The sequence below is a fragment of the Symsagittifera roscoffensis genome, chromosome 3 (assembly GCF_963678635.1).
Source record: "Symsagittifera roscoffensis chromosome 3, txSymRosc1.1, whole genome shotgun sequence".
Classification (NCBI taxonomy): domain Eukaryota; kingdom Metazoa; phylum Xenacoelomorpha; order Acoela; family Convolutidae; genus Symsagittifera; species Symsagittifera roscoffensis.
Window position 1 is genome coordinate 82,663,714 of NC_087064.1, and position 144,179 is coordinate 82,807,892.

The 144,179-nt window shown below is 39.0% G+C and overlaps 1 protein-coding gene across 1 annotated transcript; it reads left to right on the forward strand.

The window, feature by feature from the left end:
* Positions 1 to 7,141: 7,141 nt before the first annotated feature.
* Positions 7,142 to 109,873, forward strand: LOC134842532 (uncharacterized). Its single transcript, XM_063858914.1, has 7 exons — positions 7,142 to 7,152; positions 94,350 to 94,610; positions 94,675 to 94,866; positions 94,978 to 95,216; positions 106,644 to 106,724; positions 106,800 to 107,028; positions 108,686 to 109,873. Exons 2-7 carry the CDS (start codon positions 94,361 to 94,363, stop codon positions 109,159 to 109,161), a joined length of 1,467 nt encoding a protein of 488 aa, XP_063714984.1. The 5' UTR covers positions 7,142 to 7,152; positions 94,350 to 94,360; the 3' UTR covers positions 109,162 to 109,873.
* Positions 109,874 to 144,179: the final 34,306 nt, after the last annotated feature.

Genomic DNA, 144,179 nt, shown 5'->3' on the forward strand with positions numbered 1-144,179 from the left:
TTGGATCCTGCTATTGTTAAAACTTGCCCAAAAATTATTCGAAATGGATATTTTTGAAAAGCATGTAGGAGTAAGCATGCCTTAACGTCTCACATTCCTGGCGACAAAATTGATTTGCTGAATATAAAATTACTGATATGAAATGAGTTGCTTAACAGTTTTTCATGCAGTTTCAGTTTTAATGCAGATGAGTAATGCTTGACAATTTAGAATTTTGCTAAATTACTCAGTCTTTGATAAAAAAAATTCTATTATTTTTTATGTGGTATGGCTGCTCTATGCTTATCCGTGGACGCATTTGAACACACAAACTTAGTGACTATTGGGCTTAACATTTTCAAAGATTTTCAAATAAATGTTTGTAACAACCGTCAGCAAATGATCTCAGGAACCCTCCAAGAAACTATCAATTAATGGATTTGGGCACTTACTAAGTTCTTTCCGGTCTTCACCATCACAACTTTCTTTGCTAAACATTTTATTATCAAACAGCAAACGTGTGAAGGTAACGCCAGACGTGATCAAGTTCTAGTTTCGAAAATATATATTTTTTCAGATTTTCCAGCGTAATTAAAAGTTTATCTATTGTTCCAAATTTCTCAAATATGATTATTTTCATTAATATAAGTCGATCTTTAAATGTTAAATTTCAAATAGCTTTTGTAACATGAACTTTTTTCTTTTTTTTGTTCGAGAATCCAAGTTTTTTTTTCGAAAAAAGCCTGTTTTTTTCCTCTTCAATCGAATTCATTCACTTTTTTTCAACTGTATGTTGGCTAATTTAAATTATGATTTCAATAAAAGTGCCGAGAATTTATTATATTGTTTAAAGAAGCACAAGTAGCACAGAAAACTCCAAACAACAAGAATTTGGGCATCTTGTTTACTTTTTACCAGTTTTTTTTGAAAAGGAGGAAGTTCGTTACAAGGTAAAAATTCGTATATGCTTAACTGTTTAATATTAACTAAAGGGGGACAAATTTATTAAAAGATAACATAGGTTGGATAGTTGACAAGATCCAAACAATGTTCTTTTGTTGCAAAACTTGACTGTTTTTAACAAAATTACTCTTTTTTGCATTAAAATGTCTATTTTTATGTAATGTTTGACCACGTACGATGTTTGACCTTCTGGACACGAAACGAGCCAGAATAGTCACTTTAAAAATACGAGTTTTTTGGCGCTCTCTCTCTTTTCAAATCGAACTTTTGGTTGGCCGGTCATAACTGGAAACAAAAACTAATGGAAGTTTTTGGAACTTTTTGGACAGTCTGATGGTCTAAAGGGAAATGCATCCGAGGGACCCCGTAGGGCTGCTCTTCTTCCATATCAGAAAAAAAACAAGCTAATGGGTGCCTTTTATAAAAATGCAGTTGTTAAATGATTCTCATTTAGTTTACTTTCAGAAAAAACTCATATTTGCAAAAATGAATACAAAATAAACAGAAGTGAACAAAATGTTTAAAAATCGACTTCCTTATTTTATGAAAGATGGAATTCGGGTCATTCTTGGTACTTTCGAAGTAACGGACACCAGCTACTTTGGCTATTTTGGCAAAAAAAATCATTTTAAACTAATTCATGCAACCAACATTTCAATAGGCATTTACGTTAGTACTATTTACGGTTTTCATGTTTAGTGATTTTTGCGAGGTACTGTTTTTTGGCAACAAGAACAAAATCGGAATGAATGTGTTTACATAATTTCAACTCTTTTTTTCTTCACACTCCAGAAATAAAAACACGGGCCTAGGAAATTAGACGATAAGCCAATTAGACGGATACTACAAAAACAAAATTTTAGAGATCTGGCATTTTAAACGTGACTGCTTTGAAAAGGAAAGGGACGTTTCCTCTACAAAGCAGTGACGTCATTTTTTAATTCAAGTTTTTTATTTAATTCAAGTTTTTAATTTTTTTTAATGGCTGGATTTTTTTTAATTCAAGTTTCACAAATACGAAAAGAACAAAAAATGACAATAACTATCAAAACAATTATAAACCGTTATAAACCAATCCAAATATTGCAGGAGAGTTTTCAATTGAATAAATTATGCTAACTTGACATGTAAAATTTACGTTCTTTTTTTTAACACATTTTGGCAAATAATGCCTATATTGTTCCAACAAACGCACAAACTGATAATATTCTCCTCATAATTGTTTTTCAATGGCTGGATTTTGGTATTGAGCAAACTTGTTTTCTGTGAACGTGGAGGTTCGCCTTTCAAAATTTTTGAGTATAGCTTTTTTTGTGATTTTTTCCTATTTTTTCAATTCTTCCGCAACTACCCATAAAGATGGGTGGTTTCCTCCAATTTTTCTCTTTCAGGAGGCATGCCATGATTCGCAGGCGTTTTTTATTGCGAGATTTTTTGGTCTTTGATAAACGTTCCGCATAAAAACTCAATTTTCCACAATTGGATCCAAGTTTTTTCGACATAATTGACCAAATTTTTGGATTTTGCCAAATTTTAAAATCAGGTGGTCGACTGAAAAAATTCGAGGCTGAAGATTTTGCGACAAACTAACTGAAATGCACGATTATTCCTGTAGGCAATAATCAGACCAAAAATTTGAATTTTTCCGAATACTGCAACTGCTTGAGTATAATGAAAAACAAAAAAACAGCCGTAATGATCGACTTGTGGCATCAATTTTTTCACGGCGAGGATGAAATTTGTCTCGTAATCGGATATCATTAAAGTTGGTTCAAAATTTTTTGATAAAAAAATTTGACATTTTCGTCAATTTTTTCCAACAAATTTTGGTAAGCTTCCTCTGTTTTTCGGACATCAGAGCCCAAAGTGACGGAATTTTGCAATCTTGCACTTCACTGAATATTGTATAAAAATGACGAAACGGTTTTGGTGCATTCTTGAAAGTTCAGTACACAAAATTTTTTGCTTTTTTGCAAAAATTGTAGGTTTTTTAGCGAAAAAAAAATCACTAATCCAACATATTGATGTAGCACAAAACTTTGATTGTCGCTCTTTTTACTCCCCATACCATCTATTTTCACATTTTGTAAAGTTCCCGAAATTTTGGCAATATTCGATTTTGTTTTTTTAGTAGCCCGCTGCTATTTTTGTTATACTCCGATGGATTTTTGGTTTCCTAATTCAGTTTAACTTGCTCGTCGTCAATCATTTTCACCAGATTTGTCGGATCGTTTTGGATTTCGGTCAGAATTTTTTGGCGAAAATTTTCTTCGTCATTGTACATAAGGTCGGGTTCGTGACTGTGGTTGCCTGATTTTGGAATAGTTTTTGTTATTTTTAAATTTGTCATTAATCTTCCGAAGCAATTGGAGATAACACAGCGATAATGACAACTAATTTTGGTTTTGTTATCTTATTTAAATCTATAACCTTCATCGGTAATAAGATTTTGTCCACCTTGATTATTCGATGGAACTATTTTAAAATTTTGCGATTCTGGATGCCGAAAAATAACTGTTGTCTGCAAACAAAATTTATTTTTCTCACGCAATTTGTCTGCAAACAATTTTAATATTTCGTACTTCCGTCTATTTTCTCACAATTGCTTTTTTGCAAAAACGTCAAATTTATTTAAATTGTTTCCGTCTAATTTGCTTATCGTCTAACTTCTCCACCCCTTAAAAACACATTGCTGGAAATCTTTTAAAAGAATTTTGAAACAAGACAACTCCAAAAAAAACTCAATTTAAAAAATAATAGTTTTTTTTCAAACAGCCAACTTCCCATTATAACTTTTGCTCATAATATAACCTGGTTTAATAAGGTTCTTAACCAACACTAAAACAAAATCGTAGTGCATAGAAAACTGCTGTTCCCCTGAAACTTTCAATTGGTTTTTTGTTACATATAATCAAAGCCCATCACTGCATAAAACGACGCCCTTGGCTTTTGTTTTAGACAGGCTTCTAAAAGTTTTGATTCTCCTGGTAGCTTTTATGCTAATAAACGAACTGGTGTTTCAAACAGAATTTGTAATTTTTGGAAATCAAAAACAGCAGATGGAAGTGGAAGGTCGCGAGGAAGAGACCTTAGATGAGAGGGAAAAAAGCAACCAGTCAGATGCCGGCCAAATTCACAGATTCGTCGCATTGAGCGGACTTGCAATTGCACTATTCGTATACAATCTCAACTAAAGTCGAATCACCAAGAATGAAAACTAGACTCAAATCAATCCAGGTTTAATCAGAAAATAAGAAGTAGGTATATTGCGAAAGAATTAACAGATGATAAATTGGACCATGAAGTTACCAGAAGCAAACATTTGATTCAAGTAGCTAATTTTCTTGTGGTTAAAAATTTGTTCAATAATTTAATGGCATAAAGTATTTTGAAATGAGACGAGGTAAAATGAACGAAAATGAAAGATCTTTGACGAAGCATCGACTTAATTAAATTTAAATTCTAAGAAAAGGTTATTTACTTTTTCTTATAGCCAATTAATAATTGTAGGTACAATTGCTTCCAGTATAAGTATGTTTGGGAATCATTTGGGAATTTTTTGTTCAATTTTTTATCTTAAGGCCCTGGATTTAGTTTTTTTCCAAACTCGTCACATCGTATTTAATCAAATTTCAGAAAAAGTGCAAGAAATAGATGTGGTGAAGCTCTAGAACACTTTGATTGAATTTCCTGAATGAAATTTTGAATCTGGATGTTTTCGAGATTGTTCGGAATCACACAAAACTGCTTGTGTCAGGGTAAGTTCCTAATTGATGCGACTGCCCCTAAGCTTTTCTGAATTGGTTCTTGGTGAACTGAACTATCCCTACGACTTCCAGAGAGATTGTCTGAAGTGGTTTTTGGCTGATTGACCGAAAATGGGAGACTAAACCTAGTTCGGTCAATTAGCCAAAACCACCCTAATAGGTTGTCCGAGTTAGTTTTGGTAAACTAGATAAAATATTGAATTTCCGTTTAGCTTGTTTGAGTAGTTTTTTTATTAAAAAGAACGTGTAAGAGTTTGAGATTAGTTATACGACTGAGAAAAGAAATTTCAAGTTATATGGGAAACCCATACTGTGCAGTTATGTTTTCATGAGATAAAAAATCGAAGTTAGAATGATATCATGACCTCATAGCGGCTATGATATGGATTGGGTGATTTGGGTGAAATTACAGCTCAGTTTTTCAGTTCTCAGAAAAAGATTCTTTGATTTTTCCTACAAAAAGTAAATAATAGACCCATTTTCGCCATTCCCAGTTTTAGTTATTTGAGTATCCATTAACAGCTAAAGTCTCACTTGAAGTTTTCACTTTGTTAATGGTTTCTATAGACTGACGGAAAAGTTTTGATAGTTTTGAGGGAGTGAGAAACGTTACGGATTGATAAAAAGGGACGGATTTCCACGAAGCATTCATACGTCATTTTGTTGAGTAAACATCAAATTCATAGTTTATCTTAGCGAGGATTTGCAACACAATCAGATTTTACCATATCAAAATTTTGGGGTTTTGATTGCGAAATGCGTTATTCGAACATCACGGGCAAAGAGCATGCTAGGCTAGAAAGATTATTTGAAGCTTATGGAACTAGTTCAAAACAAGTAATTTTTACATCCAATTATACTCTTGATAACTATCACTGTGAAACTTTTAGAATTAACCAATCATGAGCCGTGACTACAACTTACTTTAATTTAAAAGGCTGAAACTAATTACTGTTTCAGCCAGAGAAGAATAATTTTAACTTAGAAAGCAGTTGCTCTTTCTCTCTTCTAACCTCGCAAGAACACCAGTTTATACTACAACTATTGAGACTAGGAAATTTTAGTCTTATATATTTACTAGGATATTTATCCCTCTTTTATCCCTGCCTGATTGCCATTCTGTTGCTTGCAACAAACAATTTAATGGAATGAAATCAGAAAATGAAATAAATAGCCGCCAAAAAATGATTTCAACCAACAAAAATTGTTTCAAATGTTTCCTGTAATCTACGCGAAGAGTAAAAGTTGTTATTATTGCGATAAACGATTTAGAGGTCTTGCATCGTAATACTAGCCTTAAAATTTCGCTGTAGGCACAATCCAAAAATCTATTGAAGTTATATTGATATTTGTGAGATTTTCTTCTGAATTAAAAGATGTTCAGCGTCCGCGTCTTGGTATAAACAAGGAAGCAGGTATAACTGTTTTCCTCCCTCTGATATAAAGTCATATTATCGGTTGAATCAAGCTGAAAGTAAAATCTCAGCTACATCAAGCTGAATTTCTTGGCTATTTACAAATTATAGGCTTCCGCGAGAAACCACTAGTCCACGTCAACCCGGACGTAACGAGCCACGAGCCAAGAACCACAGACCACGAACTAAGAAACACGAACACGAAACACGAACCATGAGCGATATGAACGACCAGTACGACTTACGAAGCTTCGCGAACGAGCAACGCGATCAAAGCAAACGAGCCTTCAGGTGAGAGCAAAGCAAATGAGCAGAGCGATTAACCAGCTGTTGCGAGCGTGCAACGTGGACGACATCATCAGTCATTACGAATGTACTTGAAGTTGGTTCAACCTAGAAGTTGGAAAACTAACACAACTGGGCCATAAAATCTGCTGCAATTCTGACTCATCGCATGAAAGTTTGACTCATCGCATGATTTAAAATTGAAAAACTGTTTATTGCCTATTCCCATGTTCCTTGATTGGAAACTAATAAGCCACTCTTGGAAAATACAAACTCAACTGTTATCTATATATCCAAAAATTTAATACGAAAACTACCATTTTGTCACAAATATGAGCACCAAAAATTATATTTCGTAGAAAGATATCAGGTACAATTTAAGAAAAAACTTGTTTTTTGAACAATCAGTTACGATATAAAATTCGATTACATTTTTGGAATGATTTCTATATGAAACATTGGTCGGAGGTACATACCGACGGAAAATAAAGCTAGGTTCTATAACGACTGGCTAGCGTCTAAACAAATCTTTACATGCTTATAACTGTCTCTATCGAAGCCAGTTCATTGTATGGTTCAATTAACATTGGGTCGACGAAGTGATTACAACAACTTAAAGGCTATCGGCTAAACCGCGCAGGTTAACTTAGTTATATGTATATTATTGAGCTCATGGCTGGGTCTGAGTATCCCCAGTCCAAGAGGTCATTCCTAAAAGTAGGATGATTTCTTACTTATTAAATTACTGTTTTTTTTGTTCAGTAGATAACATCATCATATCCATCGGAGATGGATCAAATCTTTTCCTCAACTCCTAGCTTCTCATTATCTGACCCCTAAAAAAGGGCATTTTCAGACCCCGAAAAAAGTGAACGCTTCAAACTTAAACACGAGAAGAAATTTTTGATAAACAATGAATTTCAAACGTTTTCGCAACTGTGTGCATCACATGATTTTTACAATGAACTAATCTAAATGACAATAAAGATTAGATTTTTTTGCCTTGAGTAATTTTGTTGCCTTGAACAAAAGAGACGAGATAAAGGATCACGTATACTCTAAGATGAGGTCAACAGGGAGCAACCTGCCCGTTTGTACGGTAAAGCTAAGGAACACAAGGCTGAGATATCCCTATAACCATTGCCATCACTCTCGTTTGAGAATTTTATTAAAACCTTAGCAAAAGTTTTTGACAATATCAATGGAGCCAATATAGAAAACACTACAAAAGATGCCAGAAAAACAATTGAAAAGATTGCTCTAGATCCTGATGAAACCATAATATCTCTTGATGTGAAAAATTTATACACTAATATTTTCCTGAAGGAAGCAATTGAAATTGCCTTACAGAAGCTTTAAAGCTAGGAGTCTCCAACTGAAATTCGAAGAGCAACTATGAATGGGCTTTTGAACATGGCGGTCAGCAAAGTATATTTCAAGTCTAATGATTCATGGTATGTGCACTTTGATGGTCTAGCAATGGGCACTTCCCACGCTGTAATTCTTGCAAACCTAGGGCTGAAAGAGTACGAGTTCGCTCTTAGATAAGCAATACCGGCAGAAACGGAGGTATAAACAATGAAAGCAAAAACGGTTTTTGCCCACGTTGCAGCAAATTAACATATAAATCAAACCGAATTGAACTCGAGAGTTGCCGAAACTGGTATCATCTAAAATGCGGTAAAATATCCCGCATCAATAACCTAGATGGTCTGGTATACTGGAAGCTGCTGCCGGGCTAAAAACAAGAAGAAGGATACTCCACAAGAAAATAGTTCCTTAGGTATGTGGATGACATTGTTAGAACATTTAAAATGAGCCGAATTGTGTTCTCGATGCCGCCAATTCTCTTCATCAAAATCTGTAGTTCACCCTGCCGTTCAAATCTGCAGTTAGCCAAGGCACTGTACATAGATTTTTTAGGAGTACATATAACTGGGATAAATTTGATAAGGCTAAGGAAGTTTATAGGGCGCAATTTCTGACAAATCAGTACCCTGAAAATTGGTCCGCAAAATGATGCAAAATCATCGAGGGTGAGGGCAAGCCGCTGGGTAGTGAGAAGAGCTCTTCAACTCAATCATCAAAGCATATGAGGCCCCAATGCTGATGGTGCCACATAGAGGTAACCAAATCCAATATTTGGCTAACATGTTACGAAATTTAAATATCTTTTAAGTGGTTTTTGGCACAGGAAAACTAGAATCATGTTTACCATCACTGAAGTCAGTATTTTCTAATGACCTCAAGTCAAGAGTGGTTTATAAACTGTCATGTAGTGGATGCACTCCCACCTATGCTGGACAAACTGTTCGACATTTGACAAATAGAAATAAGGAACATAAGAAAGCAGACTCACCAGTAGGCCTCCACTTTCAGCAATGCCAAGTTGAGGGAAATAGCGCAGATTTTAGTTGGGAAATTATAGATACGTCGGTTAACCAAAAAAACTTGTTAACACTAGAGGCAATACTTTTCAGGAAAGAGAAACAAGGCTTAAACACTCGCGATGAGTTTAGGAGCAGGGATTTAGCGCTGAAAATTTAGTCCAAAGTTTTTATTGTTTTTTTAAAAACGTCTATGTCTAAATCAAGATTATGACTCAAAAACTTCCAGGCAAATCTATTAATTATCTTCTAATCAATTTTAGAGGTTAAACATTTTTTAACCTAAATAGTGTTTTTAGAGGGCAACGGTGATTGGCTTATTTTATAACATGATGGCTAAGAACCCAAATTTGTGTGAATTAATGTAAATAACATTTGTAAATTGATGTTTTATCGTCATTTAATCAGTTTTATTGTTAAAAACCTGACAATGCACATAGTTGCGAACTCGTTTTAATTTTGCTTTTTATCAAAAATCTCTTCAATTTGTAAATTTGTGATAAACCAAAAAGCGAGGAGCTCAAAAGTTGAGACTTTCATACAGGGTAGTTCAAATAATTTGCTGTCGGTTGCTTCATAAATTTTGTTGGAATTCTAAGTAAACATTGTCCAAAATGGTTCTTTAAAGTTGGATATTTTAAAAATATAAAACCTGAATTTGCGTTTTTTTTGTCCACTACTATATCTAACATACACTGGTACATTTGAAACTAATTATGATTTGCATTTTAAATTTTGATTTTTTTTTCTATCTCACGGGAGTCATGTAATGAGTTGACACTGTTTGAGTTGACTCCTGACTGCTCCAGGCTGACCACTTCGAGTCTGATTGGTTTCAGTCTTGTGTTATAACCGTGTTATAACCATTCAACAGGTAAAAACAGAAGGGGCAAAAAAGCGTCAACTTCTGCTTGCAATGCACACGTTTGAAATCGAAAAACTGTTTATAGCTTACTCCCATGTTCTTTGATTGGAAATTAATAAGCCACTCTTGGAAAATACAAACTCAACTGTTATCTAAATATCAAAAAATTATATACAAAAACTACCATTTTGTCACAAATATGAGCACCAAAAAATATATTTCGTAGAAAAATATCAGGTACAATTTAAGAAAAAAACTTGTTTTTTGAACAATCAGTTACGATATGAAATTCTATTACAGTTGTGGAATACTTTTTATATGAAACATTGGCCGGAGGTACATACCGATGGAAAATAAAGCTAGGTTCTATAACGACTAGTTAGCGTCTAAACAAATCTCACATGCTTTTAACCGTCTCAACCGAAACCAGTTCAATGTATGGTTCAGTTAACATTGGGTCGACGAAGTGATAACAACAACTTAAAGTCTGTCGGCTAAACTGCGCAGGTTATCTTTATTATATGTATATTATTGAGCTCATGGCTGGGTCTCATTATCCCCAGTCCAAGAGGTCACTCCTAAAAATAGGATGATTTCTTAATTATTAAATTACTGTTTTTTTGTTCAGTAGATAACATCATCATATCCATCGGAGATGGATCAAATCTTTTCCTCAACTCCTAGCTTCCCATTATCTGACAATGAATCTGATGTTAATTTAAATTCAATTCAGGCCATTCCCGGAAGCTAAAATTTGTTTGAAAAAAAATTTGTTTAGAGTTACTCTCCGATATCCTTCCGACTCCCTGGATCTGTGCGAAGAAGCATCTTCTTCACGATCAGGAAGGGTAGCAAACTTTAGCGTTAGCACTCCTGGTTCTCGGAAACTGCTCTTTAACGACTTTAGCTGCCCAAACGCTACAATTCGGAGCCATCTTCTTCAAATATTGGCGACTGTAGTTTGAATCGTCTTGTTTATCGGTCGCATGTCTGTATTGTATTTGCAAAAATTGTCTGTTTTTTCGTGGCTTCAGTTGCTACGAAATTAAAAAATGTTACGTGTCATTCACGCCCAAATAGAAAATTTAAAGCAATTACGTCAATTGAAATGGAGCTCTCTAATTTTGCTCAATTTCACAAATAAGACTGCTGATCTTCAAAATCAGCATAACTTCTCACAAAACCACTCCAGTAAAATATCGTCATCCTGGTCGAGTGGCAAAACTATTAATTAAGGAAGACCCATTAGTGGCAACCTATGGTAAATTACCATTGAAAAACTTTAAGGTCGTTTAGGGAAAAACAGTGACTCCATTTGCCATATTTTTGGTCTTTAATATACATGCTCAAAGATGGCCAGTCATTAAGCAGAATGGTCAAATAGCAGAATAGATTCAAGAGCAGAAGACCAAAAAATATCAATTTTGATAAGCCAATAGAAAATTTATTTGTCAGAAGCTTCAAAAATACTAAAGCAGCGAACATTTTATACATAAATTGAGAATTTTAATCAAGATTTCCAAAAAAAAAATTTATAAAAAAAAACTTAAAAAATTAGTCAATTCTTGCATATTTTATTAGTTTTCTTGGTATTTTTGGGCGATTCTAACAATTGTTCAATCAATTAGACAGTTTAAATAAATAAAATCCATTTTTTTTTGTTTTTCTGCTCTTGGACCCATTCTGCGTATTGCTCTGCCTCCATGTTTAAATTATACCTTGATAGTAATGTAAACTCATTTTTGTTCAATTTTCTTCTATACATAGTGGAACAAATCAACGCGAATTCAGGATTTTACTCGCTAAAGATCCTCACTCTAAGGACCATTTTGGCTACATTAACTTAGAATTTCGAAAAAAAAATGGAGCGACAGACAAAATTTATCTAAGCTAAACTCTCTGAAAGTCTCACTTTTTAGTTTGAATCTTTTGCCACTTTTTTCCGGGATTGAAAATGCCAGTTTTTATCATCCGCTTTAATTTTTTCAAATTACGTGAAATTGTAAGAAATTTTGAATTAATTAGACTTGTTACAATGATTATTTCAATTTTCTTACCGAGCATGAACAAACTTTTTACTCCGATTATTCGAGAAACAAATCACTGCGATGCAAAACCAAGCGTAGACGATCAAAAATGGCATTTTCAGACCCCGAAAAAAGTGAACGCTTCAAACTTAAACACGAGAAGAAATTTTTGATAAACAATGAATTTCAAACGTTTTCGCAACTGTGTGCATCACATGATTTTTACAATGAACTAATCTAAATGACAATAAAGATTAGATTTTTTTGCCATGAGTAATTTTGTTGCCTTGAACAAAAGAGACGAGATAAAGGATCACGTATACTCTAAGATGAGGTCAACAGGGAGCAACCTGCCAGTTTGTACGGTAAAGCTAAAGTACACAAGGCTGAGATACCCCTACGACCAGTGCTATCACTTTCGGGCAGCTCGTATGAGAATCTTATCAAAATCAAGGCAAAATTGTTTTACAACATCATTGGAGCCAATATAGAAAACAATACTAAAGATGCCAGAAAAACAATTGAAAAGATTGCTCTAGATCCTGATGAAACCATAATATCTCTTGATGTGAAAAATTCATACACTAATATTTCCCTGAAGGAAGCAATTGAAATTGCCTTACAGAAGCTTTAAAGCTAGGAGTCTCCAAATGAAGTTCGAAGAGCAACTATGGCTGGGCTTTTGAAAATAGCGGTCAAGTCTAATGATTCATGGTATGTGCACGTTGATGGTCTAGCAACGGGCACTTCCCACGCTGTAATTCTTGCAAAGCTAGGGCTGAAAGAGTAAGAGTTGCTCTAAGTTAAGAAATACCGGCAGAAACGGAGGTACAACCAATGAAAGCAAAAACGGTTTTGCCCATGTTGCAGCAAAGTAACATATAAATCAAACCGAATTGAGATCGAGAGTTGCCGAAACTGGTATGATCTAAAATACGGTAAGATATCCCATGATGTATACGCATCAATATCCAAGATGGTCTGGTATTCTGGAAACTTCTGCCGAGCTAAAAACAAGAAGAAGGATACTCCACAAGAAAATAGAATAGAATTTCGTCAAATTTGAATAGAATTTTTGTCCTTTTAAATTCTATTCAAATTTGACGAATAGAATTATGGAACATAAGAAAGCAGACTCACCGGTAGGCCTCCATTTTCAGCAACGCCAAGTTGAGGGAAATAGCGAAGATCTTAGTTGGGAAATTATAGATAGGTCGAATAACCAAAAACAAATTGTTAAAACTAGAGGCAATACATTTCAGGAAAGAGAAACCGGGTTTAAGCACTCGCGATGAGTTTAGGAGCAGGGATTTAACGCTGAAATTTAGTTCAAAGTTTTCATAGTTTTTTCTAAAAACCTACATGTCTAAATCAAATTTATGACTCAAAAACTTCCACGCAAATCTATTAGATATAGTGTTTTAAGAGGGCAACGGTGTTTGGCTTATTTTTTAACATGATGGCTAAGAACCCAAATTTGTGTGAATTATCGTAAATAACATTTGTAAATTGATGTTTTATCGTCATTTAGTTAGTTTTACTGTAAAAAACCTGACAATGCACATAGTTGCAAACTCGTTTTGAATTTTTTTAAGTCAAAGATCTCTTCAATTTGTAAATTTGTGATAAACCAAAAAGCGAGGAGCTCAAAACTGAGACTTTCATAGAGGGTAGTTCAAATAATTTACTGTCAATCGCTTTATAAATTTTGTTGGAGTTCTAAGTAAACATTGTCAAAAATTTTTCTTAAAAGTTAGGTATTTGAGTCTATTTGGAAAATAAATCGTACTTTTTAAATTCAATTATAAGAAAAGTTAGATGATGAGATATTTCATTGCACCCATCTTTCAGAGCCCAAACTGGAAGATCAGAATGTCCAGGTGTTTTATTTGACTTTAAATTTGTTAATTTTTTTAAATTCAATTTCACTTTCAAACCGGAAAAAAAAACTTTTTTCCAATTTCCTTTTTGGTGATTGTGTTTTTGATGGTTAAGTCAAATACATCGTAATTATTTTTGTCCTCAAAAACATCCGAATCTAGAAAACTTGTAATTAAGTCCTGCTATTCAAACCACTCGCGAAACTCTACATCAACTAAAAGGGGAAAAATGCTGATGTGAGTGTAGAAAGAAAAACGAGGAAAATAGATATTACGGAGAAAAAACTGGAGTGGTAGGGTCTGTTTATGAAGAAACAATTTTCGGAGCTTTTAATTTTTCTTTTTTTTACCTTGCGCGTAGTCCTTTAATTAACCTGTCCTTGGCGAATGTTGTTTTTGCAGACACTGCTAACTAGCTGATAGTCTGAAGTTTATGTCTGAAAGGGTAAATATATATCTTCCCAAGTTTAGATCCTTGTCAGCCCAGATTGCAGGAAGCTCAAAACGGGTTGAGTAATAGTTGTTAGGGTCGACCATTCTATTCGGCGCAGGTATTATCACGCTTAGTCGTCCCTCCGCTAGAGTTGTGACCATCGTGTAAACAAATTGTAGGGGTTCTGGCAGTGTGGCGTACCCCGGTGATAATACAATGATGATCTTCACCACATTCTTGGTGAAGTGTCGCTGCACTGATGCCTCCTCCTCGGTCATGGCTGAGAGCAACGTCATTATAGCCTCTCCTATGACTTCATTGCTCGGGATTGACCCATCTGTCAGACGGGACAACAACTCTCTGCTCTGCAGGTGGTCATTCGAGCCGGCAATTACTTTCACCTACGGATCCATGCTGATCGTCCTCCGCAGGCTTATCGTCATGCCTACTGATTGCCCGTGTCCAACTTAGGCGCTGTCAAGAAAATCACGTCGGGCCAAAAGAGGGAACGGGGCGTGTAGAGATAGTCTGAACTAGCCACTATCAGATATTTGACAGCCTTTATATCCAGGGGATCATAGGCAGCAAACAGGCTGTCACCCACTGGTGCCTTCAGTCCCGCGTATCTCCTATCGTCCCCCTCCACCGAAGTCGTTCGGGGATAATCTCTCGAATAATCACCAGGCGCTTGGCCGGGTGGTTTAGAGAACTGCCTGTAAATCTTATGATGCTTGTTTTTGGGCTTATTCTCTGTCAGAAATTTGCCCCTCTGAGAAGGTGGTGTCAATTCCCTGGCTCTCCTACGGACGTCCGTGAGAGATCGGGTATTCAGGGGCCCAAAGGTATTGTCCTGAGGCAATCTATCAACGTCCACGAACCTGAGCGTAGTCGCGGAGCTAAACTGTTCCTATTCCGCTAACAGCCAGTCCACGCCCGGTATTCGATATAATCCCGACACTGTGGAACCATCTCCACCCATCATCCTCCTTGCATCCACTCGACACCTAAGTGTATTCGTTGACATGTCCGTTTTATACTGTCCCCAACCGCTAGGGGAAATCTCCTTTTTTGTCTGAAATGCGCCTGTTGCGTGTTCCTCCTGCATAAGTCATTGAGGTCCTGCTGCCTTCTAATAACATCACGCACGCACGTATTTTTGCGGTGCTGTTTCCTTTCCTTCATACTCAGAGCTGTTTTCTTTCCTTCATACTCCACCCATCATCCTCCTTGCATCCACTCGACACGTCAATGTATTTGTTGACTTGTGCGTTTTATACTGTCCCCAACCGCTGGGGTCTGGTGGGTTCCAAGGCAGCACGCTGCTTGGCTCAATTCCGTCCGCCCGCGTGGCGCTCGTCGATGGGTTTGCTGTAGAGGCAGGAGTTGCCGTGGCGGGCGGGTTACCCGTCCTCAATGTGGTTTGAGAGCTAGTCTGACCCTGATCCGTTGATCTCCCAAGTTGGCTCTCCAACGGTTGTCTTCTAGGGCGAGGAGCAGTCCCCAAACTTTCTCTCACATCTGAGCTTGGAGCAATGGAAGCGGTTGCACCCGTTTCCATTGTCAGGGGCCCGAGGCGATTGGCGAAAAATTCCGGCACATTACCCCTCACTCTACCTCCTCCAGTCGAACCGGTCCGAGCCAGTGAGTTGGTTGTCCTCAATTCTTGCTCCATTTCCCCTATCTGCGTCTGGAACACATTGTTTATCCAGCGTCTCCCTTGCTGGGTGTTGAAGTGTATCCCATCTCTGGTGAGCGCGAGATGATCAATCATGCGCAGCAAGTTCTCCAGACCCATGAGTTGCAGCTCGCTGGGATTGCTTCTCACCAGACTGCGGGTCATCTCGTTCCACCGGGTCACGTTGCCGTTCATAAAATCCGCCACCGACATGCCCACCTCCGGGTTCTGCGGTATCGTGCACAGCACCACGAGTCTGGGCCTGTATTTCTCCTTCAGTTCGTTCAGAAGGCAGACCAGTAGGGACTCCCACTTGCCCTCTGGGGTTACAGGGGCCCTCGAAACGTCATTGGTTCCGAGCGTTATCACCAACGTGACTAGGTGATCCTCGCCCTGGAACTCCATCATCTTGATGACCTGAGCCACGGAGGCCCGCCAAAAGATAGAACAGTGGTCTGACCACTGACGAAGATCTCGTTCAGATCCCTGACTAGACTCTTTCCTACAACCAAATGACGACTGCCAGGGAAAATTGCCTGGTTGCTAATGGCAGCATTCCAGCCCATGCCATTCAGACAAGCTCGAGGATGCTCCGCGGCTAATTACTCACAGGTAGGCCTCCACTTTCAGCAATGCCAAGTTGAGGGAAATAGCGCAGATCTTAGTTGGGAAATTATAGATAGGTCGATTAACCAAAAAAACTTGTTAACAATAGAGGCAATACATTTCAGGAAAGAAAAATCGGGCTTAAACACTCGCGATGAGTTTAGAAGCTGGGATTTAACGCTGAAAATTTAGTCCAAAGTTTTTATTGTTTTTTTATTCAAAAACGTACATGTCTAAATCAAAATTATGACTTAAAAATTTCCAGGCAAATCTATTAATTATCTTCTAATCAATTTTAGAGATTAAACATTTTTAACCTAAATAGTGTTTTTAGAGGGCAACGGTGATTGGCTTATTTTTTAACATGATGGCTAAGAACCCAAATTTGTGTGAATTAATGTAATTAACATTTGTAAATTGATGTTTTATCGTCATTTATTCAGTTTTATTGTTTAAAACCGGACAATGCACATAGTTGCGAACTCGTTTTAAATTTGCTTTTTCACAAAGACCTCTTCATTTTGTAAATTTGTGATAAACCAAAAAGCGAGGAGCTCAAAACTGAGACTTTCATAGAGGGTAGTTCAAATAATTAGCTGTCGATTGCTTCATAAATTTTGTTGGAATTCTAAGTAAACATTGTCCAAAATGGTTCTTTAAAGTTAAATATTGAAAAAATGTAAAACCTGAGTTTGCGTTTTTTTTTGTCCACCATTGTATCTAACATACACTGGCTTATTTGAAACTAATTATGATTTGCAATTTAAATTTTGTTTTTTTTTCTATCTCTCTGGAATCATGTAATAAGTTGACACTGTTTGAGTTGACTCCTGACTGCTGCTCCAGGCTGACCACTTCGAGTCTGATTGGTGTCAGTCTTGTATTATAACCATTCAACAGGTAAAAACAGAAGAGGCAAAAAAGCGCCAATTTCTGCTTGCAATGCACACGTTTGAAATCGAAAAACTGTTTATTGCTTACTTCCTTGTTCCTTGATTGGAAACTAATAAGCCACTCTTGGAAAATACAAACTCAACTGTTATCTAAATATCAAAAAAACATATACAAAACTACCATTTTGTCACAAATATGAGCTCCAAAAGTTATATTTCGTAGAAAGATATCAGGTACAATTTAAGAAAAAACTTGTTTTTTGAACAATCAGTCAATCAGTTACAATATGAAATTCTATTACATTTGTGGAATACTTTCTATATGAAACATTGGCCGGAGGTACATACCGATGGAAAATAAAGCTAGGTTCTATAACGACTGGTTAGCGTCTAAACAAATCTCACATGATTTTAACCGTCTCTACAGAAGCCAGTTCAATGTATGGTTCACTTAACATTGGGCCGACGAAGTGATTAAAACAACTTAAAGGCTATAGGCTAAACCGCGCATGTTATCTTAATTTTATGTATATTTTGAGCTCATGGCTGGGTCTCAGTATCCCCAGTCCAAGAGGTCACTCCTAAAAATAGGATTTCTTACTTACTAAATTACTGTTTTTTAACATCATCAAAAACATCATCATATCCATCGGAGATGGATCAAATCTTTTCCTCAACTCTTAGCTTCTCATTATCTGACAATGAATCTGATGTTAATTTAAATTCACTTCAGGCCATTCCCGGAAGCTAAAATTTGTTTGAAAAAAAATTTGTTTAGAGTTACTCTCCGATACCCTTCCGACTCCCTGGATCTGTGCGAAGAAGCATCCTCTTCACCATCAGGAAGGGTAGCAAATTTTACCGTTAGCCCTCTGAGTTCTCGGAAAATGCTTTTTAACGACTGTAGCTGCCCGAACGCTACAATTCGGAGCCCTCTTCTTCAAATAATGGCGACTGTAGTTTGAATCGTCTTGTTTATTGGTGGCATGTCTGTATTGTGTTTGCAAAAATTGTCTGTCTTTTTCGCGGTTTCAGTTGCTGCGAAAATAAAAAATGTTACGTGTCATGCACGCCTAAAAAATTTTTGAAAAAAATACGTCAATTGTTTTCAATTGGAATGGAGCCCTCTAATTTCGCTCAATTTCAGAAATCTTCAAAATCAGCATAACTTCTTACAAAACCGCTCCAGTAAAAATTCCTCAATGACATACATTTTTCGAAGTCATTCTATTCGAATGACAAAACTTTTATTTCAGGAAAACCCATTAGTGGCAACCTATGGTAAATTATCATTGAAAAACTTTAAGGTCGCTTAGGGAAAAACAGTGACTCCATTTGTCATATTTTTGGTCTTTAATATACATCCTCAAAGATGGCCAGTCATTAAGCAGAATGGTCGAATAGCAGAATAGATTCAAGAGCAGAAGCTCAAAAATATCAATTTTAATAAGTCAATTGTTAAAATATTTGTCAGAAATTTCAAAAATACCAAAGCAGCGAACACTTTATGCATGAATTTTGAATTTTAATCAAGATTTCCAAAAAAAAATTTTATCAAAAATTTAAATAAATTAGTCAATTCTTGCATATTTTATTCGTTTTCTTGGTGTTTTTGGGCAATTCTAATAATTGTTGAATCAATTAGACCGTTTAAATTAAAATAAGTCATTTTTTTTTGTTTTTCTGCTCTTGGACCCATTCTGCGTATTGCTCTGCCTCCATGTTTAAATTATACCTTGATAGTAATGTAAACTAGAGCAATCTTTTCTACTTGGAGCCAATATAGAAAACAATACTAAAGATGCCAGAAAACAATAGAAAAGATTGCTCTAGATCCTGATGAAACCATATTATCTCTTGATGTGAAAAATTCATACACTAATATTTCCCTGAAGGAAGCAATTGAAATTGCCTTAAAGAAGCTTTAAAGCTAGGAGTCTCCAACTGAAGTTCGAAGAGCAACTATGGATGGGCTTTTGAACATGGCGGTCAAGTCTAATGATTCATGGTATGTGCACGTTGATGGTCTAGCAACGGGCACTTTCCACGCTTTAATTCTTGCATAGCTGGGGCTGAAAGAGTACGAGTTTGCTCTAAGTTAAGAAACACCGGCAGAAACGGAGGTACAACCAATGAAAGCAAAATTGGTTTTTGCCCATGTTGCAGAAAAGTAACATATATTTCAAACCGAATTGAGATCGAGAGTTGCCGAAACTGGTGTCATCTAAAATGCGGTAAGATATCCTATGACCGTTTGTCCTCTGAGTTTTTAGGAGTACATATAACTGGGATAAATTTGATAAGGCTAAGGGAGTTTATAGGGCGCAATTTCTGACAAATCAGTACCCTGAAAATTGGTCCGCAAAATGATGCAAAATCATCGAGGGTGAGGGCAAGCCGCTGGGTAGTGAGAAGGGCTCTTCAACTCAATCATCAAAGCATATGAGGCCCCAATGCTGATGGTGCCACATAGAGGAAACCAAAGACAATATTTGGCTAATAGGTTACGACATTTCACTAGTTTTCAAGTGGTTTTCGCCACAAGAAAACTAGAATCATGTTTACCATCAATGAAGTCAGCATTTTTTAATGACCTCAAGTCAAGAGTGGTTTAAAAACTGTCATGTAGTGGATGCACTCCCACCTATGCTGGACAAACTGTTCGACATTTGAAGAATATAATTAAGGAACATAAGAAACAGAATCACCGGTAGGCCTCCACTTTCAGCAACGCCAAGTTGAGGGAAATAGCGAAGATCTTAGTTGGGAAATTATAGATAGGTCGAATAACCAAAAACAAATTGTTAAAACTAGAGCCAATACATTTCAAGAAAGAGAAACCGGGTTTAAGCACTCGCGCTGAGTTTTAGAGCAGGGATTTAACGGTGAAATTTAGTCCAAAGCTTTCATAGTTTTTTCTAAAAACGTACATGTCTAAATCAAAATTATGACCCAAAAACTTCCACGCAAATCTATTAAAAATAGTGTTTTTAGAGGGCAGCGTTGTTTGGCTTATTTTTTAACATGATGGCTAAAAACCCAAATTTGTGTGAATTATTGTAAATAACATTTTTAAATAGATGTTTTATCGTCATTTGATTAATTTTATTGTAATAAAACCTGACAATGCACATAGTTGCGAACTCGTTTTAAATTTGCTTTTTATCAAAGACCTCTTCATTTTGTAAATTTGTGATAAACCAAAAAGCGAGGAGCTCAAAACTGAGACTTTCATAGAGAGTAGTTCAAATAATTTGCTGTCGATTGCTTCATAATATTTTGTTGGAATTCTAATTAAACATTGTTTGCGTTTTTTTGTCCAGTATTGTATCTGACATACACTGGCACATTTGAAACTAATTATGATTTGCAATTTAAATATTTATTTTTTTCTATCTCTCGGGAGTCAAGTAATGAGTTGACACTGTTTGAGCTGACTCCTGACTGCTCAAGGCTGATCACTTCGAGTCTGATTCTTGTCAGTCTTGTGTTATAACCATTCAACAGGTAAAAACAGAAGGGGCAAAAAAAGCGTCACTTTCAGCTTGCAATGCACAAGTCAAAGAAATTTAATTGCAAATGGATAAACAATATTACTAAACAAATGTAAGTCACGCGTTTTTTCTTGGTTATATAAATTGTTTCCATGTTGTTTTTCCATAGGTTGCCATAGAAGGATCTTCACGAAAAAAAAACTGAAAATTTTCCTCAAACTTTAATTTCAGAGCCTTATAAATTATAATGCTGGCGTTCATGTTTGAATTTGCATTTTCAATTTGGTTCCGACTCAGAACAATTTTTTGAAAAAAATTTTTTCGATATAAATCATTTGTTCTCATCATTTGTGTTATTCACGTATTTGGTTTTTGTGTAAGCCTTTTATCGATTGTAACTTTTTGAACTCTCAAGCCATTTTTCTTAAATTGTTTTTATTTTCTCTCTGAAAGGTTAGAAATTGATCTTCATTTCCTCCCCAAATATTTAACTTCTGGCTTTTCTTCTAGTTTAATATCATCTAGCTTTATAGTGGATTCTGCCTTGATGTTTTTTTGCTAAATATTATCAAATCAGTTTACTTTATGTTGAATTTTAAAAAGTGTTTTGTGAAGTACTCGAATTTTCTGTTGCCTGTTGTTTATAAAGCTCTGAATCATTTCAATTGCTGAGTCGGAGAAACCCAAATGGTTTAGTTTTGTCTTCAAATGATTGTGGTTAATAGAATCGAAAGCTTTTGATAAGTCTATCAAAGATACGGCTACATATTTGTTTCCATCCATTGATTTGCGGAAGAACTCAGTGCAATAAAGGATGGCGTCTATCGTTAAATATGAGGTTCTAAAACCAAATTGGGCGTTGTTGAGCAGGTTATTACATAATAAGTATTCATTGATTTGTTTTTATAGTAGTTTCACAAAAACTTTAGAGATTGAACCTGTTTTGGAGATTGGTATATAGTCCTTTGCTATTTCTGGATCATTTTTTTTGTACATTGGGGTAACAATTCGATCTTCTGAGTCTAATTGGAAAATAAATTGTACTTAATAATTCAATTATAAGAAATGTTAGATGAGGTTATATTTCCTTGCACCCATCTTTCAGAGCCCAAGCTGGAAGATCAGAATGTCCGGGTGTTTTATTTGAGTTTAAATTTGTTATTTTTTTAACATTCAATTTCCCTTTCAAACCGGAAAAAAATTTTTCAAATTCTTTTTTGGTGATTGTGTTTTTGATGGTTAAGTCAAATACATTATAATTATTTTTTTCCTCAAAAAACATCCGAGTCTAGAAAACTTGTAATTAAGTCCTGCTATTCAAACCGCTCGAAACTCTACATCAACCAAAAGGGAAAAAATGCTGATGTGAGTGTAGAAAGAAAAACGAGGAAAAAAGATACTACGGAGTGGCAGGGTCTGTTTATGAAGGAACAATTTCCGGATCTTTTAATTTTTCTTTTCTTACCTTGCGGGTAGTCCTTAAATTAACCTGTTCTTGGCAAATGTTGTTTTTGCAGACACTGCTAACTAACTGATAGTCTGAAGTTTATGTCTGAAAGGGGAAATATAAACCTTCCCAAGTTTAGATCCTTTTCAGCCCAGATTGCAAGAAGCTCAGAACGGGGTAGGTAATAAGTGTTAGGGTCCACCATTCTGTTCGGCGCAGGTATTATCACGCTGAGTCGTCCCTCCGCTAGAGTTGTGACCATCGTGTACACAAACTGTAGGGGTTCTGGCAGTGTGGCGTACCCCGGTGATAATACAAAGATGATCTTCACCACATTCTTGGTGAAGTGTCGCTGCACTGATGCCTCCACCTCGGTAATGGCTGAGAGCAACGTCATTATAGCCTCTCCTATGACTTCATTGCTCGGGATTGACCCATCTGTCAGACGGGACAACAACTCTCTGCTCTGCAGGTGGTCATTAGAGCCGGCAATTACTTTCACCTGCGGATCCATGCTGATCGTCCTCCGCAGGCTTATCGTCATGCCTACTGATTGCCCCTGTCCAACTTAGGCGCTGTCAAGAAAATCACGTCGGGCCAAAAGAGGGACGGGGCGTGTAGAGATAGTCTGAACTAGCCACTATCAGATATTTGACAGCCTTTATATCCAGGAGATCATAGGCAGCAAACAGGCTGTCACTCACTGGTGCCTTCAGTCCCGCGTATCTCCTATCGTCCCCTTCCACCGAGGTCGCTCGGTGATAGTCGCACGAATATTCACCAGGCGCTTGGCCGGGTGGTTTAGAGAACTGCCTGTACATCTTATGATGCTTGTTATTGGGCTTTTTCTTTGTCAGGAATTTGCCCCTCTGAGAAGGTGGTGTAAATTCCCTGGCTCTCCGTGAGAGATCGGGTATTCAAGGGCGCAAAGGTATTGTCCTGAGGCAATCTATCAAGGTCCACGAACCTGAGCGTGATCGCGGAGCTAAACTGTTCCTATTCCACTAACAGCCAGTCCACGCCCGGTATTCGATATAATCCCGACACTGTGGGACCATCTCCACCCATCATCCTCCTTGCATCCACTCGACACGTCAATGTATTCGTTGAATTGTCCGTTTTATACTGTCCCCAACCGGTGGGGTCTGGTGGGTTCCAAGGCAGCACGCTGCTTGGCTCAATTCCGTCCCCTTGCGTGGCGCTCGTCGATGGGTTTGCTGTAGCGGCAGGAGTTGCCGTGGCGGGCGGGTTACCCGTCCTCAATGTGGTTTGAGAGCTAGTCTGACCCTGATCCGTTGATCTCCCAAGTCGGCTCTCCAACGGTTGTCTTCTAGGGGGAGGAGCAGTCCCCAACCTTTCTCTCACATCTGAGCTTGGAGCAATGGGAGCGGTTGCACCCGTTTCCATTGTCAGCGGCCCGAGGCGATTGACGAAAAGTTCCGGCACATTACCCCTCACTCTACCTCCTCCGGTCGAACCGGTCCGAGCCAGTGAGTTGGTTGTCCTCAATTCTTGCTCCATTTCCCCTATCTGCGTCTGGAACACGTCGTTTATCCAGCGTCTCCCTTGCTGGGTGTTGAAGTGTATCCCATCTCTGGTGAGCGCGAGATGATCAATCATGCGCAGCAAGTTCTCCAGACCCATGAGTTGCAGCTCGCTGGGATTGCTTCTCACCAGACTGCGGGTCATCTCGTTCCACCGGGTCACGTTGCCGTTCATAAAATCCGCCACCGGCGTGCCCACCTCCGGGTTCTGCGGTATCGTGCACAGCACCACGAGTCTGGGCCTGTATTTCTCCTTCAATTCGTTCAGAAGGCAGACCAGTAGGGACTCCCACTTGCCCTGTGAGGTTGCAGAAGCCCTCGAAACGTCATTGGTCCCGAGCGTTATCACCAACAGATCTAGGTGATCCTCGCCCTGGAACTCCATCATCTTGTTGACCTGAGCCACGGAGGCCCGCCAAAAGATAGAACAGTGGTCTGACCACTGACAAAGATCTCGTTCAGATCCCTCACTAGACTCTTTCTTACAACCAAATGACGAATCCCTGGGAAAATTGCCTGGTTGCTAATGGCAGTATTCCAGCCCATGCCATTCAGACAAGCTCGAGGATGCTCCGCGGCACCTTCCACGAACTGGTTGCGTATCGTTAGGTTCTTCCTGATCTCCACTACGCGAGATTTCTGAGTCGTTTCTCCATGTGTAGTTCCCGTTGGCACTATGGCTCGAGGTATTCGCTCCGAGCTACTCGAGGAACGATCAAGGCGTTGAGAAGGGACGACCGTACCCAGCGTCCGGCCAGTCGTCCTGTTGATCTCCTTCATCGCTGATCTGGCCACCTGATTGAATGACTCCTGAAACTGGGGAGCCAAATAGTTGTCTGAAGGATTCGGTATCGTATTCTTTGGGTTCGGAGCAGACAGTGATATCTACTGAGCAGTCCCGGGCTCTCTCGGAGCACACAGCTCCTGTCCATTCGTCTTGGGACGTGTGTCCCTGGATCCATCCGAAGAGTTCGTCGTCGCCAGAACCTCCGGTGACACTTGGTTCACCCCTGCCATATATAGCTCTTTCAGGTGTTTTATCTCTTCTTCTTTGAAGGCTATTTGCATATCTTCGAACTTCTTCTTCCAGTCGTCTCTTTCTCGAGCTATTACCCTGTACTCCTGCAGCTTGGCGCATAGCTCCCTCTGATCTTTTTCCTTCTTCTCCATTGTCTCAATAGTCTCCGAGGTCTGATCTCTATCTCATTCATCCTCACTCTCTTCAGTGGAGGAGCAGCCGTTGGAGAATCTGCTGAGTGTGATGGGCCCGGTCCATCACGTAGTCTTTTTGCTCCGATGAGCGACTGCACTTGCTGAACAGGTAGGGGCATCTCACCTAGCCGGTGATCCCTCTCCTCGCCTAGTCCCGGCTCACGAGCCAAGTCGTGGCCAGACAATTCTCCTCGCCGCCATCTCATCAGTCGGTTTCGACCTCTCTCGGCAGTCCCGGACTCACCGAAGGCCAGCATCAACACTACTTCAGTGTGGCAATTCCCTCGACCCTCTCGTCCTAACGCATTGAGGAGCGTGACCGCAAACATCGCCCATCCCGGGTCTTCTTGTGCAAAGTCACAGTCAATCGTTCGCTGATATAGTCTCGTCTAGAGTCGCTCCTAGACTCGCTGAGACAAATTCCATCAAGTCATTTGTGTCACCCTTCTTTCTCTCGTGTGTATCTTGTCGTCGTGTCCTTTTGATTCTTAAATTCAATAAACAAAATCGGATCAATCAAGATCTACAATCTAAAAAGCAAGTCAAGACTTAAAACCATCATTTCATGTCGTTCTATTTCCAGGATAAAACATCATTCACATCTTTTAAAAACGATCCATTGGAATTCTCTTTTGTTCTTGATTTAAAAACTAGCACCAAGGTGGATCGTCCACCTGCAACCTTATCAAGATAGCACAAATGAGCGCTGTCACCTTCAGTACCTGGAGTGTTCCAGGCCTTTATGATACAGACATCACATAAAACATACCCTAACAATAACATAACACATAAACAGCAAGTATTCACACTATTACATAAAAACACGATCCCTAGTAGCTAACCTAAAACTTAATCCTAATACCTATGAAGCGAACTTAATAAAACCACTTATCGCTGAATGCAACTCCTAGCATATGCTCAGATAATATTTTTTATGTAAATAAACCTCTATGTCAGTTTCCGAAACTATCACATGTACAAGGGCATATAACTCTCTCGGATGTAGCTTTTCCTTTTTGGGATCATAGACTGGTAACGAGAGAGAGGTCACTCCTCTCTCAACCAGAAAATCCCTAAGTCGAGTCAAGGCCAAAACCAAGCTCTTTGGATTCACGTGTTGCTTATCAGTGGCCTTAGTAACTAGGAAACACAAATACTTCCCTGGTATCTGTGATGCAACAGGGGGCAGCGCTATCATCCCTCCCACACCAGGCCTCTAATTCCATAAAAACTCGATATTCTTATACTCTCTTTTGAAGTCAGCCGCTAGTGCTGTTTTGAAGCTTACATCCTCGGTTATCGCTATAGCACATGTACATTCCTTGAGTATGAAATCGCTGTCCGTTATGACGACATTATTTGAATAGTGGTTTGGTAGATCAAAATAAGATTCAAAAATTCGTCCAAAATGTGGTTTTTTAGGGTTCTCGCCCTCCGTTTCCAATTTTCCTTTTCCCTTGCCGATTTTAATTTTTTAATGATCAGATTTTCGGTGTGGGTGAGTCCTACCCCCACTCCCCGGACAAAAATATCCATCGACGTCCCCGTCGATCGCCCAAAATCGAGCAGATCGAGGTTCGATTCCGGAACGCGTAGAGGACCATCTGGAGCGACCCAGTTGGACTCGGTATTGTCATGACTGACGTATTTGATGCCGTTTTTAGCGACATCCTGAATCGTCGAGATTGTCTCTCTAGGATCTGCCGGCAGGTAATGGAGCCATTCGAGCACTCGCAAGTTCGTTAATTCTTGCTCATGAGTCTGCTCCACCTCTGGTTCGAACTCTACTTCTGGTTCGGAGCGATCATCGATCCAATCTTGATCCATGTCATTGACTACGTTGATCTCTTGTGGCACCGCTACTTCATCCAATACCAGCAGCGATTCCATCATATCGCTTAAAACTATCCTGTCTAAGACGAAATCCTCGCCATACGGGTTGTACTTTTTCTTGTTCCTTCCTTTCTTGCTCTGGCGTGTTTCCATGGTGAAGGGAAAATCAGGCTGCACTCCTTTGTCAATTTCAGTTTGTTCTGGGCAGTCCCAGTCCTCTTCGGCATAAGGTAGAGTTTCGTCGTCCACCTCCACTCGCTTGGTCAACTCCAGGTCCAGTGGCAGATCGCAATTATCTACCACCTCATTCCCGTCGTTTTTGTCGCGCGTACCTCTTTCATTCACTTCACAAGCAGGATCCACTATCAAATAGTCTCCCTCATGCATGTCAGCTGGGATGCACCAGTCTCCTGATGAGGCATTGTGCGGTTTGATATTTTCGTCATGAGCTGCTCGTCCGGTGTTCAATCGATAAAAACCACCTCCTTGGTGCACTTCTGTCATTTGGAATGGACCGCGCCATTTTTTCAGTACTTTTTTGGTTCTTTTTGGTGGAACTACTTCCTGGAACACCCAGACATAATCGCCAACTGAGTAGGTTTTTCCATCTGCAGTCCTTTTATCAAATCTCCTTTTTTGTCTGATTTGCGCCTGTTGCGTGTTCCTCCTGCATAAGTAATTGAGGTCCTGCTGCCTTCTAATAACATCACGCACGCACGTGTTTTTGCTGTGCTGTTTTCTTTCCTTCACACTCAGGGTAGAAGAACGTTAAAGGAAGAGCTTTTTCGTGACCAGTTAGCATCATATGCGGACTTATTCCCGTGGTGGAATGCTCTGTGCTGTTGTAAGCGCCCAACACTTGCGGCAAGTGTCTATCCCAGTCATCCATGTAGCGTGAGGAATAAACTCTCAGCATGGATACCAACATGCGATTTTGCCTTTCAACTAGGCTATTCGTTTGTGGGTGATAAGTGGTCGAGTGGGCCTGTGCCACCTGCGACCTCTTCATTAACTCCTTCGTGAGATCACCCACAAATGCTTTGCCATTGTCTGACTGGAACGTGATGGGGCAGCCGTGTCTCGCTATCCACACATTTATCAAGTGATCGCACGTTTCTTCCGCTGATGCTGTCATGCAGGGGCTGCCTCTGCGTATTTCGTGAAAAGATCGATCATTACCAGCACTTGATTGTAGCCCGTGGCTGTCATGCATATCTTCTGATGATCAATTTGCACTACTTCGTTGAATCCCGATGACTCGATTGACTGCAGGGAGAATCTTAGTTTCCTGGGGTCCTTCGCCTGTTGTTGACACGACAAGCATGCAGAGATCCATTTTTCACAAGCCTTCTTCAAACCAGGCCACTCGAATCGTTTCTGTATCCTGTTGTACACTTTGTCCACGCCTTGATGGCCCATCTGATGATGTGAACGAAAGAGCGATTTAGTCTGGTATAACTGTGGTAACACTATTGAATTATACTTAGAAAGGACCTTGTCATCTTCCTTGCGTTTACAGGCAACGATTCCGTATTTGTTCAGGTACAACAGATCTTTTCTCTTCATGTAAAATTGCTTCAAGATCTTAGCTGTCTTCCTCTAAATCTCCTTTGTCAGGTGCTCCATTCTCGATCCATTTCTTCAGATTACTCGTCATTCTATCATTTTTTTGTGCCTTTAGGAGATCCGACAGCCGGTATCTGGTTTTCAGATACGTCTTTACCACGTTCAATTGTCCGCTTATTACCTCCGGGGCATGGGCATCACCCACCATTTTGACACACCATATCTTCTTCAAAGGTGTTGCTGCCTGCACAGATGGCTCCAGGTTGGTACGGACGACCGTACCATGTGGTAGTAATCTAGTTGGGCGTTTTGACACTGCTATCAGTTCAAGCTCATCTGCGGCATTATCCACTACAGTGCCCTCCTCATCGGAGGTATACCAGTCTCTGTTCGGGTCCTGGTGCATTTCCCGGTCCAGCTCGCGCTGTTTCCTTTCCACCAACAAGGAATGAATCGCCATTTCCGAAACATCAGAATTGGAAGTAGTCTCAGATGTGTTCTCCCAGTACTGGGGCCTCGAGTCATCACTCGAGCCGATGGATTCCACATCATTATGTTCCAATCTGTCTGTGATGTTTCTCGACTCCCTTGACAAAATTCTGTCCCTTGGTTACTTTGAAACCGACTCTCAGGACAAAATTCGGTCGCTTGATTGCTTTGAATCCGACTCCCCGGACAAAATTCTGTCCCTTGGTTGTACGGGCTCGAAAGTGCCTGGCTCCCCGGACATTGTCTCGTCCCCGGATGAACAATCCGAGCTCGGCTCATACTCTTCCCTAGCATCCGTTTAATGTACCTTTCTCGTGAAGCTGGATTTCGACTTGATTCTGATTTCTTCTGTGGCTCGGACATGGTTCGGTGTCCGATGTTCTGTGAACGAAGTCCTCAACAAGACATCCTACTGCAATGAGTTCACCAGCTGGTTCACTATCGACCGGCAATCCCGTTCAAAATCTCGACTGCGAATGGTCACAGGCCTCTTCTCTGTTCTCTCAGTGACGGTCAACCGCTGCAAGGTCTCCATCCACTCACGATCATGCTCTATCTAGCAAGTCACGGAGCTTCCCGATGAAGTCCGGCGCCACGTTCACTGTCCTATTTAGTAGGGCTATGCTGTTTATACCCAGCCTGATAAACTCTTGCTGTACCAGGTTGGATCGGACTGGCAGATCCAGCGGAAGAGGATCATCCCTGGCCAATACCTTTATTTCAGCGGCCGTCTCTACCGGAAGTTCAGGGTGTCCTGGTATGGGATGCCCTGACTTGTCCAGCCACCTGGTGAGTGGTAGTTTTCTAGATCTCCTTATCTAAAAATCAAAATCCGTCTTTGATTTCTGTTTGATTGGCCTTTTTCTCTTCTAGTCGCTCATAGAATTCTGTCTTTTTACTGAGGCTATTTTTACTTCTGGTGCTTGTCACGGGTACGGTGCTCTATGATCATGTGGTATCCATCCAGGCGCACAATCCAACGATCAATATAACTTTGGTCCATCGAATAGGTTTTCAGCCAAGCAAGAGCACGATTATCCACACGCAACTTGAAGGGAGCACTCCCCAAGTAGGCTCTGTATTATTTCCACGAAAGTGATCACCGCGAACATTTCCGCTTTTGGTGCGCCTTGCTTCATCGCATTATCTCTCAGGACCTTACTTCCTTAGGCTATCGGACGGAGAACTGTTCTCCCGTTCCACTCTTGCTCCTGGTGAAGTATGCCCGATATCGCAACCACTGATGCATCAGTGTCTAACACAAACATCCCCTTCTCGGTTGGCATGCCGAGGACCGGTGCTTCGCAAAGTTCCCGTTTATTGTTTTCAATTGAAACTTGTGCCTCATGAGTCCAAGTGAATTTTTTACCCTTGCTTCTCATCAACTGCTGCATGGGGTAAATCTTATCGGCATATTCATTGATGAAATCTCGATAATAGTTAGCGAACCCGAAAAAGCTCATCAGTTGCGTGTCTGTCTCAGGTGCCTTCCAGGTCAAGATCGCTTCGACCGCTTCGGGATCTGGTCTTACTCCATGCTTATCAACAAGGCGACCCAGATACTTTAATGAGTCTCTGAGGATTTCACACTTGGAGGGTTTACACTTCAGGCCCGCCTGTTTCATGCAAGTAAACACCTCATCCAACTTCTCTATATGATCCTCCAGGGTTGGTGGATATCCGCCAAAAAATGTGTTTTGTTAAAATTGTCTCTAATGGGGTGCTTCCTGCCCATTGATAGCCATTCATATACCCATTCAGGCAGTTCAATGTTATCAAGTACCTTAACTGATCGCTCATTTCTCCGCAAGAGGTTTATCTTGTCTCTCGGACAGTTTTTCTAACTTTTTTCTATGGTTTTCTGATGTTGTCTTTAAGCTTGCCTCCACTTGACGCCTCTAGAAGCCAAAAATGGATGCCCACCACTGTTCGTCAATTTCTTTTTGCACCAGTGATCTTGCTTTCATTAGCATCTCCTCATACCTTTTCCTATCCTCATTTGCCCCAGAAATTTCAGTCCTTAGTAGTTTCAATTGAAAATTATGCACAGCTTGGTCCAAAAAAAAACCGTTCTCGGAGACCTAAACTTCAAAAAGTCCGGTATTAGATCATTTTTCAGACATTTTCTCAAAAACTTCAGTCTATTTACAGATACTTGAACTTTTTTAAAGAATTTTAAATAGTCTAACACAATTTTCCAAGTTAGTTTTCTTTTTAAAATTTGTCTGAGCCAAACAACAGTCAAAAATACTGCGGTCATTGTTTTGCAGGCTACGAGTAATTAAACTCACAAGGCACAAAGCAAAACAAATCACACTCTTCTCACCCCTGTCTTTGAAGCGCAGACACTTCCTCTGCCTTCAGCTTCTGCTCACGTCTTGCTTTCGCCTTCCTCCTTGTCTGTGATGGTCTCTGTTGTTTGCGCCTGATAATGCCAATCAGCTCTGACAGCCTTTCTTTGTGTGCCACTACCAATCGCAGAGATTTCAGCTCCAATTCAGCACTCTGGTGCAGTCTCAAATATTCCTTGAGCTGCTCCGGGTCGTTTTGCTTGCTCTTGGAGAGTAGCCGTTTTGTAGCTGGAATAGTGAGCACTCCTGTGCCGAGGAGCTGACTAAACAAGTCGGGTGTTCCTTCCCTTCTGCAATAAACGATCGCCAATATCTGCTGCTTCTTCGACTTCAAATAGTTTGTCAGCTCCTCGACACCGGCTGGGCAATAGTTGTTTGTTCTGTGGCTGCTAACTGTAACATTTGCCCGGAAGATACATATCGAGGGAAAATAAAGCTAGGTCCTAAGACAACTGGCCAACGTCTAAACAGAGCTTTACATGTTTTTCACCGTCTCTACCAAAGCCAGTTCTTTTGGTGGTCTTTCTAACATCGGGTCGACAAAAACGTTACTGTTCTCGGGCTTCGACCAGAACGCTCAAATTAACTTAATTACATGCAAAATCAGTGAGTTCATGGCTGGGTCTCAGTATCCCCAGACCACGAGATCGCTCCTAAAATCAGGGCTACTACCACTTCTTGAATTATTATTGTTTTTGTTCAGTAGATAAAAAAACATCATCTCCATCGAAGTTGGATCAACCCTTTCCCCCAACTCCTAGCTTCTCATCCTAGCAAAATGAATTCAGATGTTAATCAAATTCAATTTAGGACATAACAGGGAAGCTAAAAGTTTATATAAAATGCTATGAGTTTCAGTCCCGAGACCCTTCCGGATTCTTGGATCCGGGGAAATAAGACCTCTTGTTTCCTTCCGGAAGGCTGTCTTCTACCCTTTACCGTTGTTCGCAACGGCCTTGCAACTATTGTAGCGACACAATAGTTGCAACTCGGAACGGTCTCTGCTATTTCTGCTCGTCTCTAATTCCGATTCTAAGTTTTTCCGTTGTTATCGTCGCCGCAACTGTTGTTGTTGTGTTTCATTTCGTTTTTTCTGCCAAAATGGCCGTTTCTGACGTTTCTTAGAAATATGACGTCATACTTCAAAAATTTAAAATTTTGAAACACCAGAATATTCTAGCCTTCACAGTTTGGCCAATCGTTCCAATAACACTGATAATCCTTCAAAACTGCTAATTCGGAAGGTTAGCTGCTAAAATTTCGAATCTGCATTTTCGTCCGTTCTGGTTGGATGTCACATACTCCCCGGACAGTCCGGTCAAAGTCCCCATTGAATCTCGCAATGTTCGTAATATTGGTACAGTGTCATCAAACAGAATTTACAAAATGCACGAAATTACTTTTATCCGCGTCATATCGACTCACTGCAGAATATAAATGGCATCATACTACATCACTATAACCTTCCCACTTTTTCACTAATCTGCACATTGGGGATTTGACCTAAGATAAAAACATCTTTTCTGCTTTCTAATATCAATGTCCTGATTTAAAACTTTTTCTCCTAGATTTTAAAAGATGTTGGTTTGCAGGACAGTCCTGCCAACCAACAAGCTAAAATTATCCTACTATGCTTCTTCCCTTCGGAAATCTTGATTGTCCTGAACATTAAAACTAAGGAACTCTGTGGTTAGAAAGAACAATGAAACAATCTCCCTCTTCAAGAGATTACCCAAGACTTTCATGTCACCACAAAGTGATCAGTTCTCCTCGTTGATTAAAAACAGTCATGCAGGCTGGAATATTTAAATATACTATTTACTCAAGCCTTTCTAAATAAATAGTAAGTGGCTCTAAAGCCACTAACTAAAATCAAAATGCAAATTTATAAATGGAACAACTTCTTTAATGTTCAAAACTCAATTAAATGTTTCAGTTTTCAATTAAAACTTGGTTGCTTGGTTTCTCACTTGAGTTTTTTCACACACATAAAACAATTCTGAGTTTTAATTTCTTCTGTTTCGTCACTCCTTTGTTTCTCTTCTTTTCGTCGCTTAGAAGTTCTAAAATTTCTAAATTCTTCTAATTTTCTTTCTTTTTGCATCTTGTTCTTTCGACCATTTGTCAATGTTCCATCTCTGCCTCCTGTGACACTGACTCTGCACTTTTAGTTTCTGTGTCTTGCAACACATCGTTAGCTATTATGAAGCTGTTGGAAGCAGTCCTCCAACACTTCTGCTCTTCTACCCTCTGTTTGCAACAAGGTAGGGGATCCACGTTAGATTCTCTGTTCCTGCAGAAGCTGTTGTGGAGACACAACGTCACGTTTCTCTCCAAATCTTCCTTCAACATCTCTACCTTCTCCTTTCCACTACGTTCACTTGTCCTGGAAATTCTTTTTACAGCGGTGGTCACTGCAATCCGATGAGTCACGAAAGCTCGCTTGAAAGCTCCTGCTCCAGTGTCCAGCTGATATCCACTGTACACTCTGCCGTGCTTCGACATATGCTTTTTGGCATATTCGTACAACCATGCAGTCATGTTAGCTCTGAACCATGGCATCAATCGTCTTCTTGCCCATATCTTTTTCACTTTCATCGGAATGTTTAGAGGCAATGTCGATTCCATCAAATATCGTGCTCTTGATGGTCTTCAATGAGTCTCACTGTGTCTGATGTTCATTTCCGCCTCGATCGCTTCCCTCCATTTTCCTATGTGCTTCTGCTCAGTTTGCAAAACTCCTGGGAACACTTCTACACTGATGGCTGTGACCATCTCATGTTTCTGTTCTAGATTCAATAGTGACTCTAAAGAACCAAACATGCTGTAGAATCCTAATGCAGTCACTAGATTCACCTCGGTTCCTCCATGGCAATCTGCGATCAAATCTGTTTCCGTCCTTGCTTTCATAATAACGTTCCCAAACAAAATCGTCAGCTGCTTGTGTTGTCTCTCCAGGGTTTTCACGCAATATATGATGTTAAGGTCACGCACGTTACAGTCTGCATTCAGCTCCCTCTTGGGTTATCAGATCCCTCAGGTTCGTCATAAGGAAAACCTTCTCTTCTTTTGACCTCTTCCTTTCTTCCGAATCATACTCCTCGCGAGTCAATCCCATCATGCACCAGGCAAACTTCAGTTGTAATTCGGTTCTCACGTAAGGTACCGCCATGCGAGCGTGTATTCTTGGCGCAGTCCTCATCTCTTCTTCTCAGTCCTCTAACACCACTGCTTTCCATGGAAGGCTCACCAATTGCTCCATCGTTTCTGCCTGCATCTCAGACGACGCTAAAGTCCCATTTTCTCCCTTCGATATTTTTTTTTCTTCCGAGTCATATTCCCCGCGTGTCAGTCCAGTCATGCACCAAGCGAACCTCAGTTGTAACTCTGTTCTCACATAGGGCATTGCTATCAGAGCGATTGTGTATCTTTGGCGTGGTTCTCATTTCTTCTTCGAAGTATCGTAACATACTGCTCTCCATGGTAGGCTCACCAATTGCTCGATCGTTTCCGAGTGCATTTCAGACGATACCAGAGTTCCGTATGCCTTCTGCTTGAGGGTGGTGCCTTGCAACATCGTCTCCAGATAACTCTCCATGGCACTCTTGCCTTCCAGAGCCATCACATACCCTCTAGCCAAATTTCGGTACTCCAACATCTCCATGTATCCACCGGCGGGTTCATCTATTGACACAGCTTCCGACACTGTCAGTCGGTTATACTCCACTGGTACTAGTTGTCCTGCGACACTTTCCTTTCCGTGGTTCATGGGAGATGGTTTAAAGTCTTTCATTGTGCTTTCTCCACATTGGCTGAGTCTTTCCATTTCTAAGGTTGCTCCAGTGAGAGTGCGGTCACTCCATTTCGATTTGTAACCCGTTGATTTTATCCCTGCCATGAGAACGGGTGGCACCATTGCTACATCAGTTAACATTTTGTCCGTGCCAGGCAGTTGATAATCACCTTGTCCCAAATCCATGACCTCTTCGACTCGTTTTATTTTCGCTAAATTGACAGCTTTCATCGATATCTCTGAATCCACCTTCGTCTTTCCTACTCTCCTCGGTATCATTTTGCTGCCTAACTTCATCTTCATCTCGTTGATTCACCAATTTCGATCGCATCGTTCCCTTCCTGGTTCTACCACCTCTCTTTTATCATCCTGCGGTATCATCTTGATGGGAGAGTTGGCTTCACTTTCATCTGTGGCTGAGTCAATCAACAACTCACTCAATCTCCCTTCACACTCATCAAGTTTGTCAAGGACTTCCCGCATCAATGGTCGGTTGAGACCTACTTTCAAAATGGACTGGGTCCCATAGCTCTGAACTACTGTCCAGACTTCTTCCATGAACGCCACTGTGTCCAATCTACATCCCGTCCTACTTTCATGGTCTCGGTGATGTACTTCCCACTCTTCTTCGGGCAACGTTCCCACGAAAGGTACTCTCGCAGAGCCTTCTATTCTCCTTCTACTAGGTGATTCCATGAGGATTCTTTGTTCGTTATTTCTCGAATTGCCCGGAGAGCTGCTCTCCGGCAAATTTCGTTTCAATTCTGTAAGGGCTGACGGAGGTTCCAGTGTCGAAGTGCCTTCATCTGCTGGCTCAGTCGCCTCCAACGTATCCGCGTTGTTCGCAAAATCACTGAGTAAATTGAAATCCAGGCTGGATACTCCTCCTGTCGATGCCCTGTCGTCTTCCCCACCAGCTTGATTTGCATCTTGTTGCATGGGTTCTTCCGTTTGATGGCTTCCTCCCTGCCCATCATCTCCTTCTGACGTATCCTTCTTGGAGCTTGAGGGTCCTTGCTTTTCAGTGTCGGCCCCTTCCGGAAATTTCGGTATGATCAGTGTGCCGGCCGATCCATCTTCCTCTTCTCCATGGACCACTTTGATTTCCTCACAGCCGAAGAGTGCTAGGAAGGTTCTCGTCTGCAGCGTTCCTCCTACTGTCAACTCCGGTTTCACACTAGTCAGGATCAAGAAGGCCTCAGACAGTTCGGTCCTGCCTCTCATCTTCATAGGCGCTAAGCCTAATCCCGCCCTACTTATTCGCCTTCTCGTCGCTTGATCCGTGTAGGCAAATTGTGTATACTGTAACACGGCAGCATTCCTCCCCACAAAGTATGGATCCATCGTTCCCACGAATTTCCCTACTCTCCTTTCATTGGTTTCAAATGCTCTCAACCTAGGAGTTTGTACCACGGAGACTGCTCCGAGCAACATCCTTCTTATCAGAGGGAATTCAGGGATTTCTTCCGGCAGCTTCTCGTAATCACCCCAGTCTTTCGTCTCTTCTCTCACATTGTGATATGCTGCAGTGAGACGAGGAACTCTGGTTATTTCACCGTTCGTCTTATCACAGGGTCTCAGATTCCAGAGCTTCGGAAACACCTCGATGTACCCTCTCTCTACTTCTCCCATACGATCACGGAAGTGATCATCAAAGTTGATGACTGTCATTTCTGGCTCTGATATCTTCGCAAATAACAGATCTTCGCTCATGAGCTCCCGCAATGCGTGCTGCTCACACCAGTTCAGCGCACTACCGTCCACTGCTGATATGAGGTTCAGGTGCAGCACCGACCTCCTATACGCCTCCAACTTAACATCAGGTAACGAAAACGTGACTGCTGATTCATAGATCACTGTCACAAACTCCGTGGCTCCTCTGATCAACGCTAAGGGATCGGTCCTCATAGCCAAGCTCAGATCGGTTAGTAGGGACATGCCACCAACATGTCGTCTCACATCTTCTTCCCTTTCGACAGTCTCATCTTCTCCCGTTCCAAAGCAATTTTGTGGTAAGAGATACTGGATAAGAGTGTGTCTCAGGTCTCTTATCTTATTCCACGAGTCCGTGGCTTTCTTCATGTCTAATTGCCTCACCTTCTCTCTCATCTGCTCTGGACAACGTGTCTGCTTCATTAGTCCTCCCAAGTTTCCGTGGGTAATCACAATCAATGTTAGAAGTCCATCTCACCGCAGGTTCTGAACTCCTTCGGTGAGCAGTACCACCGGTCCTTTCACGAAACGCTCTGCTCCAAACGTCACAAACAAGGCTAGTAGTTCCACAATCGATACTTCCACTACTGCTTGGAGTAATTCCTTTATCAAGTAATGAGAGACTTTCGGGTAGACTTTCGCCAAGAAGGACGCGGTCCATCCGGCTCCCAACCCTTCCAGCATGCTATCTGTCCGTTTAAAGCTTTCTTCCCCCCTCACTTCCTGGGTCCAGAAGGTTTTCAGGGTAATCTGGCACATTCTGTTCACAAACTCTGCTGTCTTTTCTTCAGCATTTTCCGCTAGGTTCACCTCCTTTAACAAGTAGGCATGGATCTTCCTGATCATTATGGGGCCTTGCTCAAAAACATCTGCACCCAATGCCGAAACTCGAGGACTTAGATGTAGCCACTGGTTGGCCTCCGGTTTGGTCCTCAAAACCATTGCCTCCAAATGAGCTCTAGTCTCCTGGGAATTTTTCCTTCTCGCTTTTTCACCTGTCATTGCCATTGCTCGGAACCATAAGTCGTTCAACATTGCTATGATCACTCGATGGTCGTCGTCTATTCCCGGTTTAAGTTTGAGCTGTCGACTGAAATTGGACAGTTCCAACCCCAGCACCTCATCCAACACTAACATGTGCAGCGCATGGTCCTTGAATCCTCTCATCGCGTTCGAGATATCTGACCACACCGCAGGTAGTTCAGCCCTGAGTGGTCTCAGGTTCTCCATCTCTATCATGCGATTTGGGGCCGATATGATCCCATCATATTTCCCTTCCGAAAGCAAGGTCACGATCGCATACACGAATTTCAATCCAACCGGGAGACATTCATACCCCGATGACAGCGCGAACACTACTCTCGGTTTCACATTGGTGAACGACCCCTCCTTCGTCGCATCCACCACTTCACCCATTGACTCAAGGATATCCTTTATTGCTGGCCACACAGCATTTTCTGCCGTTGTAGGATCTCTGTCTCTGAGTCTGCTCAGAAAACAGTAGTATATGTTGGATGTTGGGGCAGTTCAGCGGGGGGGGGGGGGGGGGGGGGGTTCGGGGGTGAGGACCCCCATGTATTAACATAGGATATAGAGTATCCGGTCCTCACCCTATGTATTAACATAGGCTATAGATTTCCCAATGTATTAAGATAGGGAATTAAGATACGAGGTTTCAGATGGTAAGTTTCAGATGGTAAGTTTCAGAAAAATTTTTGGCGCCCGAATTTTTTGAGTTCGATTTTGTCAATACTTGCGTTTCTTAGCCGACTTCTATGCTTAGTGATATGTAAGGGCTGTCTTGTCTTACAAGAATTCGGTATGGTAAGTTTCAGAAGGTAAGTTTCAGAAAATTTTTTGAAATTTTTTCAAGTTTTATCTTGAAAAAACAATTTTATATTTAAAAATCGAAATTTTTTTTTGTATGGTAAGTTTTTTATGGTAAGTTTCGACAAAACTTAAGTTTCGATTTAGAGTATGGGATCATAAACTAATATATCACAGAATATTTTTTTTCTCGAAAGAATCTTTTTAATTCTCATTTCAAGTTATTTATTTTCCCTCATGTTATCTGGGGAAAATTGTCTAGAGGGGATTATCTTTGACAGGTTAGTTATTCCGCTCCACGGGATATCACGGGAATCTTGACAGCTCCTCACGGTTGATTACTTTTTTATCCCACTTAATCTTTTTCCCCCAGGTTATCTGGAGAACGGATGACAGATTCATTAAACTTATTAATTTTATGAATTATTTTATCTTTTTTCACATAATTATCTCATTTATTTTTACCTCAACTGGTTTATTTATTCTGTCATATATCTAGCTACGATTCATTTTAGTTCTCTTTTATCACTTTGTCTTTAATCTTTAAAAAAATCTTTGAAATTTCCAAATTCTCCAAAAAATTATCATCCAAATTTATCAATTGCTCTACCACGGTAAAAGTTTACACTGAGAAAATATAGTATCATATTATTTTTGGTTGTGATATTTTTGTGTAATAATTTTTCCATCTTTCTCAGAATAAACTATTAAGAAAATTATACAATTTACTAGAAGTTGGTTACAATTTTCGTAAATTTATCTACTTTATCGTTAATTCTTTCAATTGGGGGACTACAACATCCATATTCCATCATCATTCTCCGTGTTTCATCAAAGGGCTAGTTGCTAAGATGCTTTTCGTAAAAAATTTAAGGAATTTAAAAAGTTAAATTACATAAATAATCAAACAATTCACTACATCGTATAGTAAAATTACTGCAAAAATTTACACTTACAAATGAAAAATTCACTTTTACATAAAATTACTGATAAAATTCAAAACATACACATCATGAAAATTATTCAAGTTCTTCTGGAAGAATTTAAAAAGGAGAAATGCTGAATAAATTGCGTAAAAATTACACAAATTATCAGTTTTTTGTAGCTTTCGAGGAACCATTCGTCGAAATTTTTTATCAAAAAAGGGTAAGTTAATCTCTTTCTTCCCAAAGAATCAGCAAAGTAGTAGCTTTTATCCAGTCGAGCAATCATAATCCAGTGTTCTCCTCTATCATTGCTTGGGGCTGAGTTAATAATTGCAAAAGAGTATTTTGTTAGTTGAGGTACTGTGTCAGAAGGGTATGATCCCATGTACTTGAACCTGAGCTCTGGAATTTTTTTCAATAATTTGCAAAAGAGAAAAATTATCCATCTTTGCAATTGTAGGCTGATTTACAACTAAAAAAAGAAATTGATAGTTTGATAGTGTACTCTAGGAAAAAAAAGAAAAAAAAGAATAATGACTTACACACATTTAGGAATTGAATCAACAAAGTCCCATACACAAGCCTTATATAGTGGGCAAAGTTTATTGAATACTGTTTTACAGTCTAGGTTGAAGAAGTGTCTCGGCTTTTCAACTCAGCAGCATTCCTTTTCTATTTTTTCTGGAGCTTTAGGTCTGAAGAAAAACAATATAGATAGTACAGAGACAATAACAAAGAAAAGTCCCAAAAAAGTTACAATATTTTTATAGGAACCTGAAAACTCAAAAAAAATAAAACATTTTTAGCGACTGTTCCGAATTTGTCAATTTGAATATTTGATACTCTTTCTCCCAAGACTATCACTTCCGTTACTTGCTCCAAGGGAAATTGGAAAAACATTTCTAATCTCAAGCTTTCTCCACTAAGTTCTGGATAATGCTAGTGTTCAGCGGCATCCTGTAGTGAAGTCAAGTCGAAAACTAGAATATAGTGATTTTGAAAATCTTCCATAGGAAGAGCTGGAAAATCTTCGTTAAACTGCATTGCTTTCATTGTTGTAACATAGAGTCGACAAGGAGAAGTTGTATCTAATGAAATAATTGCTTTCCACCCCGAATAATTCTAAGCTCTCTCAAATGAAATTGTTGATAATTGAAAGGATTTTCATAAAAAGATCCCGCAACAGCCGAATTTGTATTCATTGCAACAGCTATTCTTCTGATTGGGGCATTATTGAAAACTTTTTCCTGAATCAACTGGTTTTGACGAGATGGAATGATAAAGGTTCTTGCTATAGTTTCCATGTAATTGTAATGAGCAGGTTCCCTTTCCAGATTCTATTGCAAATATTGATGATTAGGTTCAGCTACTAAAGTTTTTCTTGTAAACAGTGAACAATCAAATATTTTCAGACTGACATTTGGATTATCAGATAACATGTAAAAATAGGTCTAGCTCGAATAAATTTAATTCGAACTTTGGTATTTGGTAGCAACGGTTTTTCGCAAGTAAATAAATCAATGGTGAGCCTCCCATAGAGTGAAAAAGTTATCCCTGTTCCCAAGGAATTTGCTCTATCAGTGAATGGATACATATCAAATGCATCAGGATTTTCTTCAAAACTGTATCCATGACAAGCAAGAATTCCTTTATTACTCACTGCTGACGAGTTGAATTCGTTCGATATCTGTGCCTTATGAGGATATAATCCATTGGCATTGTAAACCATTGTATTGTTAAAATAAACTTCACAGTTGGAGAATAGAGAATGTAGTAGATTGTTTACATAAGTTAAGTAAGTTTGTGGTTCCTCATCTGAATCTTCCTCCGATTTCGCTTTATGTTCTGCTTTTTCTTTTTTGAAAGCATCAAACAATCTTCCTTTTAATAGTTGAAGCTTTAAGCTAAGATGGGTATCACGCATATCCAAGAAGAGATTACGATCCGTTTCAAATTCAAACTCAATACTGCTTTCATCCAGAGAAGTACTGGGGAATACTTCTTGTGTGTAAGATGACATAATTGTTTCCAAAACTGGGACTTTATCAAAAATCTCCAAAGAAGAATTTGTAAACACTCCGTACCGAAAATGACTACTTTGATTTACACTCATTTTATCTTGTCAAAATGTCTTTGCGAGAGCGACTGATTTTTGAACTACTCTTTCGAGAAATGGTTCTCCTTGTTCTACGCTTGCATTTCTTTTTTCCACCTCCCAGCTGTTTTCGAACTGTTTTTGTTCCAACATCTTTTGCAAACGTTTTGAGTTTTTTTCGTCCACTGACAACTTCTCCAATCTCTGGAGCGGCAAGTTCAAATAAATCTGCTCCGATTCTTTTTGCAGCTGGGACTATATATTTTTTAATGAAGGGAATTGCAGTTCTCCCAAGAGTTTGTGCAAGAGCACCAAAACCTCTTCCACGCTGCCTTGCATGTCCACGAAAAATAGGAAATTTAGCTGAATTTTGAGCAACCTTTTCGTATGAAGTATAAATCAAAAATGATTATCCGAAATCTTGCGAAACATGAGGACAACTCGTGTAATTCCTACGGACACAAAAGGAATTTTTTCACCTGTAGTATCCCTTAGTTCTTTTTTTTATGCTGTGGAAAGAGTTTTTTAATAATTTTTTAAATTGTAGATTTGTGAAGGATTGATAGTTCATGTACTGTCCTGTAGATATTATGTCTCCATTTTTTACTTTGGAAATGAAAGGAATACAACGCAGTAATGGAGTTTTTGTATCGCCATTTATATTATATTCTATAATATCACTATAAATCATTAAGGAAAGTATTCTTATAATGTCGTAAGAATACTGAGGATAATGTGGTCCTTTTCTTTTCATTATAACACCTGTATGATTTTGTTCTAAATCACAACCAAAAATGTCACTCAAATCAGCACTTTGAATTATAAACACTGATTGATCCTCATGTAAGTGAATGGCAACTTTTTGTGTAATCTTATCTACTGATACATAAATTCCGTTTTATTTATATTTTTGTGCGCCATTACGTTTTCGAACTTTGTCATTCATGGCTACAAATATATCAACAATACTTGGATACAATCCAGGTTCAACATGCATCGGTTGAATTTTTCTTTTTTCCTCAGGACTTTCTCGTCCATCTACGAAAGTAAACTTTCCCTCTGTAACGTTTTGGTACAAAGAAGGGTACGATATTACTGAAATAGCAACCTCCCATTCTCCTTTTAGATATTTGTTCCGGTAGAAACCTTGTAAAGGAACTAAGTCTGTTATTCGGATAACAATTAAAAGAAGCATTAGAAACTAGCTCAATAGTAAAAGAATCCATGACAACTGATCGATAGAAACTCAATTTAAAAAATGACTTACCACTAATCTGAACATTTTCTCAGCTCTTTTTCATAAAATTTTCTCAGAATTTCTTCTTTTTCGAGATCTTTGATGATGTATGTTGGAGGTTTTTTCGTAGATATTGCCGAAATTTCAAAAATTTCATCTGTAAACTGTTGCTTGTATCCTTTTCGGAACGGAATATCATTTTTCGAAATTCTAACTCTATCACCAATTTTGAATTTTGGTTTAGTATATTTCTTGAATGATTTGTTATACAATATTGATAAAAAATCACTGTTTTTCACATCTCTTGGAGATTTTCCAATTGATCGATTTTTGCGGCAGTTCAATGTAGAAACAAATTGCTGCAATTGGGGGACAAATTTTTCACCATGATCTTCAATGTAACGATTTATTATATGTTTTAAAGATTGAATTGCTCTCTCTGCAAATGCAGCTTTTGTTTCACTCATTGTTGAGTAAACTTCAATGTCTTTCTCCTTGCAAAACTTCTTAAAAATTCCCCCATATTCTGTTCCTTTATCAACCCAAAGTTTTTCAGGAGTGTTTTTTCGAGAAATCAATTTTCTAAAAGCTTCTAAAGTGTCTTTGGCATACTTTGTTTTCATTGTTTGAACTCTGACAAATCTCGAAAAAATATCTACAGCAACTAATGAATACTTGACTCCATTGTTTTGACTAGCTAACTTGTCTACAAAAGCCAAGTCCATACACCAGATTTCATTGATATATTTAGAAAACGCTTGAAGTCTTCGGAAAGACCTGATTGGTGGACCAAATTTTGTATACGATGTCTTGGTTTGTAAAAACTTTTCTACTTTCTTTTTTGATAAACCACTCGCTTTACTCAAGTTTTGAATAGAACCGTACGCAGCTCTGCCCCTAGAATACAATCTGTTTAGTCTTACCTTTTCAGATTTTGAAAGGGATCCAAGTTCCTCTATCTTTTGCTTTGGCATTCTTGTTAATAACAAGTTTAGGAAGAATATGTGTTGCTTCCAAAATATTGAAGTAATATCTGGAAAATCGGTACTTTTTCGCTTTAGTGCACACACAAAGTCTACAATAGATTCTTTTGTATCTCGATTATCCAATATAATATTGTTTGACTGGCTGATTTTAATTCTAGGAGAATTCAAAATTAAATCAATAATATGCTTTTTGTTGCTCGTTCTCAACCTCGCATTTACAGCACTGTAAACAGAATCAAAATTTTTTGGTACAATCTCCTCTTTTTCTTGCTTTTGTTCCAATTTTTGTTTTCTTGGAAGTGTACTTTGTGATTGATAAACTGAGTACGGAATTAAAACAAACTGTTCCATACTATGTCAATCGTTTAATGACAAAAGGGGTGATGATAGATATCAATTGTAACCCTTTATTTGAACTTAAAATAATTCTTCTTTTGTGTAGAGGAGTTCTTTTTTGTGTTAGTTCTGAAATTTCTTTTCGATTTTTTACTACGTCTTCTTTCCCAAGATCTCGAAACTCTCCTCTTAATAGGTTTACCAAACACTCGCTCAGAAACTGAATGAAATCTTTTGGGTAATTGAGAATGAATTGTTTTCGAAGCCTTAGGGAAAATTTTTGAAATATTGGGAGAATGGAGACGTATTGTGTACTCATCGTCCAAAAACTTTGTCTCTATTCCAGCTGGTAAGTAAAGTGTTGTTGGAACTGAGCCACTATTAGTGCAATACCTAAGTGAATCAACTGTTTTTGGGGTTAAATCAATAAGTAAATGACCATAAGGAACGGATGTTGCATCTTGATACCACTCTTTCAATTGAGATCCTAGACCTAGTTGTTGACTTAATGTATTGATTTGTAAAACATCCCTCGGCGACTTGAACAAGACTATGTGTGTATTTTGTAACTCTACATCTCGTCCTAATTTGCTTTGATGAAATGAATTGTGTTTGATGTATATTGTATTCAGACCCCTGTGTCTCCCCGTAGTAGCAATTTTTACAAATTGTTTGGAGTTTGAAATTTCTTCACAAGAATCATCAAATATAAGCAAACACTTAGTTCCATTATTGGGGAGATTTTCAATCAAGTCAAAATCTACTTCTTGGATAAGTTTAAGGTTTTTTCTTTGCATTTGGCTATAAAGAGCTTGATAATGTTGATAAAAAAAATTTTTTGTCGAATGCTGGTTGAAAAGTACCAATTTTCAACCAATCAAAAATAAAATGCGATTTTCCAGATCCACTTGGTCCAACTAGGGAAATAAAATTTCGTTCTTTGGTAGATATTGTTTTATTCATAACTTTGAAGAAGGTAGAATATAACCGACTGTACTTGATAAAATAGCTACCCAAATTGTTGTTTCTTCACATGTTGTGGATAACATAATTCGAAAGATTGCACATACTAGCATCAAAACTAAAACAAAAAATTGGCACAAAAAAACTAAAAGAGATCTATTACATGTACGTCCAAACAATTTCCATGATTTTCGTTCATGATTTTCTTCATCAAAAACAAAATTTCCTAAATTTACGGGCTTGTCACATTGATCGACCATCTTAACTCTAAAAAGAAAAAGTTGACAATGAAATTTAATTAAAGTTTGAAAATGGTAGTACATTAAGAAAAATATAATTTACAATTTGTTAAAAAAACATCGAGTCCATGTTCCGTATGCAAATGCTTTTCTTTGTGCACAGTGAAGAGTTTTTGCATGACGAAATGGGTAGTTGCTACAACTCCAATCATATTCTTCATCTTTGAATATCAAAAACTGAACTTTAGGGCAAGCGTAGTCATCCAAATTAATAATCTTTGTTTCCAAAAATTCTGATAAAATCTTAGATTTTTCATAACCTTTTGCAAAAAATTCCGTGTCTGTGGCTTCTAAATTTTTCAATCTTTTTTCAAGTTCAGTATATTTTTCGTAACCACAGCTCCAATTGATTCCATAAAGATGCTGTGTACACCAAAAAGATTGGGATGTTGGTTTGAATTTTTTGGGAGGAAGAAAGGAATATCCTTCTGTTTGTCCATCCTTATAAACTCCTAAATCTTTCACTATATTGCTTTCGATACATTCAACATCCAAAACAACTAGACTCATTCTGTTACCTGATTTCTCTGGAGTTTTTTTGTTTAAAATGATTAACAATCAAACAATGCATATACTGATGAAGCAAATATTTTAACAAATAAACAGAAAAATAATCCAGTCACGTGAACAAGAAAGCATGAACTGGGGAGACAAGGTGCAACATAACGATACCCAGGACCTTTTTTTGTAGTAGATTTCACAGATCCAGCAGAGTCATGTAGAATTGCATGTAGTCTAAAAATTTTGGACTTTGCAAAAAAGTAATCCATACAGGAATTTCCGTATCCAATTAGTCCTCCAAAAGGAAATTTTTGGTCCATTTTTTTTAACTTTTTGTCCGGGTCCAAAACAATACAGGTACAAAGAAATAAATTTTTTCTTTTTGTATTTGATGAGAAATCTTGCCTAATAATCTCAAAAACTCTTAGAATTTCATTCACTTTCTGTACGTTCATTTTCTACAGTGCATTCGTCAATAATGATACAAGATTTTTTGAAGGTCTCTACATAACCTAGTAATGAAGGAAGCATATCAATCAATTTATCATAATAATCTCTTTGTAGTTGTAAAGATTGATTATTTTCCCATTAATTTCCATTGCTACGATATTGTACAAGTTCTATTTTTTTGGTATCTGATCTGTATCCTATGTGAATTTTTCTTCAACCATTATGCAGAATCCACTCAAAATGAGATATTTGGGAGTCTACGTCCAAATTCTGCAAGTTTGGTAATTTTTGTGATTCTATAATTGTTAATGAAATTTTTTGGGGCTTTTCTTCTAGAACAATATGAAAAAGTCCCAATTTATTGTGAAGTTTTAAGAGTAAATTTCTTGAAAAACCAATATTCCAACTCATACTGTTCAACACCAATACTAAATGAAAAATGATTTTGAGGATAAATCGTTAAACTACAAGACAAAAACATAAACAACACAAATTATTGTACATTATAGTTCTCAACAAACATAAAATCTCCCAAAATTTGGGACAGTTCTTTGAATTCGTTCAAAGTATAGTTGACATAGGCAACTTGTTTCATTGCTTCATTCTCTTTTGCGGTGAACAGTTGAATCTGAATGTAGGAAGGTTTGTTAATATTGTACTTCTTGATCGTGACACAAATTTGTCTTCTATTGTATGTTGCTATGTCATACACTTTGTTGCAGTTGGCAAGCTCCTGATCCATAGTTGACTCTTTGTCAGAAGTGAGTTCCAATATAGGAACGAGTCCAAGGTTTTCAGCATCGTGAATAACAGTATTTCTAATTGCTGAGATTGCTTCTCCTTCTTTTTCACCAAGATAGACTTGCGGTCTTTTTTCGAGTTGTCCCAACTCATTTTTCTTGAATAGCTGAAAGCAGGGTTCAAAATAAATTTTCCCTTTGTAGGATTTTTGGGACCAAGCAAATCTACCGATTCTTGTTTGATTTTTTGAGAATTCAATGTAATTGGGACTTGTATCTTTTCTTGAGTACATTTTTGAAGAACATACTGATCAGATGAAAAGAAATGAGAGAAATGACTTTGAGATTAAATGAAATTGGAAGTAAACAATATGAGTCATTCACTGAACCATAAAAGGAAATAGAACTATGATTGGAATTTTTGAGGGAAACTTCCAAATATGGAATTGTGTAGGTGTTAGTGTTCCTATATAAATCCACAATTCTCAGCTAAAATCATTGTTTCAGATGGCTGCAGCTATGTGTCAAGCTCTTTCCAGCTTTTATTCAGAGTATTGTCAAAAATTGCTATTTATTTCCGTTTCCAGTGATTTGTACGAAAAATATATAATAACCAATAATTTTTGTGTCTCTACCCACAATTCTTACTGTTCTTTGGAAAATTGTAAGTTCCACATACTTCTGATTGGTTCATCTTTCGATCAAATTTTACATCGATTGGGTAATTTTCATTTCACATACCAAATTATCGGTTGTCTTTACACTCTGTACAAATACAGATTTTATTCGAATGTTATTTCATCAACTGGCGTTGTTTTTCAATCAACTTGACCGCGCTGTTCATCACAATTTGAAATGGAAAGGAGCAGAAAAAATGCCAAGTGTTGCAAAGAAAAGACTGTTACGCAAAAAATTCAAACGTCACTATTTATGTTCTAACCAGAAACTAGCTTCCACACAAACTATTGGTTCAGCTTTTCTAGGAAGAGTTCGTAAAGTACAAAACTCAAAATATGAACATGATTTGTCAAAAATAATTGATTGTTTTATTGATGGTTATGGATTTGTAAATAGTGATCAAGTCAATTTTTCAATAAAAAACTTCTGATATTCCATCTATTTTCACTCATATGTTTACAAAGTTACCATTAATTACCGAAAAAAAATCACCGTTGTCAAAAACATTTGCAAAAAAATTTTCAAACATGTAAGAAAGATGTAATATTTCTTTTGATTTTCAAAAAGTTGCAAAAAACATTTCAAGTTTTTTAACAAGTTGTACAAAGTGTTTCAATTTTTTTGACATAATGCGAAAAGTGTTTCAACTTTTTTGAGAAGATTCGAAATGTGTTTCAATTTTTTTAACAAGATGCGAAAAGTGTTTCAATTTTTCACTAAAAATGCGAAAAATGTTTCAATTTTTTCTACAAAAAGCTAAAAGTATTTTACTTTTTTCGATAAAATGCGAAAAGTGTTTCAATTTTTTCGACAAAATGCGAAAAGTGTTTTACTTTTTTCGATAAAATGCGAAAAGTGTTTCAATTTTTTTGACAAGATGCGAAAAGTGTTTCACTTTTTTCGACAAAATGCGAAAAGTGTTTTACTTTTTTCGATAAAATGCGAAAAGTGTTTCAATTTTTTTGACAAGATGCGAAAAGTGTTTCACTTTTTTCGACAAAATGCGAAAAGTGTTTTACTTTTTTCGATAAAATGCGAAAAGTGTTTCAATTTTTTTGACAAGATGCGAAAAGTGTTTCACTTTTTTCGACAAAATGCGAAAATTGTTTTACTTTTTTCGACAGAATGCGAAAAGTGTTTTACTTTTTTCAATAAAATGCGAAAAGTGTTTCAATTTTTTCTACAAAGTGCTAAAAGTGTGTACAAGGTGCAATATCGATTAGGTAACTTTTTATTTGTATACAATTTTTGTAGTGTTTTTCCGAATATGTGTGCAAAAATTAGTTCGGAGCTCTAAATTAAGTTCTAATTGTTGTTCAATGGTTTACCTTGAACCTCTCATCTATTCTCATAATTAAAATGAAATTGAAGAAAATAATTAATTACAGAAAACGAAGTTAATACCAAACAACCTTTGTTTACAAAAAGAGCTTTCGGGCAGCAGAAGAGATCTGGAGGTTCTCTATAGAACGCAGAGCTGGACGAGGTTCCATTGCTGGTGGTTGTTGTGGAGCTGGAGGCGTCATTGTTTCTGAGAAACCCTCATCTTCATCTATTGTGATGGGGTTATCGACTGATCCTTCCTCCTCCCAAGGAAAGAGGAAGTCGTCGACTGGTTGAGCCACAAATCTTGAGTCCGGAATCTCGGGATAGTTCATTCCCACATGATCAGAAACTTCCCCCATCATTTGCATTTCTTCAAGTTGGTTCTCTGTGATGGGAACTTGCATCATATGATGTTCGTTGAAATCCCTTCGCATCACTTCCACCATGTGCCAGACTTGGATTGGGATATCCATTTGTGCCAGAAAAACTCCAGAGACTGTTTCTAGCACTTGAATTTGTACTAGATCAGGAGAAAATTCTACAGAGTACATGAGGTTGCTGTTTTGCACTGAGAAGATCATTTTGAGCAATAAATTGAGTACAAGAGTAAAAATGAGAAAGAGTTGAGAGAGGGGTATTTGACGGAAGATAAGTTGAAATTAAGATATTTAGAGCTGAGAGAGCAGGTAGTTGACAGTAGGGGTACCTTCAACTCGAATGTGTGTGTTTAACCAATCAGAATTGATTTTCCTTATTTGGATTGTAGTCGTGTCTAATCAGATTTCAGCTTCCTTTTATGGGATTCTTGGATAAAAGTCGTGTCCAATCGGAAACAAAGCTCCATTTTGGGTATTGTCGTTTCCAATCACAAAAAAGTTCATTTCTGTTCTAGTTGTCGTATCCAATCAGAAGACCCTTTTAAGGACTTAAATCTTCCAAATAAGTAAAAATATACACAAAAGCAATTGCTAAAATAAATGACCAAAAGTTGTTTGTAGTAAAAATAAGAAATATTGCTGATATAAGTAACAAAGGAAAGAAAATTAATAAAAGTAACATCTCTGCAACCTTTTTCATCAAGTTAATTGAATTTTTTGTATGTAATCAATGAGAAATTACTGGTTTTTAAGTAGATAGTCAAGTTCTTTAGTTTTTATTTAAATTTGGGATGATAACTCAAAGTTGACGATTTTTTCTTCAAAGCAGACTCAAGCAGACTTAAGCAGACTTCTGGAAATTTCATTCCAAACCGAATCAAGCAGGATTTTGAACTTTGAAAATCTTTAAAGAAATGAAAGATTAAAGAACTTTGCTGTAGTGTTTTTATAAATTTGGGTTTTGGATAGGGGTAAAAAAGAGTTTTTGATATATTATCGTACGACTTTTTGATCAATTTCAAATTCTCGAGAATAAACAAAAATTATTTCCTTGTGAGGTGTAATTCAGCTGTAAGTTTAAAACTTTGATACGCAACATTTGAATCAAAAGTAAACTTTTTGATTGATTAAGTTTCTCTGAAGAGACCTTTACTTAGTCGGATAACTCTATTTTGTACAATAAAGACGTCCAAAAAATTATCAAAAATTAAGAGTCAACATCTATTTCATCAATAAGAAAATCAATTGGAATTTTTTCCTTTTTCTTGTAAAGTAACTCGAGGAAGCTCAAATGCTTTTTGATAGACATTTTTCAAATAATGGTTAAGGTTTTTTAAAAATAATAAACAATTCACTTTTAGAAAATGCTGAATTCTGATTGGTTGATTTCCAACAAACAGTGTTACTAAAAGAATACTCAATTCTGATTGGTTGATTTTCTCTTAAAAAAAAAAGAAAAAAAAACTTATTTCATTCTGATTTTTTTTTATAATAAAAGCAACTGCTCTATACTTTGTATAACTACTTGAAATAAATTTCAAATATTTTTAACAATTCAAAGTAAGTAAAAATTTTTTTATTAAACTTTTTGAACATTTCAAATCTCCCAATTTGATTTGTACCAAGTACTAACAGCTTTATATTCTCCCATTTTTTAGATGCCATCGCTGAATAGAAATGAGAAAGAGAAATGCGAGGATTGTGGTAAAGAGTACAGGTCAGCCGATGCGGCTCGACATCGCAAGAGTTGTGTGCGAGGAGTTATTTCTTGTCCGGAATGTAATTATTGTACTTACAACCAGCAAGAAATGTATTTCCATACGAGCAAGAAGCACGTAAAGTCAAACCCAAAGTCAACAAAGTGTGTATCGTGAGAGAAAGAATTTGCAAGCTATTATTCACTTCAACAGCATCGCAAGAAGGATCACGGAATGAAAGCTAGAAAAACGAGTGATTCTGTTGCTGATTTGAATAAAATCTTGGAAAACGAGGAGGATAGTGATCAGCTGATGAGTTGAATGCCTGTCAACACTTCTTGTCAGATACTGAGATGGAAAATGGACGCCACAAAGTATTCAAATTTCAACTTTCAAAACTAGATCCTAATCTAGTTAATGAAAAACTGGATCACGTCTTTGAAAAACTTGATTGTGCAGCAAAAATCAACATTGCCTTGAGATTTGTGTTACGTAATATAAAAACAAGCGAATATCGTTATTTCTACGCTCATGAAAATAACACACTCTTTGATAAATCTATACTACTTTGTACTAAAGCAGACTTGAAAACTATTCAGAACAAGGTCAATAAGCAAGATATCATTGAAATTTGTACACAAGAGAGACAAAATACGAAATGGCGATTCAAGCTGAGCACTAATGTGACCATTTTTGCAGCCTTACTGAAAAACGTACCTATGGGATGTCCAGATTCTGTGATTCCCGAACCACTTCTGATGAATCACCAAGTTAATTGTTTGATTTCGGATCAAGACACAAAACAACCATACAATGACAATTTGTGTTTGTTTCGAGCGCTTGCAGTTCATTTACATGGAACAACTGGTCTTGAAACATCCACTTCCAAGATCTTTAACGATTTTCTGGGGAAATCGGGTTGTGATCCGAAACAGTTTCGTGGAGTTTCGATGGATAATCTACCAGTAGTTGAAGTTGTACTAGATAAAAACATCTTTATCTACGATATCAACATTGAAGATGGAGACTTCGTGGGAGAATTAGCTCGGAGAAGTATCGGTAAATATGAGAACACAGTGAAACTTCTACGATACAACAACCACTTTATTTACGTCAATAACATCGACAACTTCTTCAAATGCTTCCGATGCCCGACTTGCGATACATTTTTCCACAAAGCAGACCACTTCAACAAGCATCTCCTACGATGCAAAGATCGAATCAAAAACATTTACCCCAAAAATGTTTATACTCTACGAGAGACGTTATTTGAAAAACTGGATGGGTTCAATATTGAGTACACAAAAGAACAAACCTTATTCAAAATTGTCGCTATTTTTGACTTTGAATCAATTTGTGTGCCATCCGAAGAACTAAAACCAACCGAAACAATAACTTGGATTGGAAAGCTTGAACCTATATCAGTGTCAATTTCATCCAATTTGCTTGACAAACCCATTTTTTTTGTGTGACAAAGATCCACAATCCCTCATTATTGACTTTGTGGCAAACTTGGAGTTGTTAGCCGGAAAAAAAATAAAACTGAAATGCGATCAAAGTTTCTGGAAATTGAAAATAACATCAAAAAGCGATTACACACAATTTTCAGCATACTTAATGAACGAATTAGTTTCAACAAGATTGAAGCAAGAGAGTACGAAGATGAATGTATCGAGATTGAGGAAGAAACAGACGCATCCACTCACTTTCTCAGGATTCAAAAAAATCAATTGATTGATTTGATGCAACATCTAGAGATATACACCAATACTCTACCAGTATTTGGATTCAACAGTGGTCGGTATGATATAAACCTCATTAAATCATACCTCATTCCCTACCTTATCAACGAACAAGAAATTGAACCATCAGTTATCAAGAAAGCAAACAATTTTGATTCCTTCAATTTGGAGATGTTCAGCTTCTGGACGTTATGAAGTTTTTGGGTGGAGCTACTACCTTAGACTCTTTTCTAAAAGCTTACAAAGCCATTGAGCTGAAAGGATACTTTCCATACGAGTGGTTTGATACTGCGAACAAGCTTGATGAACAACAACTACCCTCGTATGATGACTTCTACAGCAAACTGAAGAATAGTAACCCTCTCGATAAAGAGTTCGATGATTATCAAAAACTTCTTAACACTGGGATAACTGAAGAGCAAGTCTTGAAAAAACTCGGTCTCAAAACCAAACCAGCTACGGGATTGGAAAACTACAACTACCTTAAATCTATCTGGGAACAGGAAAAGATGACAACATTTCGCGACTTTCTACGGTGATATAACAACAAAGATGTTGTTCCTACCCTTGTTGATATGCCGAAAATGATTGAATTTTTCATGACAAAGGGATAGATATGTTAAAGCTCGGCTGCACACTGCCGAATCTAGCCAACATCTGTCTACACAAATCAACCGACTATAAGTTTTACCCATTTTTTTCGAGTGATAGTGACTTGCTTGAAAAAATACGGGAAGATATGACCGGTGGTCCCTCAATTGTTTTCACAAGGAAAGCAGTAGCATATGAAACCTTTATTCGAAAATCAAAAAAATTGTGTAAATCAATCGTTGGGATTGATGCTAGTCAACTCTATCCTTATTCTATGTGTCAAGATAAGCCCACATGTTTGTATACGAGATGGGACTACAATGAAGAAACACAAAAATTCAAGGCAAGGCAAAATCGAGTTCGAACATTTGAAAATATGGTCATGTCATACTTTCAAGCAACCAGAACTGAATGTAAAATTGAGAGTTACTACACTACAGGAAAACAGAAAAAAATTGATTGTTTTAGTGTTGATGGTTATTGCAACCATTGTAAGACTGTCTTTGAAGCAATGGGTTGTTATTTCCATTTTTGTCCTTGTCAAGAAGCTAGACCAAGCCTAACTGATGATGATATCAAACGAGGAACCAAGAAAAGAGAAATGGTTGAGCTTCGAAAAGACTACATTCGAGAAAAAGGATACTCTATAGAAGAAATGTGGGAGTGTAGCTGGTGGGATCAATTTAAAAACAATGTAGACGTGAAAAATCACGTTAGAACTCACTTTCCCTTCAAGAGACCTCTTTCTGCCAATTCACTAGTGCAAAACATTAGAAATGAAAAAATGTTCGGCTATGTGCAATGCGATCTGAGTGTTCCAGATGAGCTTAAGCAAAATTTTCCAATTTCCCACATATTTTCAAAAAAATTGATGTTTCCAGAAACGATATTGGTGAATATATGAAGACATATGCGGAAGAAAACGATTTGTTAAAACAATCGCAAAGAATGTTGATATCGAGCTTCAAATTGATCAACGGAACACTTATCACACCACTTTTCAATTTTTACTTGGATCTAGGACTACAATGTACAAAAATTCATCGTTTTGTACAAAACACACCGCATAAAGTATTCAACAGTTTTGTTCAGTCTGTTGTTGATGCTAGGCGAGCCGGCGATGAAAGTCCATTATCTGATGTAGTAGCTGAAACAATGAAACTTCTAGGAAACAGTTCCTACGGCTATCAAAGAATAGACAGATCAAAACATACAATGACAAAATATCTTGGAGACGAAAAAACCCACAAAGCTATCAATAACCAATTCTTCAAGAAACTTAATATCGTAGCTAAAGATTTTTATGAAGTGGAACTTGTTAAATCTACTATAGAGCATCGTGAACCAATTATAGTAGGGTTTTTTATAGTACAGTATGCCAAGTTGAGAATGTTGGAGTTGTATTATAACTTTTTCGATGAATTTTCGAAATGGATACAGATTCCCTCTTTTTGGCTTTGGCAGAAGAAGATTTGAATGATTGTATCCTTCCCAGCAAGCGAGCAGAATGGACTGAAAGGCGAAGCAAGGACTGTCGAGACAGTTTCAGAGCAGATGCAAAAAAAAAAAAACTTTTTTCCCGGTACTTGCTGTTCTAAACATAAGAAACATGACAAGAGAGAACCATGATTGTTCAAGGAGGAGTTCAGATGCACCGAAATGTTATGCCTGTGTAGTAAAACCTATTGCTGTTACGATAGTAAAAGTCAAAAGTATAAGTTTAGCAGTAAAGGTCTGAACAAACGTGCATTAGAAGACTCTGGAGATGGATGAGGCATTGAATTTGAAGTCAACGAATAGCAGTCGCAACTTATGAACAAACTAAAAAAGGACTGAGCTATTTTTACCCTAAACGGGAAGTTGAATGTGATGAAATACATACTAAACCTCTAAACTTGTAAGAGATTTTGTAGTAAAATTGTATACGATGCTGTGAATTAATACATTTTCTCTGTAATTAACCTTTTTTTCGAAAAAACTCTTTTTAAACGCTACGTTTGGATTAACAGTATGTTGTTTTTTGATTAGAAAAACTTTTACAATCTGGAAAATTGGCTAAATCGAGCTCCAAAAAACTCGGGTGCCAAAAATTTTTTTGAAACTTACCATCTGAAACTTTACCATCTTACCATCTGAAACCTACCATTATAATACATTAGGAATCCTATTCCCTAATGAGTTCTTAATTCCCTACAATGAATTTCTTATACATAGGGAAATCTATACATGGGAAATTCGGGCGCCGAAAATTTTTCTGAAACTTACCATCTGAAACTTACCATCTGAAACCTCGTACCTTAATACATTGGGAAACCTATTTTCTATCTTAATACATTGGGAAATCTATAGCCTATGTTAATACATAGGGTGAGGACCGGATACTCTATAGCTTATGTTAATACATGGGGGTCCTCACCCCCCCCCCCCCCCCCCCCCGCTGAACTGCCCCAACATATACTACTGAAAACCTCTACTGTGTAAATGGTCATTGATGCCAGCAAACACGATCCTGATTGGGTTCATATCCGTCTGTCTTTGTACCCCTATAGCCAGAGATACGGCTTGCAGTAGGTCCAGATCGACCGCTGCCAACATTATGACATCCGGCCAAAACAGAGACTTGGAAGTGTACACGAACTCTGAATTCGCTACTATCATAATCTTGGCCTTCCTTATTTCTGCTTTGTCGTTCGCGGCAAACATGGTCCCAACTTTCTTTATCGCTTTCAATCCGCCGTATCTTTGGACGTCACCATCTTGACTCACTTGTTTCGTATATGTTCTTTCTTTCACATGACTCGGGGGTGTCGCCACCTGCCTGAACATCTTCACATGTTGTCCAATCGGCGCCCGCGTTGTCAGAAATCTTCCCGGTCTCTCGTCTCGATTCCCCTCATCATGATTCAGCCTCACTTCCTGCAATGGTCTTGCGTTCACTGGTCCCATTGTTTTATTAGAGGGCAGTCCCTCTAGGTCAGCAAATCTCAAGGCCGCCGTGGAGCTGAAGTTTATGCCAGCGGCTATCAACCAGTCTACGCCTGTTATCGAGTACAGTCTACTGACGGATAGCCTCGCTCCATTTAGCATCCTCCTGGCATCCTCGATGAAGCTCACACTCTGGAGATCCAGCTTCATTAGTTCGTCCTTGTACACGTGCCAGTGAGATGGTATGGGCCTTGACCACATCAACGAGCCTCTATCCGGGCATCTCTCCTCTCGATTGGTACTTGTCGTCTCCGATCTCGTGTCTGATCTAGACGTGCTAGTTGTCTCTTCCATCGGGTTTACAGGCCCTAGTCTTCTAGGATGAATGGTCCTCCTCACCGACGCTTCTCCCAATCGATCTTGAACGTCTGCTCTTTGACCTGGTTCGCTGGAGCTCTGCTGTCTATAGCTCGTGACGGCCGGGACCGTCCCCAAGCGTGTTTCCAGGTTGAGAGGCACAAAGGTGGTAATCACCGTTTCGTTCGATGCTCCTTCCTCCTTTAGCACTCCTGTGTCAAAGATTTCTACTTCCAACTCATCCAACCGCTCTTAGAAGACTCTGTTCAACCCACCCTGTCCATCATCCTTCCGGCATTCCGACTTGCGAGATTCCTCAAGATATTATTCCAACTGACCACTCATTCGTTGTGCCTTCTCCCTGTTGCTGTCAAGCTCCTTGTATTCATTGGCACAGTGCAAACGGTCAGTACCGTGCAGTTGAACTTCTGCCAGAGAGTAGTAAACAAGCACACCATCATTGATTCCCACAGTGCTTCCTCCTTATCCGAACTTCTCGAGATGTTATTCGTTCCAACCAGGATCATCACATTGGGGATTCTCCCTGGATTCATTAGTTCCACCATCCGATATAACTGGGCTACCGTCGCGCCTCCGAAGGCCATCACCGTGGTGACCCAAGAGGTCTTCAAATTCGAGAGTACTCTGACTAAGCTGTCTCCCAGATGTGATGTCCCCTGTTGCGGTTGCTGCAGGTTTACTGCCGGGGTCCAGGTCCCTCAATTGAAGCAAGCTCTCGGATCTGTCTCCGGGACTCCCGTGAAGTTATATCTCAACTGATTATTCTTTTGCACGTCTATTACTCGAGACACTTTCTTCGCTGGTATTTTTCTCTCTGGGACCTTAGAGCTCCCCATTGGTGGCGTTGTGTCGCTAACTCCCTCTCTGGTCATCACGCTTCGGGAGATCTGTACTCTACCCGCATTGTCGATTGTTCCATAGAGTGCAGTCACCCCGGAACATTGTGCATTCTTGTTGGCGACTAGTCGTCCAGCTGTCTCTATCAGCCTCTTCACCGTTTGTTCCGCGACTGGTCACCCAAGGTGTCACTAGGGTCCGGGATTGTCACTCGACCTGTTGCTGTCGGGAGTCGTGTTTCCGTTGTCTGACTCATTTCTCGAGGCGTCAAGAGTTCCATCGGGGACTGCCCACGAGGAACACCCCTTGCAGATATCACCTTCTCCACGGCTGTTGTCAACGCCATCCGCTCTTTGTAATCCCGCCTCAAGCGCTCAATCTCTTCGCTCTGCTTTTTGCTGCAGTCTTCGAACAATCTCTTCCACATGTCCCTATCTTCCTCCGTACTGAGCATGGTCTTAGTCATCTCATCCAGCTCCCTTCTCGTCCTTTCAAGTTCGTCTTCTACTCCATCCAGGTCTTGCCTGGTTTGGTTCGTTTGAACTCCTTGCTCTACTTTCGCCCTCCTTGGTGGCACAGCTGCTCTCAGTGGTGAACCAGACGAGGCAGCCTCGCTGTTTATCTCCTGATGCATTCTCGTCAGCCCAGGTTTGGGCTTGGAGGGCATAAGCATTTCACCTGGTTGGTAAGTCCTAGAACTCCCCAACCCAGGCTCATTCGCCAAGTCACTCCCTGAGAGAGCCCCGTTTCTCCACCTCATCACTCTCATATTCGGGCGGTCTAGTACTCCCCTCTCTCCGTATGCTGCCATCAATAGGACTTCCAAGGGGCGGTCCCCACGGTTGTCATGCCCCAAGATGTTTATCAGGGCGGTCAGCAACATGACTACCTCTGGGTCCTCCAGAGCGAAGTCTCCATCCATTAGCCGACGATAGATCGCATCTACCATCGGTCCTACATATGCCTCTGTCAGGTCCATCAATTCATCCAAGTTGAAATTATCCATTCTGTTCTTCAGGTTCGATTTGATTTGATTCCAAGGTTTGACTCAAGTGAGCAATTAAACGATCAATCAGGATCTAGAAAACAGGTCACGAATATCACACTTGTCAGTTTCACCTTAACTTCTCGTTAAAATTTATATAAAAACAGTCAGATAAAAAGATTTTTATCCTAAAATTTATTAAAATTAATCGGTCTCTAAAATTTTGAAATTCGACCTAAGATTGGACAGTCCAAACTTGGGATCTATTCCTAAGATCGTCATTCAGTTGTTCATGGTCACTAACCCCTTTTCACCCAAGATCTTAGTAACATAACACATAACATAACATAACACACATATCACACACTACATAATCTAGTCTAACACCCTCTTGCACGTCACTCAGCCTATACTTAAGTAATATTTCTGATGTAAATATACTTGTATATTAGTAACAGAAAATATCACGTGTAAAAGCGCGTACAATTCCCGAGGATGCAGTCGTCCTCTGTTCGGATCGTACACTGGAAGCGAGAGCTCCTTCACGTCAATTTCCACGAGGAAGTCTCTCAACCTCGTCAAGGACAAGACTAGGCTCTCTGCGTCCACGTGCTGCTTCTCCGTTGCCCTCGTCACCAAGGAGCATAGGTATTTTCCCGGTATCTGTGATGCCGCCGGAGGTAAGGCTGCTACACCCCCTACTCCTGATCTTTGCTTCCAAAGGAATTCCACGTTTTTGTATTCTCTCTTAAAATCTGCCGCTAACGCTGTCCTAAAACTCATGTCTGCTCTGATTGCTATCGCACATGTTCTGTTTGTGAGTATGAAATCACTGTCTGTTAATATTATGTTACTTGAATACTCATTTAGTAAGTTAAAATACAACTCAACTACCCTCCCTAGGTTCCTGGCCTGTTTCTGCTTCTAAGCCTCCCGTCTCTCTTGCTATTCTTAATTTTTTTATTATCAAGTTTTCGGTGTTGGTAAGTCCTACCCCCACTCCCCGGACAAAAATATCCATCGACGTCCCCGTCGATTGCATATGGGTTATCAAGTCGAGGTTAGAGGCCGGAATGAGTAGTTGCCCTTCCTGGGCAGCCCAGGAAGGATCATCTCATTCGGTTTTGATGTATTTCATGCTTTCACGATCTACGTCTTGAATATTGACACTGGTCTCTTTAGGGTCTGATGTCATTTCGTTCAGCCACTCCAAGACTCGCAGATTTGTGAGATCTTTTTCGTAGGACTCCAGTTGCTCGTCATCGAGTTCTACTTTGGGTTTCGACCGGTCCTCGATCCATTCCTGGTCGTGATCATCTATTATGTCAATGTCTTGTGACACTGTTATGCCTTCTAGACCCACTACTTCTTCCACTATCTTTTTCAGATCTATCCTGTCTACTTCAAAGTCGTCACTGTAAGGGTTATATTTCTTTCTGGGTCTTGTCCCGGCGTTCTGTCGAGTCTGTATCGTAAACGGAGGATCTGGTTCCAAATTCTTGGGAACCTCCATCTGTTCGGGATCCTGCGAATCTTCCTCTGCGTAGGGTAAGATTTCATCGTCCGCTTCGATCACCTCGTTTGGATCCAGGTCCAGCGGTGTATTTGTTCCATCCTCTACGACTTCGTTTCCATCGTTCTTCTTCCTCGTGCCCTTCTCGTTGACCTCACAAGCAGGATTCATCATTAGATAATCCCCTTCTTTCATGTCTGCGGGTATACACCAGTCTTCTGTCGATGGATTGTGTGGCTTAATGTTCTCGTAGTGGGCGGCTCGGCCATTACTCAGTCTATAAAAGCGTGCCTCCTGGTGCACTTCCGTAATCATGAAGGGTCCCCTCCACTTTTTTAGGAGCTGTTTCGTTCCTTTCGGTGGTATAACGTTCTGAAATACCCATACGTAGTCTCCTTTGTCGAAGGAGCTGCTTTCTTGTCGAATTTCTTCCTCTGCTTTGCCTGTGCTTGCTGAGTATTTTGTCTACACAAATCGTTCAACTCCTGTTGACGTCTGATCACATCCCTCACGTAGACCTGTGGAGACGTTTTTTTTCCCTCATACTCTGGGTAGAAAAAGGTTAAGAGTAAAGACTTCTCAGTGGTGGAGGGTTGCGTGCTATTATAGGCTCCCATCACCTGTGGAAGGTATCTGTCCCAATCGAACAATATACTCTCAGCATCGACACTAACGTCCTATTCTGTCTTTCCACTAAGCCATTCGTCTGGGGGTGGTATGTCGTGGAGTGAGCTTGAGCAACCTGTGAGCGTCTCATAAGCTCTTTCGTAAGCTCTCCTACGAAAGCTGTTCCATTATCCGATTGAAACGTCATCGAACAACCATTTCTCACTATCCGCGTATTGAGCAGGTGGTCGCATGTCTCTAGGAGCTTTTTCGTTCCTTTCGGTGGTATAACGTTCTGAAATACCCATACGTAGTCTCCCACCGAGTATGGTACACGGCCTCTGCATACTTCGTGAAGTGATCTATCATGACCAGGACTTGGTTATAACCGCTGTCTGTCATGCATATCTTTTGGTGATCTATCTGCACCACCTCGTTGAATTCAGACGACTCAATCGATTGTAAAGGAAATCGCAATTTCCTTGGATCCTTCTCACATGCCTTCTTCATTCCAGGCCACTCAAAGCGCTTCAGGATCCTCTGATACACTTTGTCTATTCCCTGATGGCCCATCTGATCATGCGATCTGAATAATAGTTCCGTCTGATAGAGTTGCGGGAACACTATCGCGTTATACTTGTATAGGACTTTGTCTTCTTCTCTTCTCTTGCAAGCAACAATCCCTTCCTTGTTCGAATATAACCTCCCCTCCTTCTGCATGAAGTACTGTCTCAGGATACGGTAACTGTCTTCTTCCAGGTCACCTTTGTCTGGTGCACCATTTTCTATCCACCTTTTCAGGTTGCTTGTCATGCGGTCATTTCTCTGCGCCCTTAGTAGGTCCGAGAGTCTGTATCTCGCCTTCAAGTATGTCTTCAGAACCCTCATCTGACTATTCATCTCATTGGGCTGGTGTGTGTCTTCTTCACTCTTAACGCACCAAATCTTCTCCAACGGCTTTGTTTCTTGTTTGAACGGCTGAAGATAAGTCTTGATTACCTCTTTTTGCGGCAACAGACTTATCGACCGCTTCGATACCGCTATTGTTTCCAAATCATCCGCTGCGTTGTTTAAGACTCTCTCGCTTGGTATGAGGTAGCGATCACTGTCAGGGTCCTGGTACACTTCTCTATCCAGATACCTTGCACGAGTTTCCACTAGCAGTGTGTGGATCGCTAGATCTGACAGGTCTGATCCCGAGCTCGAGTTCCTGTCTGAGTATGTGTCAATTCCTGAGTTCCTGGAATTGTCATCTATTGAAGAGTCTGTGATGGAGTCTGCACCTTCCTCCAGATCAGGTCCGTGCCTTCTTCGCATCCATCTGAACTCCCCGGACAACATTTTGTTCCCCAGGTCCTGTCTCTTGTCAGGAATTTTTTCATCTATCTCAGACTCCCCGGACAAAATTTTATTCCCCAGGTCCTGTCTCTTGTCAGGAACTTTTTCATCTATCTCAGACTCCCCGGACAAACTTCCTTGTCCTGTGTGTTGATCTCGAACTCGCCGGCTTTTCTCACCATTTGTCTCCCCGGACAAACAATCTTGCTCCAGTTTTTGTTCAACCTTCTCACTTTCTCCATCTTGGTCCTCAAAGGTAACGGTTTTCTTTCGCGTATCGTTACCCTGTTCTTTCCGACCGTATGAATTACTTATTAAAACTTCTTGGGGTATTGATGATACTAGTTGCTGAACTATTGACCTACAATCCTTCTCGTTTTCTTTGTGTTGTCGTATTGACGGCATGATCTTCACCTTCTCCCTGACTGTCAGTGATGCCATGGCTGCTGCCCACTCGGGGTCGTCTCTGGTCACTTCTCTCTCTAACAATCCACCCAGCATCCGCATCACTTGCGGTGTTACCTGCACCGTTTTGTCCAGTAATGAGAGGCTGTTTATGTTCATGCGAGAGAGTTCCTGCTGGACCAGGTTTGAGCGCAGCAACAGATCCAAGGGCGCCGGGTCCCTTTTGGATAGGATTTTTATCTCGGCTGCTTTCTCGAAAGGTAACTCAGGATACCCTGGAATTGGATGTCCAGACTTATCCAACCATCTCGTTAAGGGAAGCGCTTCATAAGTTTCTTTGTCCAGAAACGAGAATCCCTCCTTTATTTCTGCTTGATTGGCTTGCTTCTTTTCCAATTTTTCATAGAACTCAGTTTTCTTACTGAGGCTGTCAACATTCTGGTGTTTATCACGCATCCTGTGCTCGATTATCATGTGGTAGCCATCCAATCTTACTATCCATCTACCAATATAACTCTGATCCATCGAGTAGGTCTTCAACCAGGATAACGCTCTGTTGTCTACGCGTAACTAGAAGGGAGCGCTCCCCAAGTATGCACAGTACTTTTCCACGAAAGTGACTACTGCAAACATTTCTGCTTTTGGTGCACCATATTTCATCTCAGTGTCACTCAGTGTCACTCTCAGTTCTTTCCTTTGTTGCGTATCAGCCTCTGCATTGGATACACCTTGTCTGCGTATCCTTTGATGAATTCACAGTAATAATTGGCAAACCCTAGGAAGCTCATTAGCTGTGTGTCCGTTCTCGGAGCCTTACATGTCAACACCGCCTCTACTGCTTCCGGGTCCGGCCTCACACCATGCCTGTCCACCATTCTTCCCAGGTACTTAATCGAATCCCTAAGGATTTCACATTTCGATGGTTTGCACTTGAAGCCTGCTCTTTTCATGCATCCAAAGACCTCATCGAGCCGATCAATGTGGTCTTCCAGGGTTGGTGTTGCTATGACCACATCGTCCACGTAACACATCACGAGATTCCCGTACTTCTTGGTCACTCTGGTCAAAGCCTGGGCCATCAGTCTTTGAAAAGTGGCCGTTGCATTGCACAAGCCGAAGGGCATCCTCTTCCACTGGTACAAACCTACTTCGCACGCAAATCCGGTTTTCCTCTATCCTTCTTCCGCAGAGGGACCTGCCACAAGGCCGAACCCAAGTCCAATGTTGTGAAGAACTTGGCATCACCAAGTTTGGAGAGGCTCTCGTCTATTCGCGGTATCGGGTACGCATCTTTTATCGTCACCGCGTTCAAATAGCGAAAGTCGCAACAAAACCTTAGCTGCCCCCTTTCTTTTTCGCCATTACCACCCCGCAAGCCCACGGCGATTTCGAGGGTTCTATCATGTCGTATTCGAGCAGCATTTCGATTTCCGCTCGGCACGCTTCCGACTTGTGTGGCGTCATTTGTCTCGCTCCTTCTCTGTGCGGAACGCCGCCTTCTTCCAGTTCAATTTCGTTTTCGACGAAGTTACAGCAACCGATAACCGCCTTATGTTTTGAAAATACATCTGCGTTCCGATTTATGACGTCCCACAATTTTTCGAAATCTCCCTCGCCTATTTTCCCTTTTAAATGTTCTATCTCTGGCAAAACCGGTTTGTCAGAGTCTAGTTCATATGACGAGGGGCGTTCCGGAAAATTCGAGCAGCTCGATAAGCCGTCGTCCGTTTCGGATTTCATCGAAAACAATTTATGAATAGAGCTTAATTCATTAATCCTCTTTAAAATTTTATCTTTATTGGCATGATAAGGACAGTCTTCCACACTATGCTTCTTCAAATTTTGTGTCTCCTCATAGTCGGTCCTCATCGGCAAAGCGTGACCAAGCTTCTTTCCACGCTGGATTGAAACCGTGGTGTCCAGTGTGTTCAATAACACACTAACACACAGTCCGTTTCGCGTTACCGAGAAGCTCCGGCCTAAAATCACCAAACTCTGACTATTTGGATTCGGTACAAAACAAACCTGTTTACTATCGCTTAACGGATTCAAATTCCTCATTCTAAAAATTGCCACCACAGCCTGTCCTGGCTGTAGTTTCACTTTTCTATCTTAAACATTGGCACCTTGTTTTCGTCTGTTATTATCCTATTAATTGGTTTCTTAACATAATTCCGGTCCGGGTTTCTAATCCGTATCAGACCGTTGTTCAAGTCAATCATCACGTCAAAATTCCTGACAAAATCTCTGCCTAAGATGAATTGGTCGGCGTCGTCTAAATTCTCTACTTCCAGGAAGCTCATCCATAGATCTCGTCCTCCCATGTGGAGAACTGTTATCGGCGTTCTACCGGCTACGTAAATCGCTCCTCAATTGGCGGCGGCCAGTCGAAGATTCGTCGGAATTAGATCTTCCCTCGTGAAGCCCATTCTTTCCCAAGTTTTTATCGGCATCACACTCACTACCGCTCCTGTGTCCAGAAGCCCTGTGACTCCGATTTTCTTGCCATTGGTGTCGAGCAGATGTGCTGTCACATCAGCTTCGTATCCAATGTGTACCGCGGCTTGTTCCATCATAGCGTCATGGCCTATCCTGCGGGCTTTGAGTTCCTAGTCCCCCAAATAGATCTGTCCTATTTGGTCACTATCTGTTGTCACATAAGTCCTAGTGTAAATACTGATTCCATCTACGTTCAGCATCACTTGATACGGCCCATAGACTTCCACATAGCGTCCATGAAGTTTCTTTATGCGAGGGCCACCTGTTGTTAGTAGTGCTCGCACAGCTCTCGACTCAGTGCGTGGCTCCACCTGCCTCAGATAATCTTCATATGTGTCCAAATGCATCAAAGTGAACTCGGATGGTTCACTCAGATTTCTGATTACCTGGTGTCCAGCCACCGAGATTATCGACTGTATCTTGCTTCCTTGCGGCACCATGCCGAACCTCTGACCGGAGATCACATTAAGTTTCATGCTCAAACTGCTTGGTGCTTCAGTCTCTTCGACCTCCGTTGCTTTGAAGGTATTCAGTTGCTCCTGTAGTTTCTCATTTTCCAGTTCGAGTTTCACTTTTTTTTCGATCTCTTTCGTCACCAGTTCCTGCTGCACTCTATTTAGAGCATCCCTCGCGGCTGCCCTATAATCAATCTTGAAGTCATCGGCCGCAGTCACTGGTTCCGGTTCACATGTCTCTTCAGTTACCGCTTGCAATTTCTTCGTCGCCAGCTCTTGCGGTTTGTCTTTTCTGCGCGCCTCCGCTTCACTCAACAGGCGATTCACTCAACAGGCGAGCCTTGCTGGCTTTCACTCCTGATAAAGTTACCTCATGCCTTGGATGCTTGATGTCTGCCACTGCATCCCAGAATTGCGAAAAATCTGATTTAAAATGACCTTCCAAGTTGCAAAAGAAATACCTCTGGCCGAATTTTGAAATTACTCCTCTCATGAAATCCTCATGGTCAACTTCTGACGCATCTTCGTAATCGAGGCTAAAGCCTATTGCTTTCATTTCTTGTTTGTAAAATGGGCATGCTGACACATGATGGTCCGTTGAACTGCAATTGGCACAAGAGCGCCTCTTGTCCATGTCATCCCTCGGTTTGTACCAGTTGTTCCCTTGGCTTGCTGGTCCGTTGTTAAAATTGCCATAATTGTTCTTATAATATCCAGATCTCGAAGGAGGTTTCAATAAAAGATATTCTTTTGACTTGAGCCTCAACTCCTCTGGTGTTGGCGCATTGGTTGATAGTGGTGTGTAATGCGTTGCCAGCATTGTTCGAAGTTCATCATTCTTCACACCATCGATGAATTTTGAGGCTACTGCCAGGTTCATCCTTCGGTTCGACTCATCCGGTTGGCTGCGTCTTCTCAGCATTTCCAAGTCATCTAGAAACTTGTCTATCGTTTCATCTTTTCGTTGCCTCCGTTTCTCGAAGCGCATCATTGCTTGGTGCCCCTGCACCCCTGATCCAAAACGGTTTAACAAGATTTCGAAGATTTTCTCGGCTGTGTCACGCTGATATTGCTTCTTGGCCATGACACAGTTCTGGGCTGTCCCTTCCAAGTTACTGGTGAGCGCACTGCATTCTTCTCTTTCCGACAAGTCTTCTTCCTCGAAATGCAGTTTCATTACCTCTATCCAGGTATCAATACAGCCATCAGATTCGTCTTTGTAGCATCTTGGTTTCTTACAGACTCTTCTGGACTTCTCACTGCGTTCATTGGTTCTGGATAACCTCGTCAGGAATGTCTCCAAAGACCTGTTCAGGGTTTCAATGGCTGTGGCCATTGCCGTAGCATCTCTCGAGTGCCCCGCCTGAGTGTCATCACACTTGTTAACGGCTCTGATTCGGTGCATCCCTGCAATCCGAATCGCCGTGAGTGTTTCCCCCTTGGCCCACATGACTCCTCCCTGGGCTCGCATGTCTCCTCTTACCGTAATCACCTCTCCCAGTCGCATGTGTGCCTTGCGTCGGTCGTTCGTTAGAGGTCTGTCTTTTCCCCGTTGAACTTGCTCTACTGTTTGAGCCCTATGTTGTATTATCCCTTGTGGCATAGCCTGATGAACTGCCCCTACCTCTAGTGGATCTATATGTCCTCCTCCTTTGATGGTCATTGAAGTTCACCTTCGGCTCCCTGCTGGGACCTCCCGAGTTCGGTTCCCCTTCTTTTGGTCCCTTCTTGCTGCCTAGTAGCCTCTCCAACCTATCCATGATAGCCTGAGTTCGCTTCTCCATCATCGCATCTATCTTTGTGTCAAGAGTCCCAAGAGACTGCTCTTGCTGACTTCTTAACTTCTCCATGTCGTCTCTTAAGCGTAACTCTCTCTGTTCCGCTTCTCTTGTCATTCGAGACAAGTTCTTCGCTATGTGCTCGTCCGTTCTTTCCTTCAAGCGTTTTTTGCTCCTACCAACTTCTTGTCTATTGCGGTTTATTTCTTCCCGCCGACTTTCTCTTTCAATGTGAACTGCTCTTTCTAGTTCACTCATTCTTATGGACATCTGTTCATTTTGTTCTCCTATACTGCCCACTATGTTTTTCAAGGCTTCTTCTAATGCTGCCCCGTTATCCACTAGTGGCGTCACTAGTGGCGGTGTCACCCTGTCGATCCCAGGTAGCTTCGTGCTGGTCGAGATTCGGGCTTTGATTCTCTGCCTCGACGTCTTTTCATTATCCACTTCAGGATCCGCCAATGCATTGCCTAGCCCCTTGTTTCTACTCTCCCCAGTTCGCGTCTCTGAATTTGTCATACTCGCAAAGCCTCTCGACTGGCCTGGTGTGTTTGCGTCTTTGCTTATCGTTCTCACCACACCAAATTTGTCCATGGTTCCAGTCTCTCTTTCGACGTATGCCTCATTCTCCTGGGTCGAACTATTAAGGCTGACTTGAGATCCAAAGTCCACTTGCTCGTCTTCGTCCTCTTCTTCCTCCTGGGATTCACCTTCATTTCCTGTGCCCACTCCCATGGTGAATGGAAAGATGTTTCCGAAAGTGTTCTTCATTCTTTCTGAGAACGATGAGGACGTCGTTTGTTTCTCAGTCCCGCCTGCCATCATGGTGTTGTCTGTTGGAGATCTTTTAGTTGCCACTATTTCAGTAGAGATGTCGGACAGTTCCGACGTGTCCTCTCGGCCCAGTGTCCCAGTGGAAGTGGCAAAATCTTGGCCTTGTTCTACCGGAGTAGATTCACTCGCCAGCCTTCTGTCTCTCCCCTCCGGTCCATGTATTTCCTGGTTCTCATTCATGGCCTGGTCCGTATGGACCTCCACTTCTAGCATAGCTTCTCGCTCTTCTGAGGACTTCTGACTCCTAGTTTCAACCATTCTGCCTGAAACCGTCCCCCCTTTGTCGGTCCGGGCTCGTGTGATCCGTTCCACAAAAGGGTCGGTCATTGCTCTTCTTTGCTTTTTAGATATGAATTTCATAGAGCTATTACCTCGTTTAGATATCCTTGACTTGTCTAGACTCATTCTCAATTTGTCACTTCTTAATGCCTCTACACTCAATTCGATTGCTAGTGACCTTCGAGTTTCACTATCGACAATAATAACAAAACACAATAAATTCCAAAAATTTCTATTAAGTAGTGACCACGAATCCCTGTATGTTATCAGAGTACAGCTTGTATATAATTTATTCACACTAGCCGATTATCGGTCGTAAGATTTGACAACTAGCACAAAATGATGATACAGTCTATTTAAAAGATAGTGTACTCACTACCCAATCAAGCACAAACTATGTTGATTTAAAATCAAAAAATAACAGAATAAGAATATTTCTATGAAAAACGTATGTGTATTGTACTTTTAGTTGGTCGCAGTACAAAAGTCGAACTTGTATTTTAACGAAAAAGCTTTCCCTGCTTGGTGCTGCACCAAACAGACAAAACATTGAAGGCAGTAATTTTCTCAAGTGGACGTCTATTGCACCCACCGAGTACTGTGTTACCTATCTGCCTTCGGACTGCCAGAGCTAGACCTAGTAAAATCCTCAGGGCAGTCAATTTTTGCAAAAACGTATTGGGTTTCAATCCACACCAATGAGTTATACTCTTTTTTAATTTAGACTTATTGTCGCGAATATCCGAGTTCGGTCTTGTTTTGTTTTGGTCTGGTCTTTATTGAAAGTCAAGTTACCAGTGCAGTCACTGATTCCTAGCCTGTCTGTTAATAACCTAATATCTCTCACTATAATCTTTTCTTCTGTATATTTAAGTCCTTTAATAAAATAATACCCTCCGGGTTGACAAAAAACAGTACCCCTCCGGATAGGTTCTCCGATGCTATTATGCTGTTTGAATTAACAAGGAAGGGTATGTGATCCTTTCCTAGACCCTTCCGGATTGAAGTTAAGCCTCTTATTTGACAATTCACGCTAACGGTGCCTAACTTCGGCTCGATTAAGGTTTTCTTGTGCCTTTAGCCTTCCCTTTTCGTCTAGAACAGCCTAAAATTACTTTATTCAACCGCTATCACCTTTTGGTAGGGGTGTAAGGGCTTTCCTAAAAAAAATTATAAAACGTGAAGGGTCTACCCTCCCAAATTGGTGACTTTGCTAAAAACAATCTCAAAAAATTTTCACGCTTACTTTTTCGAATAATTCTTGTTCCTACTAGTAAGGTCTGCTGATTTCTGATCTAATGGTATCAAGATTAACTGGACCTGTCCAGTCGTTCAAAAGTTATTAACCAAAACGTCATTCTTCCAAACTCAAAAATTTTCTCTCTTATAGGTTTCGCTTAACTTTTTTCGCAATTCCGTTCTTTTCGACCTAAAAATTATTGTTCCGAGCCTAAAAAGCCTATATTGTTCTAGTTCAATGCAAAAAACCCGATCTCAAACGCTTTAGTTGAAAAAATTCTTGAAAAACTATGCGATTTGGACCCCTCCGGATTGATGAATCCACTGAATCAACCACCTTAAGCTCGATTTCTCATTAACCCGGAAAGCTTTCGGGAAGCGGTTTTTAAAACATGTAGATTCACTAGTGGACGTTGTCCGAACAACTATTTTTACTGTCCTAACTCAAAAATTTCAAAAAATTTTCTGATTTTATATTGTTTCGTATTATCAAAAATCGCGAAAATTCGGTTTTTGGTACCAAAATAGTTCCAACCACTTCCGAACTAAACTTAACCGGTTCTATCTATTATTATAGTGCAATTACGATGTAACACACTAATTTAGCGCTTTTTTCCGTTTCAAAAATATTGATATCTCAAAAAACGCGATTGTGGGGGGATCAAAATATCGCTATTTTGACCCTAAAAAACCGATCTGCTTTCTGTGTTTTTCACTGAAAAACGATATAGGAGTATTAATACAGGCTATATAAGTAATAATATTAGTAATACTATACCCCTCCGGGTTTGTTTAATATCCGAATTAAGGTGCTTAACTCGGATATTCGCAGTTCGGTGAAGGGTCACTACAGTGCAGCACTGTCGAGCACCCCACAGATTACTATTTTTTTTTGTACCAAAAGGGATACAAAACTTGTTAACGATAACAAACAGTCGATTGCTGTTGTCGATGAGCCCCTTCTTGTTGCTCCTTGTACTGCTTGCCGGATCAGTCGTCTCCCAAGGCCCTTCCTAATTGAGCGCAAATCAGCAGACCCTTCCGGATTGAGCGCAATTTATCATTAACGTGCTTAAATGCTCAAATAACCCTACAGTACAAGCCTCACAAACGGGCCACAAAATTGATCGTAACAATTCTGACTGATATAAGTGCCTGTAACAACAATATATCTATCAACAACAAACGGGGGTGTCGGATCACATCTTGTCTGGGGGGGGGGGGGGGGGGGGGTGATTTCTACTGATTTTATATATATATATTTTTTTTTTGGTTTTTTCGGTTATTTTTTTTATGTTTTTTGTTTTGCTTGGTTACTATACTCTTTTTTGTATGGTTTCTTGTATATCTTTAAGTGTTTTTGGTCACAGACCACTCAGGGAACGAGGGGATGGCCGATCCCCCCACCCTTCCTGGTTCGTGAATTTTCGGTCTTAACTAGGTTTGTAACATTCGTCTACTGCAGTCACACATGAGGCTTAAGAAAAATAGGCCCTATAACCACTGGCTCAAGGGTCAGGGACACCATCTCTTGTGTTTTTCTACCTCAAGAACGGTCGGAGCCAGTTCGGTTCGTTTGTGACATGAGACTACGACCCGTTACAGCTTAAAGGCTACTACTAAAATATCCCCCCACTCTAGAATTAGAAACGTCCCCATACTTAGGTCTCTAGATACCCAAAATACATGAACGCCGTTAAAAACCGGGTTGGAACAATCCGTTAAGTTACTTTTTATTAGACAGTGTAACTTTGATCCATTTCAGATGGATCAACCCAAAACTCGCCTTACCTCAACATAACATTTATAAAACACACTCTAGAAATTTAAATTAGTACTCACATTGTAGCACACTCAAGAAGGGGAAGTACTTCAGTCGGTAATTAACTCAAGAATTAAATAATGTAACTAAATGAGTTTTAATGTTTATCAGTTTCAATAACGAGGACAAGTCTTAACTCTAGGATATAGTTTCTCGTGAACCATTGGGACACTCAAGTTGTCCACCTTTCCGTCGAAGGTTCACTCTGGTCCAGCTCAAATAATCGTTCTCTCGGGAATACTCTGTCTTCTATTTCAGATGGGACAGCTCTACTCTTGTTCACTATGATGGAAATTGCGAATAGCAATTTCCTACCGATTTCTCTTGCAACTTTCCCGCGTTTTTCACTCGAACGTTCTGACTTCTCTTTTCTGATCTCCAGTTATCGCGAGAAAATCGTGCATGACAGGTTCCATTCGAAATTTAGAAAAACTAAATTTCACTCCAAAATCAAGTGTTTTTTGCTTCTCTCAAGGTCAAACTTCCGAATATGACCGACTGGCACATACTCCCCGGACTCGAGATCGATGTCCTCATCGCGTGCTGTCTTCTGCCAGTGAGTCCCAGAAAACCGAGTGTTACTCAAGATACAGTGCCAGTGGTCATTTACAGAAGTTTGCAGCAGACTTAAGCTTATCTACACCCCAAAATTCACAGCCATGTAAAATTTTCACACTATCGCTAAACAGCAATCAAAATCTGCACACACCTGCACCCTTGAATTTTTGCTTTCCAAGCCAATCATTTAAAATTTCTTTTGTCCTATTCAATCAGGAAATTGTCATGCAGCATTTTGATTTATATAATAATTATAGTATATTAATAACAATATTTGCTTTGTTAAAACTTCTTTTTCGTGAATCCAAGTTTCACCCGGATCCACGCTCAAGCCCCCTTTCCCCTCTCAAGACTCAAGATCCATACGAGCCACCCACTCATCTCGCACTCTTCGCCTTGGAGGTACTACACCCTGAAGTACTAGATACGGCAAACTGTCTCAACAGCTCCTCTTCATCATCGGAGCTAATCACAATCTCCTCCCAAGCCTTCAGCTGCTCGTAGGATCGCATCCATTCTCTTTGCTCTTGCAACCTCTTTGCTTGGTTGGGTAGTGCCTTCACCCTAGATTCCCGGTTCAAACAAAAGGAGTTGTGCAGGCTCAAGCTCACGTTCTTCGCCAGGTCCTCCTCTAGTATCGATTCCCTCGCCTTGGTAATGTCTCTAGACATTTTACCCACTCTCTTCTATCCTGTCGTGATTGCATTACGATGGGTTAACAGGGGTCTCTTGAAAGCTTCCGGCCCAATCTCGGCCTGGAACTGTCGATACTCCTTTTGATGTTTTCTCATGTGATCTTTCGTTGTCATGTACAACCAGGACGTCAGCGTCGCCCGAAACCATGGGAAGTACCTCAAACGGCTCCAGACATGTCTGACTTCCGTTGGTATGGCGAATACCTTGCACGCAGTCTCAAACAACTCGAGTGTCCTACTGTAGTCTATCGCGTATATTGACTCTGCCGTTGGCGTTCCCGCTTCCCGATACTTCGTTATATTCTCTTCTATCCATCTCAGAGCCAAGATCGTACTCACTACCAAGATCGTCACCTTCTGTCGGTGATCCGGTAGTCCGATCGACCGGATTTCTTCCATATCCCACACCAGGCAAAGGTTCTTGTGATCAGGATACCACACCGTTTGCGCTAAACAGTGGCATGGGCATTCTCCATGGGTGATTTCAATGCTCCTGAGGTTACGCTCCCCCGAGGCTTCCAAGAGAGGCTCAAGCTCCATCATTTTCTCATGCATCGTGTCGTTATCTTCCAGGTTTGGAGCACTTCCCACAGGTTTTCCGATCACGTTTTGTCTCTCGTGATCGCTTGTGTTCTCTCTCTCCAACTTCAAAAGTTCTTCTCCCCAGATTTCATTCAAGTCATCTCTCAATTCTTTTGGTACTGTCCCTCTGATTTTTCTCAACAACTTGTGCGAGTGATGCGATATCCGAGCCAACCTCACGCACTTGGGCACTGAGAAGGCCTTGTCCACCAGTACTCTCTGGCTGGATGCTTCCACCATCACCATGTGCAGTGGGTAGTGACTTCCGCACAAGTTGGCCATCATTGACCCTATCAGCGATTTCGCGTTCAATGGCAAGCCATAAGCTTCGCTCATGGGAAATCCCATTTCCGCCTCGAGACCAACCTTCCAGCTCCGGATGTGTTTTTGAGTCACCTGCAACACCCCGGGCCATGATTCTACGCTCAACGCCGTCACTAAATGATGTTCAGATTCTAGTCTTTCCAGTGACTGCAGACTACATATTCTCGAGAAGAATCCGAGAGCTGTCGCTATATTCACCGTGGTTCTCGCGTAACACTCCGCTACTATTTGCACTTCACTTTTCTCCCTTTCTGTTATGTCTTCGAACCAAGTGACCAGGTCTTCTTTTTGAAATGACAGTATTCTAACGCATGACCGTCCATCGCAGGTGTGCTCTCCGTTTCCACACATCGAATCCAGACAGCTACCCGGCTCCAATTTCTTTGCTGACCCGGGATTACTAGTCTTTTCGCCTGGCTCTTGCATCTGAGGTGAAATTAGCTTATGCAGCACACTCAAGTTTGCCAGATCTTCATCTTCCGTTGGTGCTAACCTCACTCGCTCGGTGGTTTCTTCGATCAGACTCGCGTGGGGATGTGGACACCAGGAGGGTCTTAATAGCTTCCATACCACTCCCAAGTTCGTGGTTAACAAGCCATTTCCATCGCCCATGTTCACTTCAACTCTCTTGTTTGAATGCGGTATGCTCACCACCTCTGGTGTTTTCTCAAGAATCAGGCACAGGCTCGGCCCCTCTTTTTCCACCGCGTCTATTTCCATCATTCTTTCTGTCCAAAACTTCAGTAGCTCCGCTACCTCATGGTTCCTGTGGGCGCCTCCAGCTTCCGAGTCTAAGAAGGGGTTGTAGGCCATTCCCATCACTCCAGACACATATTGGTATTCCCCCTTCTCGCTGATTCTCGAGTACTGCTCTGACGAGGCCAGGTTACGGTGAACATCATGTTCTTCTTCGAACTTCTTATTATAAAACCTCCGTACCTCGTCTAGCTTCCTATGGTTCTCTAGGGATAGTCTGGAACCCTCTTCCTTTTCTATTCCTGTGCTCTGATACACGTTCAAGATGACCGTTGAGACTCTTTTTTCCATGGTTTTGCTTACGCTTGCTCTCTGTTGGCATGCCAGGATGGTGCTATCAGACATCATCGACATTATCCATCTCAAGAAACACGTGGCATCCTTTCTTCTGGCCAGGCTCAAGCCTGAGTTGTCCCTGGCTACGTGTTGCATCAGTGCCTGATACACATCTAGCTTCTTGCTTCCCAACTTCAGCCTGTCATACGAGGTCAGTGTTTCCAACTCTATCCCCACCAGACTCCAGGTGAACATTAATTGTCCTGCAGTTCTAACGAAGGGATTCGCCATTAATGGTGGTGCTGATGAGGGTGTCCTCATTGCTTCTTCAAAATGATCCTTCAACAAACTCTGCCAGGACCTCTTCAGATGATTTGCCATTTCTATTCTATTAACCTCGGCCTTTTGCTGGGTGGCCCAATTGCGTCGCTTGCGAGCTACTCCACTGTCCAACTTCTTCCAGCAGTCCTCCATTTCTTTCAATGTTTCAAGGGCCACCCACCACGTCCGGGAGGTGTTCCTCGTCTTGTTCCTTTCCAATGGATCACTTGTCACTCGCTTGCCCGTGGCCTGGTGTGCCTTCGAGATCCATTCTTTGCCGACATCTACTTCCCATGTCTGTCCGTTCGTTGAACCTCTCTTCACGTTTATCTTCTGAGGCTTGAAGTCTTCCTCCGATGTGGAAACCTCTATTTCCCTCTCTACTTCAAGTGGTCTTCTGAGCTCCGAGCTGCTCTTGTATGCCGCCGTCTTGCATCGAGCCAAAACCATGGGCGCCGTCTCTCTCAATTTCCTTCCGAAACAGCATCCACTGAAGGACTACCCAATCCTTCCACTTCTCTCTTCCTCTTGCGAGTCTTCACATCTCTACTTGAGGGTGTTGTGGCTACCATCACTGATTCGACCTCTCCATCCACTCCTTCCAACTCTTGCCTCCCCCCTGCTCGAGCCTTAAGGATATTAGTACTTTTAATCATATTACTAGTCCCAACCTTATCCCTTTTTATATCATCAACCATTTTATCTACAGTTTTTTTGTCTCCGAGTAGAGCTGTCCTCACATTTTTCTTCTCTAGTCTTCGATCGTGAATTCCTCAGCTCTACCAGCTTGCTCAGTAGCTCTTTTCTCGCCTTCTCATCCAGGCCCGTTCCTATCAGAAGCGGTTCTCCAAATCTTACGACTGTGTCCCACAGTTCCTCCTTGAATTTGTCCAGCGTCGTCTCGCTGCCCACTTCTTGATTGAATTCTTCCAAGAACTCCTGCCAAGCATCGTCCTTCAGTGATCCCAGGAATATGTCCCTGTTCCCTTCGAAAGTGTTCTTTTCCCTTTCCTCCGAGCTCAAGAGTATCATCCCCATATTGAAGGTCTCACTTGCCAATGGCAATTCCAGATCCTTCCGGGGGGACGGAATCAGGGGTGGTGTGGCAGTATCTGCCCAATTCTCCTCGCTCAAGTCTTTCAACAGCTCTTGAGTGGTGAGCTCCTCCCCTGATGGCCCTGGTTCAGGCGTATTCCCCACTTCCATGTCTTCACCGGCTTCACTGAGAGTTTCACCCATACTCTCTTCTTCTGACTCATGTCTCCTTCTCTCGAGAATTTTCTTAAATCGGTCCTCGACGGGTCCACTCCTCTTGTCTCCAGGCGTGTCCACGGACAGTGGTGATGGTGTCGTAGGATCCAGCTTTTTGTATTCCGTCAGTGCTACATGCAGTTGACCTGCTGCATCTAGTTCTGTTCCCTCTTGTCTTATTTCCACCTGTTCCAAGCCATAGGGTGCCTTATATTTTCTCGTGGCAAATTTCATGTCGTCCACCAATGCGACGTGCCCCTCCATCACGATCATCCTGCCATCATCCCATATGGGTAACATGTTCTCAAGTCCCTCCTTCTCTAGAGTTCTCAAGACCTTCCGCACCTCATACCCTGGGGGCTGCGAACCTCTACTCTTTTTCGCTTGCGTCGTCCACGAATTTAGCTTCGTCTCGCTGGTATGGAAGTAGACCGCCGCCGTGTAGCCAATGAACAGGGGGTCCCAGCCATCAGTGAAATCCTTCTGCATTTCCTCCGTCGTCATCCTCGCCATTATGGAGGGAACTACCAAGGGACTATTCATTCCTAAGGTCATCCTCCTGACTATTGGGAACTCAGGCATGGTGGCTGGGAGGATTTCTTTCTCCATTATGGTCTCCAGCTCCCTCTTCACCAGTGCGAAGCACTCCTTCCAGGCAGAAATTCTCAAGATTTCTCGTCCGTCCGCCGTCAATGGGTTCAAGTTCCAGAATTTGGGATACATTTCGATGGGACCCTCTCGCTTGCCTCCCATTCTACATTGCATTTGCCCCCTGAAGTTGTACACTATTAGCTCGGCATCTTTCACCTTTCCAAAGAGTACCGTGTTGCTCATTCGCCCTCTGAGCACCTCCTGCTGACACCAATTTAACGCCGTCTCATCCAGTATACTGATAAGACTCAAGTGCGTTACAGAGTGACGATACGTTGTCACCAGGGGGTCTGGGAACGCGTACGTCACTGCTGGACCATAAATGCAGGTCACCACCTCCTCTAGGCCCCAGATTATCCCCATTGGGTCCGACCTCATTGCCAGGCATAGGTCCGTCAGCAGAGGCATCCCTCTGTTCGTCTTCTTCCATTCTTCTCTCGAAGTTGGATTCTCATCTTCACCCGTCATGTGCCGATTTTGCATCATGAGGTATTGTACTAGCAACGTCTTCAACCCTGCGGCACACTTGTAGGAGCTGGTTTCAATGCTCGTGTGGACTCTCCCCATAGACAGAGGCTCTCCATATTCCATTAATCGATGAAACGACACCAATTCCCCATGGGTCAAGAGTACTAGTGCCAGGTACCCATCAACTCGAAGTGTCTCCACTCCCCGACTAAACATGTATGCTGGGCCCATGTTGAACAAGTATCTGGGGTAGAACAAATACAGGGCCAAGAGCAGGCTGATGGGCATGCCCAGTATCTCCTGCACGAAGGCTCCAAAGATAGTCGCCGTGGTACCGAATATTCCTGCCAAGAATTCCTTCTCCCAGCAAGGACTCAAGAACTTGAGAATCTCGTAATCCCTCCTAGTCTTTAATTCGCCTTTGGCTTGCTCTCTCCAGAACCCTCCAATCGTCACTTCATTGGCGGCGGAGACAAATCTAGCCACCGTCATGTCTCTTGTTTCGGCCAGCTCCAGTTGTTTCTCCAGAAAACTCCAGACTTGTTTCACGAGGGGTGGTGCTTCCTCCCTTGTCTTGTTCGTGGCGTTCTCCAGCCTTGGTGTCAAAAATGGCCACCAGCCATTCTCTTGAGTCAAACGATATTTCATCGATTCTAATTGCTTTTCCGTCTCGGCCACATTTCTTCTCTCGTTACTGGGACCTCTAGACTTGCTGGTGGAGTTTGTGATCTTCACATCCATACTCCGAAACCACAGGCTGGCCGTTAATTTGCTTATCGCCGGGTGATCGTCCCCGATGACTGGGCTGAACTTGAGTTGCCTGGCAAAGTTCGATATCTCTAGCAAGAGCACCTCGTCTAATACGATCAGGATGTCGGCTAGTCCATAAAAGCCCCTCAGTGCATGAGATATGTCCGCCCATGCCGCCGCCAATTCTGACTTGCGAAGCCTCAGGTTCGATGGCTCCAACTCCCGATTGGGAGCTGCCATTAGAATCCGCCATTCATTCCCTTCTGCTATCAGGATCAAGACCGCGTACACGAACTGTAGGGCGGGTGGCATATTCGGGTATCCAGGGGATGTGGTAAACACCACCTTCGTCTTGGACCCGAATCTCGAGACAACATTCTCTTGCACTTCATTCATCGCCGCAAACAACGCTTGAATGGCTTCCCATATCTTCCTCGATGTCGGAATTTCATCGCCCTTTAGTTGCTCAAGAAGTCCCATCGCGTGCAGGTGATCATTCATTCCTGCAAACAACAGCAGCTCAGGTTCACAGGGCATCTCCGACTTTATTGCCACCACCAGAGTTAACATCTGATTTAATTCAGCTCCTGGCAAAGAGTATATCAAAGTCTCCGGCCAGAACAACTTGGGAGACGTTCCTTCGAAGTCTGATCCCGCCACAATGACTACTCTCGCAGCAGCTGGATCTGCTCTATCATAAACTGCCAGGGTTTTGGCCAGCTGGGTACTCCCACAGGGCTTCCCGTACCTGGGATCTTCCGCCAATTTCGAGCCTTCGTAAGCGGCATCTGGCAATCCCGTTCCTCTCGGATTGAGTAGCTTGTCTACCACCTTTAACTGTGCCGGGGTTGCCAACCTGATCCTGGCGATGCTAGTTCGGTGCTTGGGAGGTTCTGCTATAAGTCCAGGACTCCCCAGCAGCTTGAGAGGTCTGTAGTTAATGGGTCCCATGATCGCTTTTGTGGGAATTCCAGTCAGGTCTGTGGTCTCCATCAACTTCGCTCTCGAGAAGTGCGCCTCATGAGCTTTCAACCAGTCCACGCAATGATGCCTATTCAAATCCTCGTGTGACACTCGTTCGATCCCCAGGGTTTCCGCCAATTCTCGCCTGCATTCCAAACTCTCTAGATCCAGTTCTTTCACCTTCTCAGGATATCTCAAGCGAGCGGTCTCCATAGACTTCTTTTCCCGTTTGCTCTCTGCCACTACCACTGAGGATATCGCCGAGCCTGGAGGTGTTGATGATGTCACCTCCTCAGACTCCATTGGCGTGGCACTCTGCAATCTGGTCTGGCTGCTCCTTGAACTGTCTCTAGTGTCAACTCTCGGTCCCAAGCGACCAGACAAGGCCCTTGAGGCAAGGAATGGTGGGTTCGGAGGTGGTCCTAATGTGAATTGGGCTGTCTCTAGCAGATCCGCCTCCAGCGCGTTTATGTGTTCTTGGAAGACGTCGTTTAGCCACTCTGCTCCCCTCGGTCTATCAAAATGGATTCCATCACTGGAGGTGTCTTCAGGGAATCCCTCTTTCTCCATGCGCTCTGCCACGTTCAACAGTTTGACAGGGAGCACACTCTTCCGGTGGATGTCTCTTATGACCTTGTTTAGGTTCCGCACCTTCTCGTTCATCTCCAAGGCGTGCTGATCAAACATCATGTTGTAGGGGACAGTACATATCGTCAACAGGATGGGGTCCATCTGAATCCTCAGTTCCTCAAGAAGGCAGCTCACCTTATCGTGCAGCCTTGTTATTTTCCTCGCTTCACCCCTTGATACATCGTTGGTCCCGATCATCAGGGTCACCGTGTATACTTTGGTCATCCCCAGCATGTCAAGCGTTGCCAACATCTGTGGCGTGGCAGCTCCAGCGAAACTCAAGATTCCCGTCTGCCAGTGCGATCGGATCCGGGTCAACACCCGCACCAGGCTGTCCCCTACGATTAGGTGAACCGCACCTTCTGGTACCCGGGGTGGCGCCAAGTACTGCACCCAGGCCGCATCATGAAAGCAGTCTCTCCTAGCTTTCTGCTCCGCACTCCAGTCCAGCCGATTGTGCCTGTGGTACCTCCCCTCTGTATTCTTCTTATAACTCGAGATCACGACACTCCTAACCGGCTGTTCCCTCCACGTCCGGGGAAGCTCCGGTCTTGCCGAACTCTCACGACTCTTTTGTCGCAATCTCTCGCCCAGTTCTCTCAGACGCGATGAGCCGCCGCTCACCTGACTGTCACTCGAGGTCGAGGTTGGGGTATATCCCGGCAGCTCCACATCCATCAGTGGGCGTATGGGTTGCGTCTCTAGGCTACGCAAGGAAGACGTTGCGTCATTCGGTATCCAAACTTCCAACCCTTCACTCATGTGTTCTCGGGCCTCGCGGTCAAGGTTGAACCGTGCTCTTGCTCTGGGGGCTTCATCCACCTCCATACGTGACTCTGGCCTCGAGCTGGTGACCACTCGCTCCTTCGGCCTGGCTCCCTTCTGTGCATCAAGCTCGCGTTGTCGTTGTTCTATTCTGTCCAATTCCGACCTCAGTTGATCACGATTCGCGGCGTTCTCCCGCACCCTTAACTCCTGTTGATGTTCAGCTTTTTGCATCTCAAGCAACCTCAGAGCCTGGTCTCGCTCGTTGACCGCCTGGTCCCTTTCCAGCTGAACCTTCTCCCGATCCAGCTTTGCCTGATCCCGATCGAGGTTCGCCTTATTCCTTTCCTTCTGCGTCTTCTCGAGCTCTTTCTTTTGAACACCTAGATCCGGATATGCCTCGGTCGTCTGTTGCGTTCGTGACATCGATGGCACCCTACTCGAGCTCTGGCTTGTGGATCTTACTGTTGGCCTAGTCGGTAGTGGGAATTCCCCTGCGCCATATTCGGTATTGTTATTCAGGCCAGGATTCCTTGCCAAGTCAAAACCCCTTACTCCTCCATCCACATTCCAAGACAACCATCTGGTCTGTTCTTGGTTCGATATTCCCTCGGTGGTGTAGCCGATCATCAAGACAGCCTCCGTTGCAGACTCCCTGCACTCACCCTGGTCCTCCAACTGGAGGATGGCATTCAGCATCACCGCCATTCTCTCGTCTATTTGGGTGTAGTCCAAGTCCCTCAGGCGTCTGTACAGCTCATCAAGAGTGGGCTTCTTCAGGGCCGCGGGCACGGATTTCCATAATCGGTCTGCCATTCTTCGTGACTTCGGGATGTATACAGGTATGTGTTAACCAGCTCAAGAATTACCTTACCGACTCAAGTATTACCCAACTCAAGAATTCTCTCGAAATGTTCCCTTGCAAATACTTGCCGTAAGTGCCGATTATCGCGAGTTCAATCAAGGTTTCTCTCTCTGTTTCTCGCTTGAGTATAGTTGGATTTTCAACTTTGTTTTTCAAACTTGATCTGAAAACAGAAAGCATATTGAAACTTGACATGTCATGTTCCTAACCTAGAGACCCCCCTTTTACCAGTATGGTTAAAATCTTATCATTTTCATATCACTTAAAACAATTCAATTGGAATTCCCTTAAAAGCATGCAGATTCATTTTATGTTTTAGCACCGTTAACTCGTTTTAAAATTTAATTGTCATGCCAATCATATCTTAAGATCCCTTTACCTGTGCCGCACCCCAGTACCTAACTCAAGACTCCTCCCTCACACCCGACTCGATACCCCCATGTACCCGACTCAGGCGATGCTCAAGTAGTACTTCTTATGAAGATACACCATTATCTCAGTTTCTGCAAAGACCACATGTAGGATAGCGTACAATTCCCTCGGGCTCAGTTTGCCCCTGTTTGGGTCATACACCGGCATTGAGACTTCTGTTATCCCTCTTTCAATCATGAAGTCTCGTAATCTTGTTAGTGCCAATATCACGTGTTCGGGATCGATTGTGTTCCTGTCATTGACCCTCGTTACTAGGAAGCACAGATATTTGCCCGGGACTTGTGCCACTGACGGTGGAAGCGCTGCCATCCCTCCCAGTCCTGGTCTCTGTCTGAACAGAAACTCTACATTCTGGTACTCTCTTTTGAAGTCAGCTTCCAATCTTGATTTGAAACTCATGTCCGCTGTGATGCAGATCGCGCTGGTCCTGTTTGACAGGATGAAGTCGCTATCTGTTATCATGATGTTCTCCGAGTATTCATTGGGTATTTCGAATTTCGTTTTGAAATTCCGACCTATAGTAGGCTCTGGCTCTTCTTCCTCCAGTTCCAATTCGCTCGTTTCTCTCACTTCCTTGAGCTTCTTTATCATCAAATTTTCGGTGTCGGTAAGTCCTACCCCCACTCCCCGGACAAAAATATTTATCGACGTCCCCGTCGATGTTGTCGGGTCTGAATTGTCCTGAGGAATGTCCAGTGGCCTGTCTGTTGCCGTCCATCCGAAAAGAGGGTCCTCTGTCTTCATGTAATTTGCTGCTGATACATCGACTTGCTGAATGCTTTGTCCTTCGCGGCTCTCGTCTTTGACATCACGCATCCACTCTAGAATCCTCAAGTTCGTGTTCTCCCTCCTCTCTATCTCACTCTGTTCGAGATCCGTTTCTACTTCTGGCGTCGAGTAATCATCCTGCGGATAATGACCACCATCGTCAATGACCTGCCATTCCTCTCCGGCTTCTAGTTCGCCTGCCTTCAGTAATTCCTCGCCCAAATTGTCTGGCTGTATCTTATCGATCAAGAAGTCATCCCCGTACCTGTTGTACCTCATGCCGGTGCGTTTACGATTGCCAGTCCTGGTTTCCGGTGGTGTTGGTCGATCCGGCTCCATCCACTTCGGCACCTCGTCTTGCTCCGGGTCGTTCCAGTCTTCTTCTACAAATGATCCTGCATCAGACCCCACTCCTATCTTTTCATTGTCGTCCAAACTCAAGTTCTCATTACCATCATTTTTCTCTCGAGTACCTTTCTCATTCACTTCACACGCTGGCTCTACCACCAGGTACTCAAGACCCTCCATGTCCTTCGGTATGCACCAATCCTCTGGGGACGGGACGATAGGCTTCAGATTCTCATAATGTGCCGCTCGCCCAGTACTCAAGCGATAGAACCGTCCTTGTTGATGAACCTCCGTTATCATGAATGGTCCCCTCCACTTCTTGAGTAGTTTCTTTGTTCCCTTGGGCGGTATTACATTTTGGAAGACCCACACGTATTGGCCCACTTCATATGGCTTTGCTCTTAATATTTTTTCGTCGTATTTCCTGCGTTGCCTCATTTGCGCTTGCGCCGTGTTCCTCCTGCATAGCTCGTTCAACTCCTGTTGTCTTTTGATCGCTTCTTTCACGTATGCCTGAGGCGACGTCCTTTTCCCCTCGTATTCCGGGTAAAAGAATGTCAGAGGCATTGCTCTCTCCCTGCCCGTCAACATCATGAAAGGACTGATGCCCGTAGTTGAGTGCTGTGTACTGTTGTAGGCTCCTACTACCTGTGGCAGGTATTTGTCCCAGTCCGTCATGTATCTTGAGCAGTACACCCTTAACATGTTGACCAGTGTCCTGTTTTGTCTCTCTACCAACCCATTGGTCTGCGGGTGATAGGTCGTCGAGTGTGCTTGAGCAATGTGCGATCTCTTCATCAATTCTTTTGTCAAGTCCCCCACAAAAGCTTTGCCGTTGTCCGACTGGAAAGTCATTGGACAACCATACCGCGATATCCAATGCGTTATCAGATGATCACATGTCTCTTCGGCCGAGGCTGTCTGGCACGGAACCGCTTCCGCCAACTTTGTGAAGTGATCTATTATAACCAGTATCTGGTTGTATCCCGACTCTGTCATGCAGATTTTTTGATGGTCTATCTGCACCACTTCATTGAACTCCGAGCTCTCAACGGACTTGAGTGGAAACTTCATCTTCCTTGGGTCTTTTACCTGGAGACATGCCAGGCAGGCATTCACCCATCTCTCGCAAGCTTTTCTCATTCCTGGCCAATCAAACCTGTGAAGTATCCTTTGTTGTACTTTGTCTATCCCCTGGTGGCCCATCTGGTCGTGTGATCTGAAAAGCACCTCCGTCTGGTACAACTGTGGTAGTATGATGAGATTGTGTTTGTGTAATATCTTTTCTTCATCTCTCCTCTTGCACGCTACCACCCCCTCAGCTGTGTGATAAAGCAAGTCTTTCTTTTCTTTGTGGAACTGGCTCAAGATCTTGTAGCTGTCTTCCTCAAGTTCCCCCTTCTCCTTGACCCCCGACTGGATCCATTTGGAGAGGTTACTTGTCATTTTGTCATTCTTCTGGGCTCTTATTAGGTCTGACAGCCTATATCTCGCCTTGACATGCTCCTTTAGCGCCATGATTTGTCCATTCATCTCCCCAGGGTTGTGGATGTCATCACTCAGTTTCACGCATATCATCCTTTTCACGATTTTCATATCATCTTCTGGCACCAGATTCGTCCTGATGTTTGAGTTTCATGATAGTTCCCTGAATGGTTTCCTTGCGACCGCCATTTTCTCAAGTTCCTCACCACCTCGCATCTCCTGTATGTCCATGTTGTATGTTCCTGAAGATGGATCCGTCTGTAACTCCCTGTCGTGGTGCCTTGTCTTCTCTTCCGCCAGTATCATGCACAGACTGTCTTGGTTTTCGCTGCTCTCATCCGAGTCTTCATCCCATCCTTCACGCTCCCCGGACAATTTTCCTTCTCCGGTTCCTTCTTCCGTGAACCTGGAACACTCCCCGGACTCTTGACCTAGTCCCAGGTGTTCAGTATCTTCCTTGAACGTCACTTTCTTTTTCCTAACCTTGGTCTGCTCCAGAATGTCTTCGGGGATTTTGTCAACTAGTGACCGCACGACATCTTTGCTGTCAGTGACGCTTCCTCTTGATGAGTCAGTATCGTTCACTGTCTCTTTTCTCCGAAGTATAGTGAATTCCGGTTTCTCTTGACCCTTCTCCTGGATCACGGGCTTATCATCTGATAGTTTCTCGAGCAACCTCATTAAGTCATCATCTATCTGTGCAGTTCCTGCTTCCACCTGGCTAAGATCATAGCCTTTTGCCTTGAGCGTCTCCTTCACGATCTTCGACTTGAGTATAATCTCAATCGGAATCCTCTTGCTCTTCCTCAAGATGGTCTTCTCTGGAGGCTCTTTAGGCAATTCAGGATGATCTTCTATCGGTTTGCCTGACTTGTCCAGCCATCTCGTGAGTGGAAGACTGTCGTACGTTTCCTTGTTCATGAATGAGAAGCCATCTTTGATTTCAGGTCTGTCTGCTTCTCTTTGCTCTTGTCTCTCATAGAACTCCGTCTTCTTACTCAAGCTGTCGGCATTCTGATGTTTATCTCGCGTTCTATGCTCAATTATCATGTTGTATCCGTCCAGGCGAACTATCCACCTCCCAATGTAACTTTGGTCCATTGAGTACGTTTTCAGCCAGCTCAGTGCTCTGTTGTCGACTCGCAACTTGAATGGCTCACTGCCCAGGTACGCCCTGTATTTCTCGACAAAGGTAACCACCGCGAACATCTCAGCTTTCGGTGCTCCGTACTTCATTTCCGTGTCACTCAGGACTTTGCTCCCGTACGCTATTGGTCTCAAGACTGTCTTCCCATTCCATTCTTGTTCTTGGTGGAGAATCCCAGAAATCGCGACTACCGACGCATCCGTGTCTAGCACGTACATCCCTTTCTCAGTCGGCATACCCAGTACTGGTGCCTCACATAGCTCTTTCTTTATCCTCTGGAATGACTCTTCTGCTGCGTTGTTCCACGTGAACTTCTTGCCCTTGTGTCTCATTAATTGTTGCATCGGGTATACCTTGTCTGCATAGCCTTTGATGAACTCTCTATAATAGTTAGCGAAACCCAGGAAGCTCATCAACTGGGTCTCGATCTCTTTTCTACACGCGTCCGATTTGTGTGGGGTCATGCGCCTCGCCCCCTCCCTGTGTGGTACCGCGTTTTCCTCAAGTTCTATTTCATGCTCAACGAAATTACAACACCCGATATCCGCCTTATGCCTCGAAAAAACTTCCTCGTTCCGCTCTAGTACCTCCTTGATGGCTTCGAGCTGTTCATCTTTCAGTTTGCCCCTCAAATGTTCAATCTCCGGCAGGACCGGTTTTTCATTTTGCATTTCATCTAGTGTGGGTCGCTCTGGAAAGTTCGAACAGCTCGAAAGACCATCATCCGTTTCTGACTTAAGTGATTTAATAAGACCTGAAGAATCTTTTATTTTCTGCAATCGTCTCAAGATACAAATTTTGTCCCTGTGATTGGGGCAATCAACAACTTCATTTTGTTTTGAATTCTCAATTGTTTCATATCGAAATTTAACCGGTAAAGCATATCCCAGTTTCCTCCTTCTTTGTATCGTGATCGGTATATCAAGGGTATTCAACAAGACACTGACGCAGAGGCCGCTCTTCGTTATCGAAAATGATCTTCCTAAAACAGCAGCACTTTGACTGTTAGGATTCGGAACTATGCACACTTGCTTGTTGTCACTTAGTTCATTGTAATTTTTCATCCTCAAACTTACGATTGCCGCTTCATTAGCTTTTAGCCTCACCCTCCTACTCAAGAATACCGGTGCTTTGTTTTCATTTGCCATTATTAAATTTACCGGTTTGATTGCGTACCTCCTATCCGGGTTCCGTATCCTGAACATTGCGTTATTTAAATCAATCGTTACGTCGAAATTCCTGATAAAGTCTCTGCCCAAAATGAATTGGTCAGATTCATCTAGGTTTTCTACCACGATAAAGCTCATCCACAGGTTACGTTCCCCCAAATTGAGGGCTATTATCGGCGTCCTGCCCAGCACCCGTAGGGCCCCTTTGTTTGCAGCTGACAGCCGTATTCTCGAGTCTATCAAGTCACCTTTGTCAAAGCCCATCTTCTCCCAAGTTTCGATTGGTATAACGCTCAAGACTGCTCCCGTGTCAAGCAACCCACGCAACTGAGTCTTTTTGCCACTTATATCCAGCACGTGCCCTGTCACATCTGCCTCCGTCCCGATGTGCATTGCATCTTCCTCAAGCATGGCGCAGTGTCCAATCGATCTCACTTTCAATTCTTCTTTCCCTACGTAGATTTGTCCAATCAGGTCTTCGTCACATGTTATCATCGTCTTGGTATAGATGTTAATCCCATCTATGTTTAGCATCACCTCGTGTGGACCGTAAGCTTCAGTATATCTGCTATCAACACGTACCGACTTGCTGCCCCCTCTCATGAGTAGTGCTCTCAGTGCTCTAGAAGTCGTTTGTGGGCTTATACCACTCAAATAGTCTGCATACACGTCAATGTGCATTATTGTCTGGTCGCTCGGCTCGCTCAAGTTTCTGGTTACCTCGTGGCCGCCCACTGTGATTATCGACATTATCCTTGCCCCGATTTTCGATATGCCAAAAGGCTTACCTGTCACCATTTTCACAGTATTGCAATTCCCGGTCTTTGTTGAGCCCGGTACAGCCTCTGGTATTTGTTTCGATCCGGTTAATGCTTCGTTAAAATTCTGTCTTTCTATCTCCAGCTTTAGTCGTTGCTCTATTTCTTTCGCAGCCAGATCCTGTTTCACTTTGGCAATTGCTTCCGTGGCCGCTTTCTCATAATTTATCTCTAGAGAGTTCCCTGCCGCGGATTCTATGGCATCATTAACATGTGATACAGCTTTCACTGTCTTCGTCGGCAATTCCGTGCTTGGTGCTCCTAAGTTCCTCGATTCAAATTCGTTTTGCCTGTTCCGCTGATTCTGCACCGCCGCTAATGCCAACTTATGTTTAGGGTGACTCTGGTCCTTGACCGCTTCCCAGAACAAGGTACAATCCATTCGGAAGTGCCCCTCCTGGTTACAGAAGAAGCATCTTGCGCCTATCTTGATGATTAAGCCACTATAGTACTCGTGTTCCTCCATCTGGCTCATGTCCTCCTCATCTGGTGCATATCCTAGACTCTTCATGCCTTGTTTGTATGTTGTGCAGTCAGCCACGTGGTGATCCGCCGACCCGCAGTTCGCGCATGATCTGCGCTTGTCCATGTCATCTCTAGGTTTGTACCATGACGACCTCTGCGGTTGACTTCCCCCTTGCGTGTTCCTGTTTTCTGAATACGAGTATTTCTTGGGTTTCATCAGCATGTATTCCCTTGATTTCTGTCTCATTTCTTCTGGGGTTGGTGCGCTGTCTTTCGACAATGTGTAGTATGTTGCTAACATTGTCCTTAAGTCGTCACTTTTTACCCCATCAATGAACTTCGAGGCAATGCTAAAGTTTCTTCTGTTTGTCGACTCCTCTGGGTCACTCCTTCTTCTCAAGCTCTCGAGATCATCTAGGAACCGATCTATTGACTCGTCGTCCCTCTGCCTTCTCTTTTCAAATCGCATCATCGCTTGGTGACCCTTCATGCCTGACCCGAATCGATTCAGCAATATCTCGAAGATCTTGTCCGCGGTATCGCGTTCTTCTTCTTTCTTCGCAACCACGCATTTTAATGCTGTGCCTTCTAAATTGCTGAGTATGGCTGTGCATGCTTGTCTTTCATCGTTCAAGTTGTCTTGCTCTAGATGTAATCTCATCACTTCCACCCACGTGTCAATGCATCCATCTGAGTCGTCTTTGAATTCTTTTGGCTTCTTGAATGTTTTTCTTGATTTCCCATCTCTCCTATCGCTCGAGTTAGTGTTCCTCGTGGCGAAGGCCTCTAGAGTCCTGTTCATCATCTCCCAAGTGTTTGCCCATGTCATAGCATCCGGACCTGCGTTGCTGTTAGCTGTTGAGTCCCCCGGACCAGTCGTTGTACTTGACATTCCATTCTTCATGATTGTTTTAGCAGCTGTTGGTGCTATGCTCACCGTATCCCGGGTTAAGGGCAACGGTGTCGATTGCCGTTTGTTCCTTTGTGGTTCCACAAAGTCAACTCTGGTGCCTTGCGTGCGATCCGCTGCCGGTCTTTCTTGTGAGGTAGAATTACTCAAGATTGCATCCAATTTCGCCTGTATTGCACACGAACTCTCGGCCTGATTTTTGCTCATTGTGTCCATTCTCTTTTCCAGGCTACCTAATTGGCTGTTGACATCATCATATCGGTTTTTTAACTGTTGCAAATCTTTTTTGATGTTCTTATCTCGTTCTTCATTGGTGGTTTCTACATTATCTGACATCTCCTTGAGTCTCTCTTCTGTTGCCTTGGCCAGGTTAAAATAACTATCCAGATACTCGTTTTTGTTGTATCTTAATTCTTTTCTTATCACTTCTCTGTCCTCTTCGCTGTGCTTCAGCTTTTTGTCGATCTGATTCAGTTTCGCCATCAAGTCACCTAGCTCAAGAGTAGCCTCTTCATGGTCAGCCGTCGGTCTTTCTTCGGCCGTCGCTTCTGCTCTAGTTTGCTCCTCTCTAGGATTGGCTTCTGTCGTCTTCGTGCTCACTGTTCCAAATGTTCGTGCTCTTTCAGCTTTTGGTTCTTCAGTCATGTTCTCTTTCGTTTTTATTCCGACCATCATCGCCAACCTTTCTGTAAAAGATGTCGTTTTTACTTGAGAGTCTTCTTTCACCGTTTCTTCGGTGTTGCCTATTGCATCTTCCACGTTGTCTATTGGTGAGAATTCTATGGGTTTCGAGTTTGGTTCTTCTGCATTGGGCATTGGAGTTGACTCCGTCGCTATTTTCCTTGTTTCATCAACACTTTGATCAGGTGTCTCTAGATCAATCTCGATGGTGGGTTCTACTCGTTCCCCTTCCATGCCCTCTCTTGCTCTCTCCGTTGTACTCCTTGTGCTGACCATGTTAACTGAAAAGTTCTTCTTTGTTATCTTTGGGCCCATTGATGTTGTTTTGCGTAGCGACGAATTATACTTTGCTTCGGTAGGTCTTTTTTCAGCTACCGGTACCCTGCTCCGCCTCATTATTTCTATTTACAATTGCTCTTATTTACAATTTTACTATATACACAATCCTATTCTAAGAATAAAATCTTTCGAGAAAAAAAAATTTCTTAAAAAAAAAAAATATATATATACAACGTGGTGAAAACCTTGTTTCAGTTCTCTTTATTAACTTTTCGAGAAACTTTCCTTATTTGTGGTCCCAACCGTACCTGGTTCCAATTAGTCTTGTTCTATCTTAATTCTGTCTTTAAACACTTCTTGTAATTTTACTTCAATTTTTATACTGTCCCAAGACTTCCAATTGCCGTCCCTACTCTTCTTTGTACCATCCCAGGCTTCTTTCTCCTGTCCCAAGACTGTTCGGTACCGTCCCAGTACTTTCCGGCGGTGCCCCAAGACTCTTGTCCAAGACTACTGTCCCAAGGCTAGTGTCCCAAGACTACTGTCCCAAGACTAGTGTCCCAAGACTAGTGTCCCAAGACTAGTGTCCCAAAACTACTGTCCCAAGACCCTTGTCCCAAGACTCTTGTCCCAAGACCCTGTCCCAAGACCCTGTCCCAAGACCCTGTCCCAAGACCCTTGTCCCAAGACCCTGTCCCAAGACCTTGTCCCAAGACCCTGTCCCAAGACCTTGTCCCAAGACCCTGTCCCAAGACCTTGTCCCAAGACCCTGTCCCAAGACCCTTGTCCCAAGACCTTGTCCCAAGACCCCGTCCCAAGACCTTGTCCCAAGACCCCGTCCCAAGACCTTGTCCCAAGACCCTGTCCCAAGACCCTGTCCCAAGACCCTTGTCCCAAGACCTTGTCCCAAGACCTTGTCCCAAGACCCTGTCCCAAGACCCTTGTCCCAAGACCCTGTCCCAAGACCCTGTCCCAAGACCACTGTCCCAAGACTGTACTGTCCCAAGACTGTCCCCAGACTGTTCTGTCCTAAGACTTCTTCGGCACTGTCCCAAGACTGTTGACAAGTGTCTGGGTGGTGGGACTTCTTTCCTCTTCGTTATGGGGACTTGTTGATTCGCCGTACCTTGTACCACCACTCAAGCTCTAGTAAAATTTTCCCAAAATCCTCTCTTAAAAGCCAAATGCTGACCCCCATTTTTCTTATTTCTCTTTTTGGCTACCTCTATTTTAATGTTCCAAGTAACTTGAGACCAAAACCTGTGCGCAGGTATCTTGTGATCACCTGTTCGTACAAAATTTTAACACAAATCCTCACCAAAATGCAACAAAAATCTAAGCAAGAAAAAATAATAAAAACAGAAAGATGAGCCCACCTAAAATTTAAAGGTGACAAATGTCTACCTCCTATCTAAAAAAAATGTCTGGTACCTAATTGTCACGCGTTTCCTTCCCCCCTGCTAGCGATCTTATGGGATATTACAAAAACTGTCTATGTCCCTTCCCCCCTACCAATCCGACCAGGGTACCTTCCTTAACTCGGGTTCAAATTTCGATATCCACCTAATATTACCAACGCGTGTTAATGTCTAATGTAACTAAGTCAACGATGTCGACTAGTTGATTACTCTAATTTCCCCCTTTTTACAATTTACAACCGCCAACCTCTAACTTAACCAGCCCCCCTTCTAACCTCCCCCCTTTTTAGCCCCCCTTCTTAAGCCTAAAATTACCTTAAGCGCCGGGTGCTAAACCTCTCAAGAGAAAACCGTAGACCTGTCTCCAGGCCTGCTCAAGTAAAACCGTTCCTCAAAACCGGGGGATGTCGCTTATCCTATTTTACACTTATCTCCTATAATGTAATGTGGATTTTAACGATACCCGTTCTGCCCAACTTGAGAACTCGAGAATTGCCAAATCCTTCTTGGCTGCTTTCCCACTCGACTGGTCACCTGTTCCAGTCCAGTCTCCTATTGGTTCAGCTCAAGTGCTCCTGAACCACTTTCCCACTCGGCTGGTCACCTCTTCCAGTCAAGTCTCCTATTGGTTCAGCTCAAGTGCTCCTGAACCACTTTCCCACTCGGCTGGTCACCTCTTCCAGTCAAGTCTCCTTGTTGTCCAGCTAAGTTCCAAGCTATCTAAAAACCCTTGACAACGCCCCACACTCGGGCTCTTTATTGAGGTTACTGGGTTAAATTGCTAGGTTGATCGAAACGATCGAACTTGTAAAACAGTATGGGTATACTATTTAATTAATATAAAGGTTTGATCCAACTAATCTGGTGTCAAAGTCACTGTCTTTTTTCGTTTTATGGTTTTTGTTTCGCTTTTTTGTCTTTTTGCTCGTGTTTTTGTTCCCCTAGTTGCCCCCCTTTACTCGGTTAGCTAAACCTCGTTCGGAGAGCGTACCAGGAAGTTTTCTTGAGTTTTCTTAAAAAGCTATCACGGTACAACCGGAAGGTTTGCACGTTCCTGTCGAACCGTACCGCCGGTACTCTAGAATGGGCATTCAGCCCGAAGCTGTCTCAAGTGGGTTCGACTCCGTAGTCTTGATGTCGTAAACACCCAGGAGCGCCATAAAAACACTATGTAACATTCGTCTACTGCAGTCACACATGAGGCTTAAGAAAAATAGGCCCTATAACCACTGGCTCAAGGGTCAGGGACACTATCTCTTGTGTTTTTCTACCTCAAGAACGGTCGGAGCCAGTTCGGTTCGTTTGTGACATGAGACTACGACCCGTTACAGCTTAAAGGCTACTACTAAAATATCCCCCCACTCTAGAATTAGAAACGTCCCCATACTTAGGTCTCTAGATACCCAAAATACATGAACGCCGTTAAAAACCGGGTTGGAACAATCTGTTAAGTTACTTTTTATTAGACAGTGTAACTTTGATCCATTTCAGATGGATCAACCCAAAACTCGCCTTACCTCAACATAACAATCATAAAACACACTCTAGAAATTTAAATTAGTACTCACATTGTAGCACACTCAAGAAGGGGAAGTACTTCAGTCGGTAATTAACTCAAGAATTAAATAATGTAACTAAATGAGTTTTAATGTTTATCAGTTTCAATAACGAGGACAAGTCTTAACTCTAGGATATAGTTTCTCGTGAACCATTGGGACACTCAAGTTGTCCACCTTTCCGTCGAAGGTTCACTCTGGTCCAGCTCAAATAATCGTTCTCTCGGGAATACTCTGTCTTCTATTTCAGATGGGACAGCTCTACTCTTGTTCACTATGATGGAAATTGCGAATAGCAATTTCCTACCGATTTCTCTTGCAACTTTCCCGCGTTTTTCACTCGAACGTTCTGACTTCTCTCTTCTGATCTCCAGTTATCGCGAGAAAATCGTGCATGACAGGTTCCATTCGAAATTTAGAAAAATTAAATTTCACTCCAAAATCAAGTGTTTTATGCTTCTCTCAAGGTCAAACTTCCGAATATGACCGACTGGCACAGTTAAAAAGCTTTTCACGGTAATCCGGAAGGCTTCCGCGTTCCGAACTACCCTTCCGCTTCCGGCGGTTTAGGCCTATTAAGGGCATTAATTTGAGCATCCGCTCGGCGCGGAGTGCTCGTTAACGGTTCTGCCGGTCATGATGTTAAAAAAGAATAACACCCAGGAGCGCCATAAAAACATCTATGTAACATTCGCCCGGAAGATACATATCGACGGAAAACAAAGCTAGGTCCTAAGACAACTGGCCAACGTCTAAACAGAGCTTTACATGTTTTTCACCGTCTACCAAAGCCAGTTCTTTTGGTGGTCTTTCTAACATCGGGTCGACAAAAACGTTACTGTTCTCCGGCTTCGACCAGAACGCTCAAATTAACTTAATTACATGCAAAATCAGTGAGCTCATGGCTGGGTCTCAGTATCCCCACACTCCGAGATCACTCCTAAAATCAGGGCTACTACTACTTCTTGAATTATTATTGTTTGGTTCAGTAGATAAAAATCATCGTCTCCATCGAAGATGGATCAACCCTTTCCCCTAACTCCTAGCTTCTCATCCTAGGAAAATGAATTCAGATGTTAATCAAATTCAATTCAGGACATAACAGGGAAGCAAAAAGTTTATATAAAATGCTATGAGTTTCAGTCCCGAGACCCCTCCGGATTCTTGAATCCGGGGAAATAAGACCTCTATTTTCCTTCCGGAAGGCTGTCTTCTACCCTTCACCGTTGTTCGCAACGGCCTTGCAACTATTGTAGCGACACAATAGTTGCAACTCGGAACGGTCTCTGCTATTTCTGCTCGTCTCAAATTCCGATTCTAAGTTTTTCCGTTGTTATCGGCGCCGCAACTGTTGTTGTTGTGTTTCATTTCGGTTTTTCTGCCAAAATGGCCGTTTCTGACGTTTCTCAGAAACATGACGTCATACTTCGAAAATTTAAAAATTTGAAACACCAGAATATTCTAGCCTTCGCAGTTTGGCCAATCGTTCCAATAACACTGCTAATGCTTCAAAACTGCTAATTCGGAAGGTTAGCTGCTAAAATTTCGAATCTACATTTTCGTCCATTCTGGTCGAATGTCACAAATGGTGTTGTTCACCACGTCGTGCCACACAACCACTTTTTTCTCCTTCAGTGGACTGTCTTCCAGGAATCGTCGGAGGTTCTTTCTTTGGTTCAGCAAGTTGTTATTAACGAAATCATTATGAGATAGAATTTTGAAGGAAATCGTTTTTTAAGGTTTCGAATATGACTGATGAAACTTCTAAAATATCGCGTGTTTTACAACAGTGGTATCAATGTGACTACAGAAGCATCGCTGCTTCAAACTGGGAAATTAAAGTTGTTGATGGTTTTAAACATTTCATGAACAGATCTCAACTGGACGGTGATGGTTTGTACACGTGGAAGACAACAATTAAAGGAAAAGCCGCTTTTATTATTGTTACCTACCATTTTCCGAGTCTCCTGGGAATGGAGACAGTTAAGCTTTCTTCAGGTAAGTAGTTCATTTACTTCAGACGATATTTTTCAGCCGGATTGAGCAAAGGCTCTTCGTTTAGTTCAACTGGATTGTATCAGGAGTTCTGTGACCGAATCATTTGGGAAGGATGTAGAAGAGCAGTTTCTCGAAAAATTTGTAGATAAAGCGCTGATTGACTTTTTTCGTCCCCTCTATGAATCGAGAACGAGAAACGACGAGAGATCATTATTTGAGAAAGTTGAATCAACACTATCGGCGATGGAAAAAATTGGTAAGTTATGGTTGCGCCGAGTATTTATGTATAGGTTTGAAAATATCTGATGTATAATATAATTGAGGTTCTGCTAATCGAATTGGACTTATCATCTAACGCCAATTTCAGATGTTCTACAGCAGTTAATGGATATTCAGTCTTCAAACGAAAAGGAAATTCAACAACAGCGCAATAAACAAATCGCCAAAAAAGAGGAGCCGTTTACAAAGAATCAAACTGACTCCGTTCAGTTTACGAATAAAAATCCAGAAAACTATCCAGCTGAATTTCCAAGCTTGAGAGGAAGCGATCAAGAAGTATTGTCTCAGCCTGCCAAAAATAATCAGAATGCAGCTGCCAAAAAGCAAGTAGGTAGACAAAAAATTGAGAAATTGCATACAACAGGCAGCTGCCTGAGCAATTAAAAATAGAATCCAAAATTTTTGAGATTGTTTTTAAGCTCCGCGTAAATTTGACGACGCTTCAATGTCATTCTTCTGAGGGTTAACTTGGACAGTTGCATGAGTTCTCATCAATTAAAGATCACAATTCTCAACAGCCAAAAAGCTTTTGATCGATCTTATTTACATAGGACAGTCAATGGCAGGAAATATAATAAAAATAATTTACTAATTACAGAAATTTTTCATCATCAGTGAAAATTTAATTACTGATTTTTCTAATCTTGCCTCTGCAATATTCTTTTAACATGTGAAATAATCTTGGTCCTCAATCAGTTAGATTTTATTCACAACCTTGTAAAAGCAGTTATTACTACAGCAAGTGGTGTTGTGATTGATGGAAAGAAAAAACCAAACATTCAAAACTTGCAATTCAGAAATTCAGGTTTATATAAACATAGGAATCAACGAACTAAGGAAAAGTGTGTGCCTACTTCGCTCGAAGTTTCAAAAAAAACTGAGATTCAATGTCTTTAGTTTGTAGCTTGAGGTGTTTTTATGAGGCAGAGATGATTCTGTTTCATTCAAGTGAGATGATTCTGTTTCATTCAAATGCGATGATTCTGTTTCATGAAAACGCATCAACTGATACTTTTGACTGTGTAATCATCCGTATTGCTAGCGAATGAAAGAAGCTTCTAAAAACTTGTTCAATGCTTGCCGAACAAGTACGTCCTATTGAAAGCCTAAGGATATCCTCAATTTCATTCCTCTGAAAACTTCAACAAGGGGACTGCAATAAAAAACAAGAGAAGTTGGTTGCTGTGCAAGTTGCACCGAAAATTAATGAAAAAAGACGAAACATTTTTTCCCTCAGAATGTGAGTTTTTTCCGTGGTGTGTTGATTCGAACTAGACGAAACGTTAGAACATAAATAAGTTAGGCAGTATGTACAACAGTTGCATTGAAAAAAAATAATAATTATAAAATTTTAAATTAAAAAATTTTTTTTTTACGTTTGCGATTACAGGGTGGCCTCGGTATCAGTGCGGCCAGTGTTGACAAAGCCAATTCAGTACGAAGCGTGATCTGTCAGTGCCATATCATAAGCCAGTAAAGGAATGTCAGTGCATGAGCAGCTCTGAGATGAAGAAATTATTTAGGTTAAAAAAAATTGGGCCAATGAAAAAAGTTGGGTCGCTAAGCCAAAAAATGCTATTTTTTCAAAAAAATTCAGTGCCTGGGTTTTCTTTTATTTTCCTCAGCGCGAGTATCAATGCGTGCGCTTTCTCTGACGCTGTGGTCACCCTGGATTAGCAAGCGTTATCAAACCGGTCAATTGGTTCAAATAAAATCAAAAGTCAGACGGGAGTTCGCGCATGTGGCGAAGAGCTAACGCAAATAAAGACAAAAGACTTGTCTATAAAGACAAGGTCAATAGTCCGAATCTGGCCTGACCTGTTCTTTTTGTAAGCGGAAAATTGTCCGCTTATTGAAAAATCTTGGTCGGACTTCTGTTTGTCTGCTTTTTTGTCGGCTTAGTTGCCGCAGAAATGTTCGGTTTCTTTTCAGACTAGCAAGCTTGCGATGTTTAGTGTATTTGTACGAACCTTCTTTTTTTCTCACCTAACTCGCAAATAAATGGGTTCAATGAAGGTTCACTTATATGGAAATTTCACTGTAGCATTGGAAGTTGCACAGCATCTCGTCTCTGCTTTGTTTGTGGCTAGTGGTTGGCATTAACTAAGCGTCCGTGGTTAGAGCGTGAGACTCTCAATCTCTAGGTCGTAGGTTCAAATCCGAGACGTGGCTGAATTTGGGCTAATTCGAGGCTTATTTTATTTATTTTTTCGTTTTGCACTTTATAGAGGTGGTTTTTGTCGTGTTCTGGCTAGTGTCTGCGAAGCGCAGATTCGACTCCATGTTAGCATTTTGAAAGCTGTGATGGTGCAGAAAATTTTGTTTCAGGAGTTTTTGTCCTTCATGAAATGTTAATATTTTTTTGGTGAAAATATAACGATTTTTTGAAGTTTTTTACCCTTGTGATAAGGGTATTGCAATCGGGTTCTTTTTTCCGTAAACAATTTTGTCCACAGGAAGATCTCCAATTTCAAGATCTCCAGTTTTTGCAGGTTGCACTCTGAACTACATCAGCCGCTAGTCTCTCTGCTGGAAACTGCAACAGACAAAGTTTGAGCATGGTAGCATTTTGAATATCCGTCCTATTCGAAGTTTGCTTTTTAGGGTTGTAATTTTACCAACTTGTTTTTTTTTTTAATTTCCATTTTTTAGCTTTCTTCTTTTTTTTCTCGGTTAAAAAAAATTCGGCCTATAGTATTTCGGCTTATTAGATTCATATGGCATCCTTTAATCACCAAAAAAAATGTGTACGTGTGTGGCAAATTTTTATCAGTTTTTAAGTTTTTTACTTTCATTTTTGTTTTTTCTTTTTTCTCGGGTTGATAAATTTTGGCCTATTTAGTATTGGCTTATTGGCCTCATATTTAAAAAAGTTTTAATGTGTTTTGAGGGGAATGGGGGATAAAAACTTATATTAGTTTTTGAGTTTTTTGAATTTTTTCGACCGAAGGATTTCGACTTTTTTGACTTTTTTCGACCTCTCAGGTAATTTCGCCTTGTTCACAGCTTGGTAAATTTTCTTATTCTTTTTTTATTTGTTTTTGTCTCTGTGTGACTTATTGAATCTTTTGTTTTCATTAGTTTTGATGGGTTTCGACATTTCTGATTTTTTAATCAATTTTTTTTTCTGATTTAGTGGCTGTTTTGTATTGTATCGCAAGTGGTGCGAAGCTCGGCTTCGCCTCTGTGTTTCGGTTTTTGATTTGTCTTTTCACTTGCTGGTAATCGTAGTCATACATTTTTTATCGCTGAATTGATTTGAAATCCCAGACTTATTCTTAGCTCATTGTGTTATAAGGGTTGATCACGAGTCGTTAAACGTAGTTCATACTCTTATATAGGTGCTGATGATTTTTTCCCGTTTTTTTAGTGCCTGGGTTTTCTTTTATTTTCCTCAGCGCGAGTATCAATGCGTGCGCTTTCTCTGACGCTGTGGTCACCCTGGATTAGCAAGCGTTATCAAACCGGTCAATTGGTTCAAATAAAATCAAAAGTTAGACGGGAGTTCGCGCATGTGGCGAAGAGCTAACGCAAATAAAGACAAAAGACTTGTCTATAAAGACAAGGTCATCAGTCCGAATCTGGCCTTACCTGTTCTTTTTGTAAGCGGAAAATTGTCCGCTTATTGAAAAATCTTGGTCGGACTTCTGTTTGTCTGCTTTTTTGTCGGCTTAGTTGCCGCAGAAATGTTCGGATTCTTTTCAGACTAGCAAGCTTGCGAGGTTCAGTGTATTTGTACGAACCTCCTTTTTTCTCACCTAACTAGCAAATAAATGGGTTCAATGAAGGTTCACTTATATGGAAATTTCACTGTAGCATTGGAAGTTGCACAGCATCTCGTCTCTGCTTCAAATGTGGCTAGTGGTTGGCATTAACTAAGCGTCCGTGGTTAGAGCGCGAGACTCTCAATCTCTAGGTCGTAGATTTAAATCCGAGACGTGCCTGAATTTGGGCTAATTCGAGGCTTATTTTATTTATTTTTTCGTTTTGCATTTTATAGAGGTGGTTTTTGTCGTGTTCTGGCTAGTGTCTGCGAAGCGCAGATTCGACTCCATGTTAGCATTTTGAAAGCTGTGATGGTGCAGAAAATTTTGTTTCAGGAGTTTTTGTCCTTCATGAAATGTTAATATTTTTTTGGTGAAAATATAACGATTTTTTGAAGTTTTTTACCCTTGCGATAAGGGTATTGCAATCGGGTTCTTTTTTTCCGTAAACAATTTTGTCCACAGGAAGATCTCCAATTTCAAGATCTCCAGTTTTTGCAGGTTGCACTCTGAACTACATCAGCCGCTAGTCTCTCTGCTGGAAACTGCAACAGACAAAGTTTGGGCATGGTAGCATTTTGAATATCCGTCCTATTCGAAGTTTGCTTTTTAGGGTTGTAATTTTACCAACTTGTTTTTTTTAATTTCCATTTTTTAGCTTTCTTCTTTTTTTTCTCGGTTAAAGAAAATTCGGCCTATAGTATTTCGGCTTATTAGCTTCATATGGCATCCTTTAAAAACCAAAAAAAAATGTGTACGTGTGTGGCAAATTTTTATCAGTTTTTAAGTTTTTTTCTTTCATTTTTGTTTTTTCTTTTTTCTCGGGTTGATAATTTTTGGCCTATTTAATATTGGCTTATTCGCCTCATATTTAAAAAAGTTTTAATGTGTTTTGAGGGGAATGGGGGATAAAAACTTATATTAGTTTTTGAGTTTTTTGAATTTTTTCGGCCTAAGGATTTCGACTTTTTTGACTTTTTTCGACCTCTCAGGTAATTTCGCCTTGTTCACAGCTTGGTAAATTTTCTTATTCTTTTTTTATTTGTTTTTGTCTCTGTGTGACTTATTGAATCTTTTGTTTTCATTAGTTTTGATGGGTTTCGACATTTCTGATTTTTTAATCATTTTTTTTTCTGATTTAGTGGCTGTTTTGTATTGTATCGCAAGTGGTGCGAAGCTCGGCTTCGCCTGTGTTTCAGTTTTTGATTTGTCTTTTCACTTGCTGGTAATCGTAGTCATACATTTTTTATCGCTGAATTGATTTGAAATCCCAGACTTATTCTTAGCTCATTGTGTTATAAGGGTTGATCACGAGTCGTTAAACGTAGTTCATACTCTTATATAGGTGCTGATGATTTTTTCCCGTTTTTTAGTGCCTGGGTTTTCTTTTATTTTCCTCAGCGCGAGTATCAATGCGTGCGCTTTCTCTGACGCTGTGGTCACCCTGGATTAGCAAGCATTATCAAACCGGTCAATTGGTTCAAATAAAATCAAAAGTCAGACGGGAGTTCGCGCATGTGGCGAAGAGCTAACGCAAGTAAAGACAAAAGACTTGTCTATAAAGACAAGGTCAATAGTCCGAATCTGGCCTGACCTGTTCTTTTTGTAAGCGGAAAATTGTCCGCTTATTGAAAAATCTTGGTCGGACTTCTGTTTGTCTGCTTTTTTGTCGGCTTAGTTGCCGCAGAAATGTTCGGTTTCTTTTCAGACTAGCAAGCTTGCGAGGTTTAGTGTGTTTGTACGAACCTTCTTTTTTTCTCACCTAACTCGCAAATAAATGGGTTCAATGAAGGTTCACTTATATGGAAATTTCACATTAGCATTGGAAGTTGCACAGCATCTCGTCTCTGCTTCAAATGTGGCTAGTGGTTGGCATTAACTAAGCGTCCGTGGTTAGAGCGCGAGACTCTCAATCTCTAGGTCGTAGGTTCAAATCCGAGACGTGGCTGAATTTGGGCTAATTCGAGGCTTATTTTATTTATTTTTTCGTTTTGCACTTTATAGAGGTGGTTTTTGTCGTGTTCTGGCTAGTGTCTGCGAAGCGCAGATTCGACTCCATGTTAGCATTTTGAAAGCTGTGATGGTGCAGAAAATTTTGTTTCAGGAGTTTTTGTCCTTCATGAAATGTTAATATTTTTTTGGTGAAAATATAACGATTTTTTGAAGTTTTTTACCCTTGCGATAAGGGTATTGCAATCGGGTTCTTTTTTTCCGTAAACAATTTTGTCCACAGGAAGATCTCCAATTTCAAGATCTCCAGTTTTTGCAGGTTGCACTCTGAACTACATCAGCCGCTAGTCTCTCTGCTGGAAACTGCAACAGACAAAGTTTGAGCATGGTAGCATTTTGAATATCCGTCCTATTCGAAGTTTGCTTTTTAGGGTTGTAATTTTACCAACTTGTTTTTTTTTTAATTTCCATTTTTTAGCTTCTTTTTTTTCTCGGTTAAAGAAAATTCGGCCTATAGTATTTCGGCTTATTTGCTTCATATGGCATCCTTTAATAACCAAAAAAAAATGTGTACGTGTGTGGCAAATTTTTATCAGTTTTTAAGTTTTTTACTTTCATTTTTGTTTTTTCTTTTTTCTCGGGTTGATAAATTTTGGCCTATTTTATATTGGCTTATTGGCCTCATATTTAAAAAAGTTTTAATGTGTTTTGAGGGGAATGGGGGATTAAAACTTATATTAGTTTTTGAGTTTTTTGAATTTTTTCGACCTAAGGATTTCGACTTTTTTGAATTTTTTCGACCTCTCAGGTAATTTCGCCTTGTTCACAGCTTGGTAACTTTTCTTATTCTTTTTTATTTGTTTTTGTCTCCGTGTGACTTATTGAATCTTTTGTTTTTATTCGTTTTGATGGGTTTCGACATTTCTGATTTTTTTAATTTTTTTCTGATTTAGTGGCTGTTTTGTATGGTATCGCAAGTGGTGCGAAGCTCGGCTTCGCCTCTGTGTTTCAGTTTTTGATTTGTCTTTTCACTTGCTGGTAATCGTAGTCATATATTTTTTTATCGCTGAATTGATTTGAAATCCCAGACTTATTCTTAGCTCATTGTGTTATAAGGGTTGATCACGAGTCGTTAAACGTAGTTCATACTCTTATATAGGTGCTGATGATTTTTTCCCGTTTTTTTAGGAAAAGTCTTTTGTTCATGTATTGTGTTGTGATTTTGTTTTTTGTTTCTTTTTGATTTCCACGCAAAATCAGGCACCAATAATTATCGGAATGGGTCGAGTGATTTATCATATTTAAGCCTTTTTAGTCGTAATTCGAACAACATTTTAAGAATTCGAAAAAAAATTCTCAATGTCGAGAAAAACCAGTTTGAAATGTTTTACTTTTGGTCCAATTCCAAGCTAATAAGGTTCAGGCTTACAAAAGCCTACTTATGCTTTTTGAAGGCTGAAAAATTTTGTTTGATTTAGGCGCCAATTTGGGAATGAAAAATTTCAAAAAGCAAAATGTTTCTCCAAAAAAGATTTTTAACGATTTTTTTCCCCTTTTTTAGCCATTTTTCTGCAAAAAATGTTTTCCAATTGGCATTATTTACTATAATTGTCGAATATGCCTAAGTTTTCTTTTTTCGTTCAGATCGGTTTATCACACCACGCAGATAAGACGAAACTAATTTGGAAATATTTTTTTTTGTTATTTTTTCAAGACTATGATCGGAACAATCTGTGCTACTTTTAGGCTAGCCTTGTTAGTTTCTGGTAATTTTAGTTGCGAACAGCAAATCATATTATAACACCTACTAGGCTTCTCCCGTTAAAAAATTGTTTGCATAGGACTCATCTCCCTTGAGATCTCCGGTTTTGTAAATTACCAGTTTTTCAAATTTGATTCGCTTTTAGATTTAATCAGCTGGAACGTTTTTGGCTGAAGTGTCGATTTAGTCGCCCCATATTGCTTCGTTTGATAGCAGAGAAAAGGTGTTTATACACATGATTTAATGGGAGATGGGTTTCAAAATTAGTGTGATATATTACAATATGTGGTAGGTTCAATTTCAATAGCTGGATCGCTTTTTGTTATACTTCGCACATTATTTATAATTTATTTCAAAAGAAATCAAATTTGATTTTTTTAATAGCATTTCCTTTAGCAGAGCAATGTATTTACAAAAACTATATTAGTACTAGTACAATTAATTGAAAATGAAATGACTATATTATGCATTATAGTTCTGAAATTTAATACATGCACTATACTCAAAATTAACACCTATTGTAACATATCGCCAAAATTACTTAATAGCAATTTTTTTCAGCTTAGTGTGTGTTCAAGTTTTCTCTGCGTAGTTAACCTTTCGGAAAGTTTGATTAAATGCAAAATCAAGACTTGTTATTGTTTTTTTTTTGGCATTTCGCCTAATTTGAATTCAGAGCAAACATATGAAAATTTTGGTAGTTTTTCAAACATTTTTTTTGACTGATTGGAGTTAGTCTCAGTTTCTATCACATAGCTTAACAGGCTATCTCGTTGTTACTTTACAACATATCTATTGCTGCAGAGTTTTGTCTTGGAGAAGGTTTCCTGAATATGAAAAAGCTGTATGGTGATGTAATTTGTGCTGCGGAATTCGATAATTGAAATCACAATTTGCTCTTATCTATCTTCCTTGAGCTGAACCTAAGGTCCTGGTTTTTTCTAAAAAAATACCAAGTACAATCTTGTTCACTTGCATGGAATATCACCAAACTTCTGATGCTGTGTAGTTTTTTGTGTATAATAGATAAAAGTTTCCATAACAGTCTCTTGGATATATTTAGTCTGTGGTTATAGTATTTTGCAAGAATTTCAAAGAAGCGAGTTTTATGTATTTGGGCCGTTTGCTTTGTCAGATAAAGAACAAAATTTTAAAACGAAACTGCATTATTGTTGAAACTTATTCAGGCTTTAATTTTTATTTTGGTGGCTTGGCGTTTGATTTTTCTTCTATCGCTCCTTATAGTCATTTTTCTTATCGAACTCAAATCACGCTCGCGGGTAGCAAAAGCGAAAATTGTGCTAGAAAAGTTTCAAAAGGGATTTTGTTTCCAGAATTCAGCAAAAAAAATAGTTTATGTGGATCCTGTTTTTTTCTTTACTGGGAAATAAATAACTTTTGTCACAGGTTGACTGAATTTTCAGTCATTTGCTAGTCCATTCTTTTATCAATTAACAGGCGGATTGTATGAAGTTTTTTCTCTTATGTTGCTCATAAATTTACTAACTCTTTTTCTTTATTCAGCTTGAAAGGTTTCGGCTTATTACTTTTGCTAAAACAAGTTTCGTAATCGGGAAGTAGACTTTTTCCCCCGTAAACAATTATTCTTTCATCTGAAGTTTGTTTTAATTGAAGTTAGTTTATTAGAGAACCTTGGCAACTTCGTGACTGCTTTCCCCTTGGTCGTACGGTATCGCAGTTGTCTCTGTTCCCTAAAATTGAGGGATTGAGTCCCGGCCGGACCTTGTTTTTTCAGCTTGTATGAAATTATTTTAAAAATAATCGGGAATAATTTAATTGTCGGGCATTTGCTCGTCTGCTTATGTTTTTTTTTGGCTTAGTTGCGACATCGTAGAATTTTTGGAGCAGTCAGCATTTTTTGTCGTAGATGCAAGTGTTTTTGATGTATTCCTGTAATTTGTAAAATGAATAGCCCTGACTTAAAATCTGTTCTTTTTCGTTTTGCTTCTTTGATTGATTGCTTTATTCAGTCTTAATGTCTGTTCTTAAAATCTGTTCTTTTTCGTTTTGCTTCTCTGATTGATAGCTTTATTCAGTCTTAATGCTTTTGGTTTATGTTTTATCGGCTTAGTTACCTTGGTATGTGTCGCTTCAAGGTCAGAAAATGATTGAATGAAAAAATCAGGTTGTTTTGCAAAATTTAAAAATTTAATTGCATTTCTAATGACATTTTTTGTTTTTGGCTTAATGAGTTGATTAAAGCGGCTGATTTTGACTCAATGAACGCGTTGTAGGCTTAGTGGCTGGTCGTAAAAAATTTAAAAAAATTTATGCTGTTATGTTGCTTGACTGTTTTTCTGAAAAGTTCTCTTTTCTATTTACTAGCTTGCAATTCTGTGCTTGAGCTGTATCGCAAGTGATGCAAAGCTCCGCTTTGCCTTTGTTTTTTATATCGGCTTAGCGGCCTCATTTTGAGAGGTTTGCTGAGAAAAATATGTTTTTATCTATATAAATAATTTGAGAGGGACTTGAAAACTTGTTTTTGTTTAAGTTTTTTTACCCTTGCGATAAGCAAGTGTATTGACATCGGGTACTAGACTTTTTCCGTAAATAACTTGGTTGATAGGACTCACCTAGGGTACCTGGGTTCTTTATAAATTCGAATTTGTGTCTCATGTACTTTTAGCCTTTGTCTTCTACCCTTTTAACCTGGACGTAACGAATACGCCTGGGTCGGCAAAGATGCTGAGTTCGAAATTGTCCAGGACCTGCTCTTTTCACACGGAAAATATTCGATTTCAAATAAAATTGTCGGCATAATATTTGTCTACTTATGTTTTGTCGGCTTAGTTTCCACATTTACGAATCATTTATTTTTGCTGCAAAAAATTGTTTGCTGTTGTTTTTAGTGTTATAGCGTTTTCAGAATCCGGTCGAAGCAAATTTTGATTATTAATTTGGTTGTAGTTTTACCAAATCCATTTCGTCGTTTTTGTCTTTTATTGACTTGATCGGTTTTGGCTTATTTTATATCGACTTGAAGGGGAAGGGGACTTGACAATTTTTGTTTGTTAGAAATATTTTGAAGTTTTTTGGCATTAAGTGTTTCTGCTCAGGTTGTTTTGGTTTTTAACGCTTTAAAGTTTTTTTCCGCTGCTTTTTAAAATTCATTTCCTTTGTTTTGATAGATCTAATTGTAAGTATTATTATAAAATATCGGTATTACTGTTTTGCTGATAGTTTTTCGGCTATATGGTTGTCGCTTAAGCTCTTGGTTTAGTTTTTAAAGTGTATACCACCTTGCATTCGGTACAAAAACGGCTTTCGTGTATTTTATTTGGCAGTACGTTTTTCAATTTTGCCGAACAATTTTGATTGATATTCTGCTGAATAGCTGTCGGCTTTATTTCTGTCGGCCTATTTACCGAATATACTGCTTCCTAAAATTTTCTAATTTTATTCATGAAATCGTAAGACTTTGCCCCCAATCTTAATTGTTCAATTTCAATCCCACTTGGAACTCATAAAAATTTAAATATGAAAAGCTTTTGATTTTTATTTTGTTCGTTTGGTTTTCTAGTTCTTTCTTCAACGGTAACGACCTTCAGATCCTCTTTGATAGTTATTGAGTGTCCTGCTGTTTTTATCCTACACTTGTTGTATCGCAAGTGGTGCAAGAATTGTCGGCTTTGTTACCGTTTTGTTTCGATGATAATTTAACTTTATATTGTCCTACTTGGCATGTTTTTAAAAAGATTTTTGGTTCGAGGCAAAATTAAGACAACAATATGAAAGTTTTGGTCGATCAATTTTTTCAGCTTTTTTCAAAAAAGATCCATTTTTAAGCTTGTTTTTCCTTTGGGTAGTTTGTCATGTTTTCTTGTGGTGCTAAGCAAGGGTTGCGAAGCTTTGTTAAAATTGTAAATTACCCCTTTTTCATGAAGTGATATTACTTTTTCTAAGAAGCAATGGGAAGGCGCATTAGAGATTTCGTAATATTTTTTCAGTTATCTCATAGCTTTTGCTAGTGTCCATGTGCAAAGTGAAGACACTTTTTGGGGTTGTGTAAAGGCAAACTTATTTTTTGCTGTTTGTCGAATTGGGCTAACTTCATCACAAAGTGTCAATCGTAAAAAAAATGTGAACTAAAGGGCTATCAGAAAAGTCTCAACAATAAAAAAAAATGTGTGAAATTGAAAAAATTTTGATGATATAGTTTTTCTTTGGAGCTAAAAAATTGAAAAAACAATAATAAGTTTTTTTTTGAGTTTTTGAGCACATTGACAATTTTCCAACTGTCGGTTTATGCTATTTAAGTATAAAGAGATCAAATATGACCTGGAGCCACAACCTGTAGACCCAAGAGAAAAGGAAAAACAAGAAAAATTGGAAAAGCATGTAAGTGTTATCAAATCAATGCTACTATTGCTGAAACCGAGAAACTATTTAAAGCTTTAATTATTTGATTTCTAGTTTGCGACGAGAAAGGAGTTTGAGCAAGCATATAAGTTTTTCATCTCGAAAGATTATCCAGAAAGGAGGTCGAAAGTGAAAGAAGTTCCCGGTGATTTATTCCAATCTATTGACAGTCTGGCACACTGTGTTTCTGAAGATTTCTCCATGTCTGCTGGAATTGCTACTCAATTCGGAAAGCGGTTCCCACCAATGCAAGATGTGTGCTTTAATATGTATGTCTACAAAGGTAATTATCAACTCCTCAATTTATTGAAACATATAGAAACCTACGCATGTGTTATTCGGGACTAACAAGCATAAGTTCTTATTGAGTCTTAATGAAGGAAATTAAGACACCTATTAAGGACGTGTTTTTTTTCGGAGAAAGTCTTAAAGGTTGTTAACATCTTAAATTAGTTTTTTTTTGTTCTGAACATTGAAAATGTGGAGGAACTTTCTATTCGGGTGTGTTTTAGTTTTTTTCTCTTTGTTTTCCATGCAAAATCAGCTACCACAAATAATGATCGGACTGGGTTGGGTGATATATCATATTAAAACCCTTTCAGTCGTGATTTGAACGGCATTAAAAAATTTCAAAAAGTTTTCCCATAACGAAAAAAATCGGTTTGAATTTTTTTGGTTTTTCGTCTAATTTCGAGCGAGTGAGCAGGCTTACATTAGCTTATAAACATTAGCATAAGCCCTGAAAATTTATTTTTTCTCAATTGAAGTTAATTTTAGGAGCTTTTAGCTTTATCTTAGAAATCAAAAACTACAAAAATTTGGAAAAATTTTTTTGAAAAATTTTTTTTTAAAAGTTAAATTTTTCTAATCGTTATTTGTCTTCAAAATTTATTTTCCAATTTGCATATTTTACAATGACTGACCAAAATGCCTAAGCTCTTCTTTTTCGCTCAGATTCTTTTATCACACCACGCCGAAAAAAAACCACACGAATTTGAAAAAATATATATAATTTTGTTGTATTTTTTTAAAGACTGGTCGGAACATTCTGTGCTACTTGCACAGTAACCGGCTATCCTTGTTTTCGGTTATCATTTTGTTTCTTTTAAGTCAATTTAAGGTTAAATTCAATTTATAAAAGGAGGCTTATTTATGTTCTCGGAAACTCATGTTTTAAAGGAAAGCTCAAAAATTGGACGAACCTCCAGTTTATTAACTCCAATTTTTCGAAAATCAGTCCTATAGTGTCTTATCAGTTTCTTAAATTGCGATTAATGGAATTAGGAAACTTGATCGGCAAAAGAAAACGAGTTTTGGATGTATAAACAACGAATTTTCAGGTCCAAATGTGATTCGAAGACATGGTATTTTATTTTTAGAAGTCCTGCTCATCGTTTTCTTCAACAAAGTGCAAATGGCGCAAAAAAATGTGATTTGTTTTTCCATGTGGAGTAAAAAAAAATAAGCTATTCATACAGTTTCTTCAAATTGGATCGATTTTATCAAGAAAGATTCAATCATACAAGATTACAGAAAATCAGAGAGCCTTCAGATTATGTAAAATCTTGATTTTCTTAAATTGAATCGTTTGATCTCCTCAAGTTGATAAAACTTTTCCAACGTATCTTGGCTTAGTTTACCCAAGCAAACGCTTGTGTAATTATACAATTTTTTTTTCAACTTGAGCATTTCAGTATGTGTTGTGTCCGCATTAGTGGTGGGCAGTTATAAGTAAAACAAGGCGAAATTGCGCAGTTGTGAGGACAAAAGTAAAACTAGAGGTCTGGGGCTCCAATCTCGTAAAGGCAGATTTTTAATATTCAATGGTCATTAACCTTATCTTGTATTTTCTTGTGAATTGAAGATCCCTTTTGCCATTTTCTGCTTGTTTGCGAAGTAGAGTTTCATCCTCTGTGTCGAACGTATAAGTTATTGTTTAGGCGGCGTCGCTCCTTTCGAAGACCGAAAAGGCAGGAGGTTTATTTACAACCTGGTCACCAAAGAAAAGTTCAACGACAAGCCGCTCTATCAAGACTTTCGCTCGTCGTTGCAGAAAATGCGAGACCATGCGGTGGGAAAAGCAGTGAAAGCGATCAGCATGCCTCAGATTGGATGCGGACTTGACTTGTTGGAGTGGGAGTATGTACGTGATATAATAGAGGAGACGTTCCATGATACGGACGTACAGATAACTGTGTATGTTTTGGAAGCGGCACCGTCTACTTCAAGAGGCGGAGGGTATACAGGAAAGAGTGCTCATGGGAACAGAAGAGGCGGTGATCAAAGACCTCACGGTAATGGCAGAGATACAGAGTCTAATTTCAGGCCCAATAAAATGAACAGGCAAGACCATGGTAACAGGCAAGACCATGGTAACAGGCAAGACCATGGTAACAAAAATCAGAAGAGGTTGTGAGAAAATAGTAATGAACTTTTATGATGTGTTTAATAAATATGAGCTTTTATCACCCACGTATAGCTTGTGGAGTATCACTCCCTCTACTTGAAAGAGTAAATTGCTTGTTTTCTGTGAAACGCTACTTCTTAAACCAAAATTACAAATTATTTTTAGATACGAAAATTGTGAGGTTAAATTAGTTACTAACTATGACGATGTGATTGACCAACATTGAATTGATGGTGTAACAATTTTTCAAAAAACGAGTGTTGTCAACCAGGCGTTTACTGATGATTTTGACTAGGCATAGATTTTCAAAAAACACATCCAAATGTGAGGATTTTTTGTTGACCAAACTGATTCGAAGCTTTCCTGAAGCACTAAATGTCAGTTCGCGAAAAAGTACCTAGTTGCTGTCATATTTTAAATCCTGGAATCCAAAACTGTATGGTCCGCGTTGTTTCTTGTGTATTAAAAATGTCGCTTTCACCTTCAATCCTGTGTTCAAAATATGTAAATAATTCGGCAATGTTGAAGCTTATTAATGGCTCATTTTCTCTTGAAAGGTTTAACTTCAGTGAAATTCTTTTTGTTTATCTATTGTGCTAAATCATGTTTGGTTTTGATAATTGATATTATACGCGTTGAACGCGCTTATCTTGTTACGGTGCCTTTGTATATTAACAACTATCCTGGTCCTCATTTAATTCAAATTGCATATTTCTCAGAATTTAGTTTTTTTTTTTCAGTAGCACACAAAAAAGTTTAAAAGATTTGTTCATTTTTTCTAGTGTAGAAGAACGAACTAATTGCTCGTATCTCGTACTTAAAGCACATTACAAACGACAATGTCATGAAAATGTGTGGTGAAACAGAAACATTTTCACATATCGTCCGTCGGAGGCAGTGGAAATACCTTATCATGTGCTGCGAACGAAGCCGACCCGCTACTCACGAATGACATTTCTAACTGAACCGGACCTTGACTGGAAGAGACCTCGTGGAGGAGTGAAATTGTCCTACGAGCGTATCATGAAGAAAAAAGCTGAATCAGTACTAATAAAACCTTTCCATCTGTCTCAATAAAAACTTGGAAGACCTGTTTGACGACGTTGGCCAATGATGGCAACCAGTAGAGACTATTTGTCAGAAGTGACGTCAATATCTAGACATGAGGTGGAAAAGACGACGACGACCAAGTCATTTTCACTAATAAAGGTTTTGATGATTTTTCGAGTTCAATCCAAGTAGGCAAATTGCGCTCTCCAATTATGAAAGTGGAAATGACTCAAAAAATGTGATTGAGTTCTAATTGATTTATTTGAACATGGATTTTTTGAACGTTTTATAGAGGAACAAAAAATTACCCATTAGTAAGAAAAAATTGCCTATTGTCTACAGAAATCCTTAGCCCATTTTTGTTATCAAGTCCTGCTCTTAATCAGGAACTCGACCAACTGGCAATCCAAAGGCCAGCTGTCGGTAGCTTTTCGACGAACCAAAATTTTGAAAGAGTTTTCGGTGCCAATATAAACTAAATTTGACGAGGTGAAATCTTTGAAAAAATGGCCTGTTTTGATATTTAAAAAAAAAAATTGCAAGCCGCCCAGAAAATAATGTCAAATAGAGGCTTAATAGGGTTTTGGGGAGGTTGGAAAGTTAGTTGTTCAATCTGACAAAAGGGTTGAGGAAATTTCTGAACATAATACGAAAAACTTCGAAGTTGCTACTTCAAAGTTTTGTTTCAGCTAAGTAATTTAGTTTGCAATGATAATTCCAAACAATAGTTTAGTTGATTCATAGACTTCATAGGTTTTGCTTTGGTTAACATATTTCCCAGAGTTCCCTACAACGTCAATTTTGACTTCTTTCAAAATTTTGCCTGCGATACTGAAATTTGTGGCAAAACTCCGGAAAATCTTTGATCTTAATCCGTATTAATAAAAATTTAACTGTCCGTGAATTTTTAATCCGGATTTTCTTTTGATCCGTGAATTAATATAAAAGAGTGTTTGCTCGATTTGTTAAGTGCAGCTCGGTGTCTTGTCAAAAAAATTAAAAGAATGTTTGTATGCTTGCGTACACCATCGTCAGCTTAGTGTATTATTGCGAACCTTCTTTTTTTCTAACCTAAGTCGCAAATATGGTGCCACTTTTGGGGCACGTTTACAGCTTTGTTAGCACGTGCTCTGGCATTCGAATATTAATAAGTTAACACAGTTGATGCATTTTTAATTCACCAAATGAACCGAAAAAAGCTTATTTGTTTTAAACAATATAGCAAATATAAAAACTCGATTTCAGAAATTTTCTAACTCAATATATCTCGCGATTTTTTGAATGCATAATTTATACATAATGTGGCTGTAGGCTTTCTGATTTGTTACATGCAAAGTTAGTGTGGATGCCTTCAGTTTGTTATATTCCAAATTTTTACTTGCAAAATTGTGTCAATTTGTATTTGATTCCACTTCTGCTGAATCGCATTGGCAATTTTTCAGCATACGTAGCTGTTTTATTGGTGACAAGTGCTTGTCGGTAGTTAAGCGTGCGTGGCTGAGTGTTTATTGTGTGAGGCAGACTCAAAATCTCTTGATTGTAGTAGGTTGCGGATCGAATCCTAGACCTAGACGAATTTACTAATTCGAGGCTTATTTCTATTATTTTTTCTTTTTGCACTTTCTAGGGCTGCTTTTTGTCGTGTTTGCGAAGCGAAGCTTCACCTCTGTGTTGTCAAGGTGTGTACTAGTGACTAGCGTATATCAATTTTGTCTGAGTTTTAGTGGAGATGAATTGTTAAAATTCTGTTTAAACACTCATTCGATGTTAAATCTACTAATTTGTTAGTTGAAATTCTGTTGCTTTTTTCATTTTATTTTACCAAACAAAGCTATGATCTCTAATTATAAGTTTTTTCCGGGTTCTTCAAGCTACCAAATTGATATAATAGCCTTTCGAACTCGTAGAAGCCTTCAACCAATTTAAGTTATAATTTGAAGGGTCGCCACATATTTATTTTGTAAAATTTATGCTTCCTTGCTTTATTTCCATGAAGAACTTATGCATGAACTCCACAAAAATAACTTTTTTTCCTGGGTTTTTGACTAGATTTTTGAGTTTTGCTGTTTTCAGCCTTAGTTTTAACAGGACACGTGCAGAGCAATAACTACTTCAAAATTTGTTATGTGGGTCGATTCAAGTTAAAAATATGTTAGGACCAAGAGAGCTAAAACAGGCGAACAGTAAAGGAGTATGTGGCCAGTCAACTTTAACGAAGTTCGTTTTGTTTTGAGAGAAGGATTGAGAGTACATGTCTTTGAAAAACTATGTCTCTGCAAAAACTCTTTGTCTTTACATGACATGAAAGGTTCCTGAACAAATTTTGACAAATTGTTTAGCTGAATGACTTGGCTAGACGGGTAGAGACAGGGGAGGATTTAGGGGGGGGGGGCGGACGCCCCCCCCCCCCTCAGGGATTCGACCCCCTGCCGACCCAAAGGGTCCCCCCTTTGATACTTTTTCAGAAATCCATTTTTGGCCGACCGAACCTAAAATTTTTCTCAAGGCGCCATTGGCGCCAATATATATTAACTTTGAGGGGGAGCGCGCGCCAAAAAAAAAACGCGATTTTTTTGTCAAAATTTTTCAAAAAGTGCCCAAAAACGGCTTTTTTGACTGTTTTTTCAAAAATTTGTTGAAAATCCGAACCACCACCCCCCCCTCGAGAAAATCCTAGATCCGCCCCTGGGTAGAGAGATTTCTTTTGACGTTTATTTTGTTCAAGTATAAAAGAACGAAGTGGTTTTCACTTATATAGGTTTGGATTTTTTTTCAGGAAAGTCCCCACAGTTGCAGTTAGTTAGCAAGCGTTATCAAATCATTTTATAGAATTTTTCGGGTTAACAACAAGAAATCACTTTTTTTTTAGTTTTTGGTTAAGAAAATCATTGAATCATTTGGACAGCTTACTTAATCAGTATAGCAAGTTCGTTGTATCAGTTTAGGCAACTAGTGGCAACTAATTTTGTCGGATTAGTTGCGACCAAACGAATTTCGCTGATGATATAAGCTTCTTTCACTATCATTAAAAACCCTTTCAATGTATTCCGTTTATAGTGTAAATAATTAAATGTCAAGAACTTTTTTGATGTCTGATTTTTTATATATATATATATATATAATGTACGATTTTAGGAAACTTTATTAAAAAACTTATTAGTCTCCACATTCTTCTCAGTTCCGAATGAAATAATGATTTGCATCGTGTTTTAATTTTTGAAGTTCTGTTTGTTTTCCGATTTCAATCGCTTGAAAATTGTCAATGCCAGTATTACGGCGCAGAAGGTGTTCAGATTTTTCTCCTTTTTTGCATGCCTCCTTCACCTTGTTAGATTTTTGTCAAATCCGTTTTTTCAATGATAAGTGTAAGAGAATGGCTTTAGTTCTGGCATTTATTTTGAGTAGCAAGTGATGCGAAACTCCGCTTCGCCTGTGTAAAATGCTCTAACAACTACAGAAATGCATTCAGACATACTAATGCATTTATGTATGCATTAAGCTATATATGCTTTTTTTGATTTCAATTCAAATTCATCTGCTGAAAGTGCTCGCCTTTATTACGAAAGTGCAAATGGTGCAAAAAATCTGAACAACTTCTAGTTTCGAAAGTGAGTTTCAATTTTAAGATTTCCCAGTAGAATAAACGTTTACTCATTGATCGTTTTCTTAAATACAGGTCGCTTTATCAAAAAAGTGTCAATTGTAAACAGTACTTGAAGTTCAAAAGAGCTTCAACCTGATCTTTTTCTTCTTCAATCATTTTTTAGGCTCCCTTCTTCCTTCACACTTTTCCAACTTTTTGTTGGCTTAGTTGAATTATATGTTCATTTAGATCAGAAATCATTGTTTTTTGGAAAATTTTTCAATTGGCTGACTATTGTTTTTGACACGTGCGTCATTGTGTCGGGAGCTAAAATTTAACTGATTGAAATATAGGAATAGAAAAAGTCTTTTCATTAGTTCTGTTCAGCATGAAGTGTGTCTACGATTATTTGTCAGTGCAGCAGCTGGCTCTTTTCCAGTCCCCGCTCGTTAAATTACAATATAATTGTTGATTAACTTTTTATACGGCAATTTGCATGAGAAGTTAAATTTAGTTTTTTTTTCACTTGATCATGCTTACACTTTTAATTACAAGGTAGAACATCAGAAGCAATTTTAAATAGACTTGTAAAAAGTGAGTAATCGAAAAAAAATCAAAGGGGGGGGACTGGAAAGAGCCCATTATTTGTAAAGGTACACGTTTTTGTTGTTTTCACCGTTCGGTTTTTGTTGTTTTCACCGTTGATTCATTGAGGCTATAGATCAGGAACTTTGTTTCAGTATTAAGGCTCAGTTTAGATTCTTGGTGGGTTGACCTCTGATTTCTTTTAAAGCTTACCTTTAATTCGGTTCCCAAGCTTATCACCCCGCGTTTTTAACCCCCTCTCATATATCCCAGAATTAGATAACCCCACTACAATTCTACCCCTTTTTAATACTATTGTTAGAATTAAAGTGAAACTTACTTGAAAGGAATTCGGAACCATAGCGTCGGTAAATATCAAAGCTTTAATTGCGAAAGTTTTTGAGAAAAAAAAACGAAATAACATGCAAGCTGCTTACTGCAGTTTAGATTTGAACAGAAATGACCTTGCCGATAGTCTAGATTTTGATATGAACTTGAAAACAAATCCGATCGGCATGATTCAAAATTTTAACCAAAAATGATTATATTTCTGCAAAATTGAACTTGATCATGACAATAATCTTGCTAATAATAGATTAATTGGCTGAGTTTAAATGAAGTATGGAATCAAAACTGGTTGTGATCAAAACTTTGATCGATCTAATGTAAGTTTTCAAACCATCTAAAGGTTGTCAATTTTTTCGAATTGTCGACATACAACGCAATGTCTATGGGTTCGCCAGCCCCTAGTCCCAACCTAGCGTCCCATCAAAGGAGCGGTTGTTCCGTAGTTTAATTGTTAGAGACTGTTTTTTTTTCAAATGCGAGTCAGGCCAATGTGTTTTTCTTACGTCTCCGGGAAGCTGCAAGGAGACCTCTTTTCTAAAAAAAAATTGACAAAATTTCAATTTTTATTATATATACAAAGAAAAAGTGAATAATTGCTTAGCTTAAGTTCGCAATAGCTCGAAAGAAATGCAAATCAGTTTTCTCTTCTTAAACCTGCATAATTTTCTGCACTTTTCCGTTTAGGACTCTACTTCTTCTTTTTTGTAAATTGGTGCGCGCTTGAAGTGTTATCGAAATTAAGTTTTTGAAGGAAGGAGTCTTTTTGCAAAATTGCGATTACTCCAAATACTGGGGTGTGAACCACTAATTTATGAGTATGCCATAATACCAACCGTCTACAGCGTTTTTTGTTCTTGCCTATCCTGGAAGTTGCCGCATCTCCTTGCTTCCATGAAGGGGAGAATTGGACTTCTCGATTCGGTACGCGACTTGTCATGTACTTAGATCCAAAATACAGACAGAACTCGTCAGTTTTTGCTATTTTCCCCGGCTCTTATGGTTCGATCGCATACTATTTGGATTTCCTTGACTTTTTTTCGTAGAAGTTTCCTAATTCTTCTTTTTCGAAAGCCAGTGAGGATAACTTTTTAAGTGCTTATGCAAGCTCGTGGTTTGTTTCGTGCTTCTTTTTAATCCGAGTTCAGCAATTTGTTTCATATAATTTTGAGAAAGATGAAAAAAAACATCCAGACAGCTTGGACTCTGGGAAGTTTTTTCGAAACATTTGAAGAGCGGTCTGCTCGAAATCCAGCAAAAAATTTTCGGGTTTACTGTCAAGGGTTAAGTTTTTTTAGTGCTTCTAAGAAACGAAGCTATGGTTTTTCTGTTTGATTTGATAAAAATGCATATATGCAAGCGGGGTCTATTCCTGAAAGACTAACTTGTATAGAGAAAACTTGATAAAACATTTTAGGAGTACCTTAAAAAGTTCCGTCAGTCAACCAAAAATTTGTGTTTCCGAGAACACGTAGCTTTTCCGGGTCGCCTAATAAAATAATCTTTTCGTGATCATTTTTTGTCCACCGTCAAATCTTAAAAATTTCTTAAATAGCTCGGTTATTTCGGAAATTTGTTGCTGGGGAGACTGGTAAAGCCTGTTCTCTTTGCTTGCGCATGCGTTGTGGTGTTCAAACTAAATTTTCCATAGTCGGTAGGGCTAAATGAGTGGCAATGTAGTCTTTCATGGGCTGACTTGCTGTGGCGAATGCGACGGTCGGGGTATTACTCTCGCTCAGGTCCTTGATATTTTTCAAAACTAGTCGAGCTTCAGGTTTTCCCGCAGATAGATCATGATTATGCTCACCCCTCGTTCAAATAAATTATTCGCCATTCGTAATTGCTGTTGCTCGGCATTTATGAGTCTGGTATTTTGAAAAGTTCCAGTTCGTAGTGGTATTGATTTTACGTTTAATATAATACTCGCGGCCTGCTACCACTAATTTGTTTGTCTTTGGAAGATAAAGTAAAATGGAAGGACGTTTCAAACGTTAATAATATCATAGAATAGTTATCCAATTGTTCAAGCGTAAGGCAGTATGATTTTATGTAATACCTTCAAAAATATTTGTGTTTCTTTCAATTAGCATTATGTAGGTTATCTCTGTTCTAAACGCGTGAATGAGGGATTATTTCTCTAACTAATCGAAATGCAATTGTTTTAGAGATGCTAGAGGCATCAAGTGATTAAGAATGGCTTTTCAGGCCTCAATTAGTACACTTAATCAGAATACTCCTTTGTTTATAAAAAAAAAACTTAATTTGAAACAAATTATCGGTATTAAAAGGGTTTAAATTGTTGTGGGGTTATCTTGTTACGGGGTTATAAAGTAAGGTGTGTTAAAATTGGGCGTTAAATAACGTGGGGTCAAAGAGTAGACACCGCTTAATTCATCGAGAATAGAGAAAAATTCTTCTCTCAGTGGACTTTAAATGTAAAAGGAGGGGACATCGGGAGCTGAGACTTGGTTTCAAAAACTTGACGAAAAATAAGCCAAATTACTCTCAATCAACGAAAGGGCAGTAGTTTGACTCTCTGTTTTCCCATCGGAGTACAAAGAATACATATTGATCTAGCTTCCTGTAAGTAGGATAGTTGCATGAAAATTATAAAGTAATTAAATTGAGTAATTAACGGTTAAAACGTAGTGATAAGTATTTAGAAATAAAAATTGAAAAAATGTCCCTATAATTTTGTTTCGGTTTCCTTATTTTCATTGACATTTTTAAACTGTCTGTCCACTATAATGTAAAATTGGGTCAGTTTTCTGAAAAGTCAATCACAAAGCTCATTTAGTTGTTAATGTTGGGCTTTATTTTTTGAAATCGTTTTTCTTACACTGTTTTTGTTACACTGTTTTGTCGCTTTTTCTAATATGTGTAGATGAGTGGCTGCGGTTGGGTTATTTCTACTGGCTTTTTTAGGTGATATATTTACTTTTCAATTTCAAAAGTTAGAAGAATATCAAAAATAATAATGCTATTTTTCTAAGATCTTGTTTATTAATTTTTCTCAACTGGCTGCTGGTTTTTGTCCTAAGGCATGACAACGATTCGTTCGCTGCTGCTTAGTAGAAATTTAATTTTAAAAGTTAATTTGACAAGATTATGTGCATGCTCCCACTCCTTCAAACTTGAGATTTTTTAAGATATCGATGCGTTTGCCTTCTAAGTCACCCACAACAAACTACGATGTAAACAAACAATTTCGGGCCAAAGTAGGAGCTATATTAACAGCTGACAATGAGACAGCTGAGTTCAAGTTACGAAAAATAGCAATATGCTTCCAGGAGCTTAAGATTTCTGGGAACGATCAACTTTATTCAACCTGTAGACTTAGTTTGAAGAAGTTATTCGAAGGCCATCAGTGGCAGTTGAATGTCGACGTTTTGAGCTCGGTGCTTAGTGATATTGCCGCACAGGAGAAAAAGGCAGCTGCTCAATGGTTTCGATGTGCAAAATGGCCTAATTGCAAAACTTCATTCCCGTCAGAGATGTTTCCCTGTACGACGTGTGGTGATGTTTTCGAGCATCCGACTTTTGTGCAATTGCATATGATCAGTACGCATAAAGCTGTGCTTAAAACCAATTTAACATGCGAAAATGAGTGCAAAAAGTGTTTTGGAAATGACCTTAAAGGCTTCGTTAATCATTTAAAACAGAAACATCTTTGTAACGTAGCTCATAGGAAGTGTCCAGTTGGCTGTCGTGTGTTAGTTCCTGGAAACTCTGTCCAGATAATCGAAGATCACGTTGCCAAAAATCATGCTTGTACTATTTGCAATGAAATAACTCTGGACCTGCATCGGCATGGTATAATTTTTCACGGACGTAGTAGATCTTTAGGAAACGATGCAATCCTTAACTGGAATCGAGGAGTTTCGAGAAACAGATTATTGCTTAAAAATAGTGTTCGTATTTTCAAAAAGAAGACGAAGAAGTTCGAAACTGCGAAGTTTAAGCAGAAATTAGCAGCAAGTCTTTGCAAGAAAGCGGCTTCATTGAATCAAGTTTCAGCCAAAATGAAAAGTCTTCCCCACGTCAAATTGAGACCTGAAACTGCAAAAAGCAAGACAGCTAAAATTCAAATGAAAACATCAAAAAAGTTTGTTAAATGTTCTTTCTGCAACTTTGACATTCCAGTGAAAGCTTTCAATTGTCCAATTTCAAACTGCTTGGAAAGTTTTGACTACAGATTCTACGTGTACCATCATCTGTATAGTTTTCACGGAGAACAAATTGAAATGAAGTTTAAATGTGAACTTTGTGGAATTGATCTGATTTATTCTGATATGAACGTGCACATGAACAAAGAGCATTTCTGCCTCAGTGCACACATCAGGTGTCCTTTAGAATGCACAGTAATGTTTGAGTGCGAACTTGAACTGACAGAGCATTTGCACGCTAAGCACGGGATGTTCGGAGGTTTGACACAACAAGAGAAAAGTACAAGAAGTAGTGAAATTAGTACTCACGAAGATACAGATCAAGATACATATAGTTTTTCACAAAATATTGCAAAAATAACTACACAATCGAATGTTTCGAGCAAAGATAGAATCGCAGAACCCAGAAATCAATTTGATGAAGTGGAAAAGCCCTCAATGGAATATACCCCTCCTGAATTGTTGACCACTCGTAAACGAAAACTGCATGAAATAAGCCAATCAACTAAATCTGACAAAAGATCAACATTCCCTTCAGACATCAATCAAAATGAGCTGCAAGTGAAAACTGTTCCGATCACCAATAAGACGTGTACCACATCAATGGAAGATACATTTCTGAAGAAAGTGCTTGAAACTTTACAAAAATTGGGACAGAATATAAATCTGGGAAAACCGGGTTATATCGTCAGAATTTACGGTTTTTTATCGAAAATGGCTGCCAGTGAAGTTGAGAAAAGTCTTGTTGTTTTTTGTCAGTTATGTCATTTCAAGTATCCGAGATCGTTTTTTTCTTGTGAGAGGTCTGGTAAGAAGTTATGCACGATGGGTAGCTTTTACTTACATAAGACAGTGAATTACCAACAGTTTTCCAACAAATACAGCTGCTACTGCTGTCCTAAGTCAAAAAGTTTCAAATCAGCGGATGATTTGATTGACCACGAGCTAGAAAATGTATGTGAAATGCATTTTCAGTGTCCATACATTTGCCCAAATTTGTTAAATTCTGAAAATCATTTGGCGAGTCATATTTATGCCAGTCATTTTGAGGAGTTTGAAAGCTCCAGTATTGTGCCAGTAAACAAGCCTGATGTGATTTTGCTTTCATCGCCCGAAAGTTCACCTAAAACTTGCTCGCCAATTTCTCCTGAAATTGTTGATATAACTCCAGTAGCGAAAAGAAAACATATAGAACCCCCAGGTAGCCCAAATATAGAACATACAAACAACATGTTAAGTAAATATGCGAAGTCAAACCGGAGTAATATGAACGGCTTTTTTAGTGAACTGTTCGCTACTAAACCTTCTTCTGATAATATCGAAAGTAAGACGTCGAAATGTTCGCTGGTGAAAAAGAAAGCGAAAGAAAAGACGAAAAAAGAAACAGCTAGCTTGCCATTTTACAGCGCTTTAGTATACTTCACCGTTATTCAACCTCTAAATGATAAATTGACCTCAGGGTGCCTAAATTGTAACCGAGTTAAGCCCTCGTTGCGCTACTACAAATGCAAGCTGTGTAGAGTTAACGACGATAATACGTGTCTCATTACCTTTGCTTTGTACCTTGAAGCAGCTGTGCACTTGGAACGAGTGCATTTTTTAAACGTTTCGGGAATCAATTCGAAATGCGATAATGCGACGTGCAGAGTTGGCTCAAAAAGGAAAAAAAGTTTCACGAAAGTGCAGAAGTTTTACGAACATATTGTTCAGCATCATGGATTGTGTAGGAAGCATTTCGTGTGTCCAAAACGATGTGGATCTATCTTCAACCTGAAGAGGGATTTTATTGTTCATCTGAAGACATGTCAGATATAGATTGTTACTTAGATATCTGCATTAGTTTGAATGTGAAAGAAAACAGCTACATGGAATAATGAACTAAGCGTCTGAATTGTCCATATTATCAAACATCTCAGGTTGTCACAGAAGCTTATCAACAATTCTTTGTGTTGTTCAATCGTATACATGTCGCCTTTTCTTAATAATTTTTATTAAATTGACTACATGAATGGTTGGATATTTTTAGTACTGATACTTAGAAATGGGATTTGGATTGAATAAGTTCGACAATAACTGGAAGTTCTTCATAATTATACGCTGATTTTGCAAAATTTGATCTTGAAAATATTTTCTGTTGTACTACGTTTTGTTGCGATTTAATTGACCAATCTTGTGGCTGATTTTACGGAGTTTTTTATGCTTTGAAGTATGAAGGTTTGCTTTATTTCAGATTAAAATGGATGACTCGCAGTAAGCATCGAGTTTTATACAATGAGTTCCATCAAGCCATGAGAAAACTTTCTCGACTTCTTTGAACCAATGATCAAATTAAGAGAGGAACTGGGTTTTAACCAAGACGGGTTTTTGGTGGATGGTGAGTTTGAGATGAGGGTGAATGTTTAAGACGAGATGGTGGAGAGGGGAATCAGTTTGACTCCATGGGAGATGATTCTCTGGATGGACAGTAGCTACATTTGGAGCTATCTCGTTTTGAATTCAGACGAAATATATAAGCTGGGCTCAATTCAAACCCTTACGCAAACCAGGAAATTAAAAAGTCCATCGAGTGGGCGAAGGTGGAGCTGGTCTGAGTGCAGACGATGAATGTGTTGTCCTTAATTCCAGGGCAGGATGTAAGTTTCGTTAGTTAATTTTCCAAAAAAAAATGTTAAGAAAAAAATCAGATATCAGTGAAGCAGCAAAATATAACTCCAAGAGAACTACTTCAAGTACCCAGAGTCAGGAGGATTATGAAAAGCAAGCTGGATTTGACATAATGCTAGAAAAGGTCTGCCAGGCATGGTTGCAACCTTATTCAGCACTGCAATTTGCTGTTAGATGCCTGAGCGGTGTCGCTAACAATTCGCTCGAACATTTGGCGGCCACGAAGTATAGTAAAATTCTTTGCCGATTAAAAATAATCTGTGTATAAAATTTTGTTGATGCTCGTTTTTTTTCAAAAAGATAAGTATATAAGAGAAATGCCATAAAGTTACTAAAAATATTTCTGTTTGGCCAAATAAAAAATGTGTGATTATTATTTTTTAATTTACCGATTAAACTAGATGTAAAACTTTTTCCATATAAATTTGTAGGACGGTTTGTCCGTTTAAGTCTCTTAGATTGAGAAAGTGATCCAGTTGCGGCTCGAGTGCTTTCTTAGAAACTTTTTTGAGGAATGTTTTTCCTGTCAGCAAATAGTAGAATATTTTGTGTTCTTGGATTTTGTGGAAATATCTAGTTTTTTTCGCTAAAATTTCGGCGCGTGTTATCTAATTGGTAAATATCAATGGTTAATTACGAGTATATTGTAGAATGTAGATATTATGTTTTTTGGTTCATGGTAAGTCAATGGTAAGCGTTTCAAAACTTAGATTCTTTATCAAAAAAATTTAAAATTTTTCAAAAAACTTGAAAACACGATACGATGGTATCTATTAACTATTTTTTAAGATGATCTTACGCTTTGAGACAGTACTCTATTTAGTTGAAACTATAGTAAAACCTACTGAAACTTTGAAAAATTTCATTTTTTTGAGAAAACAAATATAAATTACAAAGAAAGTATAGTAGTATACTGCATCGTATAGTAGTCACTGCAAATAAAAAACTACATATTTACATAATTTTTTTTTAATAAAATTCAAAACATGCACATCATGAATATTATGATTTTATGAAAAGATCCCGCAACAGCTGAATTGGTATTCATTGCAACAGCTATTCTTCTTATTGGAGAGTTATTGAATATATATTTTTTTTGTATGAATTGGTTTTGACGACATGGAATGATAAAAGTTCTTGCTGTAGTTTCCATATAATTGTATTTGGCAGGTTCTCTTTCCAGTTTCCATTGCAAGTATTGATGATTAGGTTCAGCAACTAAAATTCTTCCAGTTAACAGCGAACAATCAACAATTTTCAGACTAACATTTGGATTATCAGATATTATGTAAAAGTTAGATCTAGCTCGAATTAGTTCAATTCGAACTTTGAAATTTGGTAGCAAGAGTTTTTCGCAAGTAATCAAATCAATGGCGAGCCTCCCATAGAGTGAAAAATTTATCGCTGTTCCTAAGGATTTTGCTCCATCAGTGAACGGATGCATATCAAATGCATCAGGAAATTCTTTAAAAATGTATCCATGACAAGCAAGTATCCCTTTATTACTCATGGCCGACGAGATGAATTCGTTTTATATTTGTTCTTTATGAGGATACAAACCATTTGCGTTGTAAACCATTTTTTTGTTAAAATAAATTTCACAAGTGGAGAATAGTGAATGTAGTAGATTGTTTATATAAGTTAAGTAAGGATATGGTTCCTCATCTGAATCATCCTCGGATTTTGTTTTGTTCTGCTTTTTACGATTTGAAAGCATCAAACAACGTTCCCTTGAATAATTGAAGCTTTAAGCTAAAATGAGTATCGCGCATATCCAAGTAGAGATTACGATCCGTTTCAAATTTAACTCAATACTGCTTTCATCTAGAGAAGTACTGCGGAAAACTTCTTGTGTGTAAAATGCCATTACTGTCTCCAAAACTGAGACCTTATCAAAAATCTCCAATGAAGCTTTTGTAAAAGCTCCCTACCGAAAATGACAACTTCGGTTTATACTCATTTTGTATCGTCAAAAATGTCTTTGCGAGAGCGACTGTTTTTCGATCTACTTTTTCGAGAAATGGATCTGGTTCTACCAGTTCTACGCTTGGAAGTTTTCTTTTTCCCTCTCCAAATTGTTTCCGAACTGTTTCGGTTCCTACATCTTCTGCAACTGATTTGAGTTTTTTCCGTCCACTAACAACTTTCCCAATCTCTGAAGCAGCAATTTCAAATACATCTGCTCCAATTCGTTTTGCAGCTGGGACTATATATTTTTTAGTTAAGGGGATTGCAGTTCTCCCAAGAGTTTGCGCAAGAGCACCAAAACCTTCCACGTTGTCTTGCATGTCCACGAAAAATGGGGAAATCAGCTGAATTTTGAGCAACCATCTCGTGTGAAGTTTAAATCAAAAATGATTATTCGAAATCTTGCGGAACAAGAGAACAACTCGTGTAATTCCTACGGACACAAGGAGTTTTTTCACCTGTACTTTCTCATAGTTCTATCTTGATACTATGGACAGAATTTGTTAACAGTTTTTTAAACTGTAAATTTGTAAAGGACTGATAATTGGGTTACTGTCCTGTAGAAATTATATCTTCATTTTTTTGGAGCTGAATTGAATACTAAGCAATAAAGGAGTTTTTTTATCACCAACTATGTTGTTTTCTATAATATCAGTATATATCATCAAGAATGTATTTTATAATGTCGTAGGAACACTGATAATAATGCAGTACTTTTCCACTCGTTATAACCCCTGTTTGATTTTGTTCCAAATCACAACCAAAAATGTGACTCAAATCAGAACTTTGAACAATAAACACTGATTGATCCTCAGGTAAATGAACGGCAATCTTTTATGTTATTTTATCTACTGATACATAGATTCCGTTATATTCAAGTGCTTGAGCACCTAGATCTTCTCGAATTTTGTTGTAATCCTGGTTCAATATGCATCGGTTCAATCTTTTTTTCCTGCTCAGAACTTTCTCTGCCATCTACGAATGTAAACTTTCCCTCAGTAAAATTTTGGTACAAAGAAGGGTATGATATTTCTGAAATAGCAACCTCCCATTCTCCTTTCAAATGTATTTGTTCGGGTAGAAAATTTGTAAAAGAACAAACTATTATTCGGGTAACAATTAAAAGAAGCGTTAGAAACTAACTCAATAGTAAAAGAACCCATGGCAACTGATCGATAGAAATTTAGTTTAAAAAATGATTTACCCTCCATCTGAATATTTTCTCAGCTCCTTTTCATATAATTTTCCCAGAATTTCTTCTTTGTCGAGATCTTTGATGATATATGTAGGAGGCTTTTTTGTAGATACTGCCGAAATTTGAAATTTTCATCTGTAAATTGTGGTTTGTATCCCTTTCGAAAAGGAATATCATTCTTTGAAATTCCCACTATCTCCAACTTTGAACTTTGGATTCTTATACCTTGTTAGAGGATTATTGTACAGAATTGAGAGGAAATCAGTATTCTTCACATCTCTAGGTGATTTCCCAATAGGTCTATTGACGCGACAATTCATGGTAGTCACAAAATGAGGTAAATTGTGAATGAAATTTTTACCATGATCTTCTATGTAGCGGTAAATTATGTATTTTAATGATTGAATGGCTCTCTGCAAATGCAGTTTTTGTTTCGATCATCAATGTCTTTCTCCTTGCAAAATTTTTTGTAACTTGAATGTCTTTCTCCTTGCAAAATGTTTTGAAAGTTCCCCCTTATTCTTTTCCTTTATCAACCAAAAGTTTTCCAGGAGTGTTTTTTCGAGAAATCAGTTTTTTGAAAGCATGCAAATTGTCTTTGGCATATTTTTTTTTCAATGTTTGAACTCTGATAAATCGTTAAAAAACATCAACAGCGACCAATAACTATTTGACCACATTGTTTTGACTCGCTAGTTTGTCCACAGAAGCCAAGTTCATACAGTAAATTTCATTGATATATTTTGAAAAAGCTTGAAGTCTTCGGAAAAAGCTTGAAGTCTTATTGCCAATTTTTGTATACGATGTCTTCGTTTGTAAAAATTGTTCTACTTATTTTTTTGACAAACCGCTTGCTTTACTCAAGTTTCGCACAGAACTGTCAGCCGCTCTACCCTTAGAATAAAATCTGTTAGACTGATTTCTTCAGATTTTGAAAGGGATCTAAGTTCCTCTGTCTTTCGCTTTGGCCTTCTTGCTGATAACAAGCTTAGGTGGATTTTGAGTTCTTCCAAAATGTTTAAGTAAATATCTGGAGGTCGGTATTTTTTCGCTTAAGTGCACACACAATGTCTACAATAGATTCTTTTGTGTCTCGATTGCCTAATATGATCTTTTCTGACTGACTTAGCTGAATTCTAGGAGAATTCAAAATTAAATCAATAAGATGCTTATTGTAACCGTTTTGAATCTCGCATTTACATCATTGTAAACAGAATCAAAATCTTTGGTACAATCTCGTCTTTTTCTTGCTTTTGTTCCAATTTCGGTTTTTTTTGGAAGCGTACTTTGTGATTGATAAACTGAGTAAGGAATTAGAACAAACTGATCCATACTCTGTCAATCGTTTAATGACAAAAGAAGTGCTACGAGATAATAGTTGTGAGCCTTTTGGCGAGCTTAAAATAGTTCTCCCGTTATGCAGTGAAGTTCTTCTTCGTGTGAGTTCTCTTATTTCTCTTCGATTTTTTATTACGTCTTTTTTTGGAGATCATGTAGCTTGCCTCGTAGCAAATTCACTAGACATTCGCTGAGGAACTGAATGAAACTTTGTGAACAATGGAGAATGAATTGTTTTTGAAGTTTTTGGGAAAATGTTTGAACTATTGGGAGTATAGAGACGTATAGTATGCTCATCGTTCAAAATCTTTGTTTCTCTTCCTGCTGGTAAATTAAATTTTGATGGAACTGAACCACTGTTTGTGCAGTATCTTAGCAAATCAACTGTTTTTGGACTTAAATCAATGAGTAAATGACCATTGGGGTTAGATGTTCCATCTTGATATCACTCTTTCAATTGTGATCCTAGACCTAGTTGTTGACCTAATGTATTGGTTTGTTAAACATCTCTCGGTAACTTGAACAAGACTTTTGTATCTCAACATCTCTTCCCAGTTTGCTTTGATGAAACTAGTTATGCTTAATTTATATTCTACTCAATGCCCTGTGTCTTCCAACAAGAGCAATTTTTACAAATTGAATTAGAAATTTTTTCACAAGAGTCATCAAATATTAACAGGTAATTTGTTCCATTATTGGGAAGGTTTGCAATCAGTTCAAAGCCAATTCCTTGGATAAATGTAAGGTTTTTTTTGTTTGCATTTGTCCATAAAGAGGTTGATAATAATGATAAAAATAGAAAACTAGCGAAATAAAAACTCGTTCTTGGTAGAAATTATTTTATTCATAGCTTTGGAGAAGGTAAAATATAACCGACTGTACTTGATAAAATTGCTACCTAAACGGTTGTTTCTTCACATGTAGTGGATAAAGTTATTCGAACGATTGCACATGCTAGTATTAAAACTATGACAAAAATCGGCTCAGAAAAACTTACGCATCTACTACACGTACGTCCAAAAAACTGCCATGAATTTCGTTCATGAATCTCCTCATCAAAAACAAAATTTCCTAATTTTATTTGCTTATTACCAATCTCAACTTTGGAATGAAAAAATTGATAATGATAAATATTTAATTTTCAAAAACACAAGATAATACAAAATGGTTTTTATGATTCACAAATTATTATAAAATATAAACTCACACTCAGAAAAACTTACGCATCTACTACACGTACGTCCAAAAAACTGCCATGAATTTCGTTCATGAATCTCCTCATCAAAAACAAAATTTCCTAATTTTATTTGCTTATTACCAATCTCAACTTTGGAATGAAAAAATTGATAATGATAAATATTTAATTTTCAAAAACACAAGATAATACAAAATGGTTTTTATGATTCACAATTTATTATAAATTTATGATTCACAATTTATTATCGAGTCCATGTTCCGTATGCAAATGCTTTTCTTTTTTAACAGTGAAGAGTTTTTGCATGACGAAATGGGTAGTTGCTACACCTCCAATCATATTCTTCATCTTTGAAAATCTTCTTTCTGAACAGTGAAGAGTTTTTGCATGACGAAATGGGTAATTACTAAACCTTCAATCATAATCGTCATCTTTGAAAATCAAATTTTGAACTTTTGGGCATGCGTAGTCATCCAAGTTACCAAATTTTCTGACAGAATTTTAAATTTTTCATATCCAAGTTTATAACCTTGTTTCCAATTTTTCTGACAGAATTTTACATTTTTCATAATTTTTTTGCAAAAAAAACTACGTTTCTGGAGCTTTTATTTTCAATATTTTTCTAAACTCACTATATTTTACTAACCACTGCTCCAATTGATTCCATGAAGATGCTTTGTAGACCAAGCAGATTGAGATGTTGCTTTGAATTTTTTGGAAGGAAGAAAGGAATATCCCACAGTTTGTCCATTTTTATAATTCCTAACTCTTTCTTTCTTTTGTTTTCAATACTCTCAATATCCAAAACAACCAGACTCATGATGATAACTGGTTTCACTGAAATTTTCGGTTAAATGACGAACAATTGAACAATGCAAATATTGTTGAAGCAAAAAATTTAATATAAACAGAAAAGCAGGCCAGTTACGTGACCAAGAAAACAAGAACTAGGAAATCTAAGTAAAATCTAGAAATAACCAGATCCCTTATGCGTGATAGACTTCACAGATCCAGCTGCTTCATGAAGAATTGCATGAAGTCTGAAGATTTTTGAATTTGCAAAAAAAATTTACAGGAATTTTCGTATCCAATTAGTCCCCCAGAAGGAATTTTTTGGTCAATTTCTTTCAAATTTGTTTGGATCCAAAACATTACAGGTACAAAAAAAGTAATTTTTTCTTTTCGTATTTGATCAAAAATCATGCTTAATCAAATCAAAATTTCTGAGAATTCCATTCAATTTCTGAATGGTCATTTTCTACAGTGCATTCGTCAATAATGATACAAGTTTCTTAAATTTTTCTACAGAAGACAAAACCGAGGGGATAAAATCAACCAGTTTATCATACTCTTCTTTTTCGAACTGAAATTTTTGATTGTTTTTCCAAGTGTTTTCTTTCCTACGATATTCTAAAAGATCTGTTTTTCTTTTGAATATCTGAACGATAATTTTACGTCTTCCATTATGCAAAGTCCCTTCAATTTGAGCAATTTGTGATTTTTTATCCAAATCTTACAATTTTGTAAAAATTTGAGACTTCAAAACTGTTAGCGAAAATTACTGGGACTTTTCTTGTAAGACGATATGAAAAAGTCCCAATTTATTTTGAAGCTCTAAAACAAGGTTTCTGGAAAAACCAATGTTCCAACTCATACTGCTCAGCTCAACGAAATTTTAAACAATGATTCAAGAAGATGAATATTTGAATTACATGACTATAATAACATCACTTAACAAAATTATTGAACATTGCAGTTCTCAACAAAAATAAAGTCTGCCAAGACTTATGCGAGTTCTTTGAATTCGTTCAAAGTATAGTTGACATATGCAACTTGCTTCAAGACTTCGTTCTCCTTTGCAGTGAAGAGTCGAATCTGAATGTAGGGTGGCTTTGTTCATACTCTACTTCTTGATTGTGACACGTACCCTCATCTTCTTGAATGTTGCTACGTCATACACCGCATGGCAGTTCGCAAGTTCGTGCTCCATGGTTGAGTCTTTTGGAACCAGATCTAAACTAGTTTTTATCATTGGTTATTATTATGATATTTTATCTATATAAAATATTAATTACTAACCAATCATACTCCATCAAACTAACAACCCACTTATTTGTAAGCGTTGAAACTACTTGTAGTTTCAACACCAGAACAATTCGAATTAAACTTAGAATACAGTTGTTCTCATTCTGGAACTAACTCGCGTAAACTGGTGTACACTAGATCTATTGGACTAGGAGATATAAGAGTAAGATTGAGATTGGTATTAGACTAAGAACTTGCTCGAATCTAACCGGCCGAAAATAAGATAGCGTGACGAGCAGACGGTGTACCTTATCTGAAATTACTCTATGAGTATAACCAAAAGGATATAACTCATCTGGTGCGACCAAAAGCAAATTCAATGCAGTTATGATGGATATCTTTTCGTGAATACATCTTTGATTTGAGACTCAGAGCCAACTGATCAGTAATAGATTTTTCAAATTAATGATATTTGTAAATATGTAGAAATTAGGAAATGTATATGACTCATTGTACATTCTAAATAAAGTATTATTAGCTGATATGGAATAGTGAGTAGGTGATGATCAAAATATGGACATTGCGTAGGTGCTAGAACTACTATATAAACAGTTCAAAGTAGATAAAAATCATTTTCAACAAATAATCGGTGATGGCATCTGCTATGTGTCAAGCATATCATCTTTTTATACGGATTACAATGCAAAATCTTTTTTTATCTGTCTCGGAAATTTTTTATGAAAAATTAATTGTCACCCAAGACTACTGTGTATCTAACCATTCATCATTCTGCGCAGTGGAAAATTGCAAGTTTCACTTGGTATTAATCGGATCATCGCTCGATTAAACTTTGCAAAGTTTAGATAAATATAATTTCACTTACCAAATTGTTGACTATTTATAATATATACAATTACAGATTTTATTCCAATATTATTTTATCAAAAGGTGAAGTGTTCAATCAAAGGATTGTGCTGTCGAACAGAAGTTGAACTGTAGAATACCGGAAAATTTGCAAAGAATTGCCTGCTGCAAAAAAATCAAAAGACATCTTCTCAGCTCTATCCAGAAGCAGCGTCTACCCAGACTCTTGGATCAGCCCTTTTTGGAAAGGATTCGAAAAGTTCAAAACTCAATGTATGAGCCTGATTTGTTAAAACTTTTTGACTGTATCATTGATGGTTTTGGTACTGTAGATAGTGAACACGTCAATTTTTCTATTTATAATTGAATTTTTATTTATAAAAATCTTATCAAAATTAATTTTATTTCAAATTAAAAGTTTTTTCAACGAATAAGTTTGTTATTTTTAACACGTGTGCAAAAATTAACTCAGAGATTTTTGCAAGATGGAAATTTTGATTTGATTTTTTTAACGAGTTTGCAAAAATTTACTTCAGTTTTTTTTTAGATGCAAAAATTGTTTTGGTTCTTTTAACAAGTGTGCAAAAGTTTTTATGAAATTTTTGTGAAAGATGCAAGTTCTTTGTGATTTTTTTTGGACAGCAAATGCAAAAAACTAACTTATTTTTTCTTATGCATATGCGAAAAACGCAAAATTTTATTGTAAAAACTTGTTAAATTATTGCTAAATTTTTTTTATTTTTGATGACTTTGAGTTCTATTCCCTATCTTAATTCATTGTTTTTCTGACGTTTTTGATTAACATACACGCAAAAAAAGCATAAATTTTTTGATGATTAAAGATAGAACAAAGAGTTTCGTAAATAGAATCAGGAGTGTCGGCGTAGTTCATTCCCACATGCTCAGCCACTTCCTCCATCATTTGCATTTCTCCAAGTTTGTTCTCTGTCATGGGTACTTGCGTTATATGGTGTTCGTTGAAATCCCTGCGCATCACTTCCACCATGTGCCAGACTTGGATTGGGATGTCCATTCGTGCCAGAAAAACTCCAGAGATTGTTTCTCGCACTTGGGTTTGTACTAGATCAGACGAAAATTCAACCGAGTACGTAAGGTTGCTGTTTTGCACTGAGAAGATCGTTTTGAGCAATAAGTTGAGTAACAGACACAGAGTAGAAAGAACGATTGATATACAGTTGAGAGGGAGGTGGTTGACCGTAGTTAAGTTGATTTTAAAGTTTTTTCAGCTGAGAGAGGAGGTAGTTGACGGTAATGAACTTGGAAAATAAATGATTTTTAGTTACGAGAGAGGGGTACCTTCAAGTCAAATGTGTGGGTTTAACCAATCAGAATTGAATTTCCTTATTTGGATTGTTGTCTGGTGTCCAATCAGATTTCAGTTTCCTTTTATGGATTTTTTTTATAAAAGTCTCGTCCAATCGGATACAAAGTCCATTTTAGGTACTATTACATATTTTCGTTTCCAATCACAAAAAAGTTCATTTTTGTTCAAAATGTCGTATCCAAACGGACAAAAGTTAACCTAATAAAAAATGTTAATATTCCAAGTGTGTAAAATTATACAAAAAAGCAATCGCAAAAAAGAATGACCCAAAAGTTGTCTGCTGTAAGAATAAGAAGTTTTGCACATATTAGTAAAAAAAGAAAGAAAATTAGAACAAGTAGCATTTCCACAATTTTTTCAACAAGTTAATTGAATTTTTTGTATGTAATCAATGAGAAATTGCGGATTTTTGAGTAGATAGACAAGTTCTTTGCTTTTGACGTAGGTTTGAGAGGATAGCTCGAAATTGATGAGTTTTTCAAATCAAATCTCTGGAAATCTTAATCCAAACCCGATCATGCAGGATTTTTAACTTTGAAAATATTTGAAGAAATGAAGAAAAAAAGAACTTTGCTGGGGAGTTTTACAAATTTGGGTATCGGGTAAGGAATAAAAAGAGTCTTTGATATATTATCGTACGACTTTTTTTTAAACTTCCAAAATAAAATAAATTTCTTTCCTTGTCAATTGTAGTTCAGCCGTAAGTTTGAAGCTTTGATACTCCATCATTTTCATTTCTCCAAGTTTGTTCTCTGTCATGGGTACTTGCGTTATATGGTGTTCGTTGAAATCCCTGCGCATCACTTCCACCATGTGCCAGACTTGGATTGGGATGTCCATTCGTGCCAGAAAAACTCCAGAGACTGTTTCTCGCACTTGGATTTGTACTAGATCAGACGAAAATTCAACCGAGAACATAAGGTTGTTGTTTTGTACTGAGAAGATCATTTTGAGCAAAAAGTTGAGTAACAGACACAGAGTAGAAAGAACGGTTGATATACAGTTGAGAGGGAGGTGGTTGACGGTAGTTAAGTTGATTTAAAAGTTTTTTTTAGCTGAGAGAGGAGGTAGTTGACGGTAATGAATTTGGAAAATAAATGTTTTTTATTTAAGAAAGAGGGGTACCTTCAAGTCAAATGTGTGGGTTTAACCAATCAGAATTGATTTTCCTTATTTGGATTGTAGTCTGGTGTCCAATCGGATTTCAGTTTCCTTTTATGGAATTTTTATATAAAAGTCGTGTCCAATCGGATACAAAGTCCATTTTAGGTAATTTTTACATATTTTCGTTTCCAATCACAAAAAAGTTCATTTTTGTTCTGAATGTCGTATCCAAACGGACAAAAGTTAACCTAATAAAAAATGTTAATATTCCAAGTGTGTAAAATTATACAAAAAAGCAATCGCAAAAAAGAATGACCAAACGTTGTCTGCTGTAACAATAAGAAGTTTTGCACATATTAGTAACAAAAGAAAGAAAATTAGAACAAGTAGCATTTCCACAATTTTTCCATCAAGTTAATTGAATTTTTTGTATGTAATCAATGAGAAATTGCAAATTTTTGAGTAGATAGTCAAGTTCTTTGCTTTTGACGTAGATTTGAGAGGACAGCTCGAAATTGATGAATTTTTCAAATCAAGTCTCTGGAAATCTTAATCCAAACCCGATCATGCAGGATTTTTAACTTTGAAAATATTTGAAGAAATGAGGAAATAAAGAATTGTGCTGGGGAGTATTACAAATTTGGGTATCGGGTAAGGAATAAAAAGAGTCTTTGATATATTATCGTACAACTTCCAAAATAAAATAAATTTCTTTCCTTGTCAATTGTAGTTCAGCCGTAAGTTTAAAGCTTTGATACTCAATACTCGGTTCAAATGTAAACTCTTTGATTGTGTAAGTTTCCCTGAGTAGGCCTTCGCTTAGTAGGAGAACTCTAAATTGGACTATATAAGCGTCAAAAAAATTGTGAGAAAAGTATGAGTCAACATCTATTTCATCAATAAGGAAATCACACGGAATAACTTTTTTCTTAACTCGAGAAATTTCAAAAGTTCAAACTGCAGATTTCTGATCGGTTCGAAATTTTTCTGGAAAATTCTAGAACTTTCGAAGGAAATTTTCGTAGGCGATGACGTCAATTCCATAAAAGGAAAATTGCGTGGGCGGTGACGTCACCTCTATTTAATGAATAAAGTCATTACCATAAAAAGAAAATTGCGTGGGTGGTGACGTCTCTTTAATTTTAAGAATGACGTCATTACCATAAAAGAAAAATTGCGTAGGCGATGACGTCATTGTTAGTATAAATGGGCTTATTTTACTGGATTAAATTATTAATTTTGTTTGCCAATCAGAAACAGTCAATTAAATTTTACTTCAAGTTTTACAATTCATCAATTCGCAAAACGAAAAAAGTAAGTTCTTTATTCAATTGGCACATTGAGTTTTTAATTTTGGAACATTTGTAAAGTCCTTGAACGGTGGCTGACTTGAACAAGATTGTGGAAGAAGATGGTGAAAAATTGAAGAAGGAACTTAGTGCTTGTCAACATTTTCTAGTGGATACTGAGATGGAAAATGGGAGACAAGCTATTTAACATCCAAATGTCCGAGTTAGATATTAAAATAATCAACGAGACACTTGAAGTCTTCAATAAGCTCGATTCTGCCGGAAACATCAACATTGCCCTGGAGTTTGTTCTTCGAAATATTGAGACTGGTGAATATCCATATTTCTACGCCCATGAAAACAATACTTTATTTGAAAAATCCCATTTGCTATGTACTAAAGCAGACTTGATAACAATTCAAAGGAAAGTACAAAACTTTGATATTGTGGAGCAATGTACCCAGGAACGCAAACTACAAAATGGAGATTCAAGTTGATTTCAAATGTGACAATTTTTGCTGCTTTGCTGAAAAACTTTCCAATGGGATAACCGGACTCTGTCCTACCGGAACCTTTACTACGACATACGGAAGTGAACTGTATTTTATCTAACAAAAACAAGGAATCATACAAAGATCATTTGTCTTTTCCGCGAATTGGCCATGTACATGAACGGACACACTGATCCCGACTCTCACAGTTCTAGATACTTTTCCGAATTTATATCAAAATCTGATTATGATCTTGAAAATTTTCGTGGAAATTCTGTAGAAGACTTACTTGTTAACGAAGAAATAATTGAACGTAACATCTTTATTTATAATTTTGATATTCAAGAAGGAGAGTATGTAGGAGAACTAGCTCGAAGAAGTATTGGAAGATTTGATAAATTGGTCAAGCGTCTGAGGTTCAACAATCATATCATTCATACAAACGATATAGATAGATTCTTTAAGTGTTTCCGGTGTCCTAGTTGTGATACTTTCTTCTACAGATCTGAGTTTCTCAACAAACATCTTCTGAGATGCAAGGATCGAGTAAGACATATTTACCCAAAGAACGTGTATGAGCTTCGAAAATCCTTGTTCGAAAAGCTGGAAGAATTTAATCTTCCAGTTTCTGAAGAAAAACTTTTATTAATCTTGCAATTTTCGATTTTGATTCAATTTGTGTTCCTACAGAAGAACTAAAAGAGACGCAAACTACAACCCGGATGGGAAAATATGTTCCAATTTCAGTCTCTATATCATCAAATATGATTGATGAACCCATCTTTTTTATACAACAATGATGCACAGAACTTGATAATTGATTCTGAATGCAATTTCCAGCTGTTGGTTGAGCAAAGTAAGCTTAAGACGAGACAAAAATTTCAAGACACTGAAGTAGCTGCCAATGAAAGAATGAAAAAGATCTTTGATCAGCTGAACGAACGTGGTAAAATTTATTCAAATCACCAATTTGAATACGAAGATGAGTGCGTTGAAGACTCGGAAGAAGCGGATATGTTAACCCAGTTTTTGAGAATTCAGAAAAACCAACTCATTGATTTGAAACAAGATCTTGAGAGATATGTGAATTCCTTGCCTGTTTTTGGATTTAATTGTGGTAGAAATTATTTGAATTTGATCAAGTCCTACCTTATCCTCTATTTGATTCGCGACAAAGATCAAGAAGCATCAGTAATCAAAAAAGGGAACGATTTTATTTCCTTCAAGTTTGAAGGAGATGTGCAATTTTTCGACATAATGAAGTTTCTGGGTGGAGCAACAACTCTGGACTCCTTTCTCAATGCCTATAAAGCAAGCGAAATGAAAGGATTCTTTCCCTTTGAGTGGTTTGATAACCCAGACAAACTTGATTTTCCAGAATTACCACCGTATGAAGCCTTTTTCAGTAATTTTAGAAACAACAATCCTCTAGACAAAGACTTTATTGATTATGAGAAACTGAGAAAAAGTGGGCTTGACGAACAACAAACACTGAAATGGCTTCAAATGAAGACTGCCTCCTTCTGGTTTGGATAATAACAATTACTTACAAGATACTTGGCAGAAAAACGGAATGACTGTGTTCAAAGACTTTTCGAAGTGGTACAACAACAAGGATGTTGTTCAAATCCTGGAAGTAATGCAAAAAATGATTCAGTTTTATCATAACAAGGGGATAGATATGTTGAAGCTTGGATGTACTCTTCCAAAACTAGCAAACAAATGTCTGCACAAATCTACAAATTACAAGTTTCATCCATTTTGCGAAAGTGATAAAGATTTGCGTGAAAAATTTAGTGAAGACATGACTGGTGGACCTTCCATTGTTTTCACTCGAAAAGCTGTAGTTGATGAACCATTTATGAGAAATTCATCAAACAGTTGTAAATCAACCGTTAGACTTGATGCAAGTCAGCTCTACCCCTTCTCAATGTGTCGAGATACGCCAACAGGACTGTACACGAGATGGGAGTTTGACACTGATATGCAGAAATTCAAAGCTAGACATAACGGATCTCGCAATTTTGAGAATATGGTCATGCTTTTCTACTAGAAACACAGACCAGAATGTAAATTTGAGAACTTTTTCACATTTGGTAAATAGAAAAAAATCGACTGTTTTAATATGGACGGTTATTTTAATCACGTAAAACAGTGTTCGAAGCAATGGGATGCTACTACCACTTCTGTTCCTGTCAAGAAGCTCATCCCTCCTTAACAGATCAGGATATTGAACGAGGTAATAAGAAGAGAGATATGGATGATATGAGACGGGAATACATAAAAGAGAAAGGATACGAAGTTGAAGAAATGTAGGTGTGAGTGGTGGGAAAATTTCAAAACCGATGACTAGATCAAAAATCATGTCAGAACCCATTTTCCTTGCAAAAGACCTCTTTCTACAGGATCCAATCTAGCAAAAATAAAAGATGGATCACTTTTTGGCTATGTTCAGTGCGACTTAGTTGTTCCAGATGAACTGAAATCTAAATTTGCGAATTTTCCTCCACTTTTCAAATGTACTGAGGTTGGAAGAAACGGTATTGGAGGTTATATGAAGAGTTATACAATTGAAAACGAAATGTTAAAATATCCTCAAAGAATGCTAGTATCTAGTTTCAAGCTAGAAAATGGAAGAGTTATAACTCCTCTCTTCAATTTTTATATGGAACTTGGATTGCAGTGCACCAAAGCTTACAGTTTTGTTCAATATTCTCCTCATGAATGCTTTAATAAGTTCGTTCAGTCAGTGGTTGATGCTCGAAGTGAAGGAGATGAAAACCCTTTGTCAGGAGTTGTAGCAGAAAGTATGAAGCTTTTAGGCAATTCCTCGTATGGATATCAGATCATGGATAGATCCAGGCATACAATTACGAAGAATCTGAACGATGGAAAAACTCATAAAGCGATCAATGAGCCATTTTTCAAAAAATTGAATACAGTTGAAAAAGACTTGTATGAAGTGGAGTTGTTGAAATCTACCATTGACCACCGAGAATTCATCATTGTTGGCTTTTTCATACTTCAGTATGCAAAACTGAGAATGTTGGAACTGTACTATAACTTCTTTGACAAGTTCTGTGATGTAAATAAATTTGAAGAGTTGGAGATGGATACAGACTCATTTTACTTAACAGTTGCTGAAGAAAAATTATATGACTCTATCCAACTAGAAAAAAGAGATATTTGGGAAAAATTGAGGGAAAATGACTGCAGAGACTCTTTCAAAACAAATGCAAAATCTAATTTCTTCCCTCGAACTTGTTGCAGCATCCATAAAAAACATGATAAACGAGAGCCGGGACTGTTCAAAGATGACCTTAATCGTACAGAAATGCTATGTTTGCGTAAGAAAACTTATTGCTGCTATGACAACAAGTCAGACAATTTAAAATTCAGCAATAAAGGATTGAATAAACGAGTTCCAAAAGATTCTGGAGATGGGCCTATGGTGAAGTATAGAAGAGTTCTCGATGAAGCAGTTAACCCTACTTCTACTAACAGAAGATTCAGAGCTATAAAGCATATGGTTGCTATATATGAACAAACAAAGAAAGGGCTTCGTTATTTTTATCCAAAAAGGCAAGTTCAAGATTCATACAAAACCATTGAGCTTATAAGAACTGTTCTGATTTAGTAATATTCTTTATGATGTCGTATTATATCGGTTTTATCATATTGAAAGGTAAAACATTGCAGTGAACTTTATATACAATGCAGTGATTTTTATATTTCCTTTGTAATTTAATTTTTTTCTCAAAAAGTTGACTTTTTTCAAAGTTTCAGTAGGTTTTACTATAGTTTCAGGTAAATAGAGCACTGTCTTGAAGAGTAAGATTGTCTACTTAAATAGTTGATAGATCGAATTATACCAAATCTTATCGTGTTTTGAAGTTTTTCGATATTTGTTTAGAAACTTGATACCTAACCCTAAGTTTTTGAAACTTGATACCTAACCCTAAGTCTCTTTTTACTCGGATTTTCTAAGTCGAATCAAAAGTTATTAAATGTTTTCATTTTGGCTTGACTTTAAGTGATTGAAATAAAGTTTTTGAAATTAAACTGTTAATCAGTGTTTTAAAACTTGGCAAAGAAAAACTTCAAGCACTCTTTGATTTGATGATTTAAACTTTGAATGATCTTTAAATCATCAATATATACAGAGGCCTTTTCCATGATAAAAATTTTTCGGAAACCTTGTTGATAGTGATTTTGGACCTCAAATCCATAGAAGTGCAAACTTAAACGTGATATCTCAGTCATTGGCGCTCTGAATGGGTTCCTGTCTGACTCAATTCTTCTCAAAACTAACAAAAATTAATATAATCAGAAATTATTTTTATCAATTTAAATCGATTTTTGGATATTTCATCAATTAACGTAAAAATGAGATACAATGAAAGTTGAGTTGTTCGTTTCGACTAATTTCGACAATTTAAACTCATTTTGACTTAATCAAAATTGTCAAAAAACCACTGGAAATGGTTTTTTACTTTCACAAACGCTTTTTTTCATCACACCCACAGACTTCGTAACTTTTGAACTACTTGATGAGGCAGAAGACCAAGTGACGGTTTCAAGCTGGAAACATGAAGTGTTAAAACTGTCGTGGTCTCTTTTTCATCATTCACGGCTTGTAAATTGACTTTATTTTAATTAAATTGATATTAACTTCCGAGATTGATAAAAAAATAAAAGTGTAAATTCTAATATATGATTTTTTTATACATTTTAACTTACAGCATCCTCATTGTCCAATGTATTGATTGCGGGATCTCCTAATGGCAAAACGAGAACGTATTGCTGAACAAATACAGAACAGGTGGCGCGAGAAATGAAACTGGTATCCTCCTTTGCAACCTCGTTGAATTCGTCACATTAAATTAAATTTTAAAGCCCAATTTCTTTTGCAGTCCGTCACAATGCATGCGCGGTTCTCCTTCACAAGTTTTTGTGTTTAATAAACTTACCGAAATAAAAAATGGAATCAAATTATTCATATCTTGATGAAGAATGTGGTAATTTATATTTCTACAAGAATTTTTTTGACAAAGTTAATTTTCTTGAAAGTAAGCTTTCGCAACACATCGAATCAGAGTATAGCCCAAAAAGGAGATATCTTTTCAATGAAATTATTTTTAAAAACACTAAGACGAACAAAGGAATTGAAGGTCTACATGATATTCATTGCTGATCATGAACTGAAAATTATAACAACGTGCAAAGCAGTTTGCATAACAATCGAAGGTTTTCAGGGGCAATTTTTGACCACAACATCCAATGTAGCGGTCACAGCTGAATGTTTAATTTAATGATGAGGAAACTGAACAGGGCAAAAAATTCGATACACAAATTAGGTAAAGAGCATGAATTTTACTACGATTGTTAACTCCACATTTTCAGAAATGTAATTCTCCATTGAAATAGAGAATTTTAAATTAACCACTACATCCAATGTAGCGGAGTTTTCAAAATGATTAAGAACATGAAGTTTTTAACTACAAATTTTCAACCAAATGAATTGAACACATTTTTTTAGCCGAAATTGATCGTTTTAAAAACTTTTTCTCAGATTAAACTCGGATTATCGAATTTCAGCACAGCTATTGAAAGTTAATTTTCCACAATTTTAAATTATTTTAAAAACACAATGGATGGAAATGTTCACGAAGAAGTGTTTTATCACCGGCGAGTTTTTTCAATTGCTGAGACAATTTCTTCTGCGGCGCTTACGGTTATCTTGTAGAGTGCAGCTTGGCTTCTCATTTGCCCTCATTTGTGATACATCGGCATGAACTCGGTCGGAGAACGTTTGGATGGTCTTATAACTCCATCAACAATTGTGTTACCATACAGAAATTCGGAACGATCGATAAGTGTAGATGTACCTTGAACACAGTTTTTAAAACTAAAAATGAATTTCTTAAATGATTTTTAGTTAAAATCGTATAGTTCATTTAAATTTTTTATTGGGATATGTGATATTGAAGATTTGTGAAATGATGAATGAACGGTTTAACTATAAACAAATTTATCAAATTTTTAATTGAATGAGGATGCAGCTTGAGTTGTAGAGAAATTTGATGAGGCAGAAGACCATGTGACGGTTTCAAGCTGGAAACCTGAAGTGTAAAAACTGTCGTGGTCACTCCTTCATCATTCACGGCAGGTTTCAACCAGCCTTTTACTCTCCATCATTGAAACTTGTTCACTGCTCTTATAACGTTATCCGCCTGTAAATTGACTTTATTTTAATTAAATTGATATTAACTTCCAAGATTGATAACAAAATAAAAGTGTAAATTCTAATATATAATTTTTGTATACATTTTAACTTACAGCATCCTCAATGTCCAATGTATTGATGGCGGGATCTCCTAATGGCAAAACGAGAACGTTTTGCTGAACAAATACAGAAATGGTGGCGCGAGAAGTGAAACTGGTATCCTTCTTTGTAACCTCGTTGAATTCGTCACATATTAAATTAAATGTTACAGCCCAATTTATTTTGCAGTCCTACACAATGCATGCGCAATTCTTCTTCACAGACTGACTATCACAAAAAGTGTCAGAACTAACAGAATCTAATAGAACGGCTCCTATCAACTGCAAACTGTTAGTGACGAAATCAAACGTTGAGTACTGAGCCTTATCTAGGTCGTTTGCTGGCAAAATTTGGGGCTCTAATAAATAGCTTTTAGCTTCTCTTAGAATCAGCGGATCTGTTAAGCTGAATATTATGTTATCTTTCCTTAAAGACTTAACTGCTGGATTTACGGTTGAAACTGTGTCGCCAGGAGAAATATGATCAGAGAATCTAGGAGCTATCTTAGTATCTGTTGCTGATTGCGTGAAACAAATTAACGCGTGCCGTTTATTTGGTATTCCAAATAAAAGAAATCTGTCGCATACCGGTGTTTCCTTGTAACTACCTGACCCTTTTTTGTTGGGGTGCCAGGTTTTCAATTGTTTTGTTGATCTTGATGAAAGGTAATATATAGCATTCATATAATAACGTTTCGGTTTTCGTTCATTAACATTAAACAACCGATCATAATCAATTTCCTCAAAAGATTCTGGCATGATTGAATAGTCAATTCTGGTACGAAATGTGTCATTTAACTGAACTAGATAATCAATTTTTTGTTTTGGTTTTTGAAGTTTGCTTAGAAAAAACGTAACAAACTAAGAATAAGTTAAGAAAGACAGCAATGAACATTTTCTTTCACAAGAATATGTTCACTGGACAGTTTTTTGGCTTCAATGTAATGTGCTTTTCAATAATAATAAAAAACATCGTTGAAGTTTTTCTGGATCAAATAAAGTTGGAAACAAAAAATGCTCATCTACTATATATTTTTATCTATTTCTCAAAAAATGAAATTTGATCCAAATATAAATTTTAATTAGTTATGGTTACGAATCAGTATATTTTCTCACAATTTGTCATACAGGAAATCAAATTTTACAAATGAAGTACGCCACGAATCAAATGAAAAGTGGATATAGTAGTAGCATTGGATGTAAAGTTGGTTTTGTGAAGTAAATTGAAAAGTTTTTGAATCGGCTTTTCGATAAAGGGATATAATCAATAAATGAATGATGCAAAAAAATTATGCCCTTCTGTAAAACAATGTTAATGTAAGCATCGTTAAATAATGTAAACGTAAACGTAAACAACGTTTTGTAAACATCTAGTGTAAGTGGAAACCTATGTTTCAATTTTAGTTTTGCCACTTCCTCCTATATAATGGAACAAAAAAAATTGAAGCAAAACATCTAATGTATCACTGATTTTATTGATTGAAAAGTATCTTTTAATAAATTTATAAGTGATCACTTATGCTTAACGTTCTTTATGACTGAAATTTACAAAACAGTTTACACTGCAAGACATCCAATGTATCGCTGATTGTTTACAGTTTAATTATTAATCGTTAAATATTAATGATCCCAATGTCCCTCAACATCCAATGTAGCGGAAACAATATTATTGATTCCATTAATTTTTCATTATTCAAATATCTTACTCAACAACATCGGATAAGTGATATGACAGGAAAGGCATCGCAGTTCTTTTTGAGTTACATTAGTCGTTCTCATTGATATGGTCAAATCACAAGTGAATTATTGTCTAAAATATCCCTTGTAATGAAAAAGCTTTAGACACTTAGAAACGTTAATGAACATATGTATCGCAAATGGGCTGAAAATGAAGTTATTGTTTAATGTCGATGAGATTTGCCTAATACAGCTTAACATCCAATGTATCGCTGGTTACTTGGAACTAAAATTTGTTTTGTGACTACTGTTTTGAAAAAACCTGAGTTTTCCACAACATCCAATGTATCGCATATTCTTTTGAATCAATAAATAAAAGTATTATGACTTCAACTAATATTATTACAATTGTTAACTACAAAATTCCCACAACATCCAATGTAGCGGTTTTTTTGAGAGTCAGAACTAATTTTGAAAAATTTCAACATGGTTGCTCAATAACGTTGCCGCATATAATAAGTTTCAAATGTGGTGAATGTCTAAGATGGAAATTGCAGTAACTTCGAATTAAACTGTAGCTCAAATTGATGTTTGACGCATATATTTGTTCCATTATTTCCAAAACATTATGACGTTCAATATTAGTGCAAAAATTCCAGTAGAAAAATCCAACTGCCCAGGGTTGATTTTGATAGTTTCCTAATACCACTCACATCTTTTGAATTTAGTTTGCGCAATTCATCAGAAAGACTATTTTTAGTTTCACCAATGGAAAACGTTTTAAACTGTGGATCTTTCATTGTTACCAGAGCAAAAACGTACCCATGACAAGTTTTCGGAACCGTGAAGTGTCTCGTCAAGTATTGTGGTGCTTCAATTTCACATGGAGCTTGTAGGCTTTGAGAACTTTTTTTCATAGATAAAACAATTTATAAAGTCTCTCCTCATTCAAATTTCTTTTTCGTAACAAGGCATCAATAGCTATCAAGGTATCTTCTTTCGATCCAATAAAAAACAGCTGATTCAAGTATTTTACCCGACTGACAAGCACGTACAATTGCGATATTAACCACAAACCGTTTTCTGAGGATGTTATCGAAGAGATGGCTGTCGCTAAAAGAGTAAAAGTATCTCCCATTAGTTTGTGAATTGTAAGTGCTACACAATTTGCTAATGGAAATTGATTTCTTCCTTTCTAATAAATCACATAACCAGGTGTTTTTGGAATCAATATCCTCTTCCATGTCAGAAGTGCACAGTTTTCTATAATTTCTTCACATAAAGACTCGATCGTGGGAGCAACATACACTGAAACTGAGTAATCAGTTAGTGAAAAGTATTCGACTACACACACTTGACCTTGTTGTATTCCAGTCAAATTTCGGGTGGCTCTGAAAACCGCGTTTGGGTAGAAGATAATCTCTTCGTAATCAGGACTATCCTTGTTCAATTGTTTACTCGCCTTAAACAGTGTTCGTTTTGAATCAATTGAAGGAAACTGACGAAGAACACTAAGTTTTTTAATTAAAGAGTCTTTAACCAACATGAACCTACTTTTAATTTTTTTTTATTTTCTTAAAAAATTTTCTTAAAAAATTCTTCTAATTGCACATTTTGTGAACATACCTGACCAGTTACTTTTTTCCAACAGTGACTACCATCTGTTTTGATCTCGTCCAGCGAAAAAATTCTTCTGGTTCGTGTTCCAAAGCGTCTTTCCATTTTTGAAAAATGTTGTAAAGCTTTACGTTCAGCTTCTCTCTTTCCAAACACTTTCATTATCATCTGACTTGTCAAGTCATCCAAGATCTCAACAAAA

What these genes read in the sequence shown, in the direction of transcription:
- LOC134842532 (XM_063858914.1), top strand. Translation starts at nt 94,361, where the DNA reads ATGACTGATGAAACTTCTAAAATATCGCGTGTTTTACAACAGTGGTAT. An exon ending in ATCGGCGATGGAAAAAATTG is followed by an intron (nt 94,867 to 94,977) that starts GTAAGTTATGGT and finishes CGCCAATTTCAG; the next exon opens with ATGTTCTACAGCAGTTAATG. An exon ending in TAATATGTATGTCTACAAAG is followed by an intron (nt 107,029 to 108,685) that starts GTAATTATCAAC and finishes GTTATTGTTTAG; the next exon opens with GCGGCGTCGCTCCTTTCGAA.